Source organism: Bos grunniens, chromosome 4 (assembly GCF_055505025.1).
Source record: "Bos grunniens cultivar Pamir isolate PY7600 chromosome 4, Bosgru_T2T1.0, whole genome shotgun sequence".
NCBI classification, from domain to species: domain Eukaryota; kingdom Metazoa; phylum Chordata; class Mammalia; order Artiodactyla; family Bovidae; genus Bos; species Bos grunniens.
This window is the reverse complement of record NC_141168.1, coordinates 90,823,594-90,967,772: the sequence shown is the minus strand read 5'-3', so window position 1 is coordinate 90,967,772 and position 144,179 is coordinate 90,823,594. Positions and strand designations below refer to the sequence as shown.

The 144,179-nt window shown below is 36.9% G+C and overlaps 1 protein-coding gene across 1 annotated transcript; it reads left to right on the top strand.

The window, feature by feature from the left end:
- Positions 1 to 23,347: 23,347 nt before the first annotated feature.
- Positions 23,348 to 141,448, top strand: ABCB5 (ATP binding cassette subfamily B member 5). Its single transcript, XM_086397437.1, has 27 exons — positions 23,348 to 23,423; positions 25,535 to 25,589; positions 26,169 to 26,319; positions 29,309 to 29,363; positions 40,803 to 40,994; positions 41,080 to 41,251; positions 43,911 to 44,035; positions 44,803 to 44,980; positions 46,321 to 46,434; positions 46,749 to 46,859; positions 48,924 to 49,049; positions 50,782 to 50,985; positions 60,764 to 60,934; positions 81,068 to 81,229; positions 85,633 to 85,773; positions 94,228 to 94,371; positions 95,316 to 95,420; positions 95,604 to 95,681; positions 102,933 to 103,016; positions 113,879 to 114,082; positions 117,474 to 117,574; positions 118,417 to 118,557; positions 127,137 to 127,293; positions 130,177 to 130,374; positions 131,857 to 132,063; positions 138,227 to 138,373; positions 140,463 to 141,448. The coding sequence occupies exons 1-27, from the start codon at positions 23,371 to 23,373 to the stop codon at positions 140,658 to 140,660; spliced, it is 3,774 nt and encodes a 1,257-aa protein (XP_086253563.1). The 5' UTR covers positions 23,348 to 23,370; the 3' UTR covers positions 140,661 to 141,448.
- Positions 141,449 to 144,179: the final 2,731 nt, after the last annotated feature.

The following is a 144,179-nucleotide window of genomic DNA, read 5'->3' as shown; positions in this document are numbered from 1 at the left end:
GTGCATCATTTAATTATATCCTCAAAATGTGCATGTGAGGTAGAGGGTGCAGATTATTGTTCCAATTATAAAAGTTTTAATCTCAGTCTGCCACCATGGTCATAGGAAAGAAAGGAAAGTGTTAGTTTTTCAGTCATGTCCAACTCTTTGCAACCCCATTGTAGCCCGCCAGGACCCTCTGTCCATGGGATTTTCCAGACAAGAATACTGAAATGGGTTGACATTTCCTTCTCCAAGGGATCTTCCCAACCCAGGGATTGAACCCGGGTTTCCCATATTGCAAGTTGACGCTTTACTGTCTGAGCCATCCTCATTGGGAAAAAAAATGAGCATCAAAGTGTCTGAGAGTATAGGAGTTTCTTTTACCTTTTGAAGCCGAGGAACTAGTGTGCCCAGAATACTTCACACTTCAGAGTTCAAGGTGAGTTTCAAATTTGTAGAATGGCAGAGCAGTAGTGGTTAGGAGCATGGGTTTTCCAGTAGACAAATTTGGCTCTGTCACTTCAATAACTGTATTAACTTGACAATGTTATTTAAGTCTTCCAAGCCTCAAGAGCTTCTTAGGAAAACAAGACTTATAAAGCAATGGTTAAATAATTTTCATAATTATAATAATGATATCTAATATTTATCAAAGCCTCCATAAAATATTTTGTAGAGTGTTTAGCAGAGTAGTGCTCATAATAGAGCTGGTATGTAAGAAACCATCCACCCACACATGCTACAGGTACTACTAATGTATGGGGACAGTTATCACTATTGCTAACAAAGAAAAAAGCAATAAATTTTTTAACGTGAAGAGATAGCTAATGGGCAAATTATTAGTTACTATTATAACCACAGACTTTATTAGGAAGCAGAGTAAACATGACGAAATTATGTAGATAGACCCGGATCACAAAATGACTCCATGGCAGGGTCAGGTTTCTGCCCTGTCCAAGACCTCGTCTCTTCTCCAGGGATTACTATGATCCTTTCATTTTACTCAGAAGAAGGACTTACACTTGGAGAATTCCCTTGAAGAGTTCCATGGTTTTATCCCAAATGCTCTGAGGTCTTGAAGATTACCTTGTTTAATATGTTCTGTGTTTATGTTGAAGATGGAGTTTTCGCAGAGTTAAAGGCCTACACAGTTCTTACAGGTTCCAATTTGGAACCAACCCTAAATCTTTTGTGGCTTTGAGTTAGTCTTGGCAGAAGACTTCCAGAGTGGGAGGATTTTTAATGGTTTCTTTAAAAGAGTCACTTTAAAACATTCATTTAGGCTCAAACCAAAGTAAACTGACCAATCTATTCCCATGGATTTTAGAGGAACAAGGGTTAGAATTCAGAGGAAATGTGGTAAGCAAAGCCTACTGAGAATTTGGTTGATACTGGGGGCCATTAAGTGAGCATGGTGTCACTAAAAGCAACTTTCTCACAAAGAAACTTTCTCACAAATATCCTACTATATTGTGCTCCCATAATATTAGAGGTGTTTTGAATATATACATATATGTATACACACACATAATTTATATACCTGTATCAATGCCAAAAATTGTCATAAAAGTGATATTTTGCTGAACTTAAAATCATAAAATAAACTTCTAGTACAAAAGAATAACTCTAAATTTTTTTTTATTGACAATAGTAGTGAAAATTTAAAGGTCTAAGATGACAGTGAAGACCTATAATTTTCTAAAGACTGTCATCTGTTAATAGCTCCCACGGTCATTATACAGCACATCTGTCTTACTAAGTAGCCATTTTTATAAGTGAAATACAAAGATATTTTCCCACAATACTTGTTTTCTCTCCCCCATAGTTTTTGTATTCATTTTTAGGTCTGAAAATTGTATATGGTTTTGGAGCTTTTCACCCTCAGGAATATTCGAGATAGCAAACTAGTATTCTGCTCTTAATTCCTTCTCATAAGTTGTGAAGAATCTTAGTTGGGACTTTTTTCCTGAAAGAACTCATGGCTCAAACATATTCTAAAAGTTAAGCAATACGTGTTCTAATGATGACATTGTTTAGTATTGGATGAATGTTAGTATCCAATAATTCTATAAAGATTAAAAGTATAAACCAGTTCATTTCTTTTATATTCTATCTTTAAAGTCATATAGTGATTATTTTTAATAGTTTTCCTAAATCTATCTAGCTGAAGTACCTTCTCTTCTTTTAACACTCAATCATATTTCTTACTTTGTTAGCTTTTATTTTTTTTAATTGAGATATAACTGACATACAATATTGTGTAAGTTTGAAGTATACAGAATGTTGAATTAATTCCTTTATATATTGCAATATGATTACACTGTAGCATTAGCTAACATCTCTAGCACATCACATAATTATCATTTCATTTTGTGTGAGAAGACCTAATATCTAATATCTTAACAACTTTGAAGCATATAAAACATGATTGCTGACTATAATCACACTGCTGTGCATTAGATCTTCAAAACTTATTTAACTTCTAACTATAAATTTGTGCCCTTTGACTACTGTTTCTGCATTTTTTCCACTTCCCAGTCTCTGGAAACAGCCATTCTACTGTTTCTCTGAATTAACCTTTTTTAGATTTTATATACAGGCATGCATCAGAAATATTGAAGATTTGGTTTCAGACAACTGCAATAAAGCAAGGCACATAAAAGTTTTGGTCCTCAAAAAGTTATTGAAGTTATATTTACACTGTACTATAGTCTATTTTATGTCTTTAAAAACATGCCCATATCTTAATTAAATAATACTTTATCACTGAAAATGCTAACCATCATATGAGCCTCCAGCAAGTTTTCATCTTTTTGCAATAACAGCACCTGATATAACTGATCATCAATCACTGTAACAAAATATAATAATAATGAAACAGTTTGTAATGTTGCATAAATTACCAAAATGTGACACAGAAGAGACATGAAGTGAGCAAATGCTGTCAGAAAAAATGACACTGATAGACTTGCTCAACACAGGCTTGCAACAAAACTTCAATGTGTAAAAAACTGAATATCTGCAAAGTGCAATAAAGCTAAGTGCAGTAAAACAAGGTGTGCTGGAGTTTACTCAAACTCATGTCCACTGAGTTGGTGATGCCATCCAACCATCTCATCCTCTGTCATCCCCTTCTCCTCCCGCCTTCAATCTTTCCCAGCATCAGGGTCATTTCCAATGAGTCAGTTCTTCGCATCAGGTGGCCAAAGTATTGGAGTTTCAGCTTCAGCATCAGTCCTTCCAATGAATATTCAGGACTGATTTCCTTTAGGATGGGCTGGTTGGATCTCTTTACAGTCCAAGGAGTCTTGTCCAACACCACAGAGTCTTGTTCCACACCACAAGACTCTCAAGAGTCTTGTCCAACACCACAGTTCAAAAGCATCAATTCTTCGGTGCTCAGCTTTCTTTATAGTCCATCTCTCACATCCATACATGCAATAAACATGAGGAGCAGATTTGTCTTCAATACTGTTTTTATTTTTTTTGTTTATCTACACAAAGTGGTATTTCTGCATCCTTATGGCTGGATGGCATCACCAACTCGATGAACGTGAGTTTGAGTGAACTCCAGGAGATGGTGATGGACAGGGAGGCCTGGCGTGCTGCACGATTCATGGGGTTGCAAAGAGTCAGACACGACTGAGTGACTGAAATGAACTGAACTGAACTGAACTGATGGCTATTTTACATTTAATATTTTGAAGAACCTCCATACTGACTTTAGTATCAGGGTAATGCTGATTTTGCAAAATGAGTTTGGTGTGTTCCTTCTTCTTCAAATTTTGGAAGAATTTGAGAAGTACTGACATTAATTCTTCTCTGTTTGGTAGAATTTATGGGGAAACCATGTGGCCTAGTCTTTTCTTTCTTAGGAGGTTTTAGATTACTGGTTGAATATTCTTACTTATTGCTGATCTGTTCAGCTCTTCTATTTCTTCATGATTCTTGATTTGATTGTCTTGAGTCTTGATAGGTTGTATCTTTTTCTAGGAATTTATCCATTTGTTCCACAAAGATAATCTAGTTTGTTGGTATGTAATTTTTCATAATATGATCCTTTGTATTATCAGTTGTGATGTCTCCTTTAACTTACTTTTTCTTTTTTGGCCACACCTCACAGCATGCAGTATCTTAGTTCCCCGATCAGAGATTAAACCTGAACTTGGTGCAGTGGAGGCTCAGAGTTCTAACCACTGGACTGCCAGGGAAGTAAGTCCCTTAAATAAATTTTTAATCTTTTTTTGAGACCTTTAATTTATGATTTTACTTGAGTCCTTTTCTTAGTCTAACTAATGATTTTTCAATTTCATTTATCTTTTTAAAAAATTAGCCATTAGTTTCTTTTCTGTTGTTTCTCTAGTCTCAATGTCAGTTATTTCCATTGTGATCTTTCTTACTTCCTTCCTTCAACTAACTTGAGGTTTAGTTTGTTATCCTTTTTCTAGTTCCTTGATGTGTACAGTTAGGTTATTTGAGATTTTTCTTTTTCTTAATATAGGCATTTATCATTATAATCTCTCTTAGAACTACTTTTGCTACATACTATAAATGTTGACATGTTGTGTTTCCATTTTTGTTTGTTTCAAGATTTTTTTAAGTTTCTCTTTTAACTTTTTCTTTAATTCAGTGGTTGTTCAGTGTATGTTGTTTAATTTTCACACATTGTGAATTTTCCAGTTTTCTTCCATTATTGATTTCTAGTTCCATACTATCATGGTCCAAAAAGACACTTGGCATTTCAATCTGCTTAAATTTGCTAAGACCTGTTTTGTGATCTAACATATGATATATTCTGGAGAATGTTCCATGCATGCTTGAAAGGAATGTGTATTCTGCTGCCTTTGGATGGAAAGTTATGTATGAGTCTGGTAGGTTCCTTTGGTCTAAAGTATAGTTCTGGTTCAGTGTCTCTATTAATTTTCTGTCTGGTTTAGCTATCCACTGTTAAAAGTGAAATGTTGAAGTTTCATACTATTATTATATTGCTATCTGTTTATCCCTTTAGATCTGCTAGTATTTGTTTTCATGTTTAGTGCTCCAGTGCTGGGTGCATAAATATTTACAGTTGTTGTATCCTCTTGGTGAATTTATCTGTTTATCATTATATAATGATTACCTTCTTTATCTCATTACAGTTTTGATTTAAAGTCCATTTTGTCTGATATAAGTGTGGCTACTCCTGTTCTGTTTTGATTTCCATTTGCATGGAATATCTTTTTTCATCTCTTCACTTTGCACCTTTGTATGTCCTTAAGGATGAAGTGAATCTCTTATAGGCAGCATGTAGTTGGATCTTGGGGTTTTTTTGTTACTCTGTCCGCCACTTTATACCTTTCAATTGAAAATTTTAATCCATTTATATTTTAGTAATTATTGATAGGTGAGGACTTACTAATGCCATATTATTATTTTCTGGCTATTTTGTAGTTCCATTGCTTCTCTCTTCCCTTCTTGTTATCTTCCTTTATATATTCATGATTATCCATAAAGATATGCTTTACTTCCCTTTTTTTATCTATTGTGTATCTACTGTAGGTTTTTACCTTATGGTTACCATGAAGGTTACTTAAAACATATTTTATCAGTCTGTTTTAAACTAATAGCAACCTAACTTTGGTCATATCCAAAAACTCTAACCTTCTACTCCTCTTCCCCCACCTTTTATGTTTTAATATAATAATTTAACTCACTTTATATTGTGTATCCATTAACTAATATTGCAGTAATTGTTACTTTAATATTTTTGTCCTTTAACCTTTATACTAGAATTAAGTAGTACCACCATATTACAGTATTAGTGTATTCTACATCTAACAATATACGTAACCTTACCAGTGTTCTTTATGTTTATATATATTTATGTTACTAGGATGGCTCAGGCAGTAAAGAATCTGCCTGCAATGTAGGAGACCTGGGTTCTATCCCTGGTTTGGGAAGATCCCCTGGAGAAAGGAACAGCTACCCACTCCAGTATTCTTGCCTGGAGTATTCCATCAATAGAGAAGCCTGGCAGACCACAGTCCATGGGGTCGGAGAGAGTTGGACACTACTGAGCAACTTTCACTTAGGGTTTCCCTGGTGGCTCAGATTGTGAAGAATCTACCTGCAATGCAGAAGACCAGGGTTCAATCCTTTGGTTGGGAAGATTCCCTGGAAAAGGGACTAATTCGTGTCCTTTCATTTCAGCTTTAAGAATTCCTGTCAGCTTAGGCAGGTCTTGTGGTAAGAACTCCCTCAGCTTTTGTTTGTCTGGAAAAATCTTTATCTCACCTTCATTTCTGAATGACAGCTTTGCCGAAGTTTTCTTGGCTGACAGTTTTTTTTTGTTTGTTTGTTTTTTAGTGATTTAAATATATTATCCCACTTTCTCCTGGTCTGTAAGGTTTCTGCTGAAAAATCTATTGTTTGCTTTATGAGAGTTCCCTCATATGTGAGAAATTTCTTTTGTCTTATTGCTTTTAAAATTCTCTTTGTCTTTAATTTTAAACAGTTTATTATATAAATGTGTCTTGGAGAAGATCATTTGGAGTTGAAACTGGAGACCTATGAGTCTCTTGAATTAGAATGTCTAATCTCTCCCTAGAAATTGAAAGTTTTCAGTTGTTCTTTTTTTGAACTTTCTTTGAGAAAGTTCTCAAAGTTCTGTTTTGTTTTGTTTTTTTTTTCGTTATTTCTTTAAATAAGCTTTCTACCCCTTTCTCTGTCTCATCTCCTTCTATAACTCTAATAATGCTGGGTTGTTTCTCTTCATAGTGTCTTACAGTTCATGGGAACCTTCTCCACATTCTTCACTCTTTTTCATTCATTCATCGTTTTATTTTCATTTTTTCTTTGTTATTCTCTTACCGGTAATTTCAAATGACCTGTCTTCTACTTCATAGATTTCTCCTTCTGCTTGATTGATAAGCTGTTGATTCTTTCTCTTTCATGTATCTCCATTCATTGTATTCTTCCGCTCAAGAATTTGTTTCTCTCTTATGATTTTTATTTCTTTTATACTTCTCATTTTGCCCATGTATTGTATTCTTGATTTTGTTGAATGGTCTTCCTGTTTCCTAGTAGCTCACTGAGCTTCCTTAAAACAATTATTTTGAATTCTTTATCAGGCAAATCTCAGTTCTCCATTTCTTTGGGATCAGTTAGTACGTCAAGGCTGTATATTGTCACCATGCTTATTTAACTTATATGCAGAGTACATCATGAGAAATGCTGGGCTGGAAGAAGCACAAGCTGGAATCAGGACTGCCAGGAGCAATATCAATAACCTCAGATATGGAGATGACATCACCCTTATGGCAGAAAGTAAAGAGGAACTAAAAAGCCTCTTGATGAAAGTGAAAGAGGAGAGTGAAAAAGTTGGCTTAAAGCTCAACATTCAGAAAACTAAGATCATGACATCTGGTCCCATCACTTCATGGGAAATAGAAGGGGAAACAGTGGAAACAGTGTCAGACTTTATTTTTGGGGGCTCCAAAATCACTGCAGATGGTGATTGCAGCCATGAAATTAAAAGATGCTTACTCCTTGGAAGGAAAGTTATGACCAACCTAGATAGCAGCATATTCAAAAGCAGAGACATTACTTTGCCAACAAAGGTCCGTCTAGTCAAGGCTATGGTTTTTCCAGTGGTCATGTATGGATGTGAGAGTTGGACTGTGAAGAAAGCTGAGCGCCAAAGAGTTGATGCTTTTGAACTGTGGTGTTGGAGAAGACTCTTGAGAGTCCCTTGTACTGAAAGGAGATCCAACCAGTCCATTCTAAAGGAGATCAGTCCTGGGTGTTCTTTGGAAGGAATGATGCTCAAGCTGAAACTCCAGTACTTTGGCCACCTCATGCGAAGAGTTGACTCATTGGAAAAGACTCTGATGCTGGGAGGGATTGGGGGCAGGAGGAGAAGGGGACGACAGAGGATGAGATGGCTGGATGGAATCACTGACTCGATGGACATGAGTTTGAGTGAACTCCAGGAGTTGGTGACGGACAGGGAGGCCTGGCATGCTGCAATTCATGGGGTGGCAAATAGTCGGACATGACTGAGCGACTGAACTGAACTGAACTGAACTAGAAAATTATTGTGTTCCTTTGGTGATACCCAGTTTCCTTGATTTTATATTTCTTGAGGTTTTACGTTGCTGTCTTTGCATTTGAAGAAGCAACTATCTCTTCCAGTCTTTCCTGACTGACTTCAGGAAAGAAATATACTTCTTCAGTCCTGTTAGGGAATTTTAGGTGTTCTTAGACCTTTTCTATGGATATGTCTACTTTACACTTCTTGCTCCCTCATGGAGGGAGATTCTTAAGATTGTGTGCCTTCTCTTGATCCTGCACAGCCAGACCACATACTGACAGCTTCTCATTTTCTTTATTTTCCTAGGGCAGTGCTCAGTTTTGTGTGTTTTTTCACAATCCTGTAGACTTCTCTCAGTTTTCTGTGCGTATGCATGCATGTTCACTAGCTGTTTGTAAAGCCTTGCTTACACCATCCTCAGGGGTGCACACAGGGAGCCAGTCACAGGTTGGGAGGTAGTAGAGTGTGGGTGAGGCATGCAGAATGTAGTGGGTACTCATGGGCCAGTTGAGGAAATCCATAGGCAAGGCATCCCAAGAAACTTTCGAGCTGGCTTCTTGATATGACTAGTAGGAACATATCAAGACTTGTAGGATCTGCCATATCACTAGTAGGATCTGCAGCCCTTTGATATGTTCCATTCTAAGCCCTGGCTGCTATTATCCCAGCTACTCCCAGCCCCCTAGTCATGCAGCACACCTCAGTATTCTAGATAGGGCCAGAAAGAAATGGGTATCTTTAGTGGCTTCCTATATAGCTGAGAAAGTTAAACTATTTCTCTTACTCTCTTCAGTCCATTTAGTCTCAGGTTTTTACTGCAATAGTGAGCTGAAACTTCTCTGCTGGACCGTGCCAGACATCTCCAAAGGTCCTCTTGTCTGCGAGTGATTGTCTAAATCAGTGTTTTGGGGGTGAGAGATGGTAGAAAGCTCCTATTTCACCATTTTGACCTCTGCCTTCACTTCTTTTATTTTTAAAATCCTGATGTTACACTGACATCTTGTGGTAATTGACATGGCTTGTTTGTCAAAAGCTGACAAAATGAAGCGAGAAGTTACATACTTCAGAAAAGGAAGAAAGATACTAAGTTGTAGACACTATAGTTTAGTTTAGTGCTATACTAAGGCTCCAGTCCATGGGGTCGCAAGAGTCGGACATGACTGAGCAACTTCACTTTCACTTTCCACTTTCATGCATTGGAGAAGGAAATGGCAACCCACTCCAGTGTTCTTGCCTGGAGAATCCCAGGGACGGCGGAGCCTGATGGGCTGCCGTCTATGGGGTCACAGAGTCGGACACGACTGAAGCAACTTAGCAAGCAAGCAAGGATTAAATGGCTTGCCCAAAGTTATATGCATGGGGAATGCAGCATTTGAGTCTAGGCAGTTTGACTCTAGAAATGTACTTTCTAATATGATAGCCAAGAGCCATGTGTGGTTTTTATTTTTTATTTAAATTTGTTTATTTTAATTGGAGGCTAATTACTTTACAATATTGTATTGGTTCTGCCACGCATCAACATGAATCCACCACGGCCATACACATGTTCCCCATCCTGAACCCCCCTCCCACCTCCCTCCCCCTATCATCCCTCCGGGTCATCCCAGTGCACCAACCCCAAGGATCCTGTATCGAACCTGGACTGGCAATTCATTTCTTATATGATATTATACATGTTTCCATGCCATTCTCCCAAATCATCCCACCCTCTCCCTCTCCCACAGAGTCCAAAAGACTGTTCTGTACATCTGTGTCTCTTTTGCTGTCTCACATAAAGGGTTATCATTACCATCTTTCTAAATTCCATATATATGTGTTAGTATACTGTATTGGTGTTTTTCTTTCTGGCTTACTTCACTCTGTATAATAGGCTCCAGTTTCATCCACCTCATTAAAACTGATTCAAAAGTATTTTTTTTTTAATGGCTGAGTAATACTCCATTGTGTATATGTATCACAGCTTTCTTATCCATTCATCTGCTGATGGACATCTAGGTTGCTTCCATGTCCTGGCTATTATAAACAGTGCTGCAATGAACATTGGGGTACACATGTCTCTTTCAATTCTGGTTTCCTCGGTGTGTATGCCCAGCAGCAGGATTGCTGGGTCATAAGGCAGTTCTATTTCCAGTTTTTTTAAGGAATCTCCACACTATTCTCCATAGTGGCTGTACTAGTTTGCATTCCCACCAACAGTGTAAGAGGGTTCCCTTTTCTCCACACCCTCTCCAGCATTTATTGCTTGTAGACTTTTGAATCGCAGCCATTCTGACTGCCGTGAAAGGGTACCTCATTGTGGTTTTGACTTGCATTTCTCTGATACTGAATGATGTTGAGCATCTTTTCATGTGTTTGTTAGCCATCAGTATGTCTTCTTTGGAGAAATGTCTATTTAGTTCTTTGACCCATTTTTTGATTGGGTCGTTTATTTTTATGGAATTCAGCTGCAGGAGTTGCTTGTATATTTTTGAGATTAGTTCTTTGTCAGTTGCTTCATTTGCTATTATTTTCTCCCATTCTGAATGCTGTCTTTTCACCTTGCTTATAGTTTCCTTTGTTGTGAAGAAGCTTTTAATTTTAATTAGGTCCCATTTGTTTATTTTTGCTTTTATTTCCAATATTCTGGGAGGTGGGTCATAGAGGATCCTGCTGTGATGTATGTCGGAGAGTGTTTTGCCTATGTTCTCCTCTAGGAGTTTTATAGTTTCTGGTCTTATGTTTAGATTTTTAATCCATTTTGAGTTTATTTTTGTGTATGGTGTTAGAAAGTGTTCTAGTTTCGTTCCTTTAAAGGTGGTTGACCAGTTTTCCCAGCACCACTTGTTAAAGAGATTGTCTTTTCTCCATTGTATATTCTTGCCTCCTTTGTCAAAGATAAGGTGTCCATAGGTGCGTGGATTTATCTCTGGGCTTTCTATTTTGTTCCATTGATCTATATTTCTGTCTTTGTGCCAGTACCATACTGTCTTGATGACTGTGGCTTTGTAGTAGAGCCTGAAGTCAGGCGGGTTGATTCCTCCAGTTCCATTCTTCTTTCTCAAGATAGCTTTGGCTATCTGAGGTTTTTTGTATTTCCATACAAATTGTGAAATTATTTGTTCTAGCTCTGTGAAAAATACCATTGGTAGCTTGATAGGGATTGCATTGAATCTATAGATTGCTTTGGGTAGTATACTCATTTTCACAATATTGATTCTTCCGATCCATGAACATGGTATATTTCTCCATCTATTAGTGTCCTCTTTGATTTCTTTCACCAGTGTTTTATAGTTTTCTATATATAGGTCTTTAGTTTCTTTAGGTAGATATATTCCTAAGTATTTTATTCTTTTCGTTGCAATGGTGAATGGAATTGTTTCCTTAATTTCTCTTTCTATTTTCTCATTATTAGTGTATAGGAATGCAAGGGATTTCTGTGTGTTGATTTTATATCCTGAAACTTTACTATATTCATTGATGAGCTCTAGTAATTTTCTGGTGGAGTCTTTAGGGTTTTCTATGTGGAGGATCATGTCATCTGCAAATAGTGAGAGTTTTACTTCTTCTTTTCCACTTTGGATTCCTTTTTATATCTTTTTCTGCTCTGATTGCTCTGGCCAAAACCTCCAAAACTATGTTGAATTGTAGTGGTGAAAGTGGGTACCCTTGTCTTGTTCCTGACTTTAGGGGAAATGCTTTCAATTTTTCACCATTAAGGATAATGTTTGCTGTGGGTTTGTCATATATAGCTTTTATTATGTTGAGGTATGTTCCTTCTATTCCTGCTTTCTGGAGAGTTTTTATCATAAATGGATGTTGAATTTTGTCAAAGGCTTTCTCTGCATCTATTGAGATAATCATATGGTTTTTATTTTTTAATTTGTTAATGTGGTGTATTACATTGGTTGATTTGCGGATATTGAAGAATCCTTGCATCCCTGGGATAAAGCCCACTTGGTCATGGTGTATGATCTTTTTAATGTGCTGTTGGATTCTGTTTGCTAGAATTTTGTTAAGGATTTTTGCATCTATGTTCATCAGTGATATTGGCCTGTAGTTTTCTTTTTTTGTGACATCTTTGTCTGGTTTTGGTATTAGGGTGATGGTGGCCTCATAGAATGAGTTTGGAAGTTTACCTTCCTCTGCAATTTTCTGGAAGAGTTTGAATAGGATAGGTGTTAGCTCTTCTCTAAATTTTTGGTAGAATTCAGCTGTGAAGCCTTCTGGACCTGGGCTTTTGTTTGCTGGAAGATTTCTGATTACAGTTTCAATTTCCATGCTTATGATGGGTCTGTTAAGATTTTCTATTTCTCCCTGGTTCAGTTTTGGAAAGTTGTATTTTTCTAAGAATTTGTCCTTTTCTTCCAAGTTGTCCATTTTATTGGCATATAATTGCTAATAGTAGTCTCTTACAATCCTTTGTATTTCTGTGTTGTCTGTTGTGAGCTCTCCATTTTCATTTCTAATTTTATTGTTTTGATTTTTCTCCCTTTGTTTCTTGATGAGTCTGGCTAATGGTTTGTCAATTTTATTTATCCTTTCAAAGAACCAGCTTTTGGCTTTGTTGATTTTTGCTATGGTCTCTTTTGTTTCTTTTGCATTTATTTCTGCCCTAATTTTAAAGATTTCTTTCCTTCTACTAACCCTGGGGTTCTTCATTTCTTCCTTTTCTAGTTACTTTAGGTGTTGTGTTAGGTTATTTATTTTTTTCTTGTTTCTTGAGGTATGCCTGTATTACTATGAACTTTCCCCTTAGCACTGCTTTGACAGTATCCCACAGGTTTGGGGTTGTTGTGTTTTCATTATCATTCATTTCTATGCATATTTTGATTTCTTTTTTATTTCTTCTGTGATTTGTTGGTTATTCAGCAGCATGTTGTTCAGCCTCCATATGTTGCAATTTTTAATAGTTTTTCTCCTGTAATTGAGACTTAATCTTACTGCATTCTGGTCAGAAAAGATGCTTGGAATGATTTCAACTTTTTTAAATTTACCAAGGCTAGATCTATGGCCCAGGATGTGATCTATCCTGGAGAATGTTCTATGTGCACTTGAGAGAAAGGTGAAATTCATTGTTTTGGGGTGAAATGTCCTATAGATATCAATTAGGTCTAGCTAGCCTATTGTATCATTTAAAGTTTGTGTTTCCTTGTTAATTTTCTGTTTAGTTGATCTATCCATAGGTGTGAGTGGGGTATTAAAGTCTCCCACTATTATTGTGTTATTGTTAATTTCCCCTTTCATACTTGTTAGCATTTGTCTTACATATTGTGGTGCTCCTATGTTGGGTGCATATATATTTATAATTGTTATATCTTCTTTTTGGATTGATCCTTTGATCATTATGTAGTGTCCTTCTTTGTCTCTTTTCACAGCCTTTGTTTTAAAGTCTATTTTATCTGATATGAGTATTGCTACTCCTGCTTTCTTTTGGTCTCTATTTGCGTGGAAAATCTTTTTCCAGCCCTTCACTTTCAGTCTGTATGTGTCCCCTGTTTTGAGGTGGGTCTCTTGTAGACATCATATATAGGGGTCTTGTTTTTGTATCCATTCTGCCAGTCTTTGTCTTTTGGTTGGGGCATTCAACCCATTTACGTTTAGGGTAATTATTGATAAGTATGATCCCATTGCCATTTACCTTATTGTTTTGGGTTCGAGTTTATACACTCTTTTTGTGTTTCCTGTCTAGAGAAGATCCTTTGGCATTTGTTGGAGAGCTGGTTTGGTGATGCTGAATTCTCTCAGCTTTTGTTTCTCTGTAAAGCTTTTGATTTCTCCTTCATATTTGAATGAGATCCTTGCTGGACACAGTAATCTGGGCTGTAGGTTATTTTCTTTCATCACTTTAAGTATGTCCTGCCATTCCCTTCTGGCCTGAAGAGTTTCTATTGAAAGATCAGCTGTTAACCTTATGGGAATCCCCTTGTGTGTTATTTGTTGTTTTTCCCTTGCTGCTTTTAATATTTGTTCTTTGTGTTTGACCTTTGTTAATTTGATTGATATATTTCTTGGGGTATTTCTCCTTGGGGTTATCCTGTTTGGGACTCTCTGGGTTTCTTGGACTTGGGTGATTGTTTCCTTCCCCATTTTAGGGAAGTTTTCAACTATTATCTTCTCAAGTATTTTTTCATGGTCTTTCTTTTTGTCTTCTTATTCTGGGACCCCTATGATTCGTATGTTGGGGCGTTTAATATTGTCCTGGAGGTCTCTGAGATTGTCCTCATTTCTTTTAATTTGTTTTTCTTTTTTCCTTTCTGATTCATTTATTTCTACCATTCTATCTTCTACTTCACTAATCCTATCTTCTGCCTCCATTATTCTACTATTTGTTGCCTCCAAAGTGTTTTTGATCTCATTTATTGCATTATTCATTATATATTGACTCTTTTTTATTTCTTCTAGGTCCTTGTTAAACCTTTCTTGCATCTTCTCAATCCTTGTCTCCAGGCTATTTATCTGTGATTCCATTTTGATTTCAAGATTTTGGATCATTTTCACTATCATTATTCAGAATTCTTTATCAGGTAGATTCCCTATCTCTTCCTCTTTTGTTTGGTTTGGTGGGCATTTATCCTGTTCCTTTACCTGCTGAGTATTCTTCTGTCTTTTCATCTTGTTTATATTGCTGTGTTTGGGGTGGCCTTTCTGTATTCTGGCAGTTTGTGGAGTTCTCTTTATTGTGGAGTTTCCTCACTGTGGGTGGGGTTGTACGGGTGGCTTGTCAAGGTTTCCTGGTTAGGGAAGCTTGTGTCAGTGTTCTGGTGGGTGGAGATGGATTCCATCTCGCTGGAGTGCAATGAAGTGTCCAGCAATGAGTTATGAGATGTCAGTGGGTTTGGAGTAACTTTGGGCAGCCTGTATATTGAAGCTCAGGGCTGTATTCCTGTGTTGCTGGAGAATTTGTGTGGTATGTCTTGCTCTGGAACTTGTTGGCCCTTGGGTGGTGCTTGGTTTCATTGTAGGTATGGAGGCATTTAATGAGCTCCTGTTGATTAATATTCCCTGGAGTCAGGAGTTCTCTGGTGTTCTCAGGATTTTGACTTAAGCCACCTGCTTCTGGTTTTCAGCCTTATTTTTGCAGTAGTCTCAAGACTTCTCCATCTATACAGCACCATTGATAAAACATCTAGGTTAAAGATGAAAAGTTTCTTCACAGTGAGGGACACCCAGAGAGGTTCACAGAGTTACATGGAGAATAGATAAGGGAGGAGGGAGTTAGAGGTGACCCGAATGACATGAGGTGGAATCAAAAGAGGAAAGAGCAAGCTAGCCAGTAATCACTTCCTTATGTGTGCTCCACAGTCTGGACCGCTCAGAGATGTTCACAGAGTTTTATACAGAGAAGAAAAGAGGGAGGAAGGAGATAGAGGTGGCCAGGAAGATAAAGGGGGGAATCAAAAGGAGAAAGACAGATCCAGCCAGTAATCAGTTCCCTAAGTGTTCTCCACCATCTGGAACACACAGAGAGTCACAGAGTTGGGTAGAGAAGAGAAGGGGGAAGGAGAAGATAGAGGCAACCTGATGGAGAAAAAGGAGAGTCCAAAGTGGGAGAGAGACGTCAAGCCAGTAATCTCACTCCCAAGTGAAAATGGGTACTGAAGATTGGGTTCTTAAAGATACAAAATTGATAACAAATACCAAAAAGCAAAGATTAAAAATCTAGAGTAGAGGTTGGGTTTTCAAAAATACAATATTAAGAAAAGAAAAAAAAAAAAAAACAAAGTCACAAAAATTATTTAAAAAAAAATATATATATGAAGTTTGCTTTAAAAAATAGGGTCTCTCTTTTTTTTTGCAAAGTAATAGTAGGTTATAAAAATGAAAATTAAAGGAGTAATAGAGTACTTAAAAATTAAAAAAAAATTAAAAAAAAGGATGATAGTAAAAATAGTAAAAATATATCTAGGACTTTTTCTGGTGGTGTTGTGGGCAGTGTGGGGTCAGTTCATTTTCAGATAGTTCCTTGGTCTGGCTTATATTTCTCAAGATCTATAGGCCCCTTCCTTTGTAGTTGGTACTAACTATAGGGTTTTAATCTATTGCACCTGTCACTTCCAAGACGGTTCCGTCTGTTTTAGCTTCTTCTGTTTGCTGGTCTCTTCAGTGTCTGATTTCCACCCTGGCCCAAGGGGGCGGTGGTGGACACTTTTAGGCTCACTTGTTCAGTCGTGCTGTGGGGAGGGAGGAACACTGCAAACAAGTAACACTGGCGTGTGCTCGTAGTGCCTCAGCCACACTGGGCCTGCCCCCACTCACGGCATGTGTGCCCGCCCTGCCCACACTGCTCAGGCTCTAGGTTGCTGCGCCAGTAACAGTCCAAGGCTGGCCCTGGGTTATATGCACTTCCCAGGTCTAAGCTACTCAGGTTCAGGCACTCAGGTAGTCCTCAGAGGCGCAAACTCAGTTGGGCCTGCGTTTTGTGCCCTTCCCAGGTCCAAGCAGCTCAGGTGATGAGGTGTTCGGCGAGCATGGTCGCTGTGACTTACCTCCTCCCCGCCCGTCCCTGCCGCTCGGTTTTCTGGGTGTACAACCAGAGCACCTTCTCAGGTGGATGTTGGCCGTCCAGAACCCCAAGAAGTCTTAGTTAGCAAAGAAGCCTGCTTGCAGTTTGGTAGATAATGCCTCTCTGGGGCTGCGATTGCTGCCTTCCATCTCTGGCTGCCTGTCACCAGAGGGGGATGGTCTGCAGTGGGCTAGCTCTGTTCAGTCCTTTGTTCTGTTAGCAGGCCTGGCGGTGTCTTAGGTTAGGGCTTTTCACGTGGTAGCTATCCCACAGTCTGGTTTGCTAGCCCAAGTTAGTTCCCTCAGATTGCCCTCAGGGCATTCAGGCCTGGTCCTTACTCTAAGCAATGCAGCCTGCGCCTCCCTGCCCAGCCCCCGCTTGCTAGTGGCAGGTGCAGGCGTCTGCGCTGCTTCTCTGCTGGGGGAGTTACCGTTGGGCATGTAATCTGTGGGTTTTAATTATTTATTTATTTTTCCTCCCAGTTATGTTGACTTCTGGAGAAGGCAGTGGCACCCCACTCCAGTACTCTTGCCTGGAAAATCCCATGGATGGAGGAGCCTGGTAGGCTGCAATCCATGGGGTCGCTAAGAGTCGGACACGACTGAGCGACTTCACTTTCACTTTTCACTTTCCTGCATTGGAGAAGGAAATGCCAACCCACTCCAGTGTTCTTGCCTGGAGAATCCCAGGGACACGGGAGCCTGATGGGCTGCTGTCTATGGGGTCGCACAGAGTCGAACACGACTGAAGCGACTTAGCAGCAGCAGCAGCAGCATGTTGCCCTCTGTGGTTCCAAGGCTTGCCACAGACTCAGCAGTGAGAGTGTTTCCTGGTGTTTGGAAACTTCTCTCTTTTTAAGACTCCCTTCCCGGGGTGGAGCTCCATCCCTACCTCTTTTGTCTCTTTTTTTGTCTTTTATATTTTTTCTTACCTCCTTTCGAAGACACTGGGCTGCTTTTCTGGGTGCCTGATGTCCTCTGCCGGCATCCAAAAGTTGTTTTGTGGAATTTACTCAGTGTTTAAATGTTCTTTTGATGAATTTGTCGGGGAGAAAGTGGTCTCCCCGTCCTATTCCTCCGCCATCTTAGGACCGCCTCCAGCAATGCCTCCATGTGTGGTTTTTAAAAGTTAAATTAGTTAAATTATGTAACACTAGAAATTTAGTTCCCTCAGTAGCCACATTGTGGTGATGGTGATTTGGTCACTAAGTCATGTCAGCCTCTTGGGACACCAGGGACTGTAGACTGCCAGGCTCCTCTGTCCATGGGATTCTCCAGACAAGAATACTGGAGTGAGTTGCCATTTCCTTCTTCAGGGGATCTTCCCAACCTACATATTGAACCTGGGTCTCCTGCATTGCAGGCAGATTCTTTACCCACTGAGCTATGAGGAATAGCCCTAATAGACACATTACATGTGCTCCAATAGCTACACATGCCTAGTGACTACATCTTGGATGATATAGAGAATATCTCCATTTTTGCAGAAACTTCCATTGGATAACACCACACTAGAAGCAAAACTCTTGACTTGTCTACTATACCACTTCACCTGTACTTGTATATAACATTGTCAGATTATTAAAGCAAGTTTATCCTCAAGTTGAAATGACACCCCACTCCAGTATTCTTGCCTGGAGAATTCCATGGACAGAGGAGCCTGGTGGGCTATAGTCCACAGGGTGTCACAGAGTCAGATACGACTGAAGCAACTTCACACACATGCACACATCCTCAAATTTTTAATTATTCATTCTGTGCAGATGACTATCACAAGTATATATCTAGCTTAACAGTTTTCCTAATTATCAGTGCCACATTTCCATCTGTATAAAGGATATGTTCACTTGGACACACAAATATTAACCAAACTTTCATTTTTAATCTGAATGTAACTTTTTCCCCTAGCCAACTTTCTCTCCTGACTTCCCTATTACCATCTTTCCTACTCTTTTATTCCCAGTTTCTGAAGTTTAGTTATTGAACTTGTTCTGATTCCTTCTTTCTTGTCCCCTGAATCTATATCTTGTCAATCTTTCTTTAAAAATATTTCTCAGATTTTACTTTCTTACTGCTGTTAAACTAGATCATAATGGGTCGACCTGAATCTTATCTTTTCTCATGTCCTTACAATCAACATTTATCAGGTTAATTGTATCAAATATCAATGGCCCTGTCACTCTCATTCTCAGAAAATTATAACAGTTGCCCTAAAATTTGGTTCAGTGCATTCTACAATCTTATCTACCTTATCTCTTTCTTGATTTTTGCATGAACTGTTCATTCTAACCAGACCGGTCTCATTCCTTTATTGTGAGATAATTCATCTTTGCTTTCCTGAAATTATGTTCTTATTCCTCCTCCACACATCTCTACTTATTGATATATTAACCATCCTTCAAAGATTAACCTCAGGGCCCTTCCTGTCTGTGTGGTGAAACAATTTAAGTCATAATGTTCTTCTTAGATGCTAGAAAAGTCACTCTATGTACTATTCATCATATAACTTCCTGTCTTGCTGGGTATAATAGTCAGGATTCTCCAGAAAATACCTATTGGTTTTGTCTATGTCTATCTGTATCTATCTATATATCTAGAGAGAGAGATTAGAAAAGGGGAGCATTGAGTTTTAAAAATTGGCTCACGTGAGTGTGGTGGCTGGCAAGCCCAAAATCTTCAAGAAAGGATAAATGTTAGAAACTCTAGCAAGAATTTGGTATCTTGAGCCTGAAGACAGTCTAAAAGCAGAATTATTTCCTTTTTAGAGAAAAAAGAGAAAACTACAAACAAATATCCCTTATAAATATTTATGTAAAATTCCTCAACAAAATACAGTAAGTTCCCTATATATGAACCTAAAGTTCTGAACCTTCAAAGATGGGAACATGCATTCACATGTCCAATCACATAAGTTAGTTCATGTGTCTGATGTACATTATGATGTTCATGTGTCCTCTACAAGTGTCTGTGCTTTTGTGTACAGTACTGTATAGAGTATAGTAGTATGGAATCTTTATTTCAAGCCCAGGATGTTCAAAAACAAGGGTAAAAGCTGTGGTGATGGCTGATACTGCTAAGAAACACCGTCTGTTTCACTGTACTACTATACTTTTCAGAGTACTGTACTATAAGACTAAAAATGTTTTCTTTACTTTTTGTGCTTGTTTTTTTTGTGTATTATTTGTGTGGAAAGTATTATAAACCTATTACAGTTCAGTACTATATAGCCGATTGTGTTAGTTTAGGTATCTAGGCTAATTTTGTTGGACTTAACAACAAATTGGACTTTCAAACACGCTCTTGAAATGGAACTCGTCCATATGTAGGGGACTTGCCGTACTAGCAACCAAATTCAACAGCTTATTAAAGTGATTTTACATCTTGAAAAAGTGAGATTTATTGCCAAATTACAAGGGTATGTGAACTTTCAAAAAGCAATCAATTTAATGTGTACGTGCTTGCTAAGTCACTTCAGTTATGTCCAACTCCTTGCCACCCTATACACTGTAGTCTACCAGGCTCCTCTGTCCATGGCTTTTCCAGGCAAGAATACTGGAGTTGGTTGCCATGCCATCCTCTAGGGGATCTTCCCAACCCAGGGATGGAACCTGCATCTCATGTCTCTTCTGCACTGGAAGGCAGTTTCTTTACCACTTGCACCCCTTGGAAAGTCCCAGCCAATTTAATACACCTCATTAATAGAATGAATAAAAATTTGTGTCTATCTCAGTTGATACAGGAAAAACATATGAAAAAATTCAATACCATTTAATGATAATAACACTCTACAAACTAAGAATAAAAGGAAACTTCTTCAACATGATAAAGACCATCTATTAAAAAACCTACAGGTAACATCATACTCAATGGAAAAAGACTGAAAACTTTCCCATTAAGATCAGAAGCAATTCTAGGATGCCTACTCTCACCACTTTTGTTCAACACAGTTCCAGCCAGCACACTTGGGCAAATAAAGGAAACATAAAACATCAAAATTAGAAAAAGAACTCTGTTCTCAGACAAGATCTTTTTTATACAGTGAATCTGAATATCTCTCTCTGTCACTTACACACACACAAAATTGTCATAGCTAATACATGTGTTCATCAACATGCAAAAATCAGTTGCTTCTTACTATTCACATTAGCCAAGATATGCAAACAACTTAAGTGTTCAGCCACCAGCAGATAAATATATAATGTATATCAGTCAATGAAAAAATTTGTTGTGCAAATGTGCCATTGACATTATAAACATTTATTTTACTTATTACAATTACTAATTCAGCTAATAAAATTATATGGGACTAAACAATAGAAGATGAGATGGCTGGATGGCATCACTGACTCAATGGACGTGAATCTGAGTGAACTCCAGGAGTTGGTGATGGACAGGGAGGCCTGGTGTGCTGCAATTCATGGGGTCGCAAAGAGTCGGACATGACTGAACGACTGAACTGAACTGAACTGAAACAATAGAAAGCTGGGTATATAGGCACTGCTGCTCCTGCAACTGCTGCTAAGTCGCTTCAGTTGTGTCCGACTCTGTGCGACCCCATAGACGGCAGCCCATCAGGCTCCACCGTCCCTGGGATTCTCCAGGCAAGAACACTTGAGTGGGTTGCCATTTCCTTCTCCAATGCATGAAAGTGAAAAGTGAAAGTGAAGTCGCTCAGTCGTGTCCGACTCTTATGACCCCACCGACTGCAGCCTACCAGGCTCCTCCGTCCATGGGATTATAGGCACTACACATCTTTAAAAAGAGTGTTTATTTGGCTCAATGAATTTTCTTTGCTCACTTTGTTTCCTACGTACACTATGACAAGAACACAGTGTGCTTTACTTGGAAATTCACCCTTGCTGTAATCAGATATTAAGGTGTGGTCAGAAAACAGGCTTTAGCAAAGCACACCTCTGAAAGTGCAATTGGTTTTTTCTGTTGTTGAAGAGGAGAAACAACCCATGAGTTTGGTATAAATCAGCAGATCATGCACTTACCAAGGTGAGCCTAAATTGTTTTGATTTCTTTTAATGAATTTATGAGTTTTATTATATAATTGCTAATTTCTATGAAATGCAGTGTTTGATAGAGTCTATTTAATTACTTATACATATGTTAAATAACTGGAGATGGTATAACATCAGTATAGCAATTATGAAGATTTCTTGTATGAAGTTATGAACATTGGTTTCCAAAACAGGAAGAATATGCCAGTGTATTTGTATCATGCTTTCCTTCTCAAGGTCTCCCCTGGCAGCCCAAATAGTAAAGAATCTGCCTACAACGTGGGAGACTTGTGTTCTATCCTTGGGTTTTTGGAAAGATTCCCTGGAGGAGGGCATGGCAACCCACTCTGATATTCTTGCCTGGAGAATCCCCATGGACAGACCCATTTCTGACCCATTGAAATCATTTCTTCATGGAGAAACTTACTATTTGAAAGTGTATTTTACAGGTTTTTACAGATGCTTAGGTAGTACAGTCCATGGGTCTCAAAGAGTCAGACACAACTGAGCACTAACACTTTCAGGTAGTGTTTAATTGATTACTAATTCCACTCTTGAGTTTAAGTCCATATATGTTATAATCATCTCAATATAGATATTACCCCGTGGACTATACAGTCCATGGAAGTTTCCAGGCCAGAATACTGGAGTGGGTAGCCTTTCCCTTCTCCAGGGGATCTTCCCGACCCAGGGATCACACCCAGGGAGAACCCGGGTCTCCCGCATTGCATGTGGATTCTTTACCAGCTGAGCCACAAGGGAAGCCTAAGAATACTAGAGTGGGTAGCGTATCCCTTCTCCCGCGGATCTTCCCGACCCAGGAATCAAACTGTGGTCTCCTGCATTGCAGGTGGACTCTTTACCAACTGAGCTATCAGGCCCATAGATATTGCATGGCCTAACAAATCAGATTGAGTCAAAAACATCTGTGTATTTGCAAAGAAATGATAATTTATGTTGATAATTGCAATCCTGAGACTAGCTAAGATCCTAACTGGGCTTCATTGGTGGCTCAGATGGTAAAGAATCTGCCTGCAATGCAGGAGACCAGGGTTCAGTTCCTGTGTCGGAAAGATCCCCTGGAGAAGAAATGGTGATCCACTCAAGTATTCTTGCCTGGAGAATCCCATGGACAAAGAAGCCTGGCGGGGCTACAGTCCATGGGGTCGCAAGAGTTGGACACAACTTAGTGACTAAATGACCACCTAAGACCTTAAAATATCATCTAAAGGAAGAATACACTATATTTAATATAATGAGGTTTTTTTAATATTCTAATTTTTAAGAGCTATTTATTCATACATAGTAGAAGCTCTAACTTCCTCATATTTAGTAAACTAGAGAACTCTGCTCCCTCAAATTACTGGCTAACAGAAACTATTGCATCAGTTTTGTGATTGTTTGTTTTTTGTTTTTTTTTACAGAGAAAACTAAGCACTAGATAATTTAAAGGTTTTTATCAGTAACAATAAGATCAGTGTTAGAGGAGGAATAAAATCCAATATCCTGGGAAAACATGCATTGTTCATGAAATCTGTCTTTTCTCCTTTTTATTCTATTTCTAGAATTTTATTAGCTCCAAATCTAAGCCCAGAATGAAGCAAAGAAGTTATAAATTCATGCTAAGTTCTGAATAGGTGAGCTAGGTAACAGAAACTTCATTTGGTGTGTCAAGGTTAGGGGGACATGGTGAAACTCAGCAGCAAGCATGCTTTTCCAGAAGCCCTTAGGGATGTAAAGAATGCTTCATATCAATTAAATGATAAAAGTTCACATTGTCATGATATACTTGTTAATATTTTATTTCAGAAGAATTAAGTTGTAAATAAGATGGCAAATTCTGAACAAGCTGAAGAAATGCAAAAAAATTATCAGAGAAATGGGTATGTTTTGCCTAAATTCTACAAAACATGTTCTGCAACTTCAGTTATATCTTATCCTTTTCTCAACTGTAGCAAAATGTCAATAATATTTTCCAAAAATAACAGTGCTGTTTGCATTTTGCTGGACTTTAATATAGTGTTATAACTGGATTAATAGTAAATTTAGGAAGTGTAATTGCTACAGGCTTTGATTTTGTATTTATTTCAGATATTTATTCTTCTAAATTTCTTATCTCTTACCAACATGTAGAGGGAAAATACTTAAATATTTTTAATTCTTTGTGAATCCTTCATTCAATGTGGTACAGTTAATAAAAGAAAATATTGGATTCTAATTATTTTTTCAATAAGTTAGTATCTATATGTATATTTGTATGTGTGTTATAAAATTTTCCTACACCTGTAATTCATTAACTTAGAGATGTAAAATGGAAATGATTTTAAATATTTTATTTCTATTTTTACCATAATAATTGAGTTACATTTCAATGTAGAAACTATAAAACTGTAGAAGCTTGCTTTAGTCACTAGTTATATATTCCTGAAACAAAATTTATCAAAAGAAGATAGGGCTCACTAGATCTAGAGCTTTAAGAGTCCACATTTAAGCTGGGAGAAGGGGTTGTAGGGCTTTATCATCTTGAAGCAATAATTTTTGTCATCTATGAATTATCTCAGAGCAAACTGGCCCAATATGTTAGTAAATTATTAACTTCAGGTGGAATAAAATTAAGTGACTTGTCATTTATCAAAGCTGCCAGAACAATATGTTATGAAGCTGAAGAAAGGAATCAGGAGTTCATCCTTCTGTAAAATCTTTTTTAGGAAATTTAATCTGATCCCCGCCGCCCTTCTTTTAATGTTTCAGAGTCTTGTCGTGTGTGTGTGTGTGTGTGTGTGTGTGTGTGTGTGTGTGTATTTAATGACAGATTACAGATTCCCTGAAATCAGTGGACAAAAACTTACATTCTTCATCTGAAACTCCTTGAAAGTGAGCTAAGAAATGAAATTTTCAATGGGTACAAATTTCTCAGTACACTTGTTTAATGTGTACCTAATAGAACTTCTTTCATTTAAAGCATACAGTTTCTCTTGAGCAATTTGTTACAAAGGGTTAAAAATTCTAATTCACCATCTCATGCCCATTAGGATGGCTCCTATCTAAAAATAGTAATAATAATATAAAGCAGAAAATAAGAAGTGTTGTTGAGGATATAGAGAAATTGGAATACTTGTGCATGGTTGATGGGAATATGAAATGATGTAGGAAAGAGTATGGTGATTCCTCAAGAAATTAAAAGAATTACCACATGATCTAGAAGTTCTACTCTTGGTTGGATACCCAAAAGAATTGAAAGCAAGGACTTGGAGAGATTTTTTACACCTATATTCATAGCAGTATTATTCACAATAGCCAAAAAGTAGAAGCAACCCAAGTGTTCACTGCCGGTAAATGGATGAACAGAATGTGAGGTAATACGCAGTGGAACAGTATTCAGACTTAAAACGGAGGAAAATTCTGACAAGTACTACAACATGGGTTAACCTTGAAGACATTTTGTTAAGTGAGATAAACCCTTCAGAAAACAATAAAATACTGTATTATTCCACCAAAATGAAGTTATTAAAGTAGTCAGATTCCTGGAAAAAGAAAGTACAATGGCGATTGGCAATGGCTATACGGGAGGAGTTATTTATTGGGGATTGAGTTTCTTTTGGCCAAGATGAGAGTTCTGTGAGTGGTTGATGGTGATAGAAGCACAGCAGTATGATTGTACTTAATACCATTATATTCTTACAAATAGTTGAGATGGTAAGTCCTATGTTATATGTATTTTTTCACTATAAAAAAAAATTCTACTTCAGATATGTGTCTTTCAGTTGTTACCTAACTAATAACGCAGAGACAGCCAGTGATAAATTACTTTCCCAGTGATTATACTAAAAACCTTTCCTTTGTACTGTATATCATCGTTTGATTTTAAAATCTCAGTGTTGATATAAACTTGTTACCAAGTGTAAAATTTGATACTTCAACACAGTTTTAATTAGAAAATTCTACAAATTATATTCACATTGTAATCTTTCCATTTTAAACATTTGTTTTCCAGAAAACTGCAAGAACTGCCTAAAGTAAGAAAGCAAGTTGTTGGACCTTTTGAAATAGTAAGTAAAATTAGTTAGAAAGTGTGTCTATGTATCAGAAAATTTTAGGGAATTGTCAGGAGAATATAGAATAATTGTGTTTGTCTCATACAAACATAATTTATTTTTGTGTTCGGGGGATTTTAAGAAAATAATTTACCAAACTATTATTTCCAACAGGAAAAATATATGTAAGTAACAAAATCCCATGGACGGAGAAGCCTGGTAGGCTACAGTCCACGGGGTCGCGAAGAGTCGGACACAACTGAGTGACTTCACTTTCACTTTTCACTTTCATGCACTGGAGAAGGAAATGGCAACCCACTCCAGTGTTCTTGCCTGGAGAATCCCAGGGATGGAGGAGCTTGGTGGGCTGCCGTCTATGGGGTCGCACAGAGTCGGACACGACTGAAGCGACTTAGCAGCAGCAGCAGCAACCCATAAATGATGTAATAAGAGATTTAAAAAAAAACAAAAAAAAACACAATACCTGTACAAATATCCAATTTCGCCCAAAATAATGGCAAAAGCTAAAGGTTGGTTTTTGGTGTCTGTTTTTTTAATAGTATCATGCTACCATGTTTTATATGTTTTCCTCAGTTTCGCTTTGCTGATGGACTGGATATCACACTCATGATCCTAGGATTACTAGCATCACTAGTAAATGGGGCCTGTCTTCCTGTAATGTCACTGATATTAGGAGAAATGAGTGACAACCTTATAAGTGGATGTCTAGTCAAAACCAACACAAGTGAGTACAATATTTACTTTTCTATGTTGCTACAGACTCAAAAGTATTAAGGAAAGCAGACAAACTCATAATACAGATTATTCTCTTGTCAAACTATGTAATATTTATTCTTCTGTGTTGCCAGGGACTGAAGAACCAAAATCCATATTTGTCAGCCTTCTTCAAAGAAACAGAACCAATAGAATGTGTGTATGTGTGTGTGTGTTTATGTAGAGAAAAAGAGAGACATTTATTAAAAAAAAAAAAAGATAGCTCACATGATTAGGGGAAATCATAAGTCCCAAATCTGTAAGGTAAGTTGCCAGACTGCGGACCCTCTGTTCCCTATTTGACTTTAAATATTAATTTATACCATCTTATTTTCCACCCAAAGTTTAATTTTTTAAATGCCCCAGTTTTGTTCAAGTGGAATAAATTCATAGTTTCCATCTCTATTTCCTTCCATGTGATGACATCCTGTCTACACAGTTATTAATTTTTTTGATATTTTAATGATAGAGTCTAAAGATGTCATTTCACTTGGTAAACAAATGGAACTCCCAATTCATTGAATATATGTTTGTTGATTCCCAGTTATGTCTACCTGTCTCTGTCTCTGAATGAGTGAGTGAAGAAAGGGAAGGAAGGAGGGGGAAAAAGGGAAGGAATAAGGACAAACTTAGCAACTTAAAGCAATCTCTTTGCAAGTACTCCTTCAGTTGCATGCATATGTGCTAAGTTGCTTCAGTCTTAGATCTGCTCTGTATATGATTACTTTGTTAACTTTAGATAGGGTAGTCATGCATGAAAGTGAAAGTCACTCAGTCCTGTTTGACTCTTTGTGAACCCACGGAGTATACAGTCCATGGAATTCTCCAGGCCAGAATACTGGAGTGGGTAGCCATTCCCTTCTCCAGGGGATCTTCCCAACTCAGGGATCGAACCTGTAGTCATGAGTATCTGACTGATATTGCTGAATTTTAATTTTGTTTTTGTTTGAGCTGTGTTATTCAGGTTTTCATTGTGTGTTTTTTCAAATGTAATGAATACACAAAGAGGTTGAGAAATATTTAGGTAAATAATGGGTTTTATTTCTATAGGGATTCCCAGGTGGCTCAGTAGTAAAGAATCTGCCTGCCAATTTAGGAGATACAGGAGATGCAGTTTCGATTCCTGGGTCGGAAAGACCCCCTGGAGGAGGAAATGGCAACCACTCCAGTATTCTTGCCTGGAAAATCCCATGGACAGAGGAGCCTTGTTGGCTACAGTCCGTGGGATCACAAAGAGTTGGACATGACTGAGCGACTAAGCACACATCCTATTATTGGTATAACACATTATTAAAAAGAAGTGGAAATATTAAGGAGTATATCTTCAGCCTTCTAACATTGGTTTTCTGAAGGAAAACAGAGGAGGATTTTTTGCTCCTACAATTAATGATATAAATAATAACTATCATTGATCAGAGGCCCATTTTTATTCCAGCACTGAACTTTTGCACATTTTACCTCTATTAATGTAGTCTCCAAAATGAAATTATACCATTTTTATGTGATTCTAGGTATGATTTTTAGAAATAATATATATTCTATTTTTTTCCCAAAAGATATATTGTGGGAAGAGAGCTGACTTCAGAGGCATTTCTCATTCAGAATGCAGAAATAGTTTTCTTCACAAAGTCTCCAAAAAACCAAATTAAGAAATTGGCCCCATTTTTCACAAGACTCCTCTCTGCTTCAATAAGAGACCTTGTTCTGTCTAAACAAGTGCTTCTGAGGAGGAGCTTGTGAATTATTGCCACATGCAGAGTTCCCTTTCTCCACAAACTCCTTACATCCCATGACCTCTTTTTTTTTAATATAAATTTATTTTAATTGGAGGCTAATTACTTTACAATATTGTATTGGTTTTGCCATACATCAACATGAATCCACCACGGGTGTACATGTGTTCCCCATCCTGAACCCCCCACCCACCTCTTTGTTAATTCAGTTAAATTTCCTTAAAACTTTGTACTGAGGTTTAACATTTCTATGTCAACTTTGATATTTGTGATAAGCTGCTTTAAAAATGTTTCCTATCAGTTCCAAAAATGGAATAAAGGAAAAATGCACATAAAGATCATATACATCATCATATAGGATGTTATTGTGTTTATGTAAGAAATGAAGAGCATGATGTCTGTTGATTTATTACAAATGTTTATTATGATCAGGGAAGGAAATGACAACCCACTGCAGCATTCCTGCCTGGAGAATCCCATGGACAGAGTCTGGTGGGCTACAGTCCATGAGTCGGATATGACTAAGCGGCTAACACAAACACACACATTATGGCCCTTTAAGAAAGAAAATTATGATAGTTGATATCAACCTCTGTTTTGTGCTATTGGTGAAATTACAACCTTGGTATACCAATTAACATGTGATGTAGGTTTTTTAGAATATATATAGAAATTTTACATGGAAACAGGTAAACCAAGGATTATTTAAATACTACTTTATGATGTTGCCATTCTTGTATCCAACAAATTTCAATGAGCTTCTTTTAAATTTTTCCCATAACTACTACAACTTTCATTTGTATTCTTGCTTTTCCTGGACTTTCTAAATTGTTTCCTGGGGTATTTCAAACTGAATTCTAAATGCATAATCTCAAAGGAAAGGAAATTCTGTTACTATTACTTACATGCTGAAATCAGAGATACCCTAAAGAATTCTTTCCAGGTATGAGCTACATGGCTAATATTTCCTCGTAATTTTTCATGTTGCATGTGTACTTCTTGTGACAAGAGATAATAATTTCAAATTTTAGGTTGAAGAATAGGAAATAAAGATGATCATTAGCTATCGTGTTAAGTCCATCTTCTTAAGAAGACATTATGTTAAGTCCATTTTCTTGAGAAGGCATTATGTTTTGTTTGGAGGACTATATAATATATATATAAAACACATCATGGCCAATTATAAATTGATTAATATCCTTTATAATTTAAAAACCTTTTTTACAGCAAATTATCGGAACTGTACTCAGTCTCAAGAGAAGGTGAATGAAGATATGATTGTGTGAGTACAAATGAAATGTTAATATTATATTCATTGCATGCTGCTTTGTATGGAAAAAACTGAAATGTCTATCTGATTATTAATATTACATATAAATAAGTAAAGTAAACATGTCCTCTTCTTTAACTAGATATATAAAACATAATTTACATATTATTTTTTCTCCTACTTGAAAGGTGTATAGCTTCATATGCTTTCAGTTTTGACAAAATTGTCATAATAGAAATGTATTGGAATTTGCATTTTTATATCAGCTTTCTTTCCTAGAACTGAAGGTACATATCCTAGAGGTTAAATGACTAATTTTTCCTTTTCTTCAAGTTGTTTTTCTTACAAAACTTACAGAAAAAGTGCCACCTCAGTAAACTTTAAAAGCCAAAAATATGTGTGCAACAAATAGTTATATAAAAAAAATAAAGAATAGTAAAGTTTTATTCAGATGAATTTTGTAAACGAACTATGCAGACTATTATCAGTTTTAGTTCAGTTCTGTCGCTCAGTCATGTCTAACTCTTTGCAACCCCATGAACCACAGCACGCCAGGCCTCCCTGTCCATCACCACTCCTGGAGTTTATTCAAACTCATGTTCATTGAGTCGGTATTGCCATCCAGCCATCTCATCCTCTGTTGTCCCCTTCTACTCCTGCCCTCAAATTTTCCAGGATCAGGGTCTTTTCAAATAAGTCAGTTCTTCGCATGAGGTGGCCAAAGGATTGGAGTTTCAGCTTCAGCATCAGTCCTTCCAATGAACACTCAGGACTGATCTCCTTTAGGATGGACTGGTTGGATCTCCTTGCAGTCCAAGGGACTCTCAAGAGTCTTCTCCAACACCACAGTTCAAAAGCATCAATTCTTTGATGCTCAGCTTTCTTTATAGTCCAACTCTCACATCCATACATGACTGCTGAAAAACCATAGTCTTGACTAGATGGACCTTTGTTGGCAAATAATGTCCCTGCTTTTTAATATGCTATCTAGGTTGGTCATAACTTTCCTTCCAAGGAGTAAGCGTCTTTTAATTTCATGGCTGCAGTCATCATCTACAGTGATTTTGGAGCCCAAAAAAATAAAGTCAGCCAATGTTTCCCCATCTATTTGCCATGAAGTGATGAGACCGGATGCCATGATCTTAGTTTTCTGAACGTTGAGCTTTAAGCCAACTTTTTCACTCTCCTCTTTCACGTTCATCAAGAGGCTCTTTAGTTCTTCTTCACTTTCTGCCATAAGGGTGGTGTTATTTGCATATCTGAGGTTATTGATATTTCTTCCAGCAATCTTGATTCCAGCTTGTGCTTCATCCAGTCCAGCATTTCTCATGATGTACTCTGCATATAAATTAAATAAGCAGGGTGAGAATATACAGCCTTGACATACTCCTTTCTTAATTTGGAACCAGTCTGTTGTTCCATGTCCAGTTCTAACTGTTGCTTCCTGACCTGAATGTAGATTTCTCAGGAGGCAGGTTAGGTGATCTGGTATTCTCATCTCTTTAAGAATTTTCCGGTTTATTTTGATCCACATAGTCAAAGGCTTTGGCATAGTCAATAAAGCAGAAATAGATGTTTTTCTGGAACTCTCTTGCTTTTTCCATGATTCAGCGGATGTTGGCAATTTGATCTCTGGTTCCTCTGCCTTTTCTAAAACCAGCTAGAACATCTGGGAGTTCATTGTTCACGTATTGCTGAAGCCTGACTTGGAGAATTTTGAGCATTACTTTACTAGCATGTGAGATGAGTGCAATTGTGTGGTAGTTTGAGCTTTCTTTAGAATTGCCTTTCTTTGGGATTGGAATGAAAACTGACCTTTTCCTGTCCTGTGGCCACTGCTGAGTTTTCCAAATTTGCTGGCATACTTAGTGCCGCACTTTCACAGCATCATCTTTTAGGATTTGAAATGGCTCAACTGGAATTCCATCACCTCCACTAGCTTTGTTCGTAGTGATGTTTCCTAAGGCCCACTTGACTTCACATTCCAGGATGTCTGGCTCTAGGTGAGTGATCACACCATCGTGATTATCTGGGTCATGAAGATCTTTTTTGTACAGTTCTTCTGTGTATTCTTGCCACCTCTTCTTAATATCTTCTGCTTCTGTTAGGTCCATACCATTTCTGTCCTTTATTGAGCCCATCTTTGCATGAACTATTCCCTTGGTATCTCTAATTTTCTTGAAGAGATCTCTAGTCTCAGACTATTTATAATAAAATTGTATTCAGATTAAAAATTGTAAATTCTGAAATAGATAATTTATAACGACATTTTGTTTTTGTAGGCTTGTGTCTTAAGCAATATGCTTTCCTCTGTTGCATGTGTTGAGTTTGTTAGAGAAATGCAAACTTACTGGGTATGTTCACTGGATTTCAGTAGTGTCTCACTAAAACTGTCTTATCAGACCTAAAGTGAAAGTAAAAGTGTTAATTGCACAGTCGTGTTGGACTCTTTGCATGACTGTAGCTTACCAGGCTCCTCTGTCCACAGGATTCTCCACACAAGAATACTGGAGTGTGTTGCCATTCCCTTCTCCAAGGGATCTTCCTGACCCAGAGATCAAGCCTGGGTCTCCTACATTGCAGGCAGATTCTTTACCATCTGAGCTACCAGGGAAGCCCTTATCAGACCTAGGGGATCTCTTATTCTTTTCCCCCAGAAGTGAAGCCTCCATGTTAACACAACCCTAAGGACATTGCAATTGTACTCTCTAGGCCATAATTCTTGATCTTCCTCACTGTTAGCCACAACCTCATGTGACTGTGGCTTCATAATCTTCAATTAATTTAAATTAAATAAAATTTAAAAATCAGTTCCTCATCCTCAGTCACATGCCAAGTGCTCACAAGTCATATAAGGCTGGCTGCCATATTGTACAGCATCAATTTGGAACATTTTCTTCATCACGGAACATTCAGTTGGGCTGTTCTGTTCTGCAACTAAATGTGAATAGTACTGCCTCAAGTTTTGCTTTGCTGCAGTCTCAGCTTTCTTTGAGGGAACATTTCCAATTTTTTTAGCAATTTTTTCATAAAATTTATTGGTATTGGATCTTTTGAAAATTCCTAATTAAGATCCAGGAACTTCCTTCTACTCACTGCATGGGAAATAGATGGGGAAACAGTGGAAACAGTGTCAGACTTTATTTTGGGGGGCTCCAAAATCACTGCAGATGGTGATTGCAGCCATGAATTAAAAGATGCTTACTCCTTGGAAGGAAAGTTATGACCAACCTAGATAGCATATTCAAAAGCAGAGACATTACTTTGCCAACAAAGGTCTGTCTAGTCAAGGCTATGGTTTTTCCTGTGGTCATGTATGGATGTGAGAGTTGGACTGTGAAGAAGGCTGAGCACCAAAGAATTGATGCTTTTGAACTGTGGTGTTGGAGAAGACTCTTGAGAGTCCCTTGGACTGCAAGGAAATTCAACCAGTCCATCCTGAAGGAGATCAGCCCTGGGATTTCTTTGGAGGGAATGATGCTGAAGCTGAAACTCCAGTAGTTTGGCCACCTCATGCGAAGAGCTGACTCATTGGAAAAGACTCTGATGCTGGGAGGGATTGAAGGCGGGAGGACTGAAGGCCAGAGGATGAGATGGCTGGATGGCATCACTGACTCGATGGACTTGAGTCTCAGTGAACTCCAGGAGTTTGTGATGGACAGGGAGGCCTGTCGTGCTGCGATTCATGGGATCGCAAAGTGTCGGACACGACTGAGCGACTGAACTGAACTGAACTGAACAGTATTAGAACAGGGCTCTGATGTTACAATCATGAAGTATGAGTTTCTTACAAAAAAAGTTTGGAACCTTTAAAATTAGGGACATCTATTTAAAAAACAGATAATAAAAGGGCTAGAGTAAGATATGTCTATGTAGTCTATGCACAGTTATTAAGCGATTACATAATTTATGAGGAAATATTCCTAACATTTATAATGTAGTATTTGTTATGGTATTGTTTCTCAAACTAGTGTTATCAGTTTGGAAATATTTGAGATATATAATTAGAAAACACTGTATATGACACCCTTGTTGGACACTTTGGACAGATAAGCATAGTTAAGGCTCAGTTTAACCCAAGTTTTCCAAACCTCTTTAACTATGGAAACTAAACATCCTGCTGAACTAATGTTTTGATGAACAGCTATCTGGGAAACAGTTTTTTATAGAACTCTTGGTAGGGATAAGGTTGTGCCTCTTACCTCTGTAATAATCAGGAACTGAAGACTTTTATTTTACCTCAGTCATTTTACAAAGACAATCACTCATAGCTTTATGTAATTTTAATGTTTTAATGTTGTCTATGCCTTTGTCTTACTAATTAGATAATTGTTCTGAAAATAAGATTCCTCCTTTGTAATCAGTTCCCATTTCCACCCCTGCTGCTGCTGCTGCTGCTAAGTCGCTTCAGTCGTGTCCGACTCTGTGCGACCCCATAGACGGCAGCCCACCAGGCTCCCCCGTCCCTGGGATTCTCCAGGCAAGAACACTAGAGTGGGTTGCCATTTCCTTCTCCAGTACATGAAAGTGAAAATTGAAAGTGAAGTCGCTCAGTCGTGTCCGACCCTCAGCGACCCCATGGACTGCAGCCTACCAGGCTCCTCCGTCCATGGGATTTTTCCAGGCAAGAGTACTGGAGTGGGGTGCCATTGCCTTCTAGCCCCAAGCAAATACTTCTCTGCTATCTTTAAAGAGTTGCATAATTCAGACATTGCATGTGCTTAGAAACATACAGTATATAGGATTTCCCACCTACCTCTTTTATTAAATGTAATGTTTTTGAGGTTCATCCATATTATAATGTGTTTAGTAGTTTATTTCTTTTCATTGCTTAGTAGTAATCCACAGTAAGGTTATATCACATTTTGTTTGTCTGTTCACCAGATGATGGACTTTAGGACTGTTTCCATTTTTCTTTTTAGTGTGTGCAATTTAAAAATAATGTTTCTATGAACATTAATATGTAAGTTTCTGTGTGGACATATGTTTTTATTTCTCTTGGGTAGATACCTAGGAGTGGAATTGCTGGGTCATATGATAAGTTCACCTTCAACTTTTTAAGAAACTGCCAAACTGTTTTCCAAAGTGGATACACCATTTTACTTTCCCACCAACAACGTGTGTTTCAGTTTCTCCACAACTTCACCAACACTTGTTATTGTCTTTTTTATTACAGCTACTTTGTAGGTATGAAGTGGTATGGTATTGTGACTTTAATTTGCATCTCCCTAGTGACTAATAACGAGCATTTTTTAATTTACTTTTTAAGCATTCATGTATTTCTTTGGTAAAATACATATTCAAATATTTTGCATAGGTTGTTGTGTTTGTCTTAAATATTGAATTGTAACAGTTCTTTATAAATTCTAGATATGAGTTCTTTGTCAGATATATGACTGGCATATATTTTCTCCTAGTGTGTGGCTCCTTTTCTCATTTTCTTAAAGACTCCTTTTGAGGCAGAAAAGTTTTAAATTTTGATTAGGTATAGTTTATCAAGTTTTTTGTTTATGAATTTCCCTTTTGGACTTAGGAATTCTTTGCATAGGATCATGAAAATTCTCTTCTATATTTTCTTCTAGAAATTTCAACATTTTAGCTCATCCTTAGGTTTTTGATCCATTTTGAGTTTATTTTTGTGACTATTGTGAGGTAAGGGTCTAACTTCTTTTTTGCATGTGGCTATTCATTTGTCCCAAGACTATTTCTTAAAAAAACGTTTTTTCCACATTGAATTACCTTGGCACTTTTGCTAAAAATCAAATGCCCACAAATACAAGGGCTTCTGTCCTCTCATTTTTGTTGCAGTTATTGATATGGTTATCCTTATACTACTGTTGGGCTTCCCTTGTGGCTCAGACAGTAAAGAATCCCCTGCAGTGCAGAAGACCTGGGTTCAATCCCTGGGTTGGGGAGATCCCCTGGAGGAAGGCATGGCAACACACTCCAGTATTCTTGCCTGGAGAATTTCATGGACAGAGGAGCCTGGCTGGCTGCAGTCCATGGGGTTGCAAAGAATTGGACACGACCAAGCGACTAAGTACAGCATATGTTGGTATCACACTGCCTTGAATACTGTAGATTTAGAGTTTAAATAAATAAATTTTTAAAAATCAGGTAATGAAAATCCTCCAACTTTGTTCTCTTTAGACATCTCATCTCTACATACATTTCTACATCTATTTTGGGGTTATCTTTCAAAATCTGCCAAAAAGCCTGCTGAGATTTTTGACAGGGGTTGATTGAATCTATAGATCAATCTGGGGAGCTCATCATCTTATCAACACTGAGTCCTCCAATCCATTTATTCAGATCTTTAATTTCTCCCAACAGTGTTTTATAGTTTTCAGTGTATAAGTCTTCCATTTCTTCTTTGCATTTGGTTTTCTTACCCATTTTCCTCTTACAATATTGCAAACATTTTCCCCACAACATTATAAAGAGTTCAATAAGATTTCTATTAAACCTATAGCATTCTGTGGTGTCCTTGAGCAGTCCCTTCTATTAGAAAACAGTCAGTTCTCGTTATTGTAATAATTATCTTCTATTAAAGTCATCATGAACACTGAAATGCCAATACTGAACCATTACTTCTAGGTTTCTGTGAACCTCCAGTCACAACATTTTCATTAATCAATTAATATTGAACTCGTGGTCAACAGCACTGTAACTCATGTCTGAATGACACTTGCCTTTCACAGGTATTTTCATGTGCCATAGGGCACTTCACAGCTTCCTGCACTTAGGAACGCTAGACAGGACTTCAACTTGCTTCTTGAGAGTTATTTTAAACAGTGAAATCATCAGCAAAAAACACAAAAATGAGAACAATTTACCACTACCTAGATCACAAAAATGACATTGAAGGACAGGGAAGCCTGGTGTGCAGCAGTGCATGGAGTCGCAAAGAGTCAGACACAAGTTAGTGACTGAACAACAACAACAAAAAAAAATGAGAGCTAAAACAGAAAAGCAGAATGTTGCCTTGTTCAGCCTCAGCTGGGAACATCTATCTATGTTGGGTGACTCAAAATTTTTGCCACTCTGCACATGTCCATAAATAACAATGAAAACAGCAATAACTGATTTTGGGTTACAAGTAAATTTTATTAACAGGCACATTTGCCAACAGAGAATCTGGGAATAATGAGACTCAAGTGTACATTTCTTTGTGCTTTTCTTGGTACTTTACTATCTTGGCTTTCCAATTACCTCACTGGCCACTTCTCAAGCTTTCTTTACTGGTTCTTTGTCTTCTTCTTAAACTCTACCATGTTTGGAGAGTACTGGAGCTCAGTCCTTGGTCTTATTCTCTTTTTTTTATTGATATCTACACTTTATTCTCTGTCTCTGTGGATGATCTCAGCCAGTACTTTAATTGCCACCTATCAGCTGTTGACTCAAATTTTCATCTCCAGCCAATACCCATCTCCAGCACTTCAGCTTCTCATTTTCAACTTGTTATTTGGTATCCACTTTGATGTTTAATAGGCATGTCAGACTTATGTCTAAATCAAAACACTTGATATCTCCTGCAAATCTGTTCCTCTGTCACCTGCCCACATCTGTAAATGGCACCCCATTCATTCAGTTGCTCAGGACAAAATCTAAGCAGTTATGCTTCCTTTCTTCCCTTCCTGCTTTCCTCACATCCAGTACATTGGCAATTCTTGTTTGTTGTTGTATTTCCAAAATATAACTAGAATATGTCTACCTCTTTGCAAACAGCTTCCACCGTCTACATCCAAGCCTCCATCTTTCTTACTGTGACCATTGCAATTGCCTCCTATCTAAACTGTCTTTTTTTTTTTTTTCTTTCGTTGTTGCCTTCATCCATTCTCCAGAGTGGATCCAGAGTAATCTTTAAAAGTTGAATAGAGAAGGACATTGTATGTTTAAATGGTCTTCTTATCTCTTGGAATAAAACTTGTGCAGTGCACCATAGCTAAGAGCCCTATGACTTGCCAAATTCTCCAGCCTTACAATTTCATACCACTTTGGACTGTTTTTGTTCTGGGAATATGGTAAGCTCTTTCCTGCCTCTGATTGTATTACTTGCTCTTCTCTGTTCCTGCAATGCTTTTCTTGCTTTTTCATGGCTGGTTCCATTTCTTCTTTTGAATCCCAGCCATTATATCATTTCCTCAAAGGAAATTTTCTTAATCATTCTTTTTATCTTCACTAACTCTCCTGTAATCTGCCAGGCTCCTCTGTCCTTGGGATTTCCCAAGCAAGAATATTGAAATGGGTTGCCATTTCCTTCTTCAGGGATCTTCCTGACCCAGGGATTGAACCTGCACCTCCTGATATATATATATATATATATATATAGCCATTGATCCATCAGTGGCACTGAGGTTGTTTTCATATCTTGGCTATTGCAAATAATACTGTGATGAATGTAGAGGAGCGTATGTCTTTTCAAATTATTGGTTTTATATTTTTCAGATAAATACCCAGAGTGGAATATCTGGATTATATGATAGTTCTATTCTTAATTTTTTGAGGAATCTCCATACTGTTTTCCATAGTGGCTTCACCAATTTAAATTCCCAGCAACAGTGCACAAGGATTCCCTTCACTTCACATCCCCACCAACACTTGTTATTTCCTGTTTTTGTGATAATAGCCATTTTAACAGATGTGAAGTGATATCTCATTGTGGTTTTGATTTGCATTTCCCTGATGATAAGTGATATTCAACATATTTTCATGTGTCTCTTGGCCATCTGTATGCTTTCTTTGGAAAAATGTCTCTCCCGATCCTCAGCCCATTTTTTATTTAGATTGTCTGTTTTTTCCTTGTTGATTTTCATTAATTTTTATATATCTTGGATCCCAGCCATTATATCATTTCCTCAAAGGAAATTTTCTTAATCACTCTTTTTATCTTCACTAACTCTCCTGACTCACCTTTTTGTTAGTCCCTAAGTCCTGTCCAACTCTTTTAGGACTCCATGGACTGTAGTCTGCCAGGCTCCTCTGTCCTTGGGATTTCCCAGGCAAGAATATTGGAATGGGTTGCTGTCTCCTTCTCCAGAGATCTTCCCAACCCAGGGATTGAACCTGCATCTCCTGATATATATATATAATATTAGATATATGACTTGTAAATATCTTCTCCCATTCCGTAGATTGTCTTTCTATTTTGTTGATAATTTCCTTTGTTGTGCAAAACTTTTTGGTTTGAAGTCATCCCATCTGTTTATTTGAAAGCTTGTCTGATTCCAAGAACCGATCTATTTCTTCTAGGTTGTCCAACTTGTTGGCAAATAACTGTTCATTATATTCTCTTATAATCCTTTGTATTTCTTTGGTATCTGTTGTAATTTCTCCTCTTTTGTTTCTGATTTTATCTAAGCCTTTTCTTTTTTCTTAGTAAGTTCAGCCAAAGTTCTGTCAATTTTATCTTTTCAAAGAACCAGCTTTTAGTTTCATTCATATTTTCTGTTGTTTTTAGTCTCTATTTCATTTATTTCTGCTTGCCACTGTCTTCAGGCTTCACTTCTTTTTCTTTTTCTAGTTCCATGAGGTGTTAAGTTAGATTATTTATTTGAGATTTTTCTTATTTATAGGCCTGCTGTGAACTTCTCCTTAGTACTGAACTTGCTGTGTCCCATAGATTTTGGCATGAAATGAATACATTTCTTATCTGGTCTACCACTGTTAGATATTTAGAATGTTTACAATTTTATGTATTAATGCTACAATAAACATTCATCTAGATTAATCTTTGTACATATTTCCTCAGGGTAAATTATTTAAGTTGGATAATTTTGGATTTAATGGTGTATTATATATATATATATTTAAAGCATTTAAAATATATATTTAAAGCATTTTATAAAATACTTTTGACTACTATCATTTCTTTACTCTCCCTTTTTGTATGTTTTCCATATACAACTAAAATAATTATGTCAATGTAGCACTTTCAAATGAAAGTATTAAAAATATAGAAAGAAACTATAACTAACAAACGTATTTTGAAATACCAAGCTATGCTAATAACATCAGATCAGATCAGATCAGGTCAGTTGCTCAGTCATGTCCGACTCTTTGCGACACCACAAATCCCAGCACGCCAGGCCTCCCTGTCCATCACCAACTCCTGGAGTTCACTCAGACTCATGTCCATCGAGTCAGTGATGTCATCCAGCCATCTCATCCTCTGGCGTCCCCTTCTCCTCCTGCCCGCAATCCCTCCCAGCATCAGAGTCTTTTCCAATGAGTCAACTCTTCACATGAGGTGGCCAAAGTACTGGAGTTTCAGCTTTAGCATCATTCCTTCCAAAGAAATCCCAGGGCTGATCTCCTTCAGAATGGACTGGTTGGATCTCCTTGCAGTCCACGGGACTCTCAAGAGTCTTCTCCAACACCACAGTTCAAAAGCATCAATTCTTCAGCGCTCAGCTTTCTTCACTGTCCAACTCTCAAATCCATACATGACCACAGGAAAAACCATAGCCTTGACTAGACGGACCTTTGTTGGCAAAGTAATGTCTCTGCTTTTGAATATGCTATCTAGGTTGGTCATAACTTTCCTTCCAAGGAGTAAGCGTCTTTTAATTTCATGTCTGCAATCACCATCTGCAGTGATTTTGGAGCCCAGAAAAATAAAGTCTGACAGTGTTTCCACTGTTTCCCCATCTATTTCCCATGAAGTGATGGGACCAGATGCCATGATCTTCGTTTTCTGAATGTTGAGCTTTAAGCCAACTTGTTCACTCTCCACTTTCACTTTCATCAAGAGGCTTTTGAGTTCCTCTTCACTTTCTGCCATAAGGGTGGTATCATCTGCATATCTGAGGTTATTGATATTTCTCCCAGCAATCTTGATTCCAGCTTGTGTTTCGTCCAGTCCAGCATTTCTCATGATGTACTCTGCATATAAGTTAAATAAACAGGTGACAATATACAGCCTTGACAAACTCCTTTTCGTATTTGGAACCAGTCTGTTGTTCCATGTCCAGTTCTAACTGTTGCTTTCTGACCTGCATACAGATTTCTCAAGAGGCAGATCAGGTGGTCTGGTATTCCCATCTCTTTCAGAATTTTCCACAGTTTATTGTGATCCACACAGTCAAAGGCTTTGGCATAGTCAATAAAGCAGAAATAGATGCTTTTCTGGAACTCTCTTGCTATTTCCATGATCCAGCGGATGTTAGCAATTTGATCTCTGGTTCCTCTGCCTTTTCTAAAACCAGCTTGCACATCAGGAAGTTCACGGTTCACATATTGCTGAATAAGAGAGGTATATTCTGAGTGTCATACGAGGGTAACCTAGATTCCTCTATCAACATACTCAGCCTTTCTGGTGGTGGTTTATTTTTAATTATGTGCTTTAGCACAAACTCTCTTAATCAAATATGACAAATTTCATTTTTTGGTAACAAAGGAAAAAAAGGTGTACTTCAGTCTCACTAAAATTTCCAATAATCTTTTTTTCAGGTTAACCTTGTATTATGTTGGAATAGGAGTTACTGCCTTGATTTTTGGCTACATACAGATTTCGTTTTGGGTCATGACTGCAGCACGACAGACCAAGAGAATTCGAAAACAGTTTTTCCATTCAGTTTTGGGTCAGGACATCAGCTGGTTTGATAGTTGTGACATCGGTGAACTTAATACGCGCATGACTGAGTAAGAGGATGGATATGCAGTTTATCAACTTTGTTCTTATATGTGATGTACAAATGACTTAATTTCATGTATTTTCTTGCTTCAGGGACATCAACAAAATCAATGATGGTATTGGAGACAAGATTGCTCTGTTGTTTCAAAACATGTCTACTTTTTCTGTTGGCCTGGCAATCGGTTTGGTGAAGGGCTGGAAACTCACACTGGTGACTCTGTCCACGTCCCCTCTTATAATTGCTTCAGCAGCCATATTTTCTAGGGTAGGTAAGATGGCTAATGCAGTGTTGACTGAAAGCAAGAATGTGAAGATATTTTACTGAGATTGTATAAAAAGAAGGCAGTTCTATATTTATGTGTCCCCAAATAAGAAAGAATATTATATGTCACAAATGCTTTTGATTTTGTTTATCATTAACCGCCTTTCTATCTTCAAGTAATTTGACTACAATGAAGTCTGGGTTTAATATCTCACTAACGTCGAAGAATATCACTTTCATTTAGAACTTAATGCAGTTTCGAATACTAGCATGGATAAAGTTTTATGCCACTATACATTGAATGCTGGAAAAATCTTGTGTATTTTAAATTCCCAGATAATTGTGTTTCAATTAATTTCACTAGAACAGAATGGAGAAATCCTAAAACAGTAAACATTTAAGCTGTTATGTGACTATTTTATGTCAACCATTCCAAATTTATATTTTATTAGGCTCTGAATAACCACTTAAAATGTCTGCTAATGTATATGTTTATATATTATGTCAATCTGTTTCAATTTTTTAAAACAAATTATGTATTTACACAAGTTATATTTTATCACTGTTATAGTGTGAATATTAATCTCTTTACAAGATATTAACCTATTTACAGCCTGGTTTTGAAATCAGTGCCCTTTGTGAAGGGCAAAATATATATATCCCTGCACCAATATATCCTTAATATCTCTCTCCATGTTAAGTCTTTGGCAATACTACCAATGTGTATACCCATTTCCTAGATTGGAGGCACAGTGTACTCTTGAAAGATGAGTTTTGTTTTGTTTTGGGGTTTTTTTGAGTTTAAAATTTTTCAAAGCTAATTGTTCTTTATGGAAGTCAAAACCATAAAATTCACTGAGTTTATTTGTTAGCTATATACAAATTCAACCAAACAAGAACTTTCAGCAATAAAACATATTCTGATTAAAAATCCCTTCACAATAGATTTGGGTGTTTAGACAACAGATCTTTATTTAGTGAGTTCTAGTGTTGACCTTGTAACCCTTGTCAAAATCTTCATCCCCAGCTTACCAGAAATGAGGACCCCTCAGTAGGAAAATTACCCATGTTACTAAAATCAGAGCTATAACTTCCCAGGAAGTGAAGTGGACAATGAGTTTAAAAAGAACAGCAGTGGGGGAAACTAAAGTCTGCTCTTGTTATTAACTGGTTGCAATAGGAAGCAAAGTCAAAATTATCTAAATGACTGAAGAAGCCAGGCTGGATGGTTTCTAGCATCTTTTAATTCAACTTAATTCGACAAGTATTTATTGAATGCTGGATATGTATTGGGTTGGCCAAAAAGTTTGTTTGGGTTTTTTGATAAGATGTTACAGAAAAGCCCAAATGAATTTTTTGGCCAACCTACTACAAGGTTTTTTGCTATGTGCAGCTTCCCTTTCAGTGATACATTATAGAAATAGCTATCTTTATTAAGTGAATTCGATAAATAATGAGGATTACTCAGTTTGTAATACCTTCTGCTTTAGCAAACACCTGAACATGTCTTACACAAAATTAGTTCCAATTATGTGGAGTGTATTTTGAAAGTGGATTGATTTGTTATGGGAACAAGCCACAGTTATAGACTCATAACCCTAAGGACAATTTCCCTGCTTCCTTTCATTGAACTGTTATGCTAATTACTAAATTAAATCCTTCACTTATTAAAGGAATAGTAAGTGAGATGTATAATAGAGAAAAAGGCACATGCTGATTAAAAATTTTGAGAAATCAAGTAAAATTGACTAATGTCACCAAGAAGTAGTCTTTCTCTCTCTCATTCCTCTTCTTGCTACAAGTCCCTAACTCACCCTTGGGAAGTCTTTCTTTTTTTCTTTTTACATAGTAAGAAATCAAATCAAGTCAGATCAGGCACACTAATTTCCAAAATACACTTAAGAAGAGCCATGTCCCTAATATTCTTCTCCAAATCAAATTTTTCCAAACAGTATTGAGATAGATACTCATTTTCTAAGCTTTTAAAAATATAGAGAAAAAACAGTGAAGCTCCATTAGAAGGGAAAACAGAGATTTAGACTCTAGGTTATGTTAAGCTAAGCTTATTCACTGCTGCGAGATTCTAAAAAGTCAGTATCTGTCATCGTTGATTTCCTTATTTGCAAACTGACTGAGTTAGAATGTTGTAAGTATCTTTTCAATAGTAAAATTTTGTCATTCTAGGTTCTACCTGAATTAAATTCTCTGCACATTGTTAGTATCTCAGGTTATTCTTTTTTTTTTCTGATAATCGATCACACTTTAATTTTTACTGGGGTATAATTTACAATATTGTGTTAGTTGAAGGTGTACAACTAAGTGAATCTGTTATACATATACATATATCCATTCTTTTTTAGTGTCTCTTCCTATATAGGCCATTACAGAGTGTTGAGTAGACTTCCTTGTGCTCTACAGTAGTTCCTTATTACTTATCTATTATGTATATATGTTTGCATGTGTCAAATTCAGTCTGCTAATTTGTCCCCTTACCCTTATCCAGGGTAGCCAGAAATGTATCTTTTACATCTATAACTCTATTTCTGTTTTGTAGATAAGTTCATTTGTAGCCGTCTTTTGGATTCCACATGTAAGTGATATCATATGGTATTTGTCTACCCTAAGTTATTCTTAGGTTAACTGTGGTCTTTGTTTATTATAGATAGTTATTTCATTATCCAGTAAGGAATTAAATGCCTATTCCAAAGCTGGCGCTGTAGCAGAAGAAGTCTTGTCATCAATCCGAACAGTCATAGCCTTTGGGGCCCAGGAGAAAGAAATTCAAAGGTCTGTTTCTTTAATTATGATAATATACACTTGCTTTTATTTCCCCCTGAGGCTATTTCCACCAGGAGTCAGTGGTCCAGCTGTAATGGGAACACATCTCTGTCTGACGTCACAGCTGCAACTTTTTTTTTGGTGGTTGTTTTTTGTTTTGTTAAATAAGATCAATAACTTTATAATTTGTGTAAAAGTGTTGCAGCCATATTATAAAAATTCAAACCATTGGAGAAATATACAGAAGAAAAATAACTCACCTTGTTTCACCCTCTTCAGAAAAACAATTAATATTTAGTGACTATCATTCCAGGCATCTTTTCACATATATACACAGACATCAGAATAGGGAGGTCAATACAAAGATCAATGGAAATTATTCTGCTAAGTGTGAGCCTGCTCTTCATCTTATTCATAACAAAAATAATTACTTTAACTTTTACCTGAAGAAAATTAAATGGAAATGGAATTTGAAGAAATTTTCAAAATTTAGACAGCAAATCTCTTCCCAGAAATAATTGTCATCCCAAAGTTATTCCTCTAAAGTGAAGAGGAAAATTAAGGACTCATTTCATGGCTAGAATCTTTGTTTTTCAGCAACTTGTTTCACTTTATCAAGGTTGGAGAAGGAAATGGCAATCCACTCTAGTATTCTTGGCTGGAGAATTCCATAGACAGAAGAGCCTGATGGGCTATAGTCCATGGCGTTGCAAAGGGTCAGACACGACTGAGTGACTATCACTCAAGATTATTATATTTTGTTGTGCCTTTTAAAGGTATACGCAGAATCTAAAAGATGCAAAGGATGTTGGCATAAAAAAAGCTATTGCTTCAAAACTCTCTCTTGGAGCTGTGTACTTCTTTATGAATGGAACCTATGGACTTGCTTTTTGGTATGGAACCTCCTTGATTCTTAGTGGAGAACCTGATTATACCATCGGAACTGTTCTTGCTGTAAGTCTTATTTGAGAACACAGGTAACTGGCTTAGATAATCTTTTCTTACCTAGCGTTTATTAAAAATTTCTCTTTGAATGATAGTGAATATTTAGAGATGAGTGTTTTAATAAACAAGTATTTCTTTCCTTCAAATGATTTGTATGCGCCTTTATAGTTGTATGTTGTCAGGATTTACTCATCCAGTATGATTTAGTGTCTTCTAAAGGCATGATGCTTTTGAAAGAATCATAATTGAATTCTTCACTGGGAGTTAGAGTCATCTTAATCCAGGAGTCAAAAAGACCAGTCTCTTGTAAGACTGTTTTCTTTCCATCTTGCTGAGATAAGAGGGCGCTCTGCATTCACCTTTCTAAATGTCTTCTTCTGGAAATAGTCTGTAGATTGGACTCTCCTACTCTTCCTCTGTCCTTTCAGCTCATGGTAATGTTTAAAACAAACTATATACAGCTATGTTCAGCATCACAACTTAGAGTTTTTTAAACTCTTAATGGTTATACATTAAATTATAATTTTTTCACTTACGCTCCTAAGTTTCAATAATAAACATATCAGTTCAGGGTTAAGTTCATTTGTCTTGATGAACTAAATGGATCTGGCTGATATACTTTAGTTCTCATTTGGCCTTCCCATTCTATGTAGATTTCTTTTTTGTTAACTAAAGTCATCTTTTAAAGTTTAGACTTTTACTTTTAAGACTTTAAGCTATTCATTAATTTCTGGTAAATAAAACTTGAGTTTGAGAAATTTTTAGCACCTTTTTCCTCCTCAATTTATGTGTGGCTCTAGGTTTATAACTAACTTGCTAAGCTTTAGCTTCCTCATCTATAAGACAGGGAAACTAGCACTTAGCTTGTGAGACTCTTTGCTTATTTGTCTTTTGGCAGAGATGTGTCTGTCTGAAAATGGACAACTGTCCACTAATACAAGTAATCAGAAAAGTTGGGGAAGAATAGTACAGCATCTCTAAGACAATGAAATCTATAACATCCTTCCCTTTAAAGTTAAGAAGTTAACCAGCATGCGGGACAGTACAGCTCACCTCCTCACCGATCCAGGTTCATGTATGGCTAGCAGTCCTCAGTAAGCAGATTTTTCTGCTCAGCTTCCCCACAGGTAATAACAAGATGATTATGGGACAATTAGAAATTGTTCAACATTAAGGAAAGGCCAACTGCATTTGGATTAACTAATATTTCCTTTCTGTTTGACAACATCTTCCAATCTTTCCTATCTAATTTCTCTAAAATCCCTCTGAATCTCAACCAAGTATACACTTCATTCTGTTGTCCCTCTTATATAACTGTGAAGGATAAATATTATTTTTTGTTTCTGTAGGTCTTTTTTAGTGTAATCCATAGTAGTTATTGTATTGGAGCAGCAGCCCCTAACTTTGAAACGTTCACTATAGCCAGAGGAGCCGCCTTTAATATTTTCCACATTATTGATAAGGTAAGACTCCCAATTGATTTGAAAGATAACTATCATTACTGCAAGAAGGAAACCAAAGAACAGGCACACTCATTTCACTAAAATGAAAAGATGGACAAAATCCATGTTGACCAATTGGCTATAGAAAAAGGAATTGTTTTAACTCTTCTATAAGGAGATTGTGTTTTATCAAGGCTTCACATCCAACTCAATGCACTTCTAAAGCAGAAAGGAAAATATTGTAAAAGAAAACACATCTTTAAACTACTTTTAGAATATAGAGAGTGTCAGCTTAGTTTCTCTAAGATTTATACTGCCCTCTTTGTTTTTCCAAGAAACCCACTATAGATAACTTTTCAACAACAGGCTATAAATTGGAATGCATAGAAGGAACTGTGGAATTTAAAAATGTTTCTTTCAGTTATCCATCAAGACCATCTATCAAGGTAAGTAAAATTTAATTACGGAAATGTACAATTTTCTAATATTACTTTCCACTGGCTTGATCACTTCTCAGGAAATTGTTTAGAATTAGTCTGACCAAGATTTGGCTACTTTGTGTAGAGATTTGAGGGGAGAGATGGAGATAGAGACACATAAAGAGGAGAAGGAAAGAAGGAAGGAAAGATCACAAATGCACAAATAACTCTGGAAAAAACTACTTGCATTTTGCAGCCTCTTCTCTGTATTCAACTGACTAAAGTATTTTCACCTCCCTGCAATTCCTTCACTCTGAATTTGGGAGCACAGCAAAAATGTCTTGAATTGATGGTGCCACCTACTGGTGGTCCCTGGATATTTTCCCACTCAGCATAGACAGCTCCGTGAACTTTTTGAAGTTTCTAATCTGAGGGAATTGTGTATATGTTGTGTCTTTCCCTTTTCCCTTCCCTAAAGCCTTTACTACACCAGCTTTTGTGCCTCAGTTTTCTGTCTCTTACTTTTACACAAGCACACACTCACACACACACACACACACACCACTCAGCAAAAGTGCATCCTTCTCCTTTTATCATTCAGTCTTGGACAATTTCTAGCAAAAATATGTGTGTCTGTTCTATTGTTTTCATCCTTTCATCTTATTAATGTATTTATCTAAAAAAAGGAGTTACTGTTAAAGATTTCAAGGAATAATTCCTACTAAAATACCTGTTTTATAGAAAAAGGATGATTTTAAGTGAAATAGGTAAAATTACTAATGCCATCAACCTTTACTATCTTTTACAGTGTCCAAATATCCCCTGCATAATTTGCATCGAAAAAAATATTTACCTACTCCTACTACCTTATTTTTTTCTAGGTCTTTGATTGAAATTATTTTTTTCAAAGATCGCTATTTTTAAGAAAATTTGTTACTCAATTACCATTATTGGAATAGTGTTGTCTTCCATCATTTTTCTTAATATAAATAGAGCATTTTAATTCCATTTTGCAACTACATTTGGGTTGGCTTCCTGGAGACTTAAGCAGCAGTTTTGCCGGTACATTGCTTGGTAAAGAGCTCTCTGGGTTTTAAACAACTATTTTTTAAATGAACCTTTGAAACATAGCTTTTTTTGTTAAATTTAAAAATGAATAATAATTTCCCCCGGAAAAAAGATCTACCCACTTTAAATAAACAAAACACAAATTCTTTGAAAGAAAGAACAGAAGTGAATTCTAGAGTAAAATTGCAGATGGGAGAGGAGGTACTCCCACTGGGTTCCCTTATTTCTCATCTCTTTTAGAGAATTTTTCTCTGCTTGGCCCTTTGAAGGTTTTACCTTTGGTCTGTTTAAAGAGTCTCTTTCATTACAAATGTGGAGATCAGAGTGAAAGAATTCAAGAGAATATGTAAGGGTGAGAGTTTCTCAACAGGATTACTATTGTCATTTTGAGAGGGTAGTTTTTTGGAGTTTCTCTCATAATGCAGGTTCCAGGACACTAACTGCTGGTAGCAACCCCCAGGTATTGAGAAAAGTATAAAAGTACTTACTCCCCTTAAGTTAAATTGTTCCTTTGAGATCTACCACTAGAATAGGAGGATGTAGTGAAATCCTATTCTTGGGAATCCCTAAGAAGTCTGCCAGTTTTACTTTAGAATATATTTTGCAACAGTGTTAAATATATTCTAAGAAAGAACTTCCTTAAAGGGCTCACAGAGATATCTGGCAAGGTTTCATTCCTGTTGTTGCAGGTTAGAAGATATAACTTTCTCTAACTTGGTAGTCATGAAATTCACATGAAGTATTTTGACCGAAAAGTTGAAAAGTTTGCTGTGGCTCATTAATAGTCTATGAGTACTCAACTTAGATCTTTTTAGATAGAGAGATTATTAGTTTTTTACTGTTACTTTCCAAAATTGTGTAGATAATTATACACATACATGAAACAAACATAGCAAGATCTAAATTTGTTGTTAAGTGCCAAAATTTTTCTGTTTGTAATTATATATTAAATTTCTGAAGATAGGAAAATCATATTCTTACTTATCCTACTTTTATGAATTTCCCTCCCATACGTTTCAATAGATTTTGAAAGGTCTGAATCTCAAAATTAAGTCTGGAGAGACAGTAGCCTTGGTCGGCCCCAACGGCAGTGGGAAGAGTACAGCAGTCCAGCTTCTGCAGAGGTTATATGATCCTGATGACGGCTTTGTAAGTGCACCTAGTAAGAACATGTAGAGACCACACAACGAGACGTGGAAATGCCCACCTGTTACAGAGAACTTACAGCTATGTCAACTTTTAATTTTTAACAGTGGGGCTGGGAGAGAAGCCATATTGTTTTCTCTCTTGCATATTAATTCATTCAGCAAGTATTTATTGAGCACCTACCAAGAACCAGACATTGTTCTATATGTTGGGAATACACTGCTGAACAAAGCAAAAAAAAACCTCTCTGCCCTCATCAAGTTTACATTCTAATAAGCAGAGACAGACCATAAATAAAATCAGTAAATTATATAATATTAGAAGATAATAAATGCTGTAGAGAAAAATAACTAGTAATTTGTAATACCCAGAACTTAACAAGAATTTCAGTCTCTCAAAACATCCCAATAGAATAACATCGGTAGAAAATATGCACTCTCATTTTTTTGCATCATCCATATGATGCACTTAATTTTTTAACCTGTAAATAGCATAGAAAACGAGACTATGATAGTCACAGAAGCATAGTTTGTAATGCTTCTATTCAATTTTTCAGCTGTTACTTTTAAAAGAAAATATACTCTTCTGAAACATAAATTTGACATCTTAAGTCTTTATGTGGAGTATACTGCTGCTGCTGCTAAGTCACTTCAGTCATGTTCGACTCTGTGCGACCCCATAGACGGCAGCCCACCAGGCTCCCCTGTCCCTGGGATTCTCCAGGCAAGAACACTGGAGTGGGTTGCCATTTCCTTCTCCAATGCATGAAAGTGAAAAGTGAAAGTGAAGTCGCTCAGTCGCGTCCAACTCTTCGTGACCCCATGGATTGCAGCCCACCAGGCTCCTCCATCCACAGGATTTTCCAGACAAGAGTACTGGAGTGGGGTGCCATTAGACCTACATATTCATGCTAATATTGAATAAATTATTGGCTAAGTATCCCATATATAAAGCAGTTGCATGGATTACCCATGCCCTGACAGAATACCAGTTGGTGTGAAATACCAGAGTTACGATTATCATACCTTGGCTTCTGTCATTGAAATATGTTGGGATAATGGATAATGGCATTATCTATGGAGACTACAATGTTCATTTAAGATTATTTATAGCAGGGAGTAAAATGCACTTTTATCTTTTGCAGAGGATTATGGTGTTGAAGGGAAGAATTACCTAGAAAACAATGCAGAAGTCACATAAGTCTTAAAATAACAAAACTGAAGTTTTTTACATGTGTCTACATAATAACATTTGTGACTCCTAGAGTATATAGCCTCATAATACCTAATTTGTGGATCATGCTAGGGCCTGTAGATCCTGTTAGCCATAGTGTTAGGGCTTCCCTGGTGGCTCAGACAGTAAAGAATCTGCCTGTAATGCAAGAGACCCTGGTTCAATCCTTGGGTCGGGAAGATCTCCTGGAGAAGGGAATGACTCCAGTATTCTTGCCTGGAAAATTCCATGGATAGAGGAGCCTTGCAGGTTATAGTCTATGGGGTAAAGATATTCATATAGTTTGACCAAATTTTAAGTCAAATTTTTTAGGTTTTATTAGTTCCCAACTACCAGAAAGAGTCTATTGGCAATGTACTTGCTATACATATTTTATCAAAAGATAGTCAGTCTTTGTTTCCTGAAACAACCTGCTTCTCAGCTTATGTTTTGGAGTAGTAAAAACAGTTTTAACGCAATGCAGTGAAAGGCATCACAATGATTCATTCCTTTGGATTTGTAGATCACGGTGGATGGTAACGACATCAGAACTTTAAATGTGCGACATTATCGAGGACATTTTGGAGTGGTCAGCCAAGAGCCTGTTTTGTTTGGAACCACCATTAATAACAATATTAGATATGGACAAGATGGTGTGACTAATGAAGACATTGAGAAAGCAGCAAAGGAAGCAAATGCTTATGATTTTATAATGGAATTTCCCAAGGTAAGTACACTATGTACCCTATATTCTTAGCTTAAACCTAAAGCACTGAAATATTCCAAAATAAGTTAAATAATGATAACATCTACAGAGTAAGGTAAGTGTGATTAATTTTTGCATTGTCCTAGATGAAGCAACTATAAATGAGAGAGCATGATAACAACCCAAAGAATACATCGTTGAAGGTCAATTTTTTTAATCTGTTCCGTTCTTACTAGTTCTCACTGCTAATGGAAAAGAAAAATAAAGGATATGTTAAAATATAACAAAGAAATATGAAACAAAATCATCAGTCCACCCTGAGAAATGTGTATCTGCAAAATGTTGATTTGCAAGTCCATCTTGTGGCTAAGAGTGGGACTGTCACAGGCAATGTTCAGATTGGTTCTGTGTTAAGGCAAAGGAAAAAATTTTGTTTTTGTAGTACATGAAACTACTATTGGATAAGAAATGTGAAATTATAGTTGGAAAGAGATACAGTAAACTATAATTTGGGATATTAGGACATATGAGATCCTAATGGATATTTAAAATTGATAGAGAGCTATAAAAACATTTATATTTCTTAAAGTATTTGTTCATTAGTAGCATTTCATTTTCATTTTGCGTTTAATTTTCAATTTCATCCCAGTATCACCTGAAATTATTATGCGGAGCACCTTGTGGAATAAGAAAGGATGATATGTGAAATTAAAACACAAATAAAATTCTAATATCCCAGAAGGCAATAACAAAAAAGTTATTTTAATGAATATATTTTACAAACCACATTCCATAGATCATAATAATTTTGTTCTTTTGTTTTTTTCATAAAATTTTTGTTATGCTATTTATTACCTCCTTTCCCCATTATTTAGGGTCATACTTAGGACAGAAAAGTTATTCTTTGAGGTCATTCTTTGCCTTGTGGTTTGGGAAAACACAAACTTCCTTTCTTTGACCTTCATTCAACACTTTCACTGACTTCTTTTCTTCAAAAAAAAAAAAAAAAAAAGATCTTCAGTTTTCCCCTTGGAATTAAGGAGTTTTCTGGTGCCTCTTAAGTCATTTTTTGAACTATGGTGTTGGAAAAGACTCTTGAGAGTCCCTTGGACTGCAAGGAGATCCAACCAGTCAATCCTAAAGGAAGTCAGTCCTGAATATTCATTGGAAGGACTGATACTGAAGCTGAAACTTCATTGGAAAATACCCTGATGCTAGGAAAGATTGAAAGTGGGAGGAGCAGGGAATGACAGAGGATGAGATGGTTGATTGGCATCACCTAATTGATGGACATGAGTTTGAGTAAGCCCTGGGAGTTGGTGATGGACAAGGAAGCCTGGCGTGCTGCAGTTCATGGGGTCGCAAAGAGTTGGACATGACTGAGAGACAAAACTGAACTGAACTGAAGTCATTCCCTGTAAGTTATGACTTATTTTTACTAAAAGACCAATATTTACACAAAGGTGTTTCTTGATATAAATCTAATAGTAAATTCTAAAGATATAATCCAAAGAACAAATTAAAATTGCTGGTTTATTATGATAGAAGCTAAATTCCACAGCCATGATGGTTAAACTGGGACATAAGAATAAACATAATAATAAATAAAAGTTACAGAAGTGGTTTCATACAGGTGAAAATTTAGGGAAAGCTATACTCAAAAATAAATACCATTTCTGGCCTTTCTATCTTGTTCCATTGGTCTATATTTCTGTTTTGTGCCAGGACCATACTGTCTTGATGACTGTAGCTTTATAGTATAATCTGAAATCAGGAAAGTTGACTCCTCCAGCTCCATTCTTCTGTCTCAAGACTGCTTTGGCTATTTGGGGTCTTTTGTGTTTCCATATGAATTATGAAATTTTTTGTTCGAGTTCTGTGAAAAATGCCATTGGTAATTTGATAGGGATCACATTGAATCTGTAGATTGCATTTGGTAGTGTAGTCATTTTCACAATATTGATTCTTCCTAGCCAGGAACATGGAATATCTCTCCATCTGTTTATGTCATCTTTGATTTGTTTCATCAGTGTCATAATTTTCTGGGTACAGTTGTTTTGTCTCCTTAGGTAAGTTTATTCCTAGATATTTTATTCTTTTTGTTGCAATGGTGAATGGGATTGATTCCTTAATTGCTCTTTCTGATTTTTCATTGTTAGTGTATAGAAATGCAAGTGATTTCTGTGTATTGATGTTGTATCCTGCAACTTTGCTAAATTTACTGATTAACTCTAGTAATTTTCTGATACTGTCTTTAGGGAATCATGTCATCTGCAAACAGTGAGACCTTTACTTCTTTCCAATCTGGATTCCATTTACTTCTTTTTCTTCTCTGATTGCTGAAGCTAGGACTTCCAGAACTATGTTGAATAACAGTGGCAAAACTGGACACCCTTGTCTTGTTCCTGATCTTAGGGGAATGCTTTCAGTTTTTCACCATTGAGACTGGACAGCTACATGTAAAAGAATGAAATTAGAACACTTCCTAACACCAAACACAAAGATAAACTTAAAATGGATTAAAGGCCTAAATGTAAGTCCATAAACTATAAAACTCTTAAAGGAAAACATAAGCAGAACACTCGATGACATAAATCAAAGCAAGATCCTCTATAACCCACCTCCTAGAGTAATGGAAATAAAAACCAAAGTAAACAAGTGGGGCCTGATTAAACTTAAAAGCTTTTGTACAGCAAAGGAAACTATAAGCAAGGTGAAAAGACAACCCTCAGAATGGAAGAAAATAATAGCAAATGAAACAACTGACAAAGGATTAATTTCCAAAATATACAAGCAACTCATACAACTCAATGCCAGAAAAACAAACAACCCAATCAAAAAGTAGAAAAAGACCTAAGCAGACATTTCTCCAAAGAAGACATACAGATGGCTAACAAACACATGAAAAGATGGTCAACATCACTCATTATTAGAAATGCAAATCAAAAACACAATGAGACATCACCTCACACCAGTCAGAATGGCCATCATCAAAAAGTCTACAAACAAAAAATGCTGGAGAAGATGTGGAGAAAAGGGAATGCTCTTGCACTTTTGGTGGGAATGTAAATTGATACAGCCACTATGGAAGACATTATGGAGATTCCTCAAAAAACTAGGAATAAAACCACCATATGACCCAGCAATCCCACTCCTAGGTGTATACCCTGAGGAAACCAAAATTGAAAAGACACATGTATCCCATTGTTCATTTTGCAGCACTATTTACAATAGCTAGAACATGGAAGCCACCTAGATGTCTATGAACAGATGAATGGATAAAGAAGTTGTGGTCCATATATACAATGGAATATTCAGTTCACTTCAGTCGTTCAGTCATGTCCAACTCTCTGCGACCCCATGAATTGCAGCACGCCAGGCCTCCCTGTCCAAAACCAACTCCAGGAGTTCACTCAAACTCACGTCCATTGAGTCGGTGATGCCATCCAGCCATCTCATCCTCTGTCATCCCCTTCTCCTCCTGCCCCCAATCCCTCCCAGCATCAGGGTCTTTTCCAGTGAGTCAACTCTTCACATGAGGTGGCCAAAGTATTGGAGTTTCAGCTTCAGCATCATTCCTTCCAAAGAACACCCAGGACTGATATCCTTTAGAATGGACTGGTTGGATCTCCTTGCAGTCTGAGGGACTCTCAACAGTCTTCTCCAACACCACAGTTCAAAAGCATCAATTCTTCGGCGCTCAGCTTTCTTAACAGTCCAACTCTCACATCCATACATGACTACTGGAAAAACCATAGCCTTGACTAGATGGACCTTTGTTGGCAAAGTAATGTCTCTGGTTTTGAATATGCCATGTAGGTTGGTCATAACTTTCCTTCCAAGAAATAAGTGTCTTTTAATTTCCTGGCTGCAATCACCATCTGCAGTGATTGGAATATTACTCAGCCCCAAAGAGCAATGCATTTGAGTCAGTTCTGATGAGGTGGATGAACCTAGAACCTATTATTCAGAATGAAGTGAGTCAGAAAGAGAAAGATAAATACCATATTCCAACACATATATACAGAATCTAAAAAAATGGCATTGAAGAATTTATTTACAGGGCAGCAATGGAGAAACAGACATAGAGAATAGACTTATGGACATGGGGAGAAGGGAGAAGAGGGTGAGATATAAGGAAAGAGTAACATGGAAACTTACATTACCATATGCAAAATAGATAGCCAATGGGAATCTGTTATATGGCTCAGGAAACTCAAACAGGGGCTCTGTATCAACCTAGAGGGGGTGGGATGGGGAGGGACATGGGAGGGAGGTTCAAAAGGGAGGGGATATATGTATACCTATGGCTGATTCATGCTGAAGTTTGACAGAAAGCAACAAAATTCTGTAAAGCAATTATCCTTCAATAAAAAAATAAATTAAAAAGAAAAATAAATAAATAAATACCATTAATCCTTCTATGATGTGCTTAGTCACTCAGTCATGCCCAACTCTTTGCGACCCATGGACTGTAAGCCTACCAGGCTCCTCTGTCCATGGGGATTCTCCAGGCAAGAATACTGGAATGTGTTGCTCTGCCCTCCTCCAGGGGATCTTCCCAACCCAGGGATTAAGCCCAGGTCTCCCGCATTACAGGCAGATTCTTTACTATCTGAGCCACCAGGGAAGCCAACTATGATACACACATATTTTTTAATTAATATGTTAGGATTAACTGATACTTGCTAGCTTTTCCCCGTGAACAGCTATAAAACGGACTAGAATATATGAGGCATAGGACAATTGTTTCCAAGCATTAGATAAGCAGTAGCACAAAACTATGATTCCTGAGAGAAAGGAAACTTTTGAAGAAAGTCCATGAATGTCCAGCATGCTTCCTGGGAACAAATTATGACCCCATCACATCTCTGTAAAATGGAATTTAAAGAGAACATGTCAGTCCCACTGAGGATAGAATTTCAGGGCAGCTTAAGAAGTTGAAGAGCCAAAATAAAAGAGCTGTGGACAAGAGGTGGGGGAGGGGAGCAGATGACCATGTAAGCATCCTTTAGGAATCCTTCTCGGATATAAGATTACCCCTGGCTTACAGGAGAGCAGCTGCTACAAAGCTATAGTAGAGCAGAGATACTCAAAGTCAGGCAGTGTGGTGGAGCTGTTGAAAACACAACCCAGCCAGAGTAGAGAGGTCAGTCACATTTAACACCTCTTTATACCTCGGGCATATAGCTGAGACACCAAAAAAAAAAAAAAAATCACACCTTAGAAGTAAAGACCACACCTTAGAATAAGGCTGACTCTAAATAATCTGCTCTAACAAATCCTAAAACCAAGTGATGACAAGACCCTAAAGGAGACAGAACTTGGATATTAGGTCCTGACAAGTTTCGAGGCTTTCTTTAAATGAGGAAGCTCCAGGTGATGGTGAAGGACAGGGAAGCCTGGCGCGCTGCAGTCCATGGGGTTGCAAAGAGTGAGTGACTGAACAACAACAGATTCACCAAACAAAGCATAAAACCAGGATGATCAGTTAATATTTGAATTGCCTAGGAGAGTTAAAGGGCTTCCTGGGTAGTGCTAGTGGTAAAGAACCCACCTACCAGTGCAGGAGACGTAAGAGACACAAGCTCGATCCCTGGGTTGAGAAGATCTCCTGGAAGAGGGCACGGCAACCCACTCCAGTATTCTTGCCTGAAGAATCCCAAGGACAGAGGATCCTGGTGGGCTACAGTCCATATGGTCGCAAAGAGTTTCACATGACTGAGGCAACTTAGCAAACACACATGCATATGAGAGTAAAATCAACATTTTCCTCAGAAGAAAACAGAACTGAGTCTCTTCAGCATATTATGCATAGATTTCAATATATATTCTACAATATCTAGATGTGCCAAGAAACAGGGAACTATGATCCATAGGCAAATAAAAAAAAAACACCCATAATCTCAATGTTTATTCACTTAAGCAAAATTTCAAGGGACTTCTGTGTCAGTCCAGTGGTTAAGACTTCCCCTTCCAGTGCAGGGGGTGCAAGTTCGATCCCTGGTCAGGAAGCGAAGATCCCACATGCCTCAGGGCCAAAAAACCAAAAACATTAATAAAAGAAGAAGAAAGAGCAATATTATAACAAATTCAATAAAGACTTTAAAAATGGTTCACATCAAAAAAATCTTTAGGGCTTCCCTGGTGGCTCCGTTGTAAAGAATCCACCTGCCAATGCAGGAGACCTGGGTTTAATCCCTGGTCTGTGAGGATCCCACATGACTTGAAGCAACTAAACCCATGCACCACAACTATTGAGCCTGTGCTATAGAACTACTGAGCCCTCCCGCCGGAAATACTGAAGCCCATGTGCTCTAAAGCCCATGCTCAGCAACAAGAGAAGCCACCGCTATGAAAAGCCTGCACACTGCAACTAAAGAAAAGCCCACACAGCAATGAAGACCCAGCACGGCCAAATAAATAAATAACACTATTTTTTTTAATCTATTATTTTTAAGTCTTTTTAAAAAGTTTCCAAAAAAATTTCAAAATGCATGAAGCAAAAACAATACATCTGAAAGGAAAAACAGGCAAATCCACAATTTTAGCTGAAGACTTTAATACTTGATAGAACAAGTAGGCAAAAGATCTAAGGTTATAGACAACCTCAACAATACTATCATCCAACTAGATATAACTGATATTTATAGACAGTTTCACCCAATAACAGCATAAAACATTTTTCTTAAGTGCATGTGGAATGTTCACTTAGATAATATTCTCGACATTGAAAGAAAAAATGTTTATAATTTCAAAGGAAACATACAAAGTATGTCCTTGGGCCATAATAGAATTAAAATGTAGACATCAATAACAGAAATATACCTGGAAAATCCAAAAATATTTGCAAATTAAAGAACCTACTTCTAAATAATATATGGTGCAAATAGGAAGTTTCAAGAAAAATTAAAAACTTTTGAAGTAAAAATGAAAACAAAAGGTATCTGTATTTGTGGCATACACTTGATCTTTCAACAACATGGGTTTGAATTGTACGTATTCACTTATACAGGAATTTTTTCCAAAAAATACATACTGTAGCACTACATGACCCCCAGCTGGTGGAATTCAAGGATGTGGACACAGAGGACGGATTGTAAAGTTATACTTGGATTTTTGACTGGATGGGGGTTGGTGTTCCTAGCACCTATGTTGTTCAAGGATCAACTGCTTTAAGAGAAACTTACAGTATCAAGTGCTTACTTGAGAAAAGAAAAAGATCTAAAATCCATTAACTGAGTTTGCATCTTGAGAAACTAGAGTCAGAAGAGCAAATCAAATGCAAAGCAAGTAGAAGAGAAATAATATAGACTAGAGCAGAAAACAGTGAAATTAAAAATAGAAAACATTAGAAACAGTCACTGTGAAACTAAAAGCTGATTCCTTAAAAAGATCAGTAAAATCAGTAAAACTATAGCAAACCTGATGAAGAAACAAAAAAGAGAAGAGAAATTATGAATATTAGGGATCAAAGAAGGTACATCATTGTTAATCCCAAAGACATTAAAAGGTTGATATAGGAATACTACAAATATATGCCTGTAATATTGACAACAGAGAAGAGGTTCTATTCCCTGAAAGACACAAACCACAAAAACTCACTCAAAAAGAAGTGGATAGGTAACCTTAATAAGACGTATAACTACAAAAAAAATAAACTGGTTCTCAGAATAGTAACAACAACTACAAATGAAATTAAAAGTGGCATTCACAATAGCATTAAAAATATAAAATAGAATAAATATAATGAAAGATCTGTAAATCTTCTATGTGAAAACTATAGAATGCTGCTTAGAGAAATTAAAGAATACCTAAATGTAATAAATAAGATGTATCTTATTCATTGATTTAGAGGTTGAATATTTTTAAAGATATGCATTCTCCCCAAACCAATCTATAAATTTAATGCTATTTCAATCAAAATCTCAGCTGTCTTTTTCATGTGCAGAAGTCAACAAGCTGATTAAAAAATTTATTTAGAAATCTAAAGAACCAATAATAGTCAAAACAATTGTGGAAAAAGAACAACAGAACTGGAAGACCTACAATAGTTAATTTTAAGACAGCAATTAAGACAGTGATAATTACCTAACAGCGAGTTTCCCAAGTGGCTGATGGAAATGCAAGATGCATAGGAGATGCGGGTTCAAACTCTGGGTTGGAAAGACCCCTGGAGTAGAAAATGACAACCCACTCCAGTATTCTTGCCTGGAAATTTCCAAGGACAGAAGAGCCTGGCAGGGTACAGTTCATGGGGTCGCCAAGGGTAAGACACAACTGAGCATACACAGGCATTGACATAGCAATGGACGTGTAAGTCAGTGGAACACAACAGAGTCTAGAACTAGACCCACATATATCTAGTGAATTGACTTTTGACAAAGCCAGTGTAATTCAGGGGGAGAGAAGAAAGTCTTTTCAACAAATGGTGCTGGAAAAATTGGATATCCATGTGTTAAAAAGAAAGAAACGTGGCCCTTACCTCATACTTTATACACATAATTTACCATGAATCTCAGACCAAATGACACTTAAGCCATCAAACTTCAAAAATAAGTGCACACTCTGTGATTCTATTTATGTGAAATTGTAGAACTAGCAAAATTAATTTATAGTGATAAATATCAAATCAGTGGTATCTGAGGCAAGGTGTGGGTTTTGACTGGAAAGGGTCATTTGGAACCTTTCTAGGATGAAGGAAATTTTCTGTTTTTATTTGGGTGGTAATAACATGGATACATGCATTTTTCAAAACTCATACAACTATTCTTTTAAAACAGGTGCATTTTATCATGAAAAATTATTCATCAATAAGGTGTGTGTGTGTATATATATACTTTTTTTTTTAATGTGGGGCTTCCCAGATGGTGCTAGTGGTAAAGAACCTCCCTGCCAATGCAGGTTATCCCTAGGTCAGGAAGATCCCCTGGAGAAGGACATTACAACCCACTCCAGTATTCTTGCCTGGAGAATCCCATGTACAGAGAAGCCTGGCAGGCTATTGCCCATAGGGTCGCAAAAAGTCAGACATGAATGAAGCGACTTAGCATGCACATTTTTAATGTAAAGGTCAAACTCTAGAAGTTAAAAGTTTAGAAATAGTATTTGAAAGTAAGTCCTTGAAGAAATGAAGTTTGTATCAGGGAGTTAGCACAATAGAGTATTACTAATTATGCTTCATTAGTTCTAGAAATTACCTCCAACTTCAAATATCTAACAATATATACTTTCTTAAAGATATATGTATCAAAAAAGAGTAAAAGAAGGCCCAAAAAGTCTCCCAAGATTGAAAAAACGTTTTGAGGAAGAAATTTGTTTTTGCAGTAATCTTTTTCATACTATTTTTCAGAATATAAAGGAAATTATGGGTAATACATTAAATTACTAATAAATAATTTAAATAATAAATTATTTGTACTACAGTGCACTACAGTGCATTATAAAAGTGTCTTTAAAACTTTGAAAATTGGTTCAAATTATTGTTAATCTTCCTTAAAATCCTAGATTATGCTAAATCATAGATCAAATACTATCCAGGCTGTAGCAGTGATTAATCTGGCATTAAAACACAACTATTTGGGGGAGAATGAATTCACATATATATATGACTGAGTCCCTTTGCTTTTTGCCTGAAACTGTTAACAACATTGTTAATCAGCTATACCCCAATACAAAATAAAAAGTTCAATAAATAAATAAATGAGAAAAAAAATCCACAACTGTGACTGCCATTTCCTGTTCTAATCATCTGACCATGCTGCCTTCTGTTTCTGTTTTCTTTCCTAATTTTCATTAGAAATTTAATACCTTGGTAGGGGAAAAAGGAACTCAAATGAGTGGAGGACAGAAACAGAGAATTGCAATTGCTCGAGCTTTAGTTCGAAACCCGAAGATTCTGATCTTAGATGAGGCTACGTCTGCCTTAGATACAGAAAGCGAATCAGCAGTTCAAGCTGCACTGGTGAAGGTAAGTAAGCAGACTCATTATTTTAATATTCTTGGTTCAGCATAATTTTTAAATAGAAGGAAGTATGGCTCCATAGTGGATTATTTATTTATTTCAGAGCCCTCCTTCAGTTATGAATGCAGAGTGTTCATCCTTGTAAAAACTTCTATAATGTTTATAGGAAGTGAATTGGAGAAGAAAAGAAGATGCTATGCTTGGTGTTAACAATATATATGAGGCTCATAACCAAGCAATCATCCCATATATACAGGTCTACATCCCATTCCAACAGGTCTGCACTTTCCACCTCCCCAAGGTAGCTCCATACCCCTACCACAATTATAATCACATCCACCCTTTGTCTCTTCCACATACAGCTATGGGGTTCTCTTCTCTGACCACTTTTTCCTCTCTAAGGTAATCCCAGAGTGCTCATTTTAATTTCACTTCAAGTGGAGAAGCATACCGTGTGGTTTGCCTTGACCTTGAACCATCCTCCTTCAACAGCCCTAAGGCCCTCATGCTGCCTTCCTACTCACTGTGTGGATGCATGCTAAGTCGCTTCAGTCACGTCCGACTCTTTGAAACCCTGTGGACTATAGCCTGCCAGGTTCCTCTGTCCGTGGGATTCTCCAGGCAAGAGTACTGGAGTGAGTTGTCATGCCCTCCTCCAGGGGACCTTCCCAACCCAGGGATTGAACCCACATCTCCCGCAGCTCATGCATTGCTGGTGGATTCTTTACTGCTGAGTCAACAGGGAAGCACCCTACTCACTACAAGCTGCTGAATATGCTTCGTGGCCACAGTGCAGAATTGGCCTTACACCAAAATGCACTGCATCTGGGAAGGTAGTTAGTGGTGGTAATGTGAAAAACCATAGAATACTTTTTCCAATAACCAAACCCTCTTTGATATCATGGCTTTCAAACCCTTTAGAAGGCTTAATAGCACTTTTTACTTTGTGCTTCTCTAAAAATTGGTTGTGTTTTTCTAAGAAAATCACAGACTTTTTCTTTTTAAATACTGATTTAGCATGACTAGAAATAGATACTGGCAACCAGAGTCCCAACTGATTATTGAAAAATCTATTACTTACTATTCAGTTCAGTTCAGTCGCTCAGTCATGTCCGAATCTTTGTAACCCCATAAATTGTAGCACACCAGGCCTCCCTGTCCATCACCAACTCCCAGAGTTCACTCAGACTCATGTCCATTGAGTCGCTGATGCCATCCAACCATTTCATCCTCTGTCATCCCCTTCTCCTCCTGCCCCCAATCCCTCCAAGCATCAGAGTCTTTTCCAATGAGTCAACTCTTCCCATGAGGTGGCCAAAGTACTGGAGTTTCAGTTTTAGCATCATTCCTTCCAAAGAAATCCCAGGGCTGATCTCCTTTAGGATGGACTGGTTGTATCTCCATGCAGTTGCAGGGACTCTCAAGAGTCTTCTCCAACACCACAGTTCAAAAGCATCAATTCTTTGGTACTCAGCTTTCTTCACAGTCCAACTCTCACATCCATACATGACCACTGGAAAAACCATAGCCTTGACTAGACGAACCTTTGTTGGCAAAGTAATGTCTCTGCTTTTGAATATGCCATCTAGGTTGGTCATAACTTTCCTTCCAATGAGTAAGTGTCTTTTAATTTCATGTCTGCAGTCACCATCTGCAGTGATTTTGGAGCCCCAAAAAATAAAGTCTGACACTGTTTCCACTGTTTCCCCATCTATTTCCCATGAAGTGATGGGACCAGATGCCATGATCTTCGTTTTCTGAATGTTGAGCTTCAAGCCAACTTTTTCACTCTCCTCTTTCACTTTCATCAAGAGGCTTTTTAGTTCCTCTTCACTTTCTGCCATAAGGGTGGTGTCATCTCCGTATCTGAGGTTATTGATATTGCTCCTGGCAACCTTGATTCCAGCTTGTGCTTCTTCCAGCCCAGCATTTCTCATGATGTACTCTGCACATAAGTTAAATAAGCAGGGTGACAATATACAGCCTTGATGTACTCCTTTTTATGTTTGGAACCAGTCTGTTGTTCCATGTCCAGTTCTAACTGTTGCTTCCTGACTTGCATATAGGTTTCTCAAGAGGCAGGTCAGGTGGTCTGGTATTCCCATATCTTTCAGAATTTTCCAGTTTATTGTGATCCACATAGTCAAAGGCTTTGGCATAGTCAATAAAGCAGAAATAGATGTTTTTCTGGAACTCTCTTGTTTTTTCGATGATCCAGTGGATGTTGGCAATTTGGTCTCTGGTTCCTCTGCCTTTTCTAAAACCAGCTTGAACATCTGGAAGTTCACAGTTCATGTACTGCTGAAGCCTGGCTTGGAGAATTTTGAGCATCACTTTACTAGCTTGTGAGATGAGTGCAATTGTGCAGTAGTTTGAGCTTTCTTTGGCCTTGCCTTTGGGATTGGAATGAAAACTGACCTTTTACAATCCTGTGGCCACTGCTGAGTTTTCCAGATTTGCTGGCATATTGAGGGCAGCACTTTCACAGCATCATCTTCCAGGATTTGAAATAGCTCAACTGGTATTCCATCAGCTCCACTAGCTTTGTTCATAGTGGTGCTTCCTAAGGCCCACTTGACTTCACATTCCAGGATGTGTGGCTCTAGGTGAGTGATCACACCATCGTGATTATCTTGGTCGTGAAGATCTTTTTTGTACAGTTCTTCTGTGTATTACTTACTATTATCAACTTGCAAATCAGAGTTTTATAGATTTATAAAATTTTACCTTGTTTCCATCTCACATGATAAGAGTACCACAAGTTTCTCATATTTCTTTTCATAAAATAAATAATATGAAAATCCATGTTCATTGTAGACGCTTTGCCAATTTGGTTCATTTTGGTGAAGAAATGATAATTTCCTCAAAAGCTTGACTCATACTCTATTCATTTCTTAACACTTAATAACTAAGACAGGGCTCTATTTATAGAATACACTCAAATTGTGTATACGAATGGTGATGTTTAGTTACTTAAGGCTGGAATGTACTCAAAAATGATTAGATTTAACTGTCTCAAATTACATAATTTTTTAGTTTTATTGAAATATAATCAACATACATATATAAGATTTTTTTTAATATTATACTAGGCTCTGAAGTTGTTTACAGGTTAAACATTGTGCCCATTGTCTTTTCATTCAATATGTTAATCACTTCAGGCAATCAAAACTTGTTCAGACTTTTAAAAATACAGTAAGCCCCCTACATATGAATAGGTTCCATTCTGAGAGTGCATTTTTAAGTCCAATTTGTTTGTAAATCCAACGAAGATAGGCTGGGTACTCAACTAATACAATTGGCTATATAGTGCTGTACTGTAATAGGTGTATAATACTTTTCACACAACAATCCATTAAAAACAAACAAACCCAAAAAATAAAACAGTTTTAATCTTACAATACAGTATCTTGAAAAGTATGGTACAGTCCCAGCTATATCACCTCTGCTTTTACACTTGCTTCCAGACATCATTGGCTTGAAGTAAAGATACTGCACTCTGTATAGCATTGTACAGTAAAGTACACCAGAGCACAACCACTTGCAGAGAATGCACACAAGTGATGATGTGTACCAGACATGGGAACTAATTTAAGTGATTAGACACGAGAAACATCTTTGAAAGTTCACAACTTGCAGGGGGAACTTACTGTAGATAGTTGCTTAGTCATGATAAACTAATCAATATTTTTTTCTACTGCCTGAAAATATGAATATATGAAATCTATATCATAAGTGAAAATATGAAAATACAAAATGCTTGTAAATGATTATTCCAAGTATATATTTTTAAAATTCAGTTACTGTTATTGTTTTTCAGTTTTTAAAGGGTGTAATTAAATCAGTGTTATAGAGATGTATAGGTGTGAAACTACTTTAAGTAGACTTTGCTGATCTTTTGTGAGGTGAGGGTAAACGGTTACTATGGGGTGACAAGTGGTGCAGCTTGTTAAATATATATGCCTCAGTATTTAATTGATGTGTGGTGGAGAGGAGAGTTGGGGCTTCCCCATTGGCTCAGTGGTAAAGAATCTGCCTGTGATGCGGAAGATGCAGGAGACCTAGGTTCAATCCCTGGGTTGGGAAGATCCCCTGGAGGAAGGCATGACAACCCACTCTAGTATTCTTGCCTGGAGAATTCCTTGGACAGAGGAACCCAGCAGGCTGCAGTCCACAGAGTCGCACTGAGTTGGACACAACTGCAGTGATTTAGCGCGTGCACACACACACACACACACACGAAAGGAAAAGTTAAAATACAGGCAAACTATGAACACTCCAGTGCTGTGAGAGTTCTGTACACCCACTACACAGATGGTGATTGCGGAACCAAGCTTTAAAGAGGTCCCCACCTAAAGAGAGTAGGGCATCCAACAGGTCTCATTTCTGCTCAGACATCTGTCTATAAATTCTAGAACCCTGTGGCATGATACAGCCTAACCCACAGTAGTTAACCGATTTTTATAGCTCAAAATGTCATGTAAACCACTAGCCAACAAAGAGGGAACAATAAATTGTATTCTTTCTCACTGGTGAATGCAGCATCTACCTCCTTCCATACCCAGCCTTCAGATATCCTCCCAACCCCTCCTCTCCATTACCCCATCGTCTTCCTTTTGTATGAAGCTATAGAACCAGCAAAACTAATCTATAGTGATAAAAAGAAAAAAAGTCAAATCAATAGTTTACTGGGGGAAGAGGGTGGATTTTGACTGAAAAGGGGCATGAGGGAAATATCACTCTTGTCCTTACTTGGATTATTGCAATAGCTATCTCCCATGGGCTTCCTTGGTGGCTCAGATGGTAAAGAATCTGCCTGCAATGCAGGAGACCCAGGTTCATTCCCTGGGTTGGGAAGACCCTCTGGAAGAAGGAAACGGCAACTCACTCAAGTACTCTTGCCTGGAGAATCGTATGAACAAAAGAGCCTGGTAGGCTACAGTCAATAGGGTCACAAAGAGTTGCACACGACTGAGTGACTAATACATAACATATCTCGCATACTGCTCACTTCAGTCTGTTCCTAGCACAGCACACAGACAATATTACTAAAATGTAAATTTGATTGTGTTGCCCTTCTGCTTCAAACCCTTCAATGGCTCCTTATCTTACTTCTCACTCTAAGTAAAAACCAAATTCCTTACAGAAGCTATAAGGTTCTGTGGAGTTCGGCACCAAGCTCTTTCTGGAACCGAACCACTCTGTCCCACATTGGCTACCCCTTAGACATACCATAGCCCTTTATATCAGCTAATATATTATACACATATTTGTTTATTTTCTCTCTTCCCCTACTAAAATATCTACTCTCTTCTACTAAAACATCTGCTGTCTATTATCAAAGGCATTGATTGCTTAACTGCAGCATACTCAGCAATAGAACAATACCCGGCCCTCATTAGTCAATAAATATTTGTTGACTAGTGTTTGGATGAGTGTGATACAGAAGAGTTTCAAGGCCTGAAGTGCTCTTTTCTGGACTTTTTTAGTGTAGGCTTGCTACCATCTAGTTTTGCTTCACAAATCTTGTTCAAGAGGAGGATTTAGGATCAGTGGATAAAGATCTGTATCACAGCTATGGAGTTTTACTCTGCTACTGGTTTGGACCTGGTGTGCCACTGCACCAGGCTTGTAAGCTGTCCTACTATGAGGAGGCATGGCAGTGAACACCTGCAAGCCCCTGGGGAAGCAGAGAAAGCCCATGTTGATTTTAGGATTAAGCCTGTGAAAGCTCTTTGAAATGTTAAAAGTTGTATGCAAATCTAAGGAATAATTATTAAGGGAGGTTCAGCTATTCCACATCAGTGGAGAACCTTTAAAAAGGCCCTTTGCTGATTATGAAAGATGGGTTTCCATCATAGCTTTATTCTTTGAAGAGACTGAGCTACTTTGTGGCAACAGCCATGGGCTTTTGTTTATCATCATTCCTGTTTCTGATATGATGCATTCTGTTGGTCTTCCTCTGAAGTCCCTTACATTATATTTATACTACTTGGAGAATTAATAAGTAAGTTGGTATATTGCATTAAGCTGTGGACTACTTTATTAAATTAAGCCCCAAGAAGTGAGGTTATATTACACACACAGATGCACACACATACACACACACACACACACGTTTTGGTGTGTCTGTGTTAAATATCTTTCTCCTTATATGTGGAATTGGAAATACTTTAGATCTTTTTCTTTCTTCCCTCCCTGTTTTTAAAACTATTTGTTAATAGTTGGGAACAGAAAGGGAATTTCTACAAGGGAAATTCCTTGGCTGGAATTTAATTAGGAGAACAAAGGTAACACAGATAATACCTCATCCCAAACATCATGGACATTTTACAAGCTTGCTTAATCAAGCTCACATGCATAAGACTTGGTGTTAACTTATAGGCCACTAACTCCTTTTAGAATAGTGTTTCTCCCCATTTGATAGATCAGGGGCCCATTGAGAATCTAAGAAAGGGAAAAATAAACCACTGTAAATCTTTCCAAAAATCTGCAAATTCACTTGTTCACTAAGATTTATGTATAATATTGAGAGGTTCATAGACCCCCTGAAGCCATTCATAAGTCATTATTTTAGGTGTAATAATGGAACAGATGAATAAGAAAAACTAATCCTTACAAGAATCCAATGAAAGTTGTACATTTATTCTCCTGTTTCACAGATGTGTAAACTGAAGCACAGGGAGGTTGAGTAATAGCTAGGAAGCAGTGAAGCAATGGCACTCCACTCCAGTACTCTTGCCTGGAAAATCCCATGGATGGAGGAGCCTGGTAGGCGGCAGTCCATGGGGTCGCTAAGAGTCCGACACGACTGAGCGACTTCACTTTCACTTTTCACTTTCATGCATTGGAGGAGGAAATGGCAACCCACTCAAGTGTTCTTGCCTGGAGAATCCCAGGGACGGGGAAGCCTGGTGGGCTGCCGTCTATGGGGTCGCACAGAGTCGGACACGACTGAAGTGACTTAGCAGTAGTAGTGAAGCCAGAACCTGGACCCAGATAGTCAGCATTCCAGCTCATCCATGTAACTACCATGGTTCAGTTCAGTTCAGTCACTCAGTCATGTCCAACTCTGTGACCCCATGGACTGCAGCATGCCAGGCTTCCCTATCCATCACCAACTCCTGGAACTTGCTCAAACTCATGTCCATGGAGTTAGTGATGCCATCCAACCATCTCATCCTCTGTTGTACCCTTCTCCTTCTGCCTCAATCTTTCCCAGCATCAGGGTCTTTTCCAGTGAGCCAACTCTTCGCATCAGGTGGCCAAAGGATTGGAGTTTCAGCACCAGCATCAGTCCTTCCAATAAATATTCAGGGTTGATTTCTTTTCAGACTGACTGGTTTGATCTCCTTGCAGTCCAAGGGACTCTCCAGAGTCTTCTCCAACACCACAGTTCAAAAGTATCAATTCTTCAGTGCTCAGCTTTCTTTACGGTCCAACTCTCATATCTGTACATGACTACTGGAAAAACCATAGCTTTGACTAGATGGACCTTTGTCGGCAAAGTAATATCTCTGCTCTTTAATACACTGTCTAGATTTGTCATAACTTCTCTTCCAAGGAGCAAGTGTCTTTTAATTTTGTGGCTGCAGTCACTGTCTGCAGTATTTTGGAGTCCAAGAAAATTAAGTCTGTCACTGTTTCTGTTGTTTCCTGTCTATTTGCCATGAAGTGATGGGACTAGATGCCATGATCTTAGTTTTTTGAATGTCAAGTTTTAAGCCAGTTTTTTCACTCTCCTCTTTCACCTTCAAGAGGCTCTTTAGTTCCTCTCCACTTTTTGCCATAAGGGCAGTGTTATCTACATACCTGAGGTTATTGATATTTCTCCCGGCAATCTTGATTCCAGCTTGTGCTTCATCCAGCTTGGCATTCAGAATGATGTACTCTGCATATAAGTTAAATAAGCAGGGTGACAGTATACAGCAATTTGGAACCAGTTTGTTGTTCCAATCCAGTTTTAACTGTTGCTTCTTGACCTGCATACAGGTTTCTCAGGAGGCAGGTAAGGTAGTCTGGTATTCCCATCTCTTGAAAAATTTCCACAGCTTGTTGTGATCCACACAGTCAAAGGCTTTAGGGTAGTCAATGAAGCAAATGTTTTTCTGGAGTTTTTCTGCTTTTTCTATGATCCAATGGATGTTGGCAACTGTTCTCTGGTTACAGCTGTTAGCAAATAAGACATCTTTAATGTATTGTTTTTTGGTCAGCGCTCTGAGCTAGGTTAGACTTTATTTCCTCTTAGAAGAAAGATGAGCTAACTATTGTAACATTTTCTCTTCTTATTCACTATTTACTTCTTCATTTACTTTTTGTTGTAAGTTTATCCACAAATGTTAGCTTGTTAATAAAGTTAAGAGAAGGAAAAAAGTATTAAATGATTATAAATAATTTTATTATCTTCAATTGCCAAGTTGTTTGTTAAGTTATTTAAAAATGATAATGAAGAGATTCCAGGATATAAAAAGAAAATTTTGTACTATACAGTCCTATTCCAATTTACTAACTTGTTAGTCCACATGGCTTCAACTCAGCAGAGTTTAGATTTTCAATGTGCTTTCCTTTCTAAAGGGTCTTAACCTAAGCATACATACATATTCACATGCAAGTTGAAAGAAAGAGATTGGGAAGGAGGTGAGTCCCTTATTAAATATAGCTTCTAAGTCCTTAATATTTTTCTTTTCATCACCACATTTTACAAAAGAGAAAGCATTCTTGGACAGGTGATGAGATGGGGCAGTAAATTCTTATTGTTCACCTATGGAACTAGTGTTGACCCAGAAGAACACCAAGCCAATGGGCTCTCAACATCATAATGAGGTAGTTAAGACTTCCAAAATCCTGTGTTTCCCATATAGCTACGATATACATATAGTCACTAAGTCGTGTGTGACTCTTGTGACCCCATCCATGGGCTGTAGCCTGCCAGGCTCCTCTGTCCATGGGATTCTCTGGGCAAGAATACTGGAGTGGGTTACCATTTCCTCCTCCAGGGGGTCTTCCAAACAAAGGGATTGAACCCAGGTCTCCTGCATTGCAGGCAAATTCTTTACCTCTTTTACTAACCATGAGCTATGAGGGAAGCTCATATATAGAGTTTCTTATAGCAGATGAGTTAAAATTTGGTAGCTAAAAAAGACAGAAATTTGCAAAAGAGTAGTGAGAGTCGGACACGACTGAGTGACTTCACTTTCACTTTTCACTTTCATGCATTAGAGAAGGCAATGGCACCCCACTCCAGTCTTCTTGCCTGGAGAATCCCAGGGACGGGGGAGCCTGGTGGGCTGCCGTCTATGGGTTCACACAGAGTCAGACACAACTGAAGCGACTTAGCAGCAGCAGCAGCAGCAGTGAGAGGTTTGTCAGACTTTATTTTTGAAGTACTAGAGTTTTCCAGAAACCTCTTGAGGTGTGGAAGAAGGTGGGGAGGTGGGGTAGGATGAGCGGGCAGGGCTACGGCCAACAGTTCATACAGAGGAGTTACTCGTTAATCTGTATGGTTTATTTAAATATATAAAGTTTCTATGTGTGCTTTCATTTGGTGAAAGGATTTTTCATCTTAAAGAAAAAGAGTTTGAAGACCACAGGCCTGGATCATGGAGCATATGTCATGAGTGGGCCCCAAGTCCACCTGAGGCAGTCTTCTAGGAGGCAGTCAGTGAGAACTTGTGGTTCCATAGGTTTCTTACATCACGCTTGCTGTTAGACACTAGAACTCTGTGTTTACAGGCTTCTCCAGAGAGTCTATTACCCCTGTTAATTGACCCAGCAGTCAAATGCAGGCCCTCTCAAATGCTTACAGCTTTTTATTGTTCTCCCTTCTTTTCCTGCTGCCCACTCTTGTTCAAGGCCTATGGCCGCCAATGATGAGAAGCTAGCTGACCTCCTCAGGCCCTTATCTCTGCCCTAGCAATTCTGGGAGGGATGTTTTAAAGCACACTGTCTTTCAAAATCCAAGCTAATCACCTGATGATTTATGGTTGTTCATGAAATTGTGAAGTAATCTGAAAATGCCAGCAAAGTGTCAAGTAGAAATCTTTCTGTTGACCTTTCTTTGGTCAAATACCTAATGGTTTGTCTTTCAGCATGTACAAAATGTGAAGGAGCAGAGGAAATGCCAGGAGATTCATTCAAACTGGTACTTTCTAGAAGGAATAATAGCAACAATGAAATATTGAAAATCTGCTACACCTAAGCATCTGAAAAAAACGTGGAATGAATTGCACTACCTTCCTTATCTTTACAGTGAAGTCAAAGTCGGTCAGTTGTGTCCGACTCTTTGGGACCCCATGGACTATACAAGTCCATGAATTCTCCAGGCTAGAATACTGGAGTGGGTAGCCTTTCCCTTCTCCAGGAGGTCTTCCCAGTCCAGGGATCAAACCCAGGTCTCCCACATTACAGGTGGATTCTTTACCAGCTGAGCCATAAGGGAAGCCTTATCTTTATAGTAATTATTGCTAAAAGACAAAGCATCAGCTGACACTTCTTTGATCAGTTTTCTAAGAGGCCTTGGCTTCCAAAATCTCTTCTCTGTTTTAAGTCTGAAATGATTGGTGCCAAACTTTTTTTTTTTGTTCCCTATGGTTCATATATGAGTTTTAGGTCACACTTATGATGTAGTGAAATTGTATTCTTGTAGTGAAATTGTTCTTTATGAGCTTCCCAGGTGGCACAGTGGTAAAGAATTGCCTGCCAATACAGAAGACTCAAGAGACTCAGGTTTGATCCCTGGGTCAGGAAGATCCTCTAGAATAGGAAATGGCATCCTACTCCAGTATTCTTGCCTAGAAAATCCCTTGGACAGAGGAGCCTGCAGGCTGCAGTCCATGAGGTCACAAACAGTCAGATACCACTGAGCAACTGAACATACATACACAGTGCACTTTATGGTGCCTTAAGTGCTTACCTTGATGCTTGCACGCTCCGTTTTATATGCCTTTGGAGAAGTTTTTCCCCTTTAAAGTATTATGTATTTCTGTAATTTGTTTGAAATACTCAGATTCTAATTCATGATATAAATTAATTGTAACATAATATATGTACTTGTGCTCAGTCATGTCTGACTCTTTGCAACCCTATGAACTGTAGCCTGCCAGGATCCTCTGTCCATGGGATTTCCCAGGCAAGAGTACTAGAGCAGGTTGCCATTTCCTACTCCAAGGGATCTTCCGGTCCCAGGGATGGAACTCAAGTCTCCTGCATTGGCAGGTGGATTCTTTACCACTGTGCCACCTGGCAAGCCCCAACATAATATATACTTTAATCAAATGTTTGTAGTTTAGATCAGGATTCTGGCAGAGTAAAGATGATACAAATGTGTAAGCTCAGGCCATTCCTATCAGGGGAACATCAGTGCAGAAATGGTTATCTCTTAGTGTCAGTTTTCAGGTATCTGACAACAGTATGAACTTTCTCAGAATAAGTACATCCACACCATGTGTAATGCCTAATATATGAAGAAATATGAGAATATATGTGTGTAAAAATGCCTGAGTCCCTCTTTGAAGAAGAGAAGGACTAGACAAACCTGCATAAGGAAACCTTGTGATTCTGACTCTGTCTCAAGAGGCTGCACACCATTCTCAGACCTCTTCTAGTTGCAAGCTCCAAATTGTTTGATTTTTACAACATTCTCTCTCCCCACATTCTCGTTTGAACATGAGGCGTTATATGTGCCCTTTCATATTTTTAATTAAATTTCATTCACATTAATTTGTTTAAGAAATATTTAATAGTACTGTGAAAATCATTGAACTAATTGATAACATAGCTTTATCAATAAGGTTTGAGCTCTGTTGCTTTTAAGAAATAACATTTGTAACCTCATGGAAAAGTAATTGAATAAATGGGAGCAATATAGAGCAGAAGCCTGGGTATCTGGGTATTTTCGCCTTTGTGGTGATAGTTCTAAATCATATCCACTTAACGACATTATTAACATTGTCTTTTAAGGCACTGTTGTTAAGTCCTAGGATCTCCCAGTTTGAATGAGAGAAGTGGGATCAGTCTAGGCTGAATACCTTGCCCCTAAAAACTTGACACATCAGACATACCCAAACTGAGGGCCCTTCTACCAAGTATGTGACAGATATTCCTCAAAACTGTGAAGTTCATCAAAAATAAGAACAATCTGAAAAATTGTCACAGTCAAGAGAATCTTAAGGCGTCATGATGATTAAATGCAATGCGATATCCTGGAACAGAAAGAAAGGAAAACAAGTAAAAATTAAAGAAATCTGAATAAAATTTGGAGTCTAGTTAAAAATAACATAGTTTATATTAGTTTATTAGTTGTGACACATGCACTATAGAAATATCAGATGATGACACTGGAGTATACTATGTGCAGGTACATGGATGTACTTCCTTTGCAAATTTTATGTAAGTCTAAAACTATTCTAAAATCAAAAGTTTATTTAAAGAAACTAAAACAGTCTCATTACATTTTTTACTCACCTTTTATACCATTCATAAGGATGCTTCCATATAAGGAAGGTTTAGAATTACCACATAAAAGTAAATAAGAGACTGAGGAAAACAAAGCAAACAATAAATATTCATTGCCTAAATATATCCACTCATTAGTTTAATAAAAAAAAATCAATGTATTTGGCAATATGAAAAATGAAGGAAGCACTAAGCATTGTAGTACTTAGACCTCTCTTCTACTACAGAGTATGTTACATAAATATCATCCATAGAAACTCACAATGTCCATATTCAGACTTTGCTGAAGTTAAGAAAGCTTCCTACCTACAATGCAGTTAGCTGCTACTCAGTTCACTTTTTCATTATATTTGCATTATATCATTAAAATGTCTGTCTCATTGGGGATTTTTGCAGAACTTCAAGAATGGCCACCTGGGGTGCTGTAAACATGCTTCTTTTGTTTGACTTTCTTTTTCTTAACAGTTTTTTGATTTACAATAACTGCACATACTAAAATATACAATTGGAAAAGTTTGGGCATATATGTACACCTGTGAAACCATCACCATAATCAAATTTGTCAACCAGTCACTCTCAAATATTTTTACATGCTTTTTGTAATCCCTCCATCCCAACCCCTCTAACCTTCTTTGACTCTTGACAGCCACTGATTTGTTTACTGCCACTATAGAGAAGTTTGTATTTTCTAGAGCTTTATAGTATGTATTCTTTTCTGGCTTCTTTCACTCTGTGTAATTGTTTTGAGACTCATCCATGTTTAGTTCCTTTTTTTATTGGTCGATGGTGTTCCATTATAGAGATATAACACAGTTTGAGTTATTGGTATTGATGCCCATTTGAGTTATTTGGTTCGTTTGCAGGTTTTGAATATTAACGGATAAGGCAGCTCTGAACATCCGTATGTCATTTTTTTCTGTGGGCATACACTTTTGTTTCCTCTTAGGTAAATACCTAAAATTTGAATGGGTGAATCTTATAGTAGGAGTATGTTTAAGTTTTTCATTGAGTGCCAAACTATTTTCCTTTTATGTTCTTTTCTTTTCATGGATACCTTTTTCCTTCTTTCTTTTTTGTTTTTTTGTTAGGAAAATATAACACATTTACAGTAGACTTGGAAACAGCAGAACAAAGTTACATATAGTTCCACTATATATTACAATTATTTTTAAGTAGATAAATTAAGATTTTTATTGGTGTTTCAATATCAAACTCTCAAAAATTAATAGAATGAATAGACAGAAAAGTAAAAGGATATAGTAGACCTGAAAACCGCTATGAACCAACTCAACATAATTAAGATTTATACAGTTTTCACACAACAGCAGGATACAAATTCTATTCAACTTCCCATAGACTATAAACCAGGAGACCCTGGAACATATCCAGGGATATAAAACAAGATGCAAAAAATGTATGGCCTAAAGATATTGAAATGATAGTCTGTTCTCTTATCACTGTGGAATTATGTTTTAAAGCAATATCAAAAAATATTTGAAAATAACCCACATATTTTCAAGTGCAATGTGACATTTACCAAGACAGATCTTTGATTTAGCCATTGAAAGCCTCAATAAAATTCAGTTCAGTTTAGTTCAGTTCAGTCGCTCTGTCATGTCCTACTCTTTGCGACCCCATGGACTTCAGCATGCCAGGCCTCCCTGTCCATCACCAACTCCCGGAGTTTACCCAAACTCATGTCCATTGAGTCGGTGATGCCATCCAACCATCTCATCCTCTGTCATCCCCTTCTCCTCCCGCCTTTAATCTTTCCAAGGATCGGGGTCTTTTCCAATGAGTCAGTTCTTTGCATCAGGTGGTCAAAGTATTGGAGTTTCAACATCAGTCCTTCCAATGAACACTCAGGACTGATCTCCTTTAGGATAGACTGGTTGGATCTCCTTGCAGTCCAAGGGACTCTCTAGAGTCTTCTCTAACACCACAGTTCAAAAGCATCAATTCTTCAGCACTCAGTTTTCTTTATAGTCCAACTCTCACATCCATACATGACTACTGGAAAAACCATAGCCTCGACTAGATGGACCTTTGTGGGCAAAGTAATGTCTCTGCTTTTGAATATGCTGTCCAGGTTGGTCATAACTTTCCTTCCAAGGAATAAGCGTCTTTTAATTTCATGGCTGCAATCACCATCTGCAGTGATTTTGGAGCCCCCCGAAATAAAGCCTGCCACTGTTTCCACTGTTTCCCCACCTATTTGCCATGAAGTGATGTGACTGGATGCCATGATCTTAGTTTTCTGAATATTGAGCTTTAAGCCAACTTTTTCACTCTCCTCTTTCACTTTCATCAAGAAGCTCTTTTGTTCAATAAAGTTAAAAGACTGAAAAAACAAAGAGGGCAGTTGCAGAGAAGAAAGCGTTTAAATGAGAAATTAATATCAAGGATACTTTAAAACCCCCATGTATTTGGAAATTAAATATCCACTTTCAAATCAAACATCTAATGAGCCATAACAAGGAAAATTAGAAAATATTTGTAACAGAATAAAAATGAAAAGAGAACTTAGAATTAGTCACATGCAGCTGAAGCTGCTCAGTGCAGCTAAATGCAGTGTGGAATCTTGAATAAGGTATGAAAACAATTAATGGACACCAGCATAAAATTTTGTGAAATTTGAACAAAATCTGTGCTTTAGTTAGTATTACTGTATCACATTAATTTATGTTGTTTTTTTTTTTTTACAACACAGTATTTCTTTATATTCTCAGAATCAGATTAGAAGTTTCTAGCCTCATTCAGATTTTTTAATCACTAAAATTATAAACTTTCTAGACTTTTAGCAGTCATACTAGATGCCAGAATAAATGGAACTATATCAAAGTTTTGAGTGAATATATATTAGAAATCTAATGTTCTGTTTGTACTTAGTATAACCAGTGTAAAATGTCATAAATTCTTTAGCTAAGCAAAATTTCATGTTTTCTAAAATATATATTATACATAGTATTTATATACACGTGTGGGTATACAAAAGCTTTTCTACTACACTTGATAAAGACTTGAGAAAGAACAACAAAGAAAAGATGGAGAAATTGGAAAATATAAACTAAATGAAATACGAGCACTGAATATCAAATAGTAAAAGTGAAACAAACTAGATAAAAATAAAAGATTATCATATAATCCAGTTGTTTTTAAACATGGATGCTCATTAGAATCATACCTGGAGCTTTGGAAAAAGAAACAATACTCAGGCACTTGCATTTTTCAAAAAATTCCAAGATAATTGTAATGTGCATCTAGATTTTTAAAAATCACTATAGGTTTTTGTATTAAATGTTAGTTTTAGTGGTATAGAATTCTATTATTTTCTGTTGAACAGTCATGATACAATGGAATTAAAACAAATAATAGTTACATAATCACAATAGTAAAAGATATTTATCAGCTACATGAGAATTCCTGCTACTCCACATACTTGCCAACACTTGGTATATCCAGGCATAATAATTTTAGAACTGTTTAGCGGTGCTTTATTTTTATTTTAATTTGAGTTTTACCGATGACTAATGATGTTGAGCATTTTTATGTGCTTTTTGAACATCGTATCTCTTCTTTTTTTTAATTATATTTTATTTTTAACTGGAAGATAATTGCAGTATTGTGATAGCTTCTGCAATACATCAGCATGAATCATATCTCTTCTTTTTTAAAGTTTCCATTCACATGTTATGCTTATACCATTTTTTGATTGGTCATTTGATTTCTTGTCATTGAGTTTTGAGAGTTCTTTATATATTCTTTACATTCTGAATATAAGGGCTTTATCAGATAACTGGAAAATATTTCTTTAATCTGAGACTTGTCTTTCCATCCCCTTAATATCTTTCAAAGAACAGAAGTCTTTGATTTTGAAGTTTAGTTTATCATTTTTCCCTTTATAAATCAAGCTTTTGGTGTTCTACTTAAGAAATTTTTAGCCAAATTCAAGATCAAAAATATTATTTCCCTACTTTTTATTCAAGAAGTATTATAGTTTTAGTTTTTACATTTACGTTTATGATCAATTTTGAGTTAATTTCTGTACATGGTGCCATGTATGGTTTGAAGTTTGTTTTATTTTTGGTTTGTTTTATTTTCTTTGCACATGAACTTTCAACTGTTCCAGCAATATTTGTTGAAAAGACTGCTTATTTCTGCACTGAATTGCCTTTACATCTTTGTAGAAAATCAGTTTTTCCATATATGTATGGGTGTATCTTTGGTCTCTCTTATACTGATGTCTCTCTTTTTGACTTATTTTCCTCCTTTTATATTTAATTGTTTTCTGCTTGGATCTTTATTATTTCCTTTCTTCTGCTTACTTTGAGTTTAACTTTCTCTTCCCTTTTTGTTTTCTTAGGTTGACTCTGAGGTCATTTACTTCAGAAATGTTATTTGGTTTCCAAGTATTTAGGGAGTTTCCAGAGATCTTTCTGTATTAAATTTTAATTTAATACTATTGTGGTCAGAGAACATACTTTGTATGACTTGAATATTTTCAATTTATTAAGATGTTTTATGACACAGAATATGGTCTGTCTTGGTAAATATTCTATGTAAACTTGGAAATGATATGTATTTGCTGTTGATCAAATGTTCTATGAATACTGATTATGGGAAATTGGTTGACAGTGTTATTCAAGTCTTCTTTATCCTTACAGCTAGTCTGTGTACTTGCTTTATAAATTATTGAGGGAGAGTTATTGAATTATCCACCTTTCATTGTGGATTGGACTTGTCCTTGCCGTTGTGTCCATTTTGGTGTGGTGTATTTTGGAACTCTGTTGTGATGTACATAAACATTCAGGATTGCCAGGTCTTCTTGATTAATTGATCCCTCTATCATTATGGAATATGCTCCTTTACTCTGGTTATATCCTTTGCTCCTTAGTTTTCTTTGTCTGATACTGATAATACAGTCCACTCCAGCTTTCTTTTACTGAGAGTTAGCATGGTATGTCTTTTTCCATCCTTTACTGTAGGCTTATTTGTGTCTTGATTTAAAAAACGTGTTTCTTGTAGTTGGCATACAGTTGGGTCTTGGTTTTATGCTCAGTCTGACAATCTTTGACTTTTAATTGGGGCATTTAGACTATTTATATTTACTGTGATTATTAGATTCCCTGGAGAAGAAAATGGCAAACCACTCCAGGATTCTTGCCTGGAAAACACCATGAACAGAGGAGCCTAGCAGGATATAGTCCGTGGGGTCACAAGAGTCAGATATGACTTAGAGACTAAACCACCCAATTTAAATAGAGAATCTTTGCTGTTTTTTCTACTCTTATTTCTGTTTTCCTCTGCACTTGTTTCTGTTTTCCTCATGTTGTCCCTTTACATGGATTAACTGAATACTTTTTATGATTCTATTTTATCTCTTTTGTAAGTATATTAGCTATAACTTTTTTATTTCAGTGACAGGTTTAAGGTTTAGAGTATATACCTTTAACTTATCACCATCTACCCCCAAATGACATTACATCACCTCATGTATAGTAAAAAAAACTTACTTCCATTCCTCCCTTTCTGGCCTTCAAGCTATTATTATTATTATTTTCTAGCAAGATATGCAAGAGACATGGGTTGGGAAGATCCCCTGATGTACAAAATGGCAACCCACTCCAGTATTGTTGCCAGGAAAATTCCAAGGACACAGGAGCCTGGTGGGCTGCAGTCCATGGGGTCACAAAGAGTCAGACATGACTGGGGCAACTGAGCATGCACAATAATAATATACATATATTGTACACTTATACATGCGTTATAAACCCCATGCTGTTAATACACTGGGCTTGCTCTCAGTAAATAGTCAAGGGTCTGCAGCCTGAAAACAGTTAATAGTATAAAAGCTATTATTTACTGCAAACTTTCCATCTTTGAGGCATGGTACCAAGAATATTGGTAACTCTTATACAGTAATAAAACTTGCATTAGTATACTTCCACAACTGAGCAACTTTCACTTTCACTTCACTTCACCAAGAATATTAATCTGCATGATAACCCTAAAATATAGGTAGCGTAATTTACCCCATTTAATAAATGAGGAAACTAGTTTAAGATCGCAGACCCAAGAAGTGACAGAAAAAAGACTGAAAACTAGGAACTGTTGACTCCAGAGAACACAAATGTTGAGGAAATTATTGAAAATTAAACTTTCCTTTATAAGCATAGTATATTTTATAGTCTATATATGAAATTGTTTACCTTTTGTACTTAATTAGCATGTAATACAGTAAGTTGGACTTCCCAGGTGGCTCAGGGATAAAGAATCTGCCTGCTAATGCAGGAGACATGGGTTTGATCCCTGGGTCAGCAAAATCTCCTAGAGGAGGAGCTGGCAACCCACTCCAATATTTTTACCTGGAATATCCCATGGACAGAGAGCCTGGCAGGCTATAGTCCCCAGGGTCACAAAAGAGTCAGACACGACTTAGCAACTAAACAACAACATTATGTCCATCAGTATATATGTCACTGTATTGTGAGTTTTAATTGAAACAGTGGGCTCCATTCCTAGTTTATTGCTTGCTTAGCTATTCATGCAGTGTGATGATCTGCTTTCAAACTAAAAAAATCAAGGGCAATTTGGTGTCAGTCATATTATCTCATATTATTTTTTTAAAAGATCTAAAATATAGGTAGGCCTGCTGAGGGCAGTAATAACTACTCTATCTAATCTATGTGACAGAAGATGTGGATTAACTGTGATACAAGTTTAGATGCTTTGAATAATAATTACAGTCTGATTATTAGAATGTTATTAAGGTCATGACAAGAAGAAACACTGGTAAAATATACATGACATTAAATTTGCCATTCTAACCATTAAAGAAAAATTTACTGACATATACTTGACTTACAATATTATATAGTTTCAGTTGTACAACATAGTGATTCAATATTTTTATAGATTACACTACATATAAATTTATTATAAAATTTTAGCTATATTTGCTGTGCTAAGTTTTTCTGTATATATATAGTACTTGTTAAAAGTTAAAAATATATATTATCTTGAATCTGTACCTTCATTTTAGAGATGAAAAATAAGAAATGATTCTTTACTTTTAGTTACTGATAGCCATGCGGTTGTTAGGTGGCTCAGATTAAATAGTCTTTAGTTTCCTTTTCAGCTCTAAGATCCTGTGTTGGTGTTTTTTAAGTACTTATTTATTTTTGGCTGCACTGGGTTTTCTTTCCTGTGGAGCAGCTGCAGTGAGTAGAGGCTACTCTCTAGTTGCAGTGCATAGGCTCTCAGTGTGGTGGCCTCTCTTCTTGTGGATCATGGCTCTAGGGGGTGAGGATTCAGTAGTTGTGACTCACAGGCCCTAGAGCACAGGCTCAAAAGTTGTGGAACACAGGCTTAGTCGCTCTGCAGCATGTGGGATCTTCCCAGACCAGGGATTGAACCCATGTCTCCTGCATTGGCAGTTGGATTCTTTAACACTGAGCTACCAGGGAAGCCCGACTATGGTTTTATAAATTCAACAATTTGGCATCTAACTTCCTGCTTTTTAATTTTAATTTCTATTGGCCTTCCAAATCAGTTAAAGTTTTCAAATTTCTATATCCAAAGGTAAGATTCTTTTATGCTTAAATAATAGTATAAGAAGTTTTCCTGAATATTCCAAGTTTATTTCATTCCTACTAACATTCATTTTCTTTGCTTATTGCTTTATAGGCAAGCAAAGGTCGGACTACAATTGTAGTAGCTCACCGGCTTTCCACTATTCGAAGTGCAGATATGATTGTAACCATAAAAGATGGGATGGTGGTGGAAAAAGGGACACATGCTGAATTAATGGCAAAACAGGGTCTATATTATTCACTCGCAATGTCACAGGTAATGTCTACATGACATATGTTGTGTTTGCATATTTTTAACTTTTCAGAGATCATGCCATGCTAGAAAACAGAAGTCCTGAATTATTATCTTATGTTTCATGAGGCAATCAAGGATATTCATAGTTCCTTAGTTAAGAAATTCAGTGTGTCTAATATCCTCAGCATTGTTGTAGATAATGATAAAAGTTAAAGAACTAACTGGTGTATATATACATATACATATACATTGGTGTATATATACACACATACACACACACACACACACATACACACATACACACACATACACACATACACACACATATAGTATTTTTACCTAATATTTGCCATGCAGATAACAAATAGGCTTAAAAGCTTGTATCTGGCAGATCCAGAATAATCTAACTCTGTATACTGTGATCTTTTTGTTAAAACACAAAGAACTATAACACATAATCCCTACTTAAAGGCTTAAAACTTAGCTACAGAGGTAAAATGCAGAATCATGCATACAGGTGCTACAAGTTGTAGAAATAAGAAGCAAGATTGTTGGAGACATGAATCCCATGAAAGTATTCATGAAGAAATATTGAAGGCAAGCAGGCGGGTAAGGAGGAGAAATCTAGGTAATATGGAAGTAAGAAGGAACTTGGTTTGCAGGTCAACAGAAAGGAGACCAGAAAGTAATAATGAGTGTTGGGAGAATAATGGAAAATTTGGATAATGAAGATCAGACCATGTAAAGATTAAGACTTCCTGTGTAGGAAGCACCTAACCCAGTGCCTAACACAAAATGGGCACTCAAAAAATATCTGCTAAATGAAAGGATGTATAATACATGTCCATACTGTGTATACACCACATTATCACAGGTACACCAGAAAGCTCACGTTAGGTAATCAGGAAGATACATGACAATACATACAAAGATACTGGGGCAAGCTGGCAAATCCCAAATTTGGGATCCAAATTTCTGCATGTCATGTGATCTACCCTACTGAATTTCAGTTTTTTATTAGGGCACATTAACATAAGGGGTAGTGATTAGGCTCTAGCTATCTTCATTCTCCCTTCTTCTCTTGGTCAAGAAGGCAGCCCTCTTTCCAAGGGGTCTTCTGCAGGCAACTAATATTAACCTTTTTTTGGTTTATTTTACTTCTTGAACTTTCTGACTATATTTTTTATATCAACATTATTATTTCACAAATTAGGAAATCTGGAAAGCTATGAGCCTATACCTCACGAAACTTAAAATTTCAAACCCCAGCTTTCTCCATGTTAGAATGAAGGATTTTTAAACACAACCTATAAAGCAAAGATAGTTTTAAAAAAGAGAGAGAGAAAATAAAAAGTTTGAAAATGTAATCTCACACTGATTAATTTTAAAACCTCTTTATTTCAATTTTATTTCATGTTAGGCCATATTCTTCTTTAAAAATAAAATTTATGTGTTATTTGCCAGTTGAATTTGTTTGATTTTCTTTTTTTTTTTTAATTTAATATATTCCTTACAAATTTAAGAACCCATCCTGAACCCTCCTTCCTCCTCCCTCCCCATACCATCCCTCTGGGTCGTCCCAGTGCACCAGCCCCAAGCATCCAGCATCGTGCATTGAACCTGGACTGGCATCTCGTTTCATACATGACATTTCACATGTTTCAATGCCATTCTCCCAAATCTTCCCACCCTCTCCCTCTCCCACAGGGTCCATAAGCCTGTTCTATACATCAGTGTCTCTTTTGCTTTCTCGTATACAGGGTTATCGTTACCACCTTTCTAAATTCCATATATATGCGTTAGTATACTGTATTGGTGTTTTTCCTTCTGGCTTACTTCACTCTGTATAATAGGCTCCAGTTTCATCCACCTCATTAGAACTGATTCAAATGTATTCTTTTTAATGGCTGAGTAATACTCCATTGTGTATATGTACCACTGCTTTCTTATCCATTCATCTGCTGATGGACATCTAGGTTGCTTCCATGTCCTGGCTATTATAAACAGTGCTGCGATGAACATTGGGGTACACGTGTCTCTTTCCCTTCTGGTTTCCTCAGTGTGTATGCCCAGCAGTGGGATTGCTGGATCATAAGGCAGTTCTATTTCCAGTTTTTTAAGGAATCTCCACACTGTTCTCCATAGTGGCTGTACTAGTTTGTATTCCCACCAACAGTGTAAGAGGGTTCCCTTTTCTCCACACCCTCTCCAGCATTTATTGCTTGTAGACTTTTGGATCGCAGCCATTCTGACTGGTGTGAAATGGTATCTCATAGTGGTTTTGATTTGCATTTCTCTGATAATGAGTGATGTTGAGCATCTTTTCATTTCAATGATTTTCATTCCATAGTAAATTTAACAATTTATTAATTTCAATATTTTCAAACTAATAATTGTAAAAAATAAAAGGAAATCATTGTAGTCAAACTAACCCTATTTTAAGATTCTTAAAAACTACTACACCCAGATCTTTGAAGCAACACATTTTTCATTATAGCCAAACTAAAACTCCATTTTTAGGTGTTAGGTTAAAGAGTTCCAGAATGTAGGGAAAACAAAAATGGAGTGTTTATGGTATAACTGTGTAAAACTTTTATTCAAAATCTTATTCAGAATGGATTAGTACTCTCTAATTATCTAAAATAATGTTCATTCTGATATAATAATATAATTTTAAATATTAATACTCAATGAACAACTCTAATATTCTGGGAACTATATATAGTAAACATAACAGACATGATATCTGCATAAACAGTAACACAGTTCTGAAACTCTGGATGGACTTATTTGCTACCATTGCCTGTAGTGTCCAAATGAATCAGTTTATGACAATTGATGATTTTCATAAGTATTACAAAGTTACTGCTGCTAAAGCAGCACAGCAAAATGGTTACACTCATGAACTCTGTAGACACAGCAAGTTGAAATCCTTACTCTTCCACATAATAGTTTTAGGACCGTGAGTAAGTTGTTTAAATTCTCTTTTCCTCAGTTTTCTAATTTCTAAAATGAGAAAAATAATAGTAACATTAAATGAGTTCATTCATGTAAAGTACTTAGAACTATTATTGGCGTAATAAATTTTATTATATTATTATTCTTTGTTATGCAATCAAATTTTTAAGGAAAGTTCAAACCATGGTTATTATTGTAACCATGTACCAATTAATGCTGTAATTGTTTATCTAGAATGCACATAATTATTTACATATATAGCGAGTCTGTGAGCTTCCTTTAGTGAGTTTCCACACGAAAATGAAATAAAAACAGGTAGAACTACATACATACCCAAACTCCTTGCCATTGTTATTTTGTGTAGCAGCCTTCTCAGCAAATAGAATTGTTCTTGCTCTGTAAGTACCTCTCTAGAAAATTTTATTATGAGAAGTCAAAATTTTATTTTAAGCTTGCCGCAAAGTAAATAGCTCCTGAAAAAAATGCCAAATAAAAATTTTGTTTCTTAGTAGGGAAATTTATTGAAAAAAGAAAGTGATAGCATAAAGGAATGTCTGATTCAAGACATTAAGATAGCATAAGGCTGGTTAAAGTTTATGTACCTTGAAATGACTAATTAATAATTGCTAATCTTATTAAAGAATCACAGTGTCCCTGGGAAGCCTTTCATGTACATACTCTCCTTTGCATCTGAAGTTACCTAAGTCTTATCATCTACACTCCCCACCTGGTTGGGCCTTCATCATCCTAACCAAGCTCTTCGTTTCTGTCTTCACCCCTCCTCCCATGTCTTCATAAGGAAGTCACTAAAACTGGCCTTACTTTCTGGAGTACCAAGAAAAACAAAAACTAGACTTAGAGGAATCTGGTTTAGAACTTTATCCTATTCTATGATTTAAGCAATTTCTTTAAGGTTAATTTGATGTCTTTGGAATTTCTCATTCTTTTGGAGCTGGCCCCACCAAATTTGCTTTTTAGTTTGTTTGGAATGGGCAGCAGCGGCCAGCCTGCAAAGTATTATTGTCTCCTGAGATCTATCTCATACCTAGGGCCAGCTTCACATTTGAGTGCCTAACTATATGTTATAAATTTGTAAGCTCCAGAAAAGGCTGGGAAGAAGGAATCAGAGAGAGAGTATATTTGAGTCATTGCCCTCACAAAGCTCATTTTACTAAGATCTGTTCTTGCTAGTGGAATAATTGTTTTTAATTAAGGCATTATTTTCTGTGGTTAATTATACAGGTCTTTGGGGGGAAAGACACAATAAGCTATTGTCACTCACTAACATTTTAGTATGAATTGGACTTACTGGTTCTGTATTGAGTCTAAAAACTTCAGCAAGAACTGCTCAGAAATATACCACTTTCAGTAACAAAGGCAGTACAATTTTAGAGGGATGCTTAATAGAGTTGCTTTGAATTTTTAAGGCATTATTCTGGTGGTAACATGGGTATTCTTCATTTAAGGATATTAAAAAAGCTGATGAACAGATAGAATCGGTGGCTTATTCTGCTGAAAAAGATACCAGCTCAATTCCTCTGTGCTCTGTGAATAGCATGAAGTCAGATTTTACTGACAAGGTTGAGGAATCCACCCAATATAAAGAGGTAATGGGTCAACTATCAACAAGTTACCAACATGTTCTCCAATGAATTTTGATACAATCCTTATAATATATTTAGAATGTATTTATTATAAAATGTTATTATAGCACTTAGGCTACCAAACCTAAGTCTTTGCCGAACTTCACTCTAACATCACTGTGACTGTAACAAAGAAGCCTTCAAATAAGACTGCACTGAACGTCAGAGGTCATTACTGGGGCAAGAACTCTTGTGAGAATCCTTTCCTATATGGCAAACCATGGGTTAAAACAGTGGCTGCGGTGGTGTGGTACTAACAGTGATGTTCAAGGTCAATCTAAGTCAGATTAAGACCCAAATCCACTCCACACACTGGGTGCAGATAAGCACTAGCACAGACAGGATCCAGTCTTTCAACCCCAGGGTGCAACCCTAATAGCTTTGTTCATCTGGGCAAGGAGTACTTGTTCCCATGCTTGCTCGCCTACACCTACCCCCAGGCTCTTCCTGAGTCCAGATCAGTCTCCTTTAAGCCTCCTTATGTCTCATAACTCTCTGTACTACCTCTTCAGTCTTCATTCTTACCTCAAGTCTAATTTCTCTTTCCCAGTCAGCCTCCCTTTTCTTACAATTCCCAGCACCTTCTTCGGACCTCAACTTCCACTCTCACTCTTTCCCTCCGCATTCTTTCATAAAACATAGTTCCATCTCACCTCAGCCTGTGATTCTTCCAGCCTCCTCATTCCCTAAGTCCAGCTCTCTCCTCAACCCCAGGCAACCTCACTCAGCCCTTTTGCTGCTTCTCAGTTGTAAACTCATACACCATGAAGTCTCTCACCTCAGCCCCTGAATATTAGCTTCTGTTTTCCTAAACTCCAGCTCCCATATCATCCACTCTTATCTTTGGCTCACTATTTCTCACAAACTGGAGTTCCCTTCTTCTCCTTGGGTTGACAGATACTTGAGGTTGAATACCCCTTAGCCATTCCCACCATCATCCTGCCCACACTTCTCAGTCTCATCTATTATCCGTCTGAAGCCCTGGGATGACCTGCCTCAAACCTCCTCCTCTGCCTTTCTCTGGCACTGCCAGTCTGTTGCTTTTAATTCTAGATGCAGCTTTTTTTCCCTTTTTAGGTATGTGATCCTACATAGCATTCACATTTATATGTTTGCTTATCTATTAATTTTCTTTAAAAAATGCATTTATGTAAACATTAAAAGAACAATATTAAGTAAATAATAGCATAGGTAATTTTCTCTATGGCAAAAGGCCTGAGTATAAGAAGACAGTATAAGAGTTTATACTGTATAAGAATTTGTGAAATGCTGTGCAACAGTATAAAAAACACTATGTTAAAACATCTGTTAATAGCTACTGGTAGTTAATAGCTACTCCCACTGTAATTGTTAAAAACAGAATAAAAGTCCACCTTGAAGTCTGAAAATTCACCAGGTATATAAAGTGGAATTTTAAAATCGGATAAAGGTGAAAATCATAAAATTAAAAAACAACTCAGACTTACAGAGAAAATGATAGGGTAAATTTACACTCTGATACAACTGCTCTGCTCCATACACACAGTAATGATAGATAAAACATAAAAAGGGAAAAAACAGTTAGACATATCCAAGCTCCAAAACAAGATAAATATCTCTACCTACTAGAAACAGAGCAGAAGTACCAAGTGGTCAGCTGGGCTTCAGTCATGCATCTACTCTTTTGTGTTTTTTTTTTTTTATTAGAGTTTAGTTGCTTTACAATGTTGTGTTGGTTTGAATCAGTTATACATATACACATAGCCACTCTTTTGGGGATTTCCTTCCCATTTAGATCACCACAGAGCACTGAGTATAGAGTTCCCTGTACTATATAGTAGGTTCTCATTAATTATCTATTTTATATGTAGTAGTAAAAGAAGGCTACAAACTTGGTTACCAGTGCCTGCTGCTATAGCGAGTAGAAAACTGAGAGCCTGGAAGGAAGGATATAGTCTTACAAAGGGAAGCAAGCCAAACCTCAGCTCCATGGCCATATTTGAAATATTTTTTTCAGACTACAGTAATGCAATGAAAAGTGAACAGAGACTATAAAAATAAATAATGAAATGGAAAATATGAAGTAGGATTTTAGAACAGAATTAATAGGAGGTTGGGTTGAGTCAGAAGACAGAAACCACAGAATATGAACAGCGACAGTTTAGTGTAACGAATCATTAGGGAATTAAAGTAATAGGAATTGGCTAGTTAAAAGTAAGAGAACACTAAAGAATGCCAAGGTGGCAGATAAGAAGTGCCAACCGCTATCCCTGGGGTGAAACAGAGACCCAAGGAAGAGCCCTCTTTATTCCCTGCAACTAAATGACTCAGTGGCTAACAAAGAAGATGCCAAGGTACCTTGCTGGTGAAGTTTACTTGAAATCTGTCCTTTAGGATGCCAGGGGAGGGTCTGAGCTCCAGAATAAAAAGATTCAACGTTATTTGGAGGTCATTTCTTCCCGAATTGGGTCCATAATTCAAAGCAATCCCAGTCAACATCTTAGCAGATTTTTTGTAGAATTTGGCAAACTGATTCTAAATGGAAATTCAAAAAGATAAAATGAGGAAAACAACTTTCATAAAGAAGAACAAAGTTGTAGGATTTATAATTACTAATTCCATTTTGTAGTATAAAGCTATAGTGATCAAAATAATGTGCTATTAGAACAAAAATAGAGAAATAGATCAATAGAACAGAATAGAGAGAACCAAGAATTAGACCCACACACATACAGTCAGCTCTTTAGACAAAAGTGCAAAGGCAATTCAATACAGAATATATAGTCTTTTTCAATTGTATTTATTTATTTATTTTGCTTGCACTGAGTCTTCGTTGCCCGGCGGAGACTTTTCTCCAGCTACCACCAGTGGGAGCTACTCTCTAGTTGCTGCACTTGGGCTTCCCTTTGCGGTGGCCTCTCCTGTGGCTGAGCACAGCCTCTAGGGTGTGCAGGCTTCAGTAGTTGTAGCACTCGGGCTCAGTAGTTGTGACTCTGGGGCTCTAGAGTACAGGCTAGTTATGGAGCATGGGCCCAGTTGCTCCGTGGCATGTGGGATCTTCCCTAACCAGGGATCAAACCTGTGTCTCCTGCATTGGCAGGCAGAGTCTTCACCACTGAGCCACTAGGGAAGCCTCAAAAATATATAGTCTTTTTAAGAAAAGATGCTGAAAGAAAAACCTATCTATCCAAAAGAATCATCTTCAATCATCTTCAAAGCACAGATGAAATTTTTTTTAAATGTTTTCACTTTATGAATATTTTCTTTTTTTAATATAAATTTATTAATTTTAATTGGAGGTTAATTACTTTACAATATTATATTGGTTTTGCCATACATCAACATGAATCCGCCACGGGTATACACGTGTTCCCTATCCTGAACCCCCCTCCCACCTCCCTCCCCATACCATCCCTCTGGGTCATCCCAGTGCATCAGCCCCAAACATCCTGTATCATGCATCGAACCTGGACTGGTGATTCGTTTCATATATGATATTATACATGTTTCAATGCCATTCTCCCAAATCATCCCACCCTCTCCCTCTCCCACAGAGTCCAAAAGACTGTTCTATACATCTGTGTCTCTTTTGCTGTCTCATACACAGGGTTATTGTTACCATCTTTCTAAATTCCACATATATGCGTTAGTATACTGTATTGGTGTTTTTCTTTCTGGCTTACTTCACTCTGTACAATAGGCTCCAGTTTCATCCACCTCATTAGAACTGATTCAAATGTATTCTTTTTAATGGCTGAGTAATATTCCATTGTGTATATGTACCACCGCTTTCTTATCCATTCATCTGCTGATGGACATCTAGGTTGCTTCCATGTCCTGGCTATTATAAACAGCAAAGCACAGATGAAAATTAACTATAAATGGAATTCAGACCTTACTGAAAAGCTAAAAATGAAAATTTTCACAAGAAAATATAGTAGAAAATCTTTATGACTTTGAGTTAAGCAAAGATTTCTTAGCTACAACACCAAAATCACAATTTGTAAAAGAGAAAGATAGATAAGTTAGACTTCAAAATGAAGAAAATTTCTATTTGTAAAACTTTTTTTTTTTTTTGCCTGCATCACAAGGCTTGCAGCATCTTAGTTCCCTGACCAGGGACCAAACCCAGGCCCTGGCAGTGAAAGCACAGTGTCCTAGCCACTGGACTGCCAGGAAATTCCCAGTAAAACTTTTTAAGAAATGAAAAGATAGACTATAAACTGTAAGAAAATATTTGTAAGTCACATATGTGATAAAGGACTTGTATCCAGAATATACAGAGAACTCCCAAAGCACAGTAATAAGAATACCAACAACCCAATAGGGAAATGGGCAAAATATTTTAATAGACATTTTGCCAAAGAAGATATGCATATGGGAAATGAGCATATGAAAATATGCCTAACATCATTAGGCATTGTTATTGTTTAATCACTCAGTCATATCTGACTGTTTGCAGCCCCATGGACTGCGGTATGCCAGGCTTCCCTGTCCTTCATTAGGCATTAGAGAAGAAAAAATTAATTATAATTGAGATGTCATGATACACCTTTTAGAATAGTTAAATCTAAAAAGACTACTAAGTATTCGTGGTGATGTAGAGCATCTGGAACCCTACATTTTGCTAGTGGGAATAAAAAGTAGTAATCTCAATTTGGAAAAATAGTTCAGCAGTTTTGTTAAAAGTTAAACATGCACCTACTATGATCCAGCCATTCTTTTTCTAGGTTTTGTTGTTGTTGTTGTTAGTTGCTAAGTTGTGTCCAACTCTTTTTCAACCCCATGGACTGCAGTCCTCCAGGCTCCTCTGTCCATGGGATTTCCCAGACAAGAATATGGGAGTGGGTTGCCATTTCCTTCTCCAGAGGATCTTCCCAATCCAGGGATCAAATCTGCGTCTCCTGCATTGGTAGGAGAGTTCTTCACCATCGAGTCACCAGGGAAGCCCTTCTAGGTGTTCACTTAAGAGAGATGAAATCATATCTCTACACAAAGTCTTGTATGTGAATGATAGCAGCTTTATTTGTGATAGCCCATAACTTGGAATAACCCAAGTTTATGTCAAGAGGTAAATTGTGGTATATCCAAACAATGAAACACTTCTCAGCAATGAAAATGAATGAAATATTAATTCATGGAATAGCATGAATAAATCTCAAAGCAGTTATTTTGAACAAAAAGAAGCCAGATAAAAAGAGTACATACTATGTGATTTAATTTATATATATTAAAAAAAAAAAACTCTAGAAACTGCAAAGCAGTCTATAGTGACAAAAATATATCAGTGGTTGTAGGGGAAGATCACGGGCAGCTGAGAAGTGTGGAAGAAAGGGATTAGAAAAGCAGAAGGAAACTTACCAGGGTAAGGGGTATGTTCATTATGTTGACTGTGGTGATAGTTTCATGGGTGTGTAATGAAGTCTAATCTTATGAAAATGTACACTTTATATATGTGTCTCTTGTATGAAAATTATAACTCAATAAAGCTTTAAAATATATCCAATTAAACTTTAAATTTTTAAGAGTTTTTTAACTTTTAAAAATCCTTTCATATCTCTTTATAAAATGACTCTAATTTCATATATTTTTATACCAAGTTCTCTTAAAAACATGCTATTAATATAACCTGTAACACAGTTAGGTAGTCCAGACTCTCATGATTTTACTAAAATTTTTCATTTTGTTTTTATTTCAATTTATTCTTTTCTCTCTTTATAGCATTATTTAAGTAATACCCTTTTTTCGATCTTTTTTCATATGTTTAGAGGTAAAAAGGTATTCTGCAGAAGCTGATAGACCTCCTACATTAGCTGGCTCTGTAATGTACTGGTATTGTGTCCTGGGACATGCTTATAGTTTCATTAAAAAATGAGATAATTTTGTAAAGAGTTTGACAAGAAAGAAAATCCATGTTTAGGACTTCACAAAGAGTTGGAATGGAACTTTTAAAATTTCTCTATATTCTGTTGGACAGTGACCTACCTGAAAAGTAAAGCTCTTTATGATGAAAATCCTCAGAAAACTTCAGAAAGGAAGATACTAGATAATTAAATTATTAAGTGAAAGTGTTAGTTGCTCAGTCGTTTCTGACTTTTTGCAACCTCATAGACTGTAGCCTACCAGGTCCTCTGTCCATGGGATTCTCCAGGCAAGAATACTGGAGTGGGTTGCCATTTCCTTCTCCAGGGGATCTTTGCAACCCAGAGATCAAACCCAGATCTCCCACATTGCAGGCAGATTCTTTACCATCTGAGCCACTAGGGAATCCCCCAATATAAATTTGGTTTAGCCATCCTGAAAAAAGACTTTAAAGGCTTTAGAATTTTAAAAGTTCTTTTGTTCAAACAATAGAGTTTGTATTATAATTGCCAGGCTAAGACTAAAACAAGAATTATATACTATTTTATATCTTACCTGAAATCTTTCTCTGGTTATCAGGTTCATAAATTTCATTACTTCAACAGTGAATGCCATGAGGAAGTTTCAACATATAAAATGCCTAGTAGTTTGCTACCTACATTCCTATTCAAAAGAATTACTCACCACAGAATTTGTTCACAAGATTTTTGAAGTTTCTTAAATAAATCCCCTAGGTATTCCAGACAAGAGAAAGGAGAGAGCATTATTATGTTATTTATCCTCTGATCATCATGACTACTACCTCCCCCATGGCACCCTCCATGGATCAGGATCTTTTCTAACTAGTCAGTTCTTCACATCAGGTGGCCAAAGTATTGGAGTTTCAGCTTCAGCAGCAGTCCTTCCAATGAATATTCAGGATTGATTTCCTTTAGAATTGACTGGTTGGATCTCCTTGCAGTCCAAGGGACTCTCAAGAGTCTTCTCCAACACCACAATTCAAAAGCATCAACTCTGCGGCACTTAGCCTTCTTTATGGTCCAACTCTCACATCTATACATGACTACTGGAAAAAACATAGCTTTGACTATACGGACCTTTGTCAGCAAAGTGATATCTCTGCTTTTTAATATGTTATCTAGGTTTGTCATAGTTTTTCTTCTGAGGAGCAAGTGTGTTTTTATGGCTGCAGTCCCCATCCACAGTGATTTTAGAGCCCAAGAAAGTAAAATCTGTCACTGCTTCCATTTTTTCCCCATCTATTTGCTGTGAAATGATGGAACTCGATGCCATGATCTTAGTTTTTTGAATGTTGAATTTAAGCCAGCTTTTTCACTCTCCTCTTTCACCCTCATCAAGAGGCTCTTTAGTTCCTCTTCATTTTCTGCCATTAGAGTGGTATCTGCATATCCGAGGTTGTTGGTACTGGGTATTTATTGTGTGCAAATACTGAGTTAAGCTTAATTCTGAAAACAATCCTCTACTCAGCATAAAAATGAATGAAATAATGCCATTTCTAACAACACAAATGGACCTAGAGATTATCATACTAAGTGAAGTAAATCAGAGAAAAACAAATATTATATGCTATCCCTTATATGTGGAACCTAAAAAAAAAAATGATACAAATGAACTTATTTGCAAAACAGAAACAGACTCACAGACTTAGAAAATAAATTTATGGTTACCAAAGGGGTAATGTATGGGGGAGGGATAAATTAGGAGTCTGGCATTGACATATACTCACTACTATATATAATAATAATAATCAACAAGGCCCTATTGTATAGCACAGGAAACTCTACTCACTATTCTGTGGTAACTTACACAAGAAAAGAATCTGAAAAAGAATGGATATATGTATAACTGAATCACTTTGGTGTACGTCTGAAATTAACACAACCTTGTGAATCAACTATCCTTCAATAAAAATAAAAACTAAAAAAAAAAAACAAACAAAAAAACAGTCCTGTAAGATAGGAACTGTTATCTTCCTCGAAAAGATAAGGAAAGTGAACCATGGTGATTGTAAGTAACATACTCAGATATTGCAGCAATTAACTTATAATTGGGAACCCCAAAATAAGCTTTTAACCAAGGTATTAGAAAAATGTTTCCATAAATAGTAATGAAACTAGAAAACTTTCAAGCTAAAATGCTAGAAAAACTTTTACCTTCTGTCTATGCTTAGTCCCTATCTAGATTTTGTCCTATGCTAGGGCATGATATTCAATCCAGTTTAACAGGTGTAAAGGAAAATATGCCTGTGATTTCTTCTAAAGTCTTAGCTATCAGCACACGTGTGTTAATTTATACTTTTTTAATGATAGTGACTGAGTGAAATGCCAAAAGGTGATAAGTTGCACAGTCACTTTTGTATAAAATTTATTTTATGTTTTGATACCATTATCAGTAATATAGGCAGTAAATTTTTTCTAAGAGAAATTCTGCTTTCTTCTCTATTACCTATTATATTTGATATTTTATATTATAGATCTAATCAAGATGGGCTAACTTCTTTAGATTCCATTATGCTCTCAAACTGGTTATAACCAAAGTATTTCATTTTATCTATAGACAAATCTTCCTGAAGTTTCTCTATTAAAAATTTTTAAATTATATAAGTCTGAATGGCCTTCTGTGGTTCTGGGGACACTGGCTTCTGTTCTAAATGGAACTGTTCATCCAATATTTTCCATCATCTTTGCAAAAATTGTAACTGTAAGTAAAACTAACCCACTAATATTTTTAACCATTTTAAACAAAGTGTGACCTGAGAGAATAGACCTGGGGTACCTTAACTCAACAAGGGGAAAATTGAGATGTGTGGTGGGTCACCCCTCATGTGGGATCCATGATAGAAAGGTTAGCTAATGTTCTCAGGGGATAAGCCAGCCTCTATTGTTAAGTGTTGGGCTGTACCTTGTTAACTGGGCAATCAGTAAAGAAATTGCTTTGTTTTCTAATTCTGACTCCAGTGCTGTGTCAGCATTCCAAAACACTGAAGTAATAAAAGAGACAAATATGGCTACTCTTTCTTTCAACTGGTCTGAACAATGACCATTTTTTATTACCAGTCAGAAAGAGGAAATAAGGAGTTCGGGACTGTGCTGGGGACCCAGGAGAGCTGACGAATTCAAGGATCTTATTAGAGCCATGTTAAGTCTTCAGTTTTAACAACAGCAACAGTCCAAGACTGTTGACGCTGTGTCAACATAGATACCAATATATGTATAGTTACTAATTTTAGGAACAATTTCTAGAGACATGTTAAAGGTCTCATATTGCAGGTGGTACTCTGAATAGAGGAATATTAAGAAACCTGAGTTATTAGAAATATTTTAATTAGAAAACTAATTTCAATAGTTTGTTTGAATATATACAGTGATATTAATAGCAGATAGAGGACTCATTTGTCTGGTTTCTTATTGATATATCTTAAGTGAGAGGATTTATGATGAGTTATTTTTCATTAAAGTAGTGTTATTTTTTATTTTATGTAATAAATGTAGAGGATAGAATGAGGTGCATTTTTTCCCTAGAAATATGTGGAAATTATTATGTTGAAATTCATTTTTAAAATTCTGATGAATAAATATTTTAGTTTTTTCTTTCTTTTATATTCTCCTCCAATCACCTGATTTAAAAAATCTACTCCTTTTCAGATGTTTGAAAATGATGATAAAACCACATTAAAACATGATGCAGAAATTTATTCCATGATATTTGTAATTTTGGGTGTTATTTGCTTTGTCAGTTATTTTATTCAGGTAAGCTTTTAATGAATTAACTGTGTATGTGATTACTGTTTTGTGTCATCCTATTTGAGTTAAAAATAGTAACTAGATATAACTAAATAAAATACAAATAAGTAAATATAGTAACTAAATATTCCAAAGAAATGGAAAAGACAGTTAAGAATAAATGTAAATTTTTGTTTGTTTCTTTTCCAGGGATTATTTTATGGCAGAGCAGGGGAAATCTTAACCATGAGATTAAGACACTTGGCATTTAAAGCCATGTTATATCAGGTTGGTGGTTAGTTATTTTTATCTTATTTTATTTAAAATGTGTTTTTAAATATTCTAGTTTTTAGTTTTTTCTTCATAAACATTTTCTTGACATAACCTTTCCTTTGATCATTTAAAAGCATCCTTTTTGTGTCCCAAGCAGCATCTGACATCAGAATTCTTGTGGTGTACTTTCCTAACAGAAGCAAGTCGAAAATTGTTATGTTCAAAAATGCAACTTACAGAAAACAAGATGTAGAGTTCACTCCTTGCTCCTTGCATTTATCTTGACAAATCTCTTTCAATGTATAGTGTTCTAGAATCCGAATGGAAGGCTAACTTAAAACTGAAAAGGAGTGTTAAGAACTACAGTATCTCGAGGAACATGTTTAAAAAGGAGGAGTTAATTTCTCATAGTGCTCATTCACTGCTGACTTCTTAAAGCAGTCATTCTTTCTGCCCGCATCAGAAGAGTACTGAACTCAGATAACATGTCTAGCTTGCGACACACAATCATTCACACCTATGCAATAACTAAAAATAGTTGAATCAAATAATAATCTTGAAAAGTAAGTCGTGAGGGCAAATGGCGGGAATGTCTCAGATTGGCACCTCTAAAATTCTTTCAGGAGGCTGAGGTATATTGGGTTACCCTGAAAGCCAGTAATCGTTTGAAGCCCTTTGCCACACTTTCTGTCACCGGAGCTCACCATGCAGGAGTAAATAGCTTCCTGCCAGGGTCATTTCTTTTCAAAAGTAGAGTTACTATCCCTCCAGCCGAGTCATCAAAACCAGTTTTTACATCTTGTGACTTTTAGCAATAGTGCTCAAAGAACTGCTGAGTAACAAAACTCCTCCACCTTTGTGTGCTGTTAGAGGATTACAGATTAAAAAAAAAAAAAAAGAGTGAGTTTCCCATAGCAACTGGAAGCAGTTGGTACCTAACATCCTCTCTCAAAATGTCCTGTTAGAGACAATTGGAAGCACTCAATCCAGAAAAACAAAAATCTACTTGATGGATCATAAAATGATCTAAAGACTACACATCTTGTGTAATTCTCATTAAGCTTGTACTTTTTTTTTTCTATGAATAGTTTATTTTTTTACCTCAGATTTTTGATGAAATTAGGTGTGATTTTAATTGGCTAATACTATATTTCACATTTGTTGAAAATTTCTGCTCATTTTTCATTCTTTGTGTATTTATGTTTTCCCACATTCAAGGACATTTATTTTCAATTTCCAGGAACTTTTGAAAATGTTCCCTGAATTTCTGAATATCTTAAATAGAAGAATATAAATTTTAACTTTTCCAATTATTACTTTGAACTTCTTTCTAGAGGTTTACAGGATGCTTTTGGTGGAGTATCCTAAGGCCGCAAGCCAGTTTAACCAGTAGATATTGTTAATCCAACAATATCTGATGGCTGATACTGGACATTAATCCTCTGCCTAGCATTAGCCATGTGACCATGAGGAGAGTAACATTCTTGGATTAATGTGTCTGCCCATGAGAATACACATACCTGTAAACTATAAGCTCTCCTTCTTCAGAACATACAAAGACACAAATAGAAACTGTGCTATTCAGCAGACATTATTCATTTCTCCCATAAATTCAACTGAGCCCCTTTCAGCTTACCATTTGTTTTCCCTCTTCATTCTTCAGCACTCTTTCTGCATATTTGCTTTTTTAAAATTGGAAAAAAGAGTAATGTAATTGGCCTTTTCTTCATAAATGTCGTAGAAGTTTCACTTTTTGTCTGTTAGTAAGGGAAATTCCTAATGTACAGTTTTGCCCTAACTCCTGTTACTTGTTTTTTTCCCCTAAGATACGATTTTTTTTTTAAGTCTTAGAAAGCATGCTAAAACTTGCAGTGCTTTTTATAACCATTTTGAAACCTCAGTTGAAGTTGAGGTATTTATGGAATCAGGTGTGGTCTTTTTGTAGGTATAAAATTGCTATTTTATTTGATCACTTGAGATCCTTCCAGTTGAAAAGAATGTTCAAATTGTTGCTGACTTCAGTGATTATAAATAACTCACTGTTTATTATGTTTAAGGGCTTCTCTTATGGCTCAGCTGGTAAAGAATCTGCCTGCAATGCGGGAGATCTGGGTTCGATCCCTGGGTTGGGAAGATCCCCTGGAGAGGGGAAAGCCTACCCACTCCAGCATTCTTGCCTGGAGAATCCCACAGACAGAGAAGTCTGATGGGCCGCAGTTCGTGGAGGTCACAAAGAGCTGGACATGACTAAGTGAGCACACAATGATAAATATTAGCCTATAGATCCATTTGGCTTTTTAAAAGATGTAAAGCTTATTTTTGCCTATTTCTCTCTAAACTGATTTGGGTAGGGCTTTGGTGCGGAGGGGTGGGAGGGGGCTCTAAATCATTAGATGATTGTGTTAGTGGAGATCACTAAGGAATCTCCAAAAAGATTTGAGGTAACAAATCCTGAAGCAGGAAAAACATATCATGAAACTCAACTGTAATGCTTCAGTTAGATGGCTTGATTAAAAATTCTGACATTTGGTTGCCTAGGTTTAAATCCTGGCCTCAGTTCTTTCCAGCTGTTTGACCTTGGGCAAGTTAATCTCTCAGTTCCTCCTTCTTCTCATTTATAAAATATGGATAATCATAGTATCTGTCTTATACTTGTGATGATTAAATGAGCAAAAACATACCAAGCACTTACAATGCCACTACCGTAGATTTTTACTTCTATTAGAATTATTGGCAGGAAAATGGGTTTTCTAGTATCGGAAAACTTAATGAAAGTGAAAGTTGCTCAGTCGTGTCCAACTCTTTGTGACCCCATGGAGTGTACAGTCCATTGAATTCTCCAGGCCACAATACTGGAGTGGATAGCTGTTCCCTTCTTCAGGGGATCTTAACCTAATTTATAATCATATCACCATCAGGAAGATAAGAAGCAAGCTAATTTTTACTCAATACCAGCTGTGTTCCAGAAACTATACTAAGTGTTTCAGCATACAGTGCCTATGTTGAAAAGCAAACCCTAGAGTGAATAATTGCTGACTTGTTGAAAAGCAAGTTTGGATATCTTGCTGATTGAACATCGTCACATAAGGACTAAGACTAGTCATATATGTATCCTTTGCCTTATGTATCAGAGCAATTACTATACTATAGAATCAGGAATGTAAATTCTTTTTTATACTTCATATTGTATCTAAAACTTCTTTGGGTATTCCATGTCATGCTGAAATATAGAAATAATTACACAGTGTAAACTATATATATATATACACACACACACACACACACACTCATATATATATACACATATAATTGCGTTTGTGCATGCTCAGTCAGTCATGTCCAAAACTCTTCATGACACCATGGACTGTAGCCCACCAGACTCCTCTGTCCATGGGATTTCCCAGGCAAGAGTAGTTGGCAAACCACCCCAGTATACTTGCCATGAGAACCTCATGAACTGTATAAAAGGCCTTTTAAAGAGATATGACACTTAAAGATGAGTCTCCCAGGTCTGAAGGTGTCCAATATGCTACTGGGGAAGAGTAGAGAATTACCAATAGCTCAGAGTGAATGAAACAGCTGGGCCAAAGTGGATATGATGCTCAGTTTTTGATGTGTCTGGTGACGCTAGTAAAATCTGATGCAGCAAAGAACAGTATTGTATAGGAAAACTGGATATGGTCAAGCAGGAGAGGGTAAAAACATCGACATCCTAAGAATCAGCAAACTAAAATGGACAAGAATAGGCAAATTTAATTCAGATGATCATTATATCCATTACTGTGGGCAAACAATGCCATAGAAGAAACAGAGTAACCCTTATAATCAACAAGAGTCTGAAATACAGTACTTGAGTGCAACCTTAAAAAGGACAGAATGATCTTGGTTCGTTTTCAAGACAAACCATTCACCATCACGGGAATTTGAGTTTATTCCCCTACCACTGATGGAAGAGATGGGAAGAATACATGGATGAACTGTATAAAAAAAGATCTTAATGAACCAGGTTACTATGATGATGTGGTTAGTCACCCAGAGTCAGACATTCTGGAGTGTGAAGTCAAGTGGGCCTTAAGAAGCACTGCTGTTAGTAAAGCTAGTGGATGCAATGAAATTCCAGCAGAACTATTTAAATCCCTAAAGGAGGATGCCATCAAGGTTTTGCATTCATTATGTTAGCAAATCTGGAAGACCCAGCAGTGGCCACAGGACTGGAAAAGGTCAATCTCATCCCAATTCCCAAGAAGGGTAGTACCAAAGAATGTGCTAACCATCAGACAATCGCACTCATCTCCCATGCTAGTAAGGTCATGCTTAAAATCTTGCATGCTAGGCTTCAGCATTATACAAACCAAGAACTTCCAGATGTCTAAACTGGGTTTAGAAAAGGAAGAGGAACTAGAGATCAAATTGCCAACATTCACTGGATTATAGAGAAAGCAAGGGAATTTCAGAAAAAATTCTCTCTGTTATATCGACTACACTAAAGCCTTTGACTGTGTGGATCATGAAAAATATGGAAAGCTCTTGAAGAGATGGGAATACCAAACTGTCTTACCTGTCTCCTGAGAAACTGTATTTGAGTCAAGAAGCAGCAGTTAGAACCCTGTATGGAACAACTGATTGGTTCAAGATGGGGAAAGGAGTACAACAGAGCTGTCTGCTGTCACCCTGATTGTTTAACCTATATGCTGAGCAGATCATGAGAAATGCCAGGCTGGATGAGTTACAAACTGGAATCAAGATAGGCGGGAGAAACATCAACAACCTCAGATATGCGAGTGATACCACTCTAATGGCAGAGAGCGAAGAGGAAATAAAGAGCCTCTTGATGAAGCTGAAGGAGAAAAGTGAAAGAGCCAGCTTAAGACTAAATATTTTTTAAAAAACCAATAAAATACAGCCCCATTACTGCATGGCACATAAAAGGGGAAAAGGTGGAAATAGTGACAGATTTCCTCTTATTTGGCTCCAAAATCACTGCGGACAGTGACTGCAGCCATGAAATCAGAAGACGATTGCTTCTTGGCAGGAAAGCGATAACAAACTAGACAGGGTGTTGAAAAGCAGAGACATTACTCTGCCAACAAAGGTACATATAGTCAAGGCTATGGTATTCCCAGTAGTCACGTATGGTTATGAGAGTTGGACCATAAAGAAGGCAGAACACCAAAGAATTGATGCCTTCAAACTTTGGTGCTGGAGAAGATTCCTAAAAGTCCCTTGGACAGCAAGGAGATCAAACCAGTCAATCTTAAAGATCAATTCTGATTATTCACTAGAAGGACTGATGCTGAACCTGAAGCTCCAGTATTTTTGTCATCTGATTCAAACAGATGACTCATTGGAAAAGTCCCTGATGCCGGGGAAGATCAAGGCAGAAGGAGAAGAGGGCATCAGAGAATGAGATGGCTGGACGGTATCACCGATGCAATGAACATGAACTTGGGCAAACTCCAGGAGACGGTGGGGGACAGGGAGGCCTGGTACGCTGCAGTCCATGGGGTCACAAAGAGTCCAACATAACTGGGAGACTGAACAACAACAACAGAATCAGGAATGTAATATTAAATAATAAATTATTTTTTATACTTTTACTTTATATTGTATCTAAAACTTCCTTGGGTATTCCATGTCATGTTGAAATATAGAAATAATTATGCAGTGTAAACTATATATATATATATATATATATATTCTATGAGTGCATGCTCATAGAATGCACTGTCCTGTCCAAAACTCTGCAACCCCATGGTCTCTAGCCCACCAGACTCCTCTGTCCATGGGATTTACCAGGCAAGAATACTGGAGTTAAGCTGCCATTTCCTTCTTCCGGGGATCTTCCCAACCCAGGGATCAAGCCTGCTAGTATACAATAAAAACCAAGTAATGTCTTCTAGATCAGGAGTGCTGTAGTTAAAATTACCGCTCATGTGTGTTCACAATAAGATAGGCTCTTGACTGGGGTTCTGTTCTCAACACCACTACTGTATCATGCAGATCGTGATCTCTATAAAATGTCCTTTGAGCATCTAGACCCTAAGTTGTCTGGGACACCTTCTCAATCCAGAGGTTTACAGAGTAGTGATGTCATGCTAGGACTGCAATCCCCCTGACCCCTCCCATATTCCTCCACAGGGGCTCTCTTCTTACATAGCAGCATGATTAATGCACCACCTTCTATCTGTCTTGTTTTTGTTTCCTTAGCTGGCAGAAACATGTTACCTGGGCATCAGGGCCCTGGCTGGGTTAAGTAATTCAAGAATTCTTTTGCTCTTCACTCACTAAAAATCAGTCATTTTTAGAGCCAGTCTCCACATAGTTTTAAGCCATAAGAGGTTTAAGTAGTTTGAGTGCATGGGAGGAAACATTCAATAGCTAAGGAAAGAAAATCAGCATTCCTCAAAGTTGAGAAGTGCTAAGTGCTATCTGTATTTGATGTTGAAAATGAAATTGGTTATAACATTATTCTTTTATTGTGTGTATTTTTGACCTATCAAATTGCATGCTTTTTTGGCTGCAGGGGTTTTACAGCAGGCTTTCTGCCTCTTTAGTTTCTCACAATGCCCAGTACTTATAAGATCTAGGTAGGAATGTAAAGTGTCAGGGAAAATCTTGCCTATATAGGTCCTGAAGAGAAGGAAACAGATTTTTTAAAAAAATCATTTCTAAGTTTAGACAGAAAGTTTGGAAATATTTCTAAGGTGTCTTGTGCATTACCTTACTTTTTTAGTAAAATCTGCTCTCCACAAAAATTACTTGTGCAGTAAAATTATAAATTACTTGGTGGTTCAAAATGATCATTTTAAACACCAATTACTATGTAGTGTTGTAGCATGGTAGAGTCCAAGCTGTTGGATTTAAGTTCTTCAGTTTGTATCTACATACAGATCTTCACGAAGTTAAGAAAAAAATTTATTTGCTCCACAAATTTAAATGCCTGTGAGTAAAGATGCAGGCAAATAAATGCTTTCAAAGTTAATATAGCACTTCCCTGGTGGCTCAGACAGTAAAGAATCCACCTGGAATGCGGGAGACCTGGGTTCGATCCCTGGGTTGGGAAGATCCCCTGGAGAAGGGCATGACAACTCACTCTAGTATTCTTCCCTGGAGAATCCCCTTGGATAGAGGAGCCTGGCAGGCTGCAGTCCATGGGCTGCAGAGTTGGACACGACTGAGCAAATAGGCACACAGCACAAGTTAATACAGCACAATCACAAGTCAAAGAATTTTTTGATAACCATTTTAATTCTCTTTTTTCTTTAGGATATTTCCTGGTTTGATGATAAAGAAAACACCACAGGAGCCTTGACAACAATATTAGCCATAGATATAGCACAAATCCAAGGAGTATGTATATTGCTTTTATTTTTAAATGGTGTATGTTTGTGTTACACATGAGTGCATGTACACATATGTGTCTTTGCATATATGTGAGCTATGCTGAGATGACCCACATCATTAAGGAAACCAGCTAAGTCTCAGGGCTAACAGGAAGCTCTCAATGAAAGATATAAGGAAGCGTTTCAGTTCTGGACATTTTTAACTAAAAATAAGGGGCATTTAGGACACATAATAGGATAACCAGAGGACTACAGAAAATACCAAGAATGAGTTAGACAAAAAAGCTCAGAATTAGATAGTAATATAAGATAGAGTAACAAAATTAAAACACACAAATAACTTGGAAGTTTTAAAAGAAGAAAGTTTAATTTTTCTTTCCCCCCAGAAAATAAAATCTCATTTAAGTAATATGTAACAAGTTAAATTCATGTGTATCTGGAAATGGTTCTGTGCTGTTGTTATACAGATCAAGTTAAAGAGTTATGTGTAATCATGACTGGTCACAATAGGTGTAAACAAAATGTACACTGATGCACAATATTCAAAATCAATGACAGAATGACTAGCATAACGTATGTCAAAGTGATGCTTAAATAAGTGTGGGGAGTAGGATAGTATGGAAGATAAAGAGTAATTTATTAGCTTTCATCCTGTTATTTTAATAAAATTAATCTTTTATTACAAGCGGAGTTTCAACTACGATTGAGAAAAGAAATGTAAAACAAAATTTTTCCACTTTGAATTTAAGTGAGATAAAGTTTTTGCTCTCTTTGTTAAAATAAGAATTCTACCAGTTATAAACTTTCATTTTTCCTTATGTATGTGGAGAAAAGGAAAGTCAATGATGCACCTCTGAAGGACAGAAAAATCTTAACAGTTTTTGGTTGTTGTTGTTATTGTTTAGAAATGCTGAAATGTTGATTACAGCATTGCTATCAGAGCAACAAATTGTCAACTAAAACAGCTCTTCAAAATTGTATTTTCTTTTGGAAGCTATTTCCACAAGACATGGCCACTATTCTAATTTTAGTAACTTTTGCAAAACCTCTTTTTCAATATATACATTCAAGGAAATAGATTTCTAATACTAGAGAATAGAGCAAGTTGGTTACAATTATAAACATTCACATGCTTCTGTATTGGTTTAGAAAACTAATTTTATGATGTAGAAAGACCTAAAAAGGAAAGGGGGCATCATCTTCATCACTTCCTGAAACTCTTTTTTATAATTTTTAAAACAAGGCTCTAAATTTCATTGGATAGCATTTAAATTTTAAAGTAAGGCTGAGAAGCTAGATTTTACTGATATAAATGGGAAAAAAATGATGGATAGAATTTCACTTAGTCATTAAGGAATGAGGATAGCAATAATCCTCCATAGCACAATAGAATGAGATGAATGGCAACATCTGTATTTAGAAATTCAAGGGTTCACTAAATTTGGCAGAAATATCAGTCCCTATAATTCCATTTGGATCTCCATTCTACAAAACTTTTTTTTTTCCTTTGCTGTGTGAATGTTTTTCTCTTACTACCTATCATCATTCAGATCTTTTAAGAATTCAGTGAAGTAGGAATTCTTACTACCAGCTATACTTTATAAGTAAGACACTTCTTTTAGTAAGTATTTACTTGAATGAAAAGAACAAATTAGTACTAAAGACCAACACTGCTTTCCTAAAATCTCTTAGTTGTGTCAAATGATAATGTTGTCTCTTATCAAGAGAAATTAATGAGAATATTTGTCAGTGTGGTTCCTCATAAGCGTTTGACTAATACCATTTGATCATTTGAAAATTTCCTGTTGCAGTTAGTAAATGTCGTTCTCATGATAACTTCTGGGCAAGTCAAATCATTTTCATTGAATAAGAAGTAGTAGCTAAAGACTGCTGCTGCTAAGTTGCTTCAGTCGTGTCTGACTCTGTGCGACCCCATAGACAGAAGCCCACCAGGCTCCCCTGTCCCTGGGATTCTCCAGGCAAGAACACTGGAGGGGGTTGCCATTTCCCTCTCCAATCCCTCTTTCACTCCAACAGTGAAAAGTGAAAGGGAAGTCACTCAGTCGGGTCCGACTCTTAGAGACCCCATGGACTACAGCCTACCAGGCTTCTCCATCCATGGGATTTTCCAGGAAAGAGTACTGGAGTGGGGTGCCATTGCCTTCTCCATAGCTAAAGACTAGATGGCTAGAATACTCAATGACCCATTTAAAGTTGCAGAATTTGAAAAGCAAAGCAACAAAAGAAGGATACAAAGAATGAGACTGTATCTGCTGCTGCTGCTGCTGCTAAGTCGCTTCAGTCGTGTCCAACTCTGTGCGACCCCATGGACTGCAGCCTACCAGGCTCCTCCACCCATGGGATTTTCCAAGCAAGAGTACTGGAGTGGGTTGCCATTGTCTTCTCCGGAGACTGTGTCTACTAGCATATAATTCACATAAACCCTTGCTTTGCCAAGGTTTGAATGGATTCTCTATCAACTTGAATGGATTCTCTATCAAAGGAAGAATTATTTCCAAATCCCATTTGACCAGTATTTCTTTTCTCACAAAGATACACCACACTAGAGATGAATCAGAAAACAATAATTCAGGGTCATATTTCCTATCAACTTGAGGAAGATATATTTCCATCTCAGTTTCTTCATCATGCAATTTCAGTCACATGTTACTTTTATCAAATGTAATAGGGTGAATGTTCATGAACTAGCCCCTTAATAACATAAATATTATTATGAAACCCTTACTAATGACCAAAAGTCTAAGCTCCAGGTCATTTTTAGATGTTCTGATACTCTGAGAGTCTTGAGAAAAACATGTTAGTGAAATAAGCTTATAGGACAAAATGATTCATGAAACAGTTGATTGAATACAACCATTTTAACTGGCATTATTTCAGCCCAAGGTAATGGCTTACTGCCAGTACAGCTGTCAACAGACTATTTTCTGTGTAAAATGTAGTTTTATTAAAGGTATAGAGCCATTTTAAATTCTTGGGAGACTGAATTTCACAGAATTACAAGGTACTGTTTCTGTATATTTTAGCAACTCCTCTTCACCAACCAGAAGTCTTACCTCACTTTTGTCCTTAAGAAGCCCACAACATCCACTTGATATACCACTGACAGACACAATGTTAGTTCCAAAATTCTCCTCATCAGAACTATAGTTACATTGCCCCCCAAGAAATAGAAATTTCATTTATTAATTCCAATAGCCCAATGAATTGATTAGGTAGAGCTCTGCTATCATTGCCTAGACAATGGTGACCTCACTTCTTGATTAAATTTTTTGACATGGAAAGAGTATAAAACAGCTTAACATTACTTAACAATGTGAGTAGTCACTGAAATCACTTTATCACAGTATGTTAGTGTATAATTGCTGTTTGCCTTACAATTTTAGGTTGAATTCATTGAGACATTATCAAGTCTATAGCAAAACTTAATATAGTGGTTCAAGGTGGTTCTTCTTATAAAGAAAAATTTCAATCTCAGTCCTGAACTCAATACTCCATAGTAAAACTTTACCGCTGCTAAACCCACAAACTGTTGGGAAGACAAATCAAGAAATTCAACTTCCGCTTTTGACCAAAAAATTAAGAGAAAGCTATAGGGACAAATGGACTTCACTGAGCATACTGGTCCAAATGCGTAATTAGTTCAGTTCAGTTCAGTTCAGTTCAGTGGTCAGTGGTGTCCAACTCTTTGCGACCCCATGAATCACAATACACCAGGCCTCCCTGTCCATCACCAACTCCCGGAGTTCACTCAAACTCAAGTCCATCGAGTCGGTGACGCCATCCAGCCATCTCACCCTCTGTCGTCCCCTTTTCCTCCTGCCCCCAATCCCTCCCAGCATCAGAGTCTTTTCCAGTGAGTCAACTCTTCACATGAGGTGGCCAAAGTACTGGAGTTTCAGCTTTAGTATCCTTCCTTCCAAAGAACACCCAGGACTGTTCTTCTTTAGAATGGACTGGTTGGATCTTCTTGCAGTCTAAGGGACTCTCAAGAGTCTTCTCCAACACCACAGTTCAAAAGCATCAATTCTTCGGCGCTCAGCTTTCTTCACAGTCCAACTCTCACATCCATATATGACTACTGGAAAAACCATAGCCTTGACTAGATGGACCTTTGTTGGCAAAGTAATGTCTCTGCTTTTCAATATGCTATCTAGGTTGGTCATAACTGTCCTTCCAAGGAGTAAGCATCTTTTAATTTCATGGCTGCAATCACCATCTGCAGTGATTTTGGAGCCCAGAAAAATAAAGTCTGTCACTGTTTCCCCTTCTATTTCCCATGAAGTGATGGGACCAGATGCCATGATCTTCGTTTTCTGAATGTTGAGCTTCAAGCCAACTTTTTCACTCTCCTCTTCCATTTTCATCAAGAGGCTTTTTAGTTCCTCTTCACTTTCTGCCATAAGGGTGGTGTCATCTGCATATCTGAGGTTATTGATATTTCTCCCAGCAATCTTGATCCAGCTTGTGTTTCTTCCAGTCCAGCATTTCTCATGATGTACTCTGCATATAAGTTAAATAAGCAGGGTGACAATATACAGCCTTGACGTACTCCTTTTCCTATTTGGAACCAGACTGTTGTTCCATGTCCAGTTCTAACTGCTTCCTGACCTGTATATAGGTTTCTCAAGAGGCAGGTCCGGTTGTCTGGTATTCCCATCTCTTTTAGTAAATTCATTTATTTTTCACAAAATACTTTATTAATGAATAATATGAATACAGTGAACAACAACAAGCCTTAAACACCTTCATTTTCACAAACTTTATAAATTTGTCCAACTAAACCTTTTTTTTTCCTCTACAAATATTTTTGCCCCCATCGGTTGTAGTACATCTTAGCAGGTTACACTTAGGTTGTACTCGTCTAGGTTTTTGTCTCAACTTCTTTGAAAATATTCTCAACTGTAGTTGTTGCATATAGATTATCCATAGCAGCTAATTTTTCAGTCACTTCAAACTTGACATTGACTCATCAAAAAAAAACAACAATTAAGCAGTATAACTGTTTAGGTCAATCCATCAAGAGCCAGGGAAACTACTTAAAATGACCTAGCTTGATTTTCAATTGATCATTGACATTTTTGTTGTTCTCAACTTTTTGAGCAATAGTTTTCATATCATCTGATATAAATTTATGCTCTCTGAACACATCTCTTCCACTACTGCAATCAAACATGATTTAATTAACTCACTATCTGTGACTTTCTTTACTTAGCTAATAAATGAGCTGCTCAGAAACTTATTTAGATTCAGCCTCATTTTCACTTTTTAGTTTTATGAATAAATTGTTAAGATGTGTTATTCCATTTTAATTTTCTAATATTGATAAATGTTACTTTCCTGTGAATTAGGAATTTCATGATGAGTGCTGTCTCCTAATGTTGACATGTTCTGTTTCTTTTTAGAACTATACAGTATCATAGCATAATAAACACAACACTGTGGCATCTAATTAGAACACAAAGTGATCCTTAAAAGCAGACCTCCCAAAGTCCACTTTTCTCTTCCTTTCTTGTCTTTAGATGATGGACATCAATGGTAATTTTTAAAATTTGAATAAAATACCATAGTACAGCAACACACGTGGCACTCCACATGCTGCCAAATTACAGTTGTCTCACACTGAGCAGCAATACAAAGTGAGGAGAGGGGCACGTAAGGTTTCTCTAGCAATGTCTCAACTTCCATCATTTTAGCGCTAAGATAGCCATAGACAATAGGTAAACAAAGAGACATGGCTGTGTTTCAATAAAACTTTGTTTATGGACACTGACGTTTTGATTTGTAGAAATTTGATGTGGGTCTTTTTCATTTATCCTCCTTATCTCTTAACTTTTTGAGTGTATGCTATACAATTATAATAACTTTTAAGGCCATTATCTGCTACATCTAACATTTCTGTCAGTTCTGAGTCAGTTTCAATTTATTGATTTTTATGCTCATTAAGGGTCCTTTTTTGCTGCTTTTTGGCATACCTGATAATTTTTGACTAGATGCCACATGTTGTGAATATAAATTTTTAGGTGCTGAATATTTTTGTATTTCTATAAATATTCTTGTCTTGTTCTGGGATGCAGTTAAATTACCTGGAAACAGTTTGATCTTTGGGAGGCGGGTCTTGGTTTTAAGATTTATTAAGCAAGACTGGAGTCAACTACTGAGGCAAGACATTGAACATGCGCTACCCAATGCTGGGTGAATAATGAGGTTTTCCAGTCAGGCTGGTATGACCAAACACTATTTCTAGCCTTCACACATGCATTGTTCAATTGAATACTCAAGAGGGGCCCTTTCTGGATATGTAGATTTCTTTCTGTATACCTTTAGTGTTCTGTATTGCAAACTCTAGCTTCCTTGGCCTCTCCAGACTCTCAGCTTTGTCTATTCCACTTAGTCTGGTGGGCTCTGTCTTAGAGGTCTTAGAGTTCACCCTTTCTATTCTACAGCCTTGAAGCTCTTTCAAGGCGTAAGCTGGGGCAATCATAGGGCTTACCTTGTTTGTTTCCCATTTCCCTTGGTTGCCTTAGGTCTAGTATCTTGAAACTTATTGTTTCATATATTTTGTCTATTTTTTATTTGTTTCAGCTGAAAGGACAAATTCATTCCTTCTGTTCATGTTAGCCAGAAGCAGGAATCCTGCCATATGGAATTTTATTTCTACAATTACATACTGAGTTTACTTCCATTTATCTTCTTACGGTAGCCATTTTCTGGAATTTTCTTATCAAAGTTGTATTCCCCACATTTATTACAGTACCTTGGACATAGTAGATGCTCCATAATGGTTATCTGCAGAACTATTTATGACTTTCTGCTTTTAATTCTCAAGGAAAAATTCTATTTTTCTGCACATTGATAAAGAATCTAAAGAAGTTTAATTAAATTTCTTCTGATTTCCAGTTCTAAATTCTTTCCAGAACTACACTATTACTCTAGGCTTTAAAGGCAATTTTTTATTTTCCTTTAGTTCTTATAGTATTTTTCAAGACTGAATTTTTTTTTTTAATTCTTTCTGGAATAAGAAAGATATATTTGGATCCTTCTTATCCTGCTACCATCACCAAAAGGCAGGGATTGTGGCCTGTCCATGGCTGCATTGACTGTATATTTCAATAAGTTTCTGGTAGCTTAAACTAAAATGCCACATAGAAAGGTATATGATCTTATTTTTAAGAAGCAGATTAGTACAAAAGTGGATAACTCAAGCTTGTTGAATAAACAAGGATATGCAAGTACAAGTCAGTTTATAGAAAGGTCTTATGTCCTAAATGAAAAGTTCAAACACAAGACTGTTCCATCAAAAATTTGGCAGGTTTACACTTGAATGTTTTTAGACATGAGGTTGGTATGCGTAGTGTATAGCCTAATTGTCAGTGATTCTCAAATGTTCATCTACTGTGGCATCTTCAGTTCATCTACTGTACTTCTATCTCTCTTTCCAGCACACTGCATAATTTTATACACAAAAGCTACAATCCTCAGCATACTTTCTGTCTTTCCTCTTCTGGTTTTCTACCTCTTTACTTCCTTTTGATCTACTGTCAAGAATTGTAATTTTTAAAGAAAATAGGATAAAAACAGAGGAAGGCAGTAAAGAAAAGAACTATATTATGGCCACCTAATAGGAAATATCCAAACAGAAAAGAATAACTGTCCACTGGATATATTTCATACTTTTGTTAATATAGATATAGTGCTAAGAACTGTCATCTGAAAAAGGAAAAGTCATTGACTTCAAACTAAGAAACTACAAAGTGGAAATTAATGAATGTATAAAGGCCTACAAATCATAGCTATCAAGTAATTGATGGCAAGTAATTTCTTAGTAATATATAGATGAATTTTATATTAAAAGAATATCTTATTCTTAACAAAACCTGATTGTAATTTTTTTTAATATTTCTATTTTATAGAAAAATATATACAGTTTATGTGGCTGTAGGGGCATTCCACAGTTAATTTGATGTGGGGGTGGGACCTTCAACATTACAAGTGCTTAAGTTCCACAGCCTCTTCATCCAACTATATGATCTATATAACTCTGAAACTCATGGTGAGGGTGGGAGGAAAGGAGCAAGTTGACAGTATATTAGTTTGCTAGGTTGCTGTAACCAAGTACCACAGTCTGAGTGGCTTAAACAACAGGAATTTATTCCCTCATGGCTCTAGAGGTTAAAAGCCAGGATCAAAATGTTGGCATGGTTGGTTTCATTCTGCATCCTCTCACCTTGACTTATATATAGTTTTCTTCTTGTTGTGTCTTTCCTCCATGCAAACATGTCCACATTGAAATTTCCTTTTTTTAAAATAAGGAAACCAATCATATTGGAGTAGGGTTCAACCTCAAAAAACTTATTTTAACTTAATCACCTCTTTAAGGACCTTATCTCCAAATGCAGTCACATTCTGAGGAACTGGGAGTCAGGATCTCAACATATGAGTTTGGGTGGGAGGTGTAGGACAATTCAGTCATAATATACACATCATATATCTCTGCATCATCCAGAACCCTCAAGAGACAGAGTGTGAGCAAGTGTTAAGTACCAAATGATGTTCTTATTTTAAGCTCATAGATTAGAGTCAGTCTGTAATAAATACCCTAAGGCATATTTAAAATGTTACCTGTCTGTCTGCCTGAATTTTCAGTATTTAGTGGTTTGTTTGGTATTTGCTATTGTTATTTGTTTTTACTTTGGGGAGTTTTTTTTGATTGTTCAGTGAAAAATGGGAAAATAGTGAATCATTATGAAATGCAGTCTTGAAACTAAAACCATAAAAAATTTTTTAGGAGTAAGTCAGAGCCCTGACTGATAGCTCAGTTGGTAAGGAATTTGCCTGCAATGTAGGAGACCCCTGTTCGATTCCTGGGTCAGGAAGATCCTCTGGAGAAGGGAATGGCTACCCACTCCAGTATTCTGGCCTGGAGAATTCCATGGATAGTCCATGGGGTCACAAAGAGTTGAACACAGCTGGGCAACTTTTTACTTCACAGAGCCCTGTGGGGAAAGAAGATTTTTCATTAATGTTATTTTAATGATGATACTAATTTGGGAGTGGGGTACGTCAGTGAATAGTAATATCATTTTTTAGAGAAGCAATTTGACAATATTTATGAAGAATGAAAGGGTATATACCCTTTAACATATAATTCCAGGCTAGGAATTTAATATCAGGAAATAAAAGATGAGCACAAAGATTTTGCACAAAGATGCTCATTACGTCTTTGTTTTTAGTAGTGAAAAACTGGAAGCAATTTACTAAAAAATTTTTGAAGACTATTTAATGACTGATGAAAAAGCTTGCAGTATAATATAAAGGGATAAAAGCAGGATACAATGCTGAATACACACAATAATCCTAATCTGAATGTGTATGTATTTATGTCTGGAAGGATGTCATTTTAAACATTATTTAGACCTTTTCCAATGACCATGTTTTCATGATCAGAGCAAAACATATGTTCTAAAAAGTGAATTGATATCTCAGTTGATTGTAGCTATGTTTCTAGGTAAATAGGGGTTTCCTTTTTTCATCCCAGTATAAAGGAGATTAAAATTTCAAGACCTGTAGTTCTCATAAAACAATGATGAAGATATTTCTACCTATTTTAAGTTTTTTTCCCCAAATTTCTTTTACGTTATCTTATATCATAATGTTTCCAACTCCTTTTCTATCTTGATGTTGCCTCTGTAGAACTTTGCTGAGGTAAATTGTTATAAAGTGCAGAAAAGGGAAGATATTATATACAAAGGATATACTTCAGTGAATATCTTCATTCAATTCAGCATACTATAGTACAGTAGCTAAGAGTACCAGCCCTTTTTCAGTGTAAGAGGAAGGGGCAGGACTGGGTTTTGGAGACCACATATGGTGAGTCGGGCATTCATATGAGGCACCAAGCTCATGTAGGAAAGCAAAGCCAGAGCATGCAGAGGAGAGGGTATGCGTCCTGGGCAGAGACAGGGGTCATGATAGCAGATTGGTCATGATCTGCATGATAGCAGAAAGACTGATCATGAAACTCTATTAAAGAAAATGGGAGCTAGGTTTCTTACTATTGAAGAAGTGGATAACAAATATTAGAAGGGAGAAAGCCAGAAATAATAACCTTGTGTTTTTTTAATTGGAACTGGATGTATTGATATAAACCCATGGATTTCAAGAAATGTAAAGAGAGAAATAAATATAGATTTCAATATGTGCATGCATCTATACACATACACACACACACACTCCACCGTTATATCCACTAACATTCCACTGATAATGAACACAACTAGCACTATATATTGACTTCTAAATAACATCCTCTACTAACAGGAACTCAGACTCCTTGAAGAAATGACAAATTTAAGGTGTAGGGCCTAGAAAATATTTTTGTATCAGAAACCAATAATACATTCAAAGAATAATAGGAACAATTCAAAGGACAATAATATTGGACATAAGGCATACAAATAAAACATAGTGACCCCATAGTAGAGGACATTTTTAAACTCTAAATATTATTTAATCTCTAAATGGACTTCTCTGGTGTTCTAGATGGTTAAGAATCTGTAATGGCTACCTACTGCAATATTTTTACCTGTAGAATTCCATGGATAGAGGAGTCTGGCAGGCTACAGTCTATGGGATCACAGCCAGACACAACTGAGGGACTAAAAAACAATCTCTAATTATTGGGTTGACCCAAAAGTTCATTTGGGTTTTCTGTAAGATGTTATGGAATATATTCAAAATAAAAATCTACGTATAAATCAAAAAAAACCCCTTATTTTGCAAGAAACTATCATAGCAATTCTTATAAACTTAAAATTGACTGGCTTTTCCCCAATTTATGTCTGATTATAGGCAACAGGTTCAAGAGTTGGTGTCTTAACACAAAATGCAATTAATATGGGACTTTCAGTTATCATTTCCTTCATATACGGATGGGAGATGACACTGCTGATTTTGAGTATTGCTCCAGTACTTGCTCTCACGGGAATGATTGAAACAACAGCAATGACTGGATTTGCCAACAAGGATAAGCAAGAACTTCTGCGTGCTGGAAAGGTAAAAGAAAGACCATTGCTACCATCATAACATTTTAAGAGAAAATCAATAAGAGATTCCATATTTAACATTAACTTCCTTTCTTAAGAATCTGTAAAGTGGTGTATATGTATTGAAATCCATACAAATAAGTTTAGGACGGGTATAGATATGTCATAGCAATAGGGGGGCACATAATTTAGAGCATGGGCTAGCAGTCGAATTGGTTGAATTAGAATCCAGATTCTATCACTAACAAATGTGTGATATGAGCAAGTTATATCAACATTTCTGGACTTCAATTTCTTCTTTTGTAAAGTAGAAATAAAATACTATCCACTTATACATCTTCATGAGTATTATAGAAAACAGTCTTATTAGGTATACGCAATAGTATCTGGAAGGCAGTAAGCACTCAATAATGTCAGTCATTATTACTGTTAGCAAATTGTGGGGGAATTTGTTAACATTGTGATTACCCACTCTCTAATTGTTGAATAATTAAATTTCTTGAATAATTACAGTTGTTTCATTTTTCAAAATAAAGAGGAAATATAATATTTACTAAATGCAAGGCAAGGTACTGCTATTGGGAGTGCCTAAAACAAAACTTTATACTGGTCAAAATGAACAATGTATTTACTTAGAAAATGCTTTGACATATATAACTTTCTTCCCTAGTACCTCAGTCAGTAAAGAATCTGCCTGCAATGCAGGAGACCAGGGTTCAACTTGGGATGGGAAGATCCCCTGGAGAAGGAAATGGCAACCCACTCCACTGTTCTTGCCTGGAAAATCTCATGGACAGAGGAGCCTCGCAGGCTACAGTCCATGAGGTTGCAAGGGTTGGACATGACTTAGCAACTAAACCCACATGTAACTTTCCCAAGATCAGTCATATTCATAACAATTATCATTGTAGTAGAGATTTAGGGAAATATTGGAAATGTAGTACCATAATATCTAAGAATTGAAAGAGATGTCATTTGATCCAGCCACTCACCCAAAGTAAGAATCTCTTATGTAACATCCCTCTTGAGTGTCTATCCATCTTCTATCCTCCCTTTTCTGTAGTTGCAGGTGGTATATTACTTTCCCAGGCTGTTGCCTATCCCTTAGATGATAGTCTACTTTTTTGTTTGTTTGCTTTTGGGGACCTTCTATCCTTCTCAGTTTTCATCTCAGTAGAGGTCCAAAACCTGTTTCTCATGACTTTAGGAAGCTGCATCATGTAAATGTCAAGTCTTCTCTTGGCCATCCAGCCCAAGATATAGTATTAAAGATTTATATCAAAGTTGGTGAACATGCCTGAGTATGAAAATGATTTTAATATCCTTATGGTCTGAATCACAGTGACTGATCATATTAGATATAGATTAGATATAGATATAGATCTAATATATTAAATTAGATATAGTATCATATTAAATATCATATTACATATGTATCTAATATGATACAGTCACCTGTTCATGAATAGGGATCCAATGAAGCACAGGGCTCAAATAAATCTAGTTTTCATGACCCTTGGACCTTTCCACCTTTCCTGCACTAGATAAGGACCTTTAGAATGTCTACTTGAGCAAAGACTGAACTGTTTAGCATGTATTTGACTCCGAGGGTTGAAATTTTGTTCAGCCCTCCACGTGTTTGCAAATTATCACTACTTCCAAGTTTATCTGGCCCTAATTAATTGTATTTTATTCATCTTAATTTTTACGTCATGGTGGTGGTGATTTAGTCACTAAGTTGTGTCTGACTCTTGCGACCTCATGGACTGTAGTCTGTCAGGCTCCTCTATCCATGGGGTTCTCCAGGCAAGAATATTGGAGTGGGTTGCCGTTTCCTTCTCCAGGGTACCTTCCCAACCCAGGAATTGAACCCAGGTCTCCTGCACTGCAGGCAGATTCTTTACCAACTGAGCTATGAGGGAGCACATCATGAGCTTTAGTTATAAATCAAAAATCTTTGATTTTTTTCCTTTTTGCATTATTAGAGTAACCTCAAACTATACAATTAATAATTCCAGTCAAATAGGCAACGTGTCCTTTTCCTACTGGCTTTTTAATCTGTCACTTTACCAAACACCAAAACTTAGAATATGGACCAGTAAGAATATGGTCCTTCTTTGGTTGCATGTATAGATTTGGACAAATCATCAAATGTTTTATTTTTCAGATTTAAAATGACCATATTAGTTTTAAAAAATGAAGGTTATTTTCTAAGTCTCTCTTATTAGTCCTTTCTCCCTTGTGAAAAGTGAACCCAAGATTTTGTGTTCATTTCTCTTTATTTTCCTCAAGATTTCAGCATTCTTATCCATTATCTTATCCACAAAATATTACAAATGGAGGTTTCTTTGAGTTTCTTTTGAAATTACAAGACTTTAGAGCAGAATCCAGGTGTCCTGACCATGGTCCAGATATCCAATTCTCTCCCATAACCCAAGTCCCCTTCAAATAACCTTGAGTGTCTACCTAGGTCTTCATCTGTTCCACAGTCCACTCTGCCAGTCTGGAAACAGACTGTGAAAGCAGGAAATTTCTCTTTCAGATCAACATGTGTTCTCATGTCCAAATTATTCTAAGCCAAAAGTCTCCTCCATTTTCGATACCTCTTCTTTTTGAAAACTATGTAACTATGAAGAAGCATTAATACAATTAAACTAAATATCATTTTTAAGGGATATCTCTGGCAATCCAGTAGTTAAAAACCCATGCTTCATTGCAGGGAGCACAGCTTCAATCCCTGGTTGGAGAACCAAGATCCTATGTGTTGTGTGGTGCAGCAAATAATTGAATAAATAAATATCCTTTTAAGGTTAAAGAAATCAAAATTTAAAATAGCCATAAAATATCTTATACAGAATTGAAAAGCCACACTCTATGTTACTTTATGGCAGTGTTCCTAAGTTGCAAACAGGTTGCTGTTTGCATTTCTGTGCTAGAATGAAATAATTATTTATTTGATTCTCTCTGCTGTCTTTTTCTTGAATTAGCTCATAATTCATAAGACAGCTCCTTTGCATAGTTACATATGGATATAATGTTGACTAATATTTGATCCCTCTGCTTATGGAACTAGTTTAAATAGAAATTCAATGAAGACTTGAAGGCTAAATTTAGATCAGTGGACTAAATCTTTTCCAAAGGAATTTTCCTTGAGTGTATTATCCTGATATATTACTTTCTTATCTTATTTTGTCCATGGGATTGCAAAAAGAGTCAGACACAACTTAGCAACTAAACAACAACAATCTTATTTTGGGGAAAGGAAAAAAGAAGCTAAGAAAACTCATCAGAAAAACTTATTGACTTGATGTACTTAACATGTCTTCGATGTGACTGTAATTCACAATCAGAAGTTTAACCACTACTAATTTTATTTCTCTTTTATTATCTTGTTTTATAAGATAGCAACTGAAGCTGTGGAGAATATACGTACTATAATGTCATTAACAAGAGAAAAAGCCTTTGAGCAAATGTATGAGGAGACGCTTCAGACTCAGCACAGGTGATTGTAGATTCATACTGACTGTATTAACTATAGTTTGTTCCTATAAAGGCAGTACTCCCGGGTGACTGCAGTGGTTTGCCTGCCAATTCATTTGCTCTGGAATCATTCCTAATAATGGCATATCAGACTTTCTCACATAAGTCCACCAAGAGGAGACTAGAAAGAGGAGTTGAGAGTAAGCACATTTAGAACATATGTTTTAGGTCCTCTCACATTGCCATGAACTATAACTGGGTGAGCATTTTATTATTTCCATGAAACAAGGTTGAGGAAATAATAATATCTAAGAAAGAAAATAATATTGCTTAGCCCTTTATATTGAATCTCTAAAATAGTTCACATTTTAAAACAAATATATACGTATCAAATGTGATCACTTCTTTTAATTTTAAACTAGCCCTCCTTACTTTATCAGAAAGACAGCTTTGTATTCTTTCACACTCTTGCTTCTTTGGTTAGTAATGCCCTTTAATTTCCACCATTTGTTCTCTTAGTGCAAGATTAGGATAGAAAATATTTTTAAACCAACTCTCTTTAACTCTTTCATTAGGTCTGCTTTAACAGACCTTGCCCATTCATTTGAAAATACATGGAGTCAGTTTTGTTACATCGAACTATAGAGACATAGAGCTATAGGGAAAATCATTATTTTTTTGTTGTTTTCTCTGTAATAATTATTAGTAGTTAAAAAGGTGAATTCTTTTTTTAATTCTTAGAAAAAATTCTCTAAAATTCTAAATAATAATCCATCTTGTTTTCTATATTCATTACTCTACATTTATTTAAAAGACCTTGCTATACCTCATGCCCCATTATCTGGTAAATTTTGTGCATTTCAGAAATACCTTGAAGAAAGCACAGATCATTGGAATCTGTTATGCATTCAGCCATGCCTTCGTATATTTTGCCTATGCAGTGGGATTTCGATTTGGAACTTACTTAATTCAAGCAGGACGAATGACCCCAGAGGGCATGTTCATGTAAGTCATGCAAATATAAACTCTGTAAATGGGTTATGTACTTAAAGTAACCAGAAAGATATCTAGTTTAGAGTGCATTATCATTTAAATAATATATATGTGTAAAAGATACTGGGAAATTTAAAAATAATTGTTATTTAATAAGTACAGTCACGTCAGTAAAATACTAATATAACACAGGACTTCCTGGTGGCTCAAACAGTAAAGCGTCTGCCTACAATGTAGGAGACCTGGGTTCGACCCCTGGGTCAGGAAGAGCTCCTGGAGAAGGAAATGGCAACCCACTCCAGTACTCTTGCCTGGAAAATCCCATGGACGGAGGAGCCTGGTAGGCTAAAGTCCATGGGGTCGCAAACAGTCAGACACGACTGAGCAACTTCAATGTCAACACAGGTGTGTGTGTGTGTGTTGTTGCTCCAGTCGTGTCTGACTCTCTACGATCCTATGGACTGTAGCCCGCCAGGTTTCTCTGTCCATGGGGTTCTCCAGGCAAGAATACTGGAGTGGTTGCCATTTCCTTGTCCAACACAGGTACTCTGAATTAAACTCTCAAATGAATCACTTACTACTTCAGTTTACTAGATGTGGGAATGTAAGGTAAAATATGTCTTCTTGTTATCCATTATCTCTCCAGGTAGAGATGGCTTTAACAAGTATGATTGTAAATCAGCGAGGTGAGTTCCTTGCTAAGCAAACACTCCAGAAGAAACACATGTAAATGAGTATTTCTCCTCAGAAAAGTCACACTGAGAATCGATCTTGGCATCCCAATGAGGCTGCCTCTTCCCAAAGCATTTGTTGGTGCTTCTATTTGAAACTCTGTTCACATAGATATGAATTTCTTTACTTCATACAAATACCTAAATTCAACTTCTGAAATTAGAAAAATTAATTTTGAGTATTAATTCTGAGCTTCTTAAGTCTCCCTAAAATGTCAGAATGTTATTAATCTATATCATAGATGTCATTGCTAAACATTTAGAGCTGCCCTGAGATTTGTTTAGATAAAACTAAGCAAACAATCTTCTTAGTTAAAGAATGATACAACCTCAAAATCACACCATCACTCTCATGCCTGCAAATGACATCAGGCAGGATATTTCTTGAATGGGGCCTCTCAAGACTGCCAACCATTCTGTTTCATATGATAATCACAGTAACAACAAACTTGATTGAGTCCTTATTCAGTATTAAGGATTTGTAATACATGATTTGCTTAATCTTCTCAACTACCCTGTGAAATGTTATGATTCCCATTTTACAGGTGGGGAAAATTAAGACTCAAGGAGGTTACCTAACTTGGCCAAAGTCACTTAATCAGTAAGTGGCAGAGCACAGATTCAAGTTCATGATGCAAGATGCTAGGGGCTTTGCTTAGTAGACATTTATTATTATTAATCATTAGTTATTATTATTACTAACTCTGTGACAAATTTGCATAGAATATTTCTATAAAATTATTATTTTTAAATTCTTATGTAGTTTTCTGAACATTTAAATATCTAGAGTCGGGCTAATGATTACCATAAATGAAACAAGTAACTTGCTTATGTTATTTTATGGCCCTAAAAAGTAGGAGAATCAAAAGGCCCCCGTACAAAAACTCCTCCTCCTGCTGGCCTACCACATTTCCTGAATTTCTTTTTTATTAAACTCATTAAAAAGGATAATTTCTGGAGACATAAACTTTTTAGCTGTCAGAATATATGTTAAGACTATTAACATGAGAGCATTGATTAATGAACAGCATCACATTGGTATTTCCCAGGGCCCTGAGGGAAGGAAGAAACAAGGAGCTATCTGAACTAGGAGCACTAGTATCATTTTTGATTTGTTTCATTCAACCAGACTACAAACAGACTAAGGATACTGATACTTTTATAGTGTGGACATAGGAGATGGGCTCTGAAAAATATGGGAATGGGACTGTGCAAAATGTGAACAGATAAGATTTGTCTTCAATAGCAAAATCTTCAGCTTTCTTGGAAATCCAAAGTGGTCTCTGACAACCATGATCATGTCATGAGTGTCCCTTTATCAACACTAAATTATACCTAGCTTGAAGGATGCTGCACTTTCCAGAGTAGGACAGCTTTCTACCTCATCAGCTAAGTGAATGGAAAATTTTACAAAGTTAACCACTTTCTACTAGAACCCTCTTTAGGTAAAAAGAACTTTGTGGTGTTTTCTAAATCAGTGATTTCCTGATTCATTAATCGAGAAACTGGTTAAAAATGAAGATATTTGGAGCTCACCCCACAGATCTAATCCAGAGATATGTAGATTTGGTGTAGGGCCAGGAACCTACATTTTACAAACATCCAGATTATTCTGAGGCACAGAATCTGAAGATCACTCTTTAAGAAATATGAGTATAGGGACTGAATCCCAGGCTGCTCTCCATAGCTCCTTAAAACCTTAGAGTTTTCTTTTGATCATTTCAGAAAATTTTCCTAGAATTATCTAAAAATTGGGAAATTCATATTTTAATTTACTGTATAAAATAAAAATGTTTTATTCAGTCTGTAAAATGTGAATGTATTTTCATGATGTATGGCCACCAGGATGAGGAAGCTGTCTCTCTTTCAGAAATGACAGTGTGCCTTTAGAAGGCTTCCCTGGTGGCTCAGATGGCAAAGAATCTGCCTGCAATGCAGGAGACCCAGGTTTGATCCCTGGGTTGGGAAGATCTCCTGGAGAAGGGATGGCTACCCACTCCAGTATTCTGGCCTGGAGAGTTCCATGGACAGAGCCTGGCAGGCTATAGTCCATGGGTCACAAAGAGTCAAACGTGACTGAGCGACTTTCACTTCACTTATAAAAGGAGATACACAAAGACAGTCTTATCAGCAGAATTCCTTGATGTGCTCATAGTATTAATCAGCCAAGCTCCTATCAACCTTAGTTTTTTCTTCTTAAAAAAAGGGGGTCATATAGATCTCTTATGGTAGAAGCTGTCTCTATTATTGTAAAAGTTTCTCTGAAATGAGCATTTTTTAAAAGGTTTTAAACATTTTCACTCTGTTGCCTTGCAGCCGATGCATAAGCATTTAGAAAAATTTCTTGCTTAGGTTTTCATTACACATATGTGTAGTAAAACTCTCCACTTCTGCCACTGTTAGTCCTTGTAACACTTTGGGTTTACTCTAATATAAACGTACAGACTTTGAGAAATACAACATGTTTATTCTGTCTGAATTTTAGTGTCTTTAGGTTAGTTTCTAGCTGACCTGTCTTGTGCAATATAGTCCAGAAACCTTAGTGTCCAGCAGAGGTTTCTGTAGCTCTTCATACTCCGACTTCAGAACTTGCCTCTCTCTCTGTTTCTTCCTTCTATGTTATGCATATTAGCAGGAAGCTAAGCAGAGCAGATGGGTAAGAAAGAATCAAGGCATGACACCTTCAGAATAGTTAAAATAAAAGCCACAGCTTTGAAAACTGCCTGACAAGCAGAGCCAAGCAGCATATGTGTTGCAGCCTAGTCCTCCAAAAATCAAAAATACAGTTCATGACAGGAAATCATATGGGACTTTAAATATTCAATCCCAGGTAGCTCAGTGATAAATTGCCTGCCACTCAGGAGACACAGGTTTGATCCCTGGGTCGGAAAGATTCACTGGAGGAGGAAATGGCAACCCACTCCAGTTTTCTTGCCTGGAAAATCTCATGGACAGAGAAGCCTGGTGGGCAACAGCCCGTGGGGTCACAAAGAGTCAGACACAACTTAGCAACTGAGCACAAGCCCAGAAAGCAAGCTAGATCCTCACTATTATCTTTGCTCTGGTAAGCCAGGCAGCCATGGAACTGAGTTAACATTATATTGATAGTTAGGAAAACAATCTTGATTAGCCAAAACAAGGAAAACAGGAAAGTCTTCTTTCAGTGTTTACTGCCAAGACAGCTGCCCAATTTCTCCCCAGAGATTATCCAGAAGAGAGGAGGACAAGATAAGGAGACCAGATAGAGGGATCAAGCAGTGAAGGGATCTAAAGGAGACAAATCAAGGGAGATTTGATATCTAAGGTTGTCTGAAGATTCTAAAATGGGAAACAAGTGGTAACAAACCCCAACATGCAGGACATAGTTCAGGTCAGCTTTCCACGGAAAGGAGCACTGTAGAAGGGAAAATACAGTAAACAAGGAAGTTCAAGTTCCAGGCCTAAAGTTTTCATAGCTATGTGATTCTGGGCAAATTGCTTATTTCTCTGAGTTAAGAGTCTCCTGATTTATTAAAAATGGATAAATTTTCCTACCTTACTCCTAAGTGATCAAATGGTATCATATATATGAAAATATTCTATAAAACCTAAGGAAACAAATAAATATAAGTTGTATATTTTCTTTCTCCCTTCTGCTGAGAAAGGGATTTAGGGTAAAAAGAAAAGGATCTTTGTATTGTTACCTAGATACAGGGAGAAAGAGTATGAGTATAGGAATAATTGTAATGGCCACCTGTGTGAGGAAAAATACTTTATCTTCCAATTCAAAAACAGAAACTTACTGGGTAGGGACTTCAGAAGTTGTGGTTTGACCTGCTGCACTAATCTACATCCATAGAAATGTGTGAGCTTATTTTCCAGCAGGAAGTGTCCCATTAACTTTCAGTTCTGTGAGAGGAATAACAACAACTTAAACATTCACTGAGCACTATACTAAACACTTTACATTATTAACATATTCAATTCTCACAACAATCCTGTAAGATGCAGATAGACTTGTTATCTCCGATTGTCATGCAGAAGCAGAACCACAAAGAACATGCTGAGGGTCGCAGAGCTAGTACAGAAAGGACGGAGTTTGGATGTAGTCCCAGTGGTCTGGCTGCAGAGTCAGTCTCAGAACCCCCTAGTATACTTCCTCTTGAAGTAAGTCGCCAAGGTATACACACTGGATATGGGAGCAGGGTTAAGGGGAGATATACAGACATGAACTAGTTACTATGCTAGATATTTCTATTTGGAGCAATTGTATTAAAATCAGGTTTGTTCATTTCTATGCTTTTTTTATTCTTGTTCCTAGCCAAAAGATCTTTTAAAAATTTGAATTCTACTTCAGCAGCAATGATGGGCAAGGAGATTTCTCCATTGCTTGGAAATGCTTGAAAGGATCATTGTAGCGAGGCTGCAGTGACAATGACCCCATGCACCCATGAAGAATCCATATAACTAGAAAAGAAGCTCAGCACGTGAAAACCCTCTCCAGATCTCTCTCTGTTCAATATTCTCTTTCCTCAACTCTAGCCATCCCAGAGATTTTTGCTATAAAATCAGTAAAGCAGTATAAATTCAGAGTAAATCCATGTAAGGATAAGCTGTAGATAAAGATTTCTTCTTCCATGGACAACTTAAATTTAAGAAAGTTATGGAAGTTAAATTTTAGGTTTTTGAATTCTTACATTACATATTTGTGGCTCAAGAATTTTTTCTGCATGCAAATCATTTCTGAACTGTGCAATGTTTCTTGTAATCTTATTTAGGCATGAAGAGGCTGTATAAGTATTTATCATTGATTAATACTTTGATGAATGTGTTATTGGTGACTTTAAAACTATAGCAAATTGCTGCTGCTGCTGCTGCTAAGTTGCTTCAGTCGTGTCTGACCCTGTGTGACCCCATAGACGGCAGCCCACCAGGCTCCCCCGTCCCTGGGATTCTCCAGGCAAGAACACTGGAGTGGGTTGCCATTTCCTTCTCCAATGCATGAAAGTGAAAAGTGAAAGTGAAGTCACTCAGTCGTGTCCGACCCTCAGCGACCTCATGGACTGCAGCCTTCCAAGCTCCTCCATCCATGGGATTTTCCAGGCAAGAGTACTGGAGTGGGGTGCCATTGCCTTCTCCACTACAGCAAATTACTCTTTATATATCTTAAATGGGCAAAATTCCCATGACCAATATTGGCATGGGAAGTCAGCCTGAACATTTCCTGGAGTAAGCTCTTGGTTCAGAGGCCTCCAGGAGCTGGGACCAATTTGAAGAGACTTAACACTCTCATAGGGCTCAGGTGGCTCAGGCGGTAAAGCATCTGCCTGAAATGCGGGAGACCTGGGTTCGATCCCTGGGTCGGGAAGTTTGCTGGAGAAGGAAATGGCAACCCACTCCAATATTCTTGCCTAGAAAATTCCATGGATTGAGGATCCTGGTGGGCTACAGTCCATGGGGTCGCAAAGAGTCGGACACGACTGAGCGACTTCACTTCACTAACACTCTCATGGAGTTAGAGCACTGGTTATTGTGCAATAAATACTTAAGTGGAAGTGAACTGCACTTTAGTTCATTCTATCTAATTGGGCCAGATGAGGTTAGGACAGATTCCGTAGCTTTGGTCTCTTTATACAGCACCCACTGGGAGAAAAGTATAAGGGAGAATAATGTCCCTGACTAAACCCCTAGACTTTATTTTTGGGGGCTCCAAAATCACTGCAGATGGTGACTGCAGCCATGAAATTAAACGACGCTTGCTCCTTGAAAGAAAAGTTATGATCAACCTAGACAGCATATTAAAGAGCAGAGACATTACTTTGCCAACAAAGGTCAGTCTAGTCAAAGCTATGGTTTTTCCAGTAGTCGTGTATGGATATGAGAGTTGGGCTATAAAAAAAGCTGAGCACCGAAGAATTGATGCTTTTGAACTGTGGTGTTGGAGAAGACTCTTGAGCATCCCTTGGACTGCAAGGAGATCCAACCAGTCCATCCTAAAGGAAATCATCCCTGGATATTCATTGGAAGGACTGATGCTGAAGCTGAAACTTCAATACTTTGGCCGCCTGATGCGAAGAACTGACTCATTGGAAAAGACCCTGATGCTGGGAAAGATTGAAGGCAGGAGGAGAAGGGGACGACAGAGGATGAGATGGTTGCATGGCATCACCAGCTCAACAGACATGAGTTTGAGTAAACTCCTGGAGTTGGTGATGGACAGGGAGGCCTGGCGTGCTGCAGTCCATGAGGTTGCAAAGAGTCACACGACTGAGCGACTGAACTGAACTGAACTGAAACCCCTAGACAGTCCCATCACCACAAAGTTAGTTTCCTCAATCTAATCCTCATCAACATCAATCCCCGTTCCATTTAGCCTCCCTTCAACATAAACACAATAAAGACAGCACAGAGCTTTCAGTTGGTGCTCTCCTTCTTACTAAAACTTTTCTTCTTAATCTATTTTGCATCTTTGTTTTCCCTTCTCCCCTTCTCAGTAAATTCATCTTATGGGAGACCTAACAAAGACATTAGCCTCGGTACACTTACGTCAAATAATTAAATTGACTTTTAATTATGCAAATTTTAGGACAGTAAGATATTTTGGCACATTTCAGATACTAAGGTATGTTCTTAGTTGTTCTGAGAAGCCTACTCTCATGTGTTACCTAAATTCAGTACACACTTCTGATATTTATAGCTGAGTATTAAGTATTTTGAATGGCATTTTAAGCTCTAAATTTCGGTAAATATTAGTACTAAAAATGCCTTGACATCACAGAGCTAGTAACTACAAAATTTTAGCATCACACATTCCAGTAAACCAGTTGTTTATATATCTTATATGGTGTTTGACCTTTATAAAGAAAACAAGGTTCAAGATTTGAAGTCTATGTTGCTGAAGAGATTGCATCAAAAACACCCCTTGATAGGTCCCATCGCTAGAGAAATTCATGAGGGGACCAGTGTGTTTGTGTTTACCTTGCTGCGATCCAGCACAGCAAACAAGCAGCTGGGTTCTATGTGTCCTTTTATTGCCTAATGTTTAAATACTGCCAGTGAAACTTAAATAATTGTTAGCTGAATTACACCTTTAGCTCTGTCACTGAGATGCAGTATTTTTCATTCCAATAATGTGTTTTCATGACTAAAATGAAAAATGAGAGGAAAAATATTTAACCATGGCCACATGATATGCCACATTTCTGTGACTATTATCCTGTGTGCTATCATCTGCATACTTACCATTTTAGAATTAATATGTTTTAAAACTGAGATCATAATCTGTAGCAGACCAAAGATCACAGCACTTCTTCCAGTCCGGCTAAGCTGTACTTTACTCATATATTGTTTTTAGGATCTTAACAAAGCACAGTCTCCATGCTTTGCTCTCTTTAAATCTTGTAGCACTTCAGGCAGATAACCAATCATCTGGCATCAGTTATCTGTTCTAACTACATTATATGCAAAAAAAGGGGGAAAAAAAAACATTCATATCTACTGTGTAAATTCCGACCTCATGACTGGGGAGTCCATTCTTCCCTTGTTAGTTGAATTCTCTGTCAAATCTCCAAGCAAATGATCCTTATATCAAAGAAGCTAAGAAGTTTTATATTCACTAGTTAGAGCCTTTGACCTGTCTTTCTAATTGGAAGAGAAATTTTTAAGATTACCTGAGCTCCAAAGTTATTTTGTTGTATAGGAAAGGGATAATCAATATGTGGTAGAAAATTACAAAAGAGCTGTATCATTGTTGGGCCTTGAGCATTAATGGCTCTATCTGGTTCAAAAGATTATATTCCAGTGCTTGATTTTTCCTTCACTTTTGGAGCTCTTATTTGAAAATATACCTAACTGAGATTCAAATGTTTTATCTTTTGATAGAGTTTTTACTGCAATTGCATATGGAGCTATGGCCATTGGAGAAACACTTGTTTTGGCACCTGAATATTCGAGAGCCAAATCTGGGGCTGCGCATCTGTTTGCTTTGTTGGAAAAGAAACCAACTATAGACAGCTATAGTCAAGAAGGGAAAAAAACAGTAAGCACAACTATGATTTTAAATGTCCACTTATTATTAATTCTTCATATGCATGCTCTCTAATTAGACTTAAATTAAGGCATTATTCAATAACTGCAAATGAGTGCTGTAATAATTAAAAGCTTGTATAAATAACTGTTATGGTTACAAAAGGAGAAAGGGGATCTTTTCTTAATCAAATTTTCACCTCTCCTACTAAAATGTACAGATTTTATATTAAAAAATATGTGCTTCTGGTTTATTTGCCTGATGCCATGAGAATGTTCTTGAACACAGGATTGATTTATACATTTGATTTTATTTAGACTGCAAAAGTTTTAATATTGGATAAAGCTTTGCATTAAGATTTATTCATTTTTTTCTCTGATAACATATGCAAAGTAAATAGTATCCTGCTACTTCAGACGCCATTTTTCATGGAAAATATATGTGTAAACAGAAGATAGGAAATGGGAACTATATTAAATTATTAATATTAAAACACATGTACACATTTAGTCACAAACTCTAAAAGATACATACATTAAATATATATTCAGTTTTTCTAGACATTTTAAATTTAAAAGAATAACTATTAGGTATACACTTAAAAGGAAATTTTCATTTAAATGTATTTCCCTCTAGAATTTTAACAGTAGATTTATATGTATGATAGCTTAAAATAGTACATTATCACTCAAACTTCATAATTATTAAAAGAAATGAGAGTTAAAAATAAAAAGATCATAACATTCTCAAAATAGAATGCTTTAAGATACATGAGTGTCACAATAAAATTTCATACTTGTCTTTTGAAAAGTAATATAGGAAAATTTTTAAATCTTAGGATTTAGATATTTAGTAATATTACTAGTCATTTCTTTCTAAATGTTACAATAGAGGGATTGAGCATCTCACTGATAAATATTCCCATAGAACTGTATCAAAGGGATAGATTGTGGAAATGTTTCTTATAAAGACTATAAAATTAAGTTATTTAATCTCTACTGTATTTAATAGACACTTACTTCTATCACTCCCTATGCTTTATTTTTTATTTTAATTTTTATTCATTTATTTTGGCTGTGCTGGGTCTTTGTTGCTGTGCTGCCTTTTCTCTAGTTGTGGTGGGCAGGGGCTTCTCTCTAGCTGTGGTACGCAGGCTTCTCCTGTGGTGGCTTCTCTTACTGAAGAGCACAGGCTCCAGGTTGAGCAGGCTTCAGTAGCTGCAGTTCCCGGGCTCTAGAGCATAGGCTCAATAGTTGTGGCACACAGGCTCAGTTGTTCTGTGGCATATGGGATCTTCCCAGATCAGGGATCTAGTCTGTCTCCTGCACTGGCAGGTGGATTCTTTACTACTGAGCCACCAGGGAAGCCCATTCTCTATGCTTTAAAAAAATAAAGTCTGATAAAAACAAAACTGGCAAACAACGATTATTACTGAGGTTGGGAGATAGGCATATATGCAAACAGTCCATTACATGTTATTCTCTCTACTTTTATAGATGTTTGAAATTTTTCCATTACAAAATATCTAAAATAGTAAAATTTTAAATGTATTAAAGTCTGGAAGTCTAGAATATCTTTCTATACCTTTCCAAAAGGCATCAGAGCATACAGAAATAATTGTACTCTCTAAGGTTTTTTTAAAATTTTTTTTTCACAAATAATATTCATGTGCTGTAATGGGCAAAACAGAAAGCATTGAAAAAGCTAAAAATAAGCTGCTGTTAAACTTAATATTTTGGCACATATCGTTTCAGGATTTTTTTTTCCTAATTCTACAATACTTAACCACAAGTTAACATTTCTTTCCTTTGACAACAGAATAATTTGTCAAATATTTTTTGATACTCCTCCCCTCTACCTATCTCTGCCTCCTACCTATATACTGGGCTCAGAATATGCTGAGCATGATTATTAAACCTCACTAGTTAAAATGCATTTGATTGAGGGCAAACATGGAATTCAAAAGAACCTAAAATCTTAAGAACGAAATATATAAAGAGAAAGTTAATCATCATTTAGTGATTGTTCTGGAAAGTCTTTTATAAACATCATACTTATGATATACATAAGTATTGGTTTACAAATTATCAACCACTAAAGAGACTGAAGCATAAAGAGAAAAATAAATTTATAGGCAAATGTCACTGCCAAAAGATCAATTAACACAGATAAATCTGAATTTAAAATAGAGATGTATATAAACTGTAAATCATGGTCCAACTTATAAAAACAACATTTATACATAGTTTATGAGGGCTCCAGCTATTCTGAGTTAAGCAATAATACCTATAAAGCACAAATAATATCTGTAAAACACAAACTAATTTTTTTAAAAGATGTATTTATTTAGAGCAGGTGGTCAAACAGCTCTTCTGCAGATCAGACTGTGACTGGGTACTGAAGCCAAAGAAAACCAGTGTTTTTAGGAAGTCTGAGAGCTAAGACCACAACAACTACAGATATAAAAATCTCAAGCAAAATGACAGAAAGTACTGATGCTGAAGCTGAAACTTTGGCCACCTGATGTGAAGGGTCAACTCGCTGGAAAAGACCCTGATGCTGGAAAAGTTTGAGGGCAAGAGAAGAAGGGGGCGACAGAGGATGAAATGGTTGGATGGCATCACCAACTCAGTGGACATAAGTTTGAAAGATATAATGAAGGACAGGGAGGCCTGGCATGCTGCAGTCCACGGGGTCGCAGAGATTTGGACACGACTTAGTGACTGAACGACAACAATGTGCAGTCAGCAACGCGACAGAGAGGAACATGATGTTTAAAATTAAAATGGTTGTGGAACAGACACAGTTTTCATAAAGCACTCAGCCAGAGTGTGCTGTAGTATGTTACAGACTTTCTAAGTCATCCTTTTAAACACTGCCAACTTTCTTTCACAGGACATATGTGAAGGGAATATAGAGTTCCGAGAAGTCTCTTTCTTCTATCCAAGTCGCCCAGATGTCCTAATCCTTCGCAGTTTATCCCTCAGTATTGAGAAAGGGAAGACAGTAGCATTTGTTGGAAGCAGTGGCTGTGGGAAAAGCACTTCTGTCCAACTTCTGCAGAGATTTTACGACCCAGTCAAAGGACAAGTGGTAAGACTGAATTCAAATACAACTTATCTGGAGGTTAGCAGAGCTGTTCTTAAACATTCCCTTGGGCTTAAGTTCAGGCTTCCTGCTATTCACTCTGGCCATCTCCACACCACAGTTCTCAAAACCATAGGCATGATTAGAGCTCTTTTGAATCAGCTCCATTAAGTTCTGCATCCTGATCTCAAAAAAACGCAACCTCTCCCTCCTTTGAACTCCAAGGATGGTTTTTTTTACCTGGCACTTTTCTTACTCTAACTTATATTCAGATTTTCAATTATTCTGTCCCTTCAAACACCACCACATTACAAACACACAAAGACAACTTCCTGTTCTTCCTTCCCCTACCACCGCAAAAAACAAAAAGCCCATAAAAGTCAAAGATTGTCCTGATAGTCATCATTCTGCTGCAATTTACAGTCTTTTGCCCATCACAGTCGCAAAGATTATTTGCAAAATGGCTGCCTTCACAGAAAACAATGAACAATGAGTACCAAAATAAGGTAACACTCAGCTGTTTGCATACAGCATAGCACACTCCTTCTTTTAAACTCTCCAATGATTCTCTATCGCAGTTAGAATAAACGAGAGTCCATACTATCAAATCAAGGTCCTTTGTGATCTAGCCCTTGCCTCTCCCTCCAGACTCCTCTCCTATCACTCCTACCTCACTATACACTGTGTATCAGTCTCACTGACTTCTTTATGTTCTTTAAATACACAGTGTTCTTTGAACACACATTGTTCTTGCTGTTCCCCTGATCAAAATTTGTTCTTACTATAACTTCTTTGCCAATACCTTCTCATCATTCATATCTCAGTCTAAAAATTCTACTTCCTTAGAGGGGACTTCTTAGATAGAATATAATGCATTCACCTGTCCCCTTCCCAAATCCTCAGCACATTCTTAGTCACTCTCTATCCCATTATCTTATCATGTTATCATGACACTTTATTTTTCTGACGTTGTTTGTTAGTGTGCTTATTACCTGCCTCTCTCCACTACAGTATAAGCTACAGGAGGGTAAGACCTTTGTCTTGTTTATTACTCTTTCCCCAGTGCCTGAAGAGTCCTCATCACATAGTAGGTATGCTTATGCTCATCAGATGTCAGTTGAATTTTGTTACCTCACTAGGCTTTAATAAAACAGGGTCCTTTACAGTGGAGGTTGGTCATTTTTCATCTGACTTTAGTCCAGAACACCAGACTTCATTCTAAACTCTGGGCAGGTCTCTAGAATATATGGCCATTCCCAGAAATGTCAAGTAAGTTTAAGAGTTGGTACTTCAGTTAGTTATTAATACATGCTGTCTGCTTCTATACAACATATGATTTATGAGCCCTTCTCGGGTAACATTTATGCTACGGAATAGCTTGGATTCCTAACCTTCTTGTTATGATTTGTATACGTTTGAATGCAGTGAGCTGTAACATGATGCAGTTGTTGGATCTTCACATACCATTCTCCATTCTGCTTTTGGCAGCTATTTGATGGTGTGGATGCAAAGGAATTGAACGTACAGTGGCTCCGTTCCCAGATAGCAATCGTTTCTCAAGAACCTGTGCTCTTCAACTGTAGCATTGCTGAGAACATAGCCTATGGTGATAACAGCCGTGTTGTGTCACTGAATGAGATAAAAGAAGTAGCAAACGCAGCAAACATCCACTCTTTTATTGAGGGTCTCCCTGAGGTAAGAAAATGTCTGAAATCTTGAACTAAAAGCTGTCTAGTATTTTATTGGGCTTAAGTGGTTATTTTTATGTGCTTCTTGGATTACACAATTTATTTATTGCTGGCATCTAATGTAAAGTGAGATATAAAAAGCAAAATTTGAAATTATGTTTGTGTGACTTTTTCCAAGACCAACTGTATTAATATTCACTGAATATCAATTAATTTTCATATTTTTATTTTATACCTTCTACTCATTTATTCATTTATACTTCATTTTATACTTCTATTCATTTATACTCTACTTATGGCTACACCACCATCATCCCCCTCTGGACCACCTTGAAAGTAAGTGAAAGTGTTAGTCGCTCAGTCACATCTAACTGTGATGCCATGGACTCTGTCCATGGAATTCTCTAGGCAAGAACACTGGAGTGGGTAGCCATTCCCTTCTCCAGGGGATCTTCCCAACCTAGGAATTGAACCTGAGTCTTCCACATTGCAGATGGATTCTTTACTGTCTGAGACATCAGAGAGTACCTTCTTAATCTGTCTTCCTGCTTCCAGTCTTGCCTCTTTATAATTCTTCCTCACATCAATTGGATCTTTTAAAAACATAAAGTAAATCATACCCCTCCCTGCCTAAAACCTCCTAAAGTCATCCCTTTGAACTAAGAATGAAATCAAAACTTCTTATAAGACCGGTAGGGCCTTCTGTGATCTGGCCCTGATCTCTTTATGTGCTTACTCTCTCCAGCCATACTGACTTCTTTCTGTCTCATGAACTTTTTTATTCCCTACTGCAGGACATTTACACTCATATTTATTCAGCTGGGTTCTCCCTTCTTATGACTCTTCGAAGAGCCAGTTCCTTAAATTTCAAGCTCTTTCAAATGTCACTTTTGCAGAAGTCTTCCGTGGCCATCTTATTTTAAAGAGGACCCACCAGCCCTTATAGCCTATCGCATAGTCTTCAGAGTGCTTACCACAGTCTAAAATTATGCTGGTGCTTATTAATTTGCTTAGGGTCTCCTTTTCCCACTAGAGTGTTAGGTCCTTGTCTGCCATTTTTGTCATCTCTCTGTATTGGCTGTGGCAGCTGACACAAAATCTCAGAAAAGTTGAAAATCTTGGCTGTCAAGAGGGCTTTAGCATAGCAAGCATTGATACAAATCCAGACTTAGTGCACAGAGACACTAATGTTGATTGCAACTTATAAGTTCTTACTATTTATACCTACATGCACACATAGATAAAATAAAAATATAGGGACTTCCTGGTGGGCCAGTGGTTAAGACTCCACACTTCCTAAAAGGGGCACAGGTTTGATCCCTGGTGAGAGAACTAAGACCCCACATGTTGCACAGTGCAGCAAAAAAATTTTTAAAAAGTATATGTGTATACCTACATTTATATATATACACACACACACTTACTTTTGATTAGAAACAAGTTTGTATAATGTGGTTTTCTAGCTCACTTTAAAAGGAAATGCCAAAGGTTAGTAAGCATTGTATCAAACAATAATCTAATGCCCTGTTTTGGGAGAAGGATACTCTCTTTTATACTACTAGATCATCCCTCACCATCTCCTGTCCACATTAATTGGTTCCTCTAACTAGAAATGGGCCATTAATACAGTTTCCCTAACTTCAGTACGGTTCTGCATTACTAACTATAATAGAAGGAGTAACAAAATATTGTGACCCTATAGCTTTCCCTTTTTTAACCAAGACACTCACTGAATTATTGATTCAAGGATAGATTATTATCTACATAATCCTAATAGGGTTTTTCTTTAATTTATGTATGGTAAAATGCTATCCACTTTATATTTGTACCATTTGACTTTTACCGTTAAATTGTTTTTTATCTTTCATTCTTTTCATTGTACTATTTCTCAGATTCACCCAGAACTATATACTGCAGAGATTCAGCATTCTTTTTACAATCAACTTTGAGAATCATAATGTCATTTCCAAAAGAAAGAATAGCTTGTTTCTAAGTGTTTTAAAATAAAACTGTAGTTTACTTTCATATCACTCTTACCTGCAAAATATATAGAACCATAAAGAAATCTGGTGCCAAAATATCCTTTTGGAATAGGACAGGGAAATTACTAGTCTAGCAGTAATGTAAATGACCATTTGGAGTGGAGAAAGGACAGGGATTTTGGGAAATCAACTCGGAGCTATTTCCAGGGTTAAGTTATGAAGGTCTGAATTAATAAAGTAAAATAAAACAAGGAAAAGGATGTAAAAAATATCATAAAAGTGGAATTGTCAGGACTGAGCTTCAGGTTGTCTGTAGAAAGTGAGCAAGAAAGTACATAATACACTGGGCAGCTTTCTGGCATGAAAACACAAAGAGCATATGATGAGAGTACAAAAGCAGGAAGGACGAAGTTTCACAGAAAACCACACAGAGGATATTGCTTTGAACTGGGTTTTGAAGAATGAGTAGTTCACTAGGCACAGGGAGCAACACCATTTCTAGGAGACAGAATAAGCTCATGCAGAAACACATACATGTGAAAGGGTTTTATGTGTTTGAGGGAAAATAAGTTTAAAGTTCTGAGCATAAAGTGGGGAATTAAGAAGAAGCCACACAAATATGAGCATGGACTAAATGTGAAGGTTCTGAATTACCAGACTAAGTTTGGACTCTGTTATTATTGGAAAGAGGAAACCGCTAGACCTTTTTACACAAAGAAGTGACATGATCGAATTTTTAAAGGAAAAAAAAAAAAAATCATGTGAAGCTCAGCCTTTTGTTTGCTCATTCAAGAGACGCTGTGACCTCTGTGGCAATGGCCCAGACTACATGAAAGGGGCAAGTCTTGGTACATTACAACCTGGATGAGAGAAACTCAGGTCCATATTTTTCTTTCCCCCAGTTCCAATTTCCAAAAGTTCTTAAAACCATATGTTTGAAGTAAATTTGTTGGGTGGTCAAAATGACGTGAGGTTTTATGTAGTCTTTATTAATCCTACTTAGAATGAATTGTCAAATATTTCTACATAAGTATTCACATATTTGATTACTGATTGCTACCCAGCCCTTTCTGAGGGTCTTAAATAATATATGTGTGTGTGCTCAGTTGCTCAGTCATGTCTGACTCTTTGAGACCCTGGTAGGCTACATTGTCCATGGAATTTTCCAGGCAAGAATACTGGAGCATGTTGCCATTTCCTTCTCCAGGGGATCTTCCCATCCCAGGCATCAAACCTGAGTCTCCTGTGTCTCCTGCACTGGCAGGCGAATTCTTTACCCCCAAAGCCTGGGAAGCCCAAAATAATATATATTGCATATTAAATATAAATAATGTATGATGTGTACAATTTATAGTATTTTATTCTAAAGTAAAGAAAAATAGAATTGTTAAGCAACTATAGCCCTGTGGGTTTCAGGTAAAGGATTATGGACCTGTCTGGCAGATCAAGGCTAAACTTCCCTGGTGGCTCAGATGGTAAAGCGTCTTCCTACAATGCAGGAGACCTAGGTTCGATCCCTGGGTCGGGAAGATCCCCTGAAGAAGGAAATGGCAATCCACTCCAGTACTACTGCCTGGAAAATCCCATGGACAGAGGAGCCTGGTAGGCTACAGTCCATGGGGTCGCAGAGTCGGACACGACTGAGTGACTTCACTTTAGAGTGTGCTAAGGGTAACAAATCTATGGTGTATGCCATGAATAGAACCTCCAGGCATTTGGAAATATCAGCCTGGGAGAGGAGTTCAGATAACACTGGCTTGGTCTTGAGGATCCCTGAGAAAAACATCAGATGTAGAAATCCCCTAGTGCCCACAATTTCACACAGTCAGCTCTCGAACCACTTCCTGGCTCCCATTGGAACCACCCTGAAACTCCTTTAAAGGGCCTGCAAGGAATCTCCAGCATGCAGTTGGTTTAGGATTAGACTCTATCTGATGTTCCTTCCAGGATCCAGTTGGTATTTAGACCCAGGTTTACATTGAACAGCTTCTGCTTCTTGAGTATCTCATAAAACAGGTGATTTCAGGGCACTCACCATCCTAGTGTTTGCCAGAAAACTGATTTAGATTTTCAGTTGAAACAGGAAAGAATGAAATCCTGTAGTTCTTCATTAGAAACAAACAAAAAGACAAAAACCTTCCGTTTAAGTGTCTGAAAATGTTTTTAGATTACTATTGAGACAACATGTATATTTATATTTATAATCTGTTCTGCTTGAAAGTGTTAGTCTTTCAGTTGTGTCCGACTCTTTATGATCCCAATGGACTGTAGACTGCCAGGTTCCTCTGTCCATGGAATTCTCCAGGCAAGAATACTGGAGTGGGTTGCCATTTCCTCCTCCAGGGGATCCTCCCCACCCAGCAATTGAACCTGTGTCTCCTGCATAGCAGGCAGATTCTTTACCATCTGAGCCACCAGGGCTTAATGATGGGCAAAAACATCTGAACTGTATTTTCATCCAGTTCATTCTTTGAGGCTTACATCTTCCTGAAAGCTAAAGAAAGCCAAGAAATGCAAAGTGATTTCTAAGCTAGTATTATATCTTCTTCAGCTGTAAGAGAAGAATCCACGTACAAGTTAATCTAGACTGGCAGAAAGAACTAAAAGTCCGTTATCATTGCCACCAAATCCAGTTTTTGGCTTAAGATTGAATCCTCTAATTTAGATGGGAAACTTGCGGTGTGTGGATATGAACCGCTGAGTTTTACCTAATTATCTACAGCCCTGTGATTCCAGTTTTAATAAAATGTGTTTTAGGAGGAAAAGGCCCAGTGGGCTAGCAGTCTCAGGTAAAATCACAAAGAAAAAAGAATGAAGGTGAAGTCGCGACCAACTCTTTGCGACCCCATGGACTCTAGCCCGCCAGGCCTCTCCATCCATGGGATTTTCCAGGCAAGAGTACTGGATTGGGTTGCCATTTCCTTCTCCAGGGGATCTTCCTGACCCAGGGATTGAACCTAGGTCTCCCGCATTGCAGGGAGACACTTTGCCATCTGAGCCACCAGGGAATCTCCCAAAATCACAAAGGAGATAGCTGAAGTCTGTTTCCTTTGTAGACCATTCACAAAGGACACTTTTACTGGGCTTCAATAATTCAGACACCCATTGTTTGATATAAAGTAAGCAACTAAGCATTTTAAGTTGAAAAATGAACTTTGAGATTAAGGAGACATATCTGTTATTAAAGTTACTCAGAAGCTCTGTCGAAACCCCCTCTGCTGGAGAAACACCTCCTGAAGGCAGCAAGGTGCGGAGGGAAAGGCAGTTGAATCAGGCCTCTCCAGGGTCCTAAGCTAAACAGTACATCATCACGTGCTGCGTTTCTCTATGATGATGCTACGGGACCCACCTTTAGAAGGTTGTACAGTTGGACTTACTTTCCCAGTGGAGCTGATCCACCCACACATCCTTGTTTGGGTACCAATGGCATGTATTTCTCAGACAACTGGCAAGGGCTAACAGAGAGCAGTATGAAACCCTGGAGGAAAGCAGAGTCAACAGAATAATGTAGAAAACAAGTGGGAGCCTGCTTGCTGATCCATTATGATTTAGATATGTGAGAAATTTCCTTTACCCTTCCATGGAGTGTAATACTGAAAAGGTAGTCATTAGTAAGTAGGAGAGTGTAGCAATTTGTGAAGTGCTAAATATCACTATCATGGCCTGAAAAGTTGAATGGACTGTCTTAAGATGCCGGCCTAACTTATTCCTAGGATGATACCTGCACCACTGAGAATGGCATCATGACACCTGGAGAAATGTGCCCACAGAGATTTAGTAAGAGCCACAGCTAGGGAACCCAATGACTTATTTTAAAATGTTACTTTAAATCATTTTGACCTGAAAACAGAAGATAATTTAACTTAATGGGGAAAGATTTGTGTTTACTGGGAACTTTTTCCCTAATTTTTTTTTTTTTTAATGCTTTAATTTGAACAATTCTTTTGTAGAAGCAAAATGGCAAAGGTCTACTGTTTGTGATCAGATTAGATATGTAAATGAAATGGTAGTGTTTACTGCTGGTTTAGCATTTATTTGCAACAAAGCCCAAGAATAGATTTCAGCACTTGTTGGGACACAAATTTTAGAGTAGCAAAATCTGAAATATTTAGATGGCTCTCGCCCACAGTTGCCATGTTAATTTAAATAACCAAGACTTGCTTTCTTAATTGCATGTTCCTGTAATAGAAATACAACACACACGTTGGACTGAAAGGAACACAGCTTTCTGGCGGCCAGAAACAAAGACTAGCTATTGCAAGGGCTCTTCTCCGTAAACCAAAAATTTTATTGTTGGATGAGGCCACTTCAGCTCTTGACAATGAGAGTGAAAAGGTAACTTTCTCTTCTTTCATCTCAGGATTAATAGGAAATATGAGAGTGGAGTATTTTGGAAGAAATTAAGGTCAGTTGGTGGGGAAAAAAAAGGCCTGGAGAGAACTGTAGTCATAGGGTCACCAGTTGTAATTAAGGTTTTGACCTTTATGTAAAGGTCAGAGGCTGGTGGGGAGGGGGGAGAGAGTTGGGGCACAAAGCATCTCGTGTGTTAGAAAGGTTTTCTCATTAGAATTGGTCTCATCATCAAAAGGGTCCCAATTCTTGAAATGCTTCTCCACTCAAGAAAAAAGCCCAAGGAAGATTACTTTCCTGTTTTATTATTATTCTAATGATACCAAACAAAATAATAAGGTAATCTACATATGTAAGAGAGTGATCTACACAGCAATGTTGGAGCCTGCTAGTTTCTCTACCTTCTTTAGAATATTTGCTCAGTTTGAAAAGGAAGTGAGTGAGTGGGTGAAGTCGCTCAGTAGTGTCTGACTCTTTGCGACCCCGTGGACTGTAGCCCCCCAGGCTCCTCCGTCCATGGGATTCTCCAGGCAAGAATACTGGAGTGGGTTGTCATTTCCTCCTCTATTTGCCCCCTTGAAAAGGAAACAAGGGGGCAAATAGACATGTAACAACAGGTGTACAGTTCAAGCTTCTTCTCATGTTTAATTTTACTATATTCTTGTCCCTTAGAAGTTCTTGCATATACAGTATGTTCTTGTTAAATGAAAGCTGGTTAAATGAATAATAATGTTCAATATTTATTAAGTGCTTATTATACACTACTATCTCAATCCTCACAACAGTTTGATTAATTATTTTTTACTATGTTCAATTTACAGATCAGCACACTAAGGCTTAGAAAAAGTTAAGTAACTTCCTTAAATCCCTTGTGGCTCAGCTGGTAAAGAATCCATCTGCAATGCAGGAGACCTGGGTTCGATCCCTGGGTTGGGAAGATCCCCTGGAGAAGGGAAAGGCTACCCACTCCAGTATTCTAGCCTGGAGAATCCCATAGTCCATGGGTCCCAAAGAGTCGGACATGACTGAGCAACTTTCACTTTCACTTTAAATTCTAATAAAGTGCATCTGATCTAAGATCCCATGAGATTAATCACGACACAACTACTATTTGTAGATGATTATCATTCTTGATTTCCAAGAGACAGTGTGTTATGAAAGAAAAAAATGGGACTTTTGGAATCAAACATATTTGGGCTGTAATTCTGGATTCATCAGTTACTAGCAGTGTGACCTAGGTCAAGTGACCTGAATTTTTCGAATCTTGGTTTATTTATCAGGAAAATGAAAATACTCCTTACAGAGATACTGAAATGATTTAAATGAGATAACCATCATTAGAATATTTTATATATTCAGCAAATAATCGGATTTTACCTTCTGCTTCCATTTCTTGCTTGTTCTTGTTTTGTTTTTGGCTGCACCGCGAGGCATGTGGGATCTTAGTTTCCCAAGCAGGGACTGAACCTGTGTTCCCTGTAGTGAGAGCACAGATCCTACCACTGGACCTCCAGGGAATTCCCTTATTTCTCATATACATACAACATTATTACCTCTTTGTAGCTGAGATGCTGTTTTAGCTAGGACAGTTTTACAACTAAATTCTAAAAAGAAAAACAAACAAAAGAAACTATGAGAAGAAATGAAGTAAACAGACAATTGAGTATGGAAATACTACTTTCTGGGTTTGACTTTGAAACCACTTAAATACAAATAATGGCAATCCACTCTAGTACTATTGCCTGGAAAATCCCATGGACAGAGGAGCCTGGTAGGCTACAGTCCATGGGGTCGCAAAGAGTCGGACACGACTGAGCGACTTCACTTTCACTTTCACATACAAATAACCATCTAACTTTTATTGTCACAAAAGCTACTCCAAATAAAAATCTTAATTAGTGTCTGTAATTACTTTTTCTAGATTTCTATTAAGATATTCCACAAAGAAGGGTAGTTTCCTTGAAGATAAGCAAATAGACAATGAATGTTATTAGATTTCCTTAATCAATTTGACTTGGGCAAGTTTACTGGCATTTAACCAAAGCTAGCAATCACAGGTCCTTCTCTCTTTCAGGTGGTTCAACATGCCCTTGATAAGGCCAGTAAGGGGAGGACGTGCCTAGTGGTGGCTCACAGACTCTCCACGATACAGAACGCAGATTTGATAGTGGTTCTGCACAATGGGAAAATAAAGGAACAAGGAACTCATCAAGAGCTCCTGAGAAATCGAGACATATATTTTAAATTAGTAAACGCACAGTCAGTGCAATGATTTTGTTGGAGTTAACACATATTTTGATCTTTGTGTATGCAAAGAAAGACTGCCTAAGAATTATTTGGTATGCTTTGATCTTGTTTATTGCATGTATCAATAGAATCATGCTATTCAAGTAGACACGTTTTGTTCACACACCATCTACCCTTCAGATTCTTAAAAGGAAACAAAAATTCATTTAAGTGAGATAATGCATATATCCTTCAATTTGTAAAAAGCACACTTGCTTATAAAGCAATTTGCTGCAAAGTGCGTATTTTCCTATCAATTTCTGCTATAAAATTGGGAATATATTCCTAGAGGGAAAAATTACCCAACTAACTAAATTAAAAGATTTTAGCAAATAGTATGATGTAGTTGGACCTGTGGCATTGCAGGAAGAATGATTTGGAACATCCCAAATTTTCTAGCAAATATTAGAGTAATTTGAGCTGGTCCTTTTCTCCAAACCATCAGATGTTCTCTCACAGTATCTCTCAATGCTTCTCTCAGTGAATATCCACTATTACCCAAAATTCCATTATAACCTTTTGTCATGAATATCCACTATTACCCAAACTTTCATTATATCCTTTTGTCAAGAGGATAGAGAGAATTATAATGTAATTAAGAATGTAAAATTTTTGGCAGAATTGGGAAGTTATCTTCCACTTCAGTAAATGAAATGGTTTACATGATCCATTCTGAAGATTCCACTATTTCAAGCTTTGGGTTTGGCAGAGTAAGTCACAAGCTTACTCCATATATGAACACTTATTTACTTAAAATAAGAGCTGCTTTTACTATGGTGAAAAAAATTTTTAATGCCTTTATTATTATTAAATCAACTAATTTGTTTAAACTTTATATGTAACACATGTATGATTTTAAAATTCCACATAAATAACAGTATTGATAAACTGAGTCATGTTTTACATTTACTTAAATATGTAATTTCATCCAGTGATTTTATGTCTATTCTTCATTGTATTTCTATTTACAGTGATACTTACAACCAGCCTCCCTAAAGTGCACTCTGCCAGTAATCTGAAATGTGAAAAAAACTAAAACCATTTGTGTTTTATGCCACACTTTAGAAAATGCAAAATAAAAATAGGATTGGGGGATTGAGAACCAGATTATTGTTTAAAGGCATTGGCATGAAAGCCTGTGGCCGCTTTGCTATGTGTGGATGTCGAGCTCTTGGTGGTTTCTCTTTCCTGAGTAAGGAGGGAGAGAGCAGTATGGTATTGGATATGCTAATTTCTCAGAGCAGGAGCAGTCCAGGCTTCAATTCTGTAATGCCTCCTAGATTAGAAATACCTGCCAAGCCTATATTCTCCTTGGGCTTAGCCACAGCAGTTCCACAGTCATACCTACAGATGTCAGTGAAACACTTTCTAATTAATAGCCCCGTCTAATATTGTATTTCAAAAGATTTTAAAGGGTACTCCACAGGCAGAATTCTCTTAAAGCTACTGCCTTCACTGGAACAAGTAACCAGGCTGAGAACTGGGGTCCTGGATAGTATACAAGGATCTGTGGGGTTATCAGCTGATGAAGGCAGAAAGTAAGTAGAGACCAGTTGCTTTTAGTAAACATCACAATTTAAAAATTTTAAATTGCTGTATTATTTTAAAAATGGTTTTAAAATATAACCCAACCAACTCACTTTTTATCTTACCACTCCTTAAAACAAACGGTGGTGTGTTTTTATGTTCAGTAATCTTAGGTCATAGCTAATAACCTGGCTTTTAGCCTACTCAATGTATCGGTTTCATAGTATATACAGAGTGCTTTGCATATGACTTATTGTATGAAAATATTTTCTGTTAGTGTCCACTTGTGTGTTCATTGTTTTAATTTGAGCTCTTATTTCCAGAGGATTACTGAAGTGGAATCATAAGTTGACTAGAAAATTCACTCATAAGAACTAGCCAAGGGAGGAAACTGGGAAAATTGGAAGTAATAGAAACTTAAAAGCTCATTTAAAAGACAGAATTATTTTTAAAAAAATGCATGGATCATCAAATGTCTACATAGTAACCTCAAGCAACACAGCTTGCCTCCTTTTAGCAAAAGCACACTAATAAAGTCTGTATTACTTTTCTATTGCTGCTGTAACAAATTACCACAAATGTAGTGGATTAAAAAAATATACATTTGTTATCTGGCAATTCTCGAGAACAGAAGTCTAAAATCAGTCTCCATAGGCTCCAGAGACAAATCCATTCCTTGTTCTTTACCCACGTACCTCAGCATGCATCCCTCAGATCTCTGATTACTTCATTATACCTCCATCTCTGCCTTTGCCCTTCTTCTCGTTCTTATATAAGGACCCTATGATTACACTGAGCCCATGTAGGTAATCCAGGATAAGTTTCCCATCTTAAAAAAAAGCATAGTATCTGTGAATACAATGTCTATCGAAATACACTGAAAAGCATTACCAATGTAATTGAATTTGTTAGGCATGTTTCCTTAATGATTTATACTTAATTATAAAGGTGCAGTTCAATCCTATTAAAATATTTTACTTTTAAAACTACTTGAGGAGCTCCTTAAAGATGTTTGAGATTTTAGAAAAGCAAAAGTTATAGACAATTCAGTGTGAAAAACTATAAATGAAAGCAATCACTGCTGCATTATTAAACTGAAGGAAAGAATGGTCTCGTAAACTGATCTGTGCTTCTGTAGATGTAGTAAATGATGGAATGCTATTCTTTATAAGCCAAGTAAAATTTTCTATTGAATGGAGGTATTTTGTTTGACCATCAGCTTTACTACAATCCAGTAATGTAATACATGGCTAAAATATTTTCTCCCCAGCTGAAAGTCAAGAAAAGATTCTAGGAAGATAGTTGAAGTTGTTAAATTACCAGAACATTCTGGACAATTGTACAGCAAAAAAGAAAAGGAGAGCAAGCAAGAGAAAGAATGAACTAGAAAAAGAGGGAAAAAACTATTTGAAAATACTCAAACAGTAAAGAATATAATAGACTCAAGGAATCAGCTTAGGACTGAAAGGAAAAAAATATTCCACCATGAAATCCTCAGAAAATGTAAAAAAAAAAAAACAAAAAAACCCTACAAATTTAAATTTGTAGTTTCATGGCCCTAGTTAAAGCAGAATTACTTTGCCTATATTAGTTTTATAAGTTCCTTTAGCCCCCACTTTCCTAGAACTAAATCCCCTGGGAAGAGAGGGTTAAGACCAGCATACAAGCCCAAAAGGAAAAGTCTGGCTCTTAAAGCATGGTATATACAGAACACCAAAGGAAATCAGGAGCAAGAAGGGGTCACCAAATAAGAGCTAGGTCAATAGGGCTCTCAAAGAGAAAGGGAAAAGAACCTCCAAAGTAACAAAGAAAATATCTTCCATTATAAAATGAAATGCTCCTGTCATTAGTATCCACAGTAATAAGATCAATAATACAAAATAAGCTAATTTATAAGTTTCAGTTTTTATATACCATACATACTTTTTATACAGAACTTATAAAATTAAGTTCACATTCATTAAGCACTCATCCATCA

Coding starts and splice junctions, on each gene's coding strand:
- ABCB5 (XM_086397437.1), top strand. CDS start 23,371: ATGGCAAATTCTGAACAAGCTGAAGAAATGCAAAAAAATTATCAGAGA. Junction 85,774..94,227: donor AATCCACCCAATATAAAGAG/GTAATGGGTCAA, acceptor TTTTATCTATAG/ACAAATCTTCCTGAAGTTTC. Junction 132,064..138,226: donor TTATTGAGGGTCTCCCTGAG/GTAAGAAAATGT, acceptor TTCCTGTAATAG/AAATACAACACACACGTTGG.